Source organism: Platalea leucorodia (assembly GCF_965183815.1).
Source record: "Platalea leucorodia genome assembly, chromosome: 12".
In the NCBI taxonomy this organism is placed as follows: Eukaryota; Metazoa; Chordata; class Aves; order Pelecaniformes; family Threskiornithidae; genus Platalea; species Platalea leucorodia.
The window spans coordinates 11,549,151-11,663,954 of record NC_138834.1 but is presented as its reverse complement, the minus strand read 5'-3'; the positions used below and the strand labels follow the sequence as shown (position 1 = coordinate 11,663,954).

The 114,804-nt window shown below is 53.2% G+C and overlaps 3 protein-coding genes across 6 annotated transcripts; 2 read left to right on the top strand and 1 right to left on the bottom strand.

Annotated features, from left to right (window-relative positions):
- Positions 1-1,188: 1,188 nt before the first annotated feature.
- On the bottom strand, positions 1,189-41,995 carry AIFM3 (AIF family member 3; the record flags this gene model as incomplete). 2 transcript variants are annotated; one of them, XM_082325480.1, is made up of 20 exons in its annotated part: positions 1,189-1,228; positions 1,871-1,891; positions 2,950-3,054; positions 10,474-10,549; positions 10,977-11,075; positions 12,093-12,210; positions 12,917-12,993; positions 13,975-14,038; positions 14,380-14,451; positions 14,801-14,916; positions 16,056-16,186; positions 18,266-18,357; positions 18,916-19,002; positions 21,555-21,667; positions 23,823-23,919; positions 25,219-25,263; positions 26,619-26,728; positions 28,805-28,914; positions 33,965-34,178; positions 41,965-41,995. In XM_082325480.1, the coding sequence occupies 20 exons, from the start codon at positions 41,993-41,995 to the stop codon at positions 1,189-1,191; spliced, it is 1,818 nt and encodes a 605-aa protein (XP_082181606.1). The 2 variants fall into 2 exon arrangements, with proteins under 2 accessions (XP_082181606.1, XP_082181607.1); XM_082325481.1 differs by lacking the exon at positions 1,871-1,891.
- A 14,915-nt stretch (positions 41,996-56,910) lies between these two features.
- On the top strand, positions 56,911-68,815 carry CARD8 (caspase recruitment domain family member 8). Of its 3 annotated transcripts, none has more exons than XM_082325452.1 (11): positions 56,911-56,986; positions 57,755-57,790; positions 58,074-58,141; positions 58,553-58,618; positions 59,503-59,564; positions 59,648-59,868; positions 61,206-61,465; positions 62,077-62,202; positions 64,211-64,355; positions 65,551-65,592; positions 67,211-68,815. In XM_082325452.1, the coding sequence occupies exons 1-11, from the start codon at positions 56,953-56,955 to the stop codon at positions 67,471-67,473; spliced, it is 1,323 nt and encodes a 440-aa protein (XP_082181578.1). In that variant the 5' UTR covers positions 56,911-56,952; the 3' UTR covers positions 67,474-68,815. The 3 variants fall into 3 exon arrangements, with proteins under 3 accessions (XP_082181578.1, XP_082181577.1, XP_082181576.1); XM_082325451.1 differs by lacking the exon at positions 57,755-57,790 and adding an exon at positions 57,791-57,956 and having other exon boundaries at positions 56,920-56,986; XM_082325450.1 differs by having other exon boundaries at positions 56,930-56,986; positions 57,755-57,956.
- A 1,238-nt stretch (positions 68,816-70,053) lies between these two features.
- POLE (DNA polymerase epsilon, catalytic subunit) lies at positions 70,054-99,720 on the top strand (the record flags this gene model as incomplete). Its single annotated transcript, XM_082324708.1, has 48 exons — positions 70,054-70,296; positions 70,452-70,532; positions 70,612-70,656; positions 70,806-70,898; positions 71,469-71,623; positions 72,553-72,694; positions 73,022-73,102; positions 73,383-73,490; positions 73,907-74,017; positions 74,259-74,344; positions 74,924-75,043; positions 75,836-75,968; positions 76,627-76,740; positions 77,669-77,881; positions 78,802-78,909; positions 79,729-79,857; positions 80,245-80,347; positions 80,442-80,588; positions 81,223-81,368; positions 82,308-82,456; positions 82,850-82,942; positions 83,216-83,360; positions 83,879-84,036; positions 85,517-85,712; positions 86,445-86,659; positions 86,950-87,052; positions 87,250-87,330; positions 87,403-87,525; positions 87,613-87,831; positions 88,155-88,364; positions 89,631-89,774; positions 90,141-90,281; positions 92,594-92,747; positions 92,833-92,939; positions 93,802-93,978; positions 94,390-94,613; positions 94,755-94,975; positions 95,564-95,768; positions 96,228-96,401; positions 96,690-96,815; positions 97,348-97,480; positions 97,593-97,776; positions 97,894-98,025; positions 98,133-98,326; positions 98,547-98,747; positions 99,044-99,160; positions 99,290-99,379; positions 99,607-99,720. 48 exons carry the CDS (start codon positions 70,054-70,056, stop codon positions 99,718-99,720), a joined length of 6,888 nt encoding a protein of 2,295 aa, XP_082180834.1.
- Positions 99,721-114,804: the final 15,084 nt, after the last annotated feature.

The window sequence follows — 114,804 nt, the reverse complement described above, 5'->3', positions numbered from 1 at the left end:
GGTTCTCACCCCCCTGGCTCTGCTGGGCTGATGGACGTGGGGCTGTGGGCTGGCCAGGTCCACTCCTGAACTGGAGATAAGGCTCTTCTTCCAGCAAGAGGCAGAAAACACGACAGCAGAGCACTGACGTGGAAAGCTAAGATGAGAAATGCAGCCTTGTCACTAGGCGACAGGAGGAAGGAGTGACAAAGGACGGAGGACAGCCAGAAATACTCCTCTGGCTACTTTTCCTTGAGTAACATCTCAGCAGCAGCACTAATCCTACGATAATCGTTAAGGAGAGAGACATCACAAGGCTGGCTGGAAGGACGGCCACCAAGCCCAGGGGCTGCAGTCTGGCTGCCACACCTCTCCAGGGAGCCCCGGCTCCGCACCCCAGGGACTGACCCAGAGCTGCCAGTGCCCAAGCTCAAACGGAGCCCCAAGAGATGGGGAGCAGCACTCCAGCCCTTTCTGTGCTCCAGGATGGGGAGATGCTGTGGGTGCTGGGACAGGGACCGATGAGCTCCAGAGCCCTCGGCTTGGCCAGGGACCCGCCTCTGCTGTGGGGGCTGGGTGGGGCAACCAGCCTGGAGAAAGGAGAATGTGAAACACAAACACAGGCTGTACAGAGACCACCCAGCGTGACCCCATCTCCCTGCCACGCCCAGGTGCTCCCCAGGGTGGGTGAGCACAGGGAGAACTGTGGCAAGCACTGCAGCCATGCGGAGAGGGAGCGGATGTCAGGCTCCGCGGGGATGTGCATCAGAGCTTTGCTGGGAGTGAAGAGGATTTGGGAAGGGGCAACGTGCTTGAAAGCACAGGGAGCTACAAAAGGCACTCGCACTGTTCATGGGGGCGAGGGACGTGCATGGGGCAGACCCGCCTGGGGACCCTCCAACCCGTCTGCAGCATCTGCAGCCACGCAGTGCCCGTGCCCGCTGCCACTGCCAAACCCCGCTCTCTCTGGTGGCTGCCTTTCCAGCTTCCCACGGGAATTGCAACAGCAGAGCCTCAGCCCGGTAGGCACCGGGGCAGAGGAGCTGTTGGCAGTCTGCTGGGAAGGTAAGTGTGCAGTGACAGGTGCCAGGTTCATCCAAGTCTCAAAGGGAAATGGCTCAGCCGTGGTGTTCCTGCTTGTCTGTGGAGCTGCCATCCCGTCTCCCCATGGCGACTGCAGCATCAGGAGGGATGCAGCCACCAGCGGAATTAGGACCCTTTCCCAGTTAGCCAGGACATATCTCCAGTTCTAAAACAGAGAAAAAAACAGCAGTGCTGTGAGATGTTTCCCAGCGTGCGCAAGCAAATGCGCTCGGTGTGCCTGGGCGCTGCCCTTGGCACTAGCCCGGCCATCAGTCCCCATCCCAGCACCCGTGCTGCTCTGCGCAGAGGCACAGCCAGCCCAGGCAGGATGGCAGTGCCCCTTCCCCTGCCCTCACTCACATGTCACTAAAACCGTCCAAAAACTCTTGTGCAGATCCTCAGTCCCATGTAAAACTGAATTCAAACAGTATTTTTTTAACTTAAAACAAGCCCTTCTGGCATTCAGCTAAAAATTCATGGAAAGCCAGTGAATGGCGGGCGTCTCCCCAGCTGAGTGGAGTCCCAGCCAAAAGGCAGCTGCCCGTTCCTGGCAGATCTGTGCACCAGTACCCTGCAAAGGGGATGCAGCAGCCATGCCTGCCCACTCCCGGCGTGGCTCCTGCCGCCCCCAGCCCCACCACCCAGCACAGCGGGCATCACCCTCCCGTGGCAGGGGCTGCAAAACAAGCATGCAGCCATAACCAGTGTCCCCACACAGGAATTGGGGACATGGCCCAAGCAGGGGGCTGACTGTCCCTCCTGCCAGCCCTTCACGCCCAGCGCACCCAGGACCTCAAACCAAACGTACTTGCCGTGACGGACAAACAGTCTGAAAGATGCGAAAGCAGCAGGAGACAGAGAGAGAAAAGACATTCAGGTTTAGGCGGTCCGGCTGCCTCTGGGCTCACCAAGCCCCACCACAGGGGCCAGCAGCTCCGCCCACGGCCAGGCTGCCCATGAGATTCCACCTCCCTCCCAGCCGCAAACTGGGTGGCCAGCAACCATTTCCCGATGTACTGGAGATGATGGGGACAACCCTGCCCCGGTTACTGGTGGCTGGGTGGACCCTTGACATGCTCCCCATCCCAGGCGTGCCTGGGGTGTCTGAGCCGGCTTGGGGCTGCTTCGGGGCTGGGAGTGCTTCTCTCCCTGAGCTTTTGAAAAAGTCTGCTTTTATTCCAGATGTGGAAACACCCCCAGGACACAGACCCACATTCCTCCCTCAGCTCTGATTCCCACTCTAAAGGCTCCTTCCTGGCTGTTACCACCTCCCTGGCGTTTGCCTTCCAGCACAGCATGTTCTGCACCCACACTTTGCAGGCAGGGGTACACTCTTTCCTGTGCAAAGTCTTAAAAACAAGGTGAAGGGAGAAAAATGCACTTTGCCTATGAGCTATGCCCCAATGAACTGGAAGCTGAGACACCAAGGGCTGGTGTCCTGGCACCACGAGCTCTCCGAGCTTTGCTCTTGTGGAGGGTTGTGCACGGGCAGCACACCCAGCCCCTCTTTGTGGGTCCCCTCGACTGACTGGGTGCCCAGGGGCACCCCAACATCAGGCAGTGCTGCCTCGGTGATGTGCCAGCGCCTGGTGGCAGTGAGCACTACTGTCCCATTGGGTCTGTGAAAGGATTTGGATCCTGGTGTTTAAGACAAACCCTGTGTGTGGGGGATGCCAGACCTGGAGGCAGCTGGAAGGCAGCATTGGTGGGACGGAGTGAGCAGGGCAGGAAGGGAAATGCAAGAAGGGTACGGAGTGGGCAGCAGTAGGAAAGAGCTGCCAGTGCCTGTCAGGGTCCTGCCTTGGGGTGCTCAGCCCTGCCCTGCACCCCACAGCTGTCCTCGGCCCCTGCCCTGGCACTGCCAGTTCCTGCAGCACGTCTACTTACTCGACATCGCGCTTTCGGATGGTCCTGCCGGCAGCCAGGACCTCAGCCACCTTGGACACGATAGGGTCGTAGTTCATGCTGGCCACAGCCACCACCTCGTCGCTCCTAGGGCCAGGCAGAGCAGAGTGGTTAGGGCAGCCCTGGGTGGCCATGGCTCCATCACCCAAAAACCAACATGCTGGAGAGAAGCAGGAAGCAAAGAGAAACACCCGCTCCAGGACCGCCCCCCCCCAAGGTGTGAGCACCATGGGGACTGTGCTAGCGGTGTGGGACAAGGGACAGGAGAGGGCTCAGAGCTGGCACTGCAGGCTGGCCCCACTGTCATCTCACTGATGCTCACATGCTGGTGTGATGAGCATCACTAGGGTGCCCAGGGGACAGAGACAGCACTGGGCACCCTGGCATCTGTGGGAAAACACCAGCAAAGGTGGATCTGATGGTGGATAAAAACCTGGATATCAGCAAGGATGCGCAGTGGTTGCTGCCATCCAGGCAGGTGATCCCTGTGCTGCTGCCATGTACTGAGAGAGTGGAGAAGCTGGCGGTCAGGATTTCCCTGTGGGACACTTGGTTGTGCTACTCCACATCCCCTTCCTCTGATCCCCACCTCCAAGTGGGCAGAGTGCCCACCTCCGAGCTGCTCCCCAGGCATGCTTCTCCCAAAGCACCGGGACAGCTGGGGTGTCCAACGCCAGAGTCCCACCAGCCCCAGTGACAAAACCCCTCTGTATATGGGATGTCCAGAAGCACGTCCCAGTGCAGCTGACCATCACCCACCAGTATGTCAATGCTGGTGGCACAATGCAACCTCAAAGGCTGAACGGGAAATAAATGAAGCGGAAGGGAAGAGGATATAAAAATGCTGGAGGAGCTTTGCCTAAAGGTCACAAGGCAAACAAGAAGGGCTCTTCTGTTTTGAGGTTTGCAGAAGTCAACCTGAGCGTAAATCTTCAACGACTGAACCCAGGAGATGACTCATAGAATCATAGAATCATAGAATCGTTAAGGTTGGAAAAGACCCTTAAGATCACGGAGTCCAACTGTTAACCTAACACTGCCAAGTCCATCACTAAACCATGTCCTCGAGCACCACATCCATCCGTTCTTTAAATACCTCCAGGGATGGAGACTCAACCACTTCCCTGGGCAGCCTGTTCCAATGCTTGACCACCCTTTCGGTGAAGAAGTTTTTCCTAATGTCTAACCTAAACCTCCCCTGGAGCCGCTTGAGGCCGTTTCCTCTCGTCCTATCACTCGTTACTAGGGAGAAGAGACCGACCCCCACCTCACTACAACCTCCTTTCAGGTAGTTGTAGAGAGCAAGAAGGTCTCCCCCCAGCCTCCTCTTCTCCAGACTAAACAACCCCAGCTCCCTCAGCCATTCCTCATAAGACTTGTGCTCCAGACCCTTCACCAGCTTCGTTGCCTTTCTCTGGACACGCTCCAGCACCTCGATGTCCTTCTTGTAGTGAGGGGCCCAAAACTGAACACAGTACTCGAGGTGCGGCCTCACCAGTGTCGAATACAGGGGGACTATCACCTCCCTGGTCCTGCTGGTCACACTATTCTTGATACAGGCCAGGATGCCGTTGGCCCTCTTGGCCACCTGAGCACACTGCTGGCTCATGTTCGGGCGGCTGTCAACCAACACCCCCAGGTCCTTTTCTGCCAGGCAGCTCTCCAGCCACTCCTCCCCTAGCCTGTAGTGTTGCATGGGGTTGTTGTGACCCAAGTGCAGGACCCGGCACTCAGCCTTGTTGAACCTCATGCAGCTGGCCCCGGCCCAACGATCCAGCCTGTCCAGGTCCCTCTGTAGGGCCTTCCTACCCTCCAGCAGATCGACACTTCCACCCAGCTTGGTGTCATCTGCAAACTTACTGAGGGTGCACTCGATCTCCTCATCCAGATCATCAATGAAGATGTTGAACAGGACCGGCCCCAGTACTGAGCCCTGGGGAACACCACTCATGACCGGCCGCCAACTGGATTTGACTCCGTTAACCACCACTCTCTGGGCTCAGCCGTCCAGCCAGTTTTTAACCCAGCACAGAGTGCACCCATCCAAGCCGTGAGCAGCCAGCTTCTCCAGGAGAATGCTGTGGGAGACTGTGTCAAAGGCCTTACTAAAGTCCAAGTAGACAACATCCACAGCCTTCCCCTCATCCACTAAGCGGGTCACCTTGTCATAGAAGGAGACCAGGTTAGTGAAGCAGGATCTCTCTTTCATAAACCCATGCTGGCTGGGCCCAATCCCTCGGTTGTTCCGCACTTGCTGCATAATGGCACTCAAGATGATGTGTTCCATGACCTTCCCCGGCACCGAGGTCAGGCTGACAGGCCTGTAGTTCCCCGGATCCTCCTTCCGACCCTTCTTGTAGAGGGGCGTCACATTTGCTAGCTTCCAGTCATCTGGGACCTCCCCGGTTGACCAGGACTGCTGATAAATAATGGAGAGTGGCTTTGCCAGCTCCTCTGCCAGCTCCCTCAGTATCCTCGGGGGGATCCCATCTGGCCCCATGGACTTGTGCGCATCCAGGTGGAGGAGCAGGTCAGTGACTGCCACCTCTTCGACAACTGGGACTTCACTCTGCATCCTATCTCCGTCTCCCAGCTCAGGGGCCTGAGAACCCCGAGGATGACTAGTCTGACTATTAAAGACTGAGGCAAAGAAAGCATTAAGTACCTCTGCGTTCTCCTCATCCTTCATGGCCAGGTTACCTTCTGCATCCAACAAAGGAGAGAGATTCTCCCTGGCCCTCCTTTTGTCACTGACATATTTATAAAAACTTTTTTTGTTGTCTTTAACGGTGGTGTCCAGTTTAAGTTCCAGCTGCACCTTCGCCTTTCTGATCTTCTCCCTGCATATGCTCACAACATCCTTGTAGTCCTCCTGAGTCACCTGCCCCTTCTTCCAAAGGCGGTAAGCTCTCCTTTTTTTCCTGAGTTCCAGCCAAAGCTCCCTGTTCAGCCAGGCCGGTCTTCTCCCCCGCCTGCTCGACTTGCGGCACATGGGGACGGCCTGCTCCTGCGCCTTTGAGATTTCCTCCTCATTTCCTTATACTCATAAGTATACAACTGAATAGACAAACAATATAAAGATCAGACAAGGTGTGTGGGTAAGATATAAAACACTGGTGATATTGTTGAGTAAGTTGAAGAGTAGAAGCTCCCAACAAATCAAGATCTGGTCTTCAATCTGCTGCCAAAGAGCTCTGTGACCAACAGAGCAAAGAGCAGCTGGGGCAGGGGCAACATGTGCCTGATTCCCAGGAGGAGGAGAGCAGAAGCAGTGTTTCAGAGGACACTTCATCTCTGTGGAGCCATGGGAGCTGAAGTCACCTCTCAAAGCTGTCCCACAAAGCCACGGGGTAGCTCCATCACAGAAGACTATTTCAAAAGGCTCTGATTCCTAAATAAGCTCACTACAAATAAAGGAGAGCAAGTCGGAAACAGCAGCGATATGGCTTCTCCATCCCATGCGTGAGCACAGGTGTGCAGAGCAGATCAGGAACCCAGAATCTTCTCTGGAGCCACTGGAGCTTGTCCACAGCTTAGTTAGAGCCACTGAAGCTTGTCCACAGCTTACTTTGCCCACACCAGCCAGACCCAGAGACAGACCGACACCAGCCAGGCTCCAGCACAGGGTGCTGCTCCACAGCAATGGTTGTGGGAAGGGGGAGCTCCTGCATTGCCAGGAGCTCTAGAACAAGACTTGGATGCTATTGGAAATCCCATTTCAAGCATCCTTAGGTCACTGCAGAGATGTGTACCTACAGCAGAGAGGATTTCTGGTAACCTGCGACTCTTCCATCCAGCAGACGAGGTGAGAACAAGAGTAACAGACAAATGTTGACAAGCAATACATTCATACCAGAAAACAGGCGTCTGTGGCAGGCAGTGAGGATAATTAACCATCTGAGAAGATTACAAAGCACATGTGTGTTCAGCTGAACTTCCTGCTGGGCTGTCATGTTCAAGGGCTGCTGCTGCCATTTAAAAGAGCTCTTCAATTTCTGAGCCTGCATCTTCTCTGCTGTGATGCTTGATGTCTCGCCTGATGTAAACGAGGTCCACTCTCCCCAGGACAGGACCCCATCCCCTAGGGATGTAACTCCAATTATATGTGCAGAGACTCATGAGTTTTCTTTACAGAAGACAGCCAGTCTGCTTCCAAGATGCTTGCAGCAGTACCTGATGGCACTGCAGTGCAGATTCCCTCTTCTCCTGTTGCCCCAAGTTCAGAAACACCAACTGCCAATGAGAACCCCGTCCCACCATCAACCACAGCCTGGGGAGATCCTACAGATGGTTGTTTCCATCACACAGGGCCTCAGCCTTGGCTACTTCACCATTTCTTGATGCCTCCGGTGCTCAGCACACAAAGGGGGCTGAGGCTTCAGGACTCCTTGGAGGCTCTGCACCACCTTCAAACCACACCACATGGTCTTGAAGCTTCAGTGGTTTCCTCTGCATTTGGTTTCCTCAGCACAGCCAGCTCCCAGCTGGGAAACATGAAGTGGTTGGAGACACCTACCCAGCAAAACCGGGGGAGATGTGCTGTTCCAAGGGAATGGATAACCAAGGTGTGCAAAGGAAAGAAAAGGAAGACATAATCCCACCAGCCGCCCACCAACTCAGCCTCAAGCCCAGCCAGTGCCTGACATGACCAGCTGTGAAGGCGGATGCAGCCCAAACATTTCCGTCAGCAAGACATGGGGCAGCTGGTCCTTTTGCAAAATAACTCATGGGGTGCTAGTGAGCTGGAGCATCCCATATCAGCAGTGGCTTTTAAACATTTTGTCTGACAGATGGGGAAGCCAGGAGGAATCCCTCTTTTTCAAAAGGTCTTTAGAGGCAATAAGAGTGCCCTTTCTGAACGTGGGATTTGGAGCAATCAGAAGTCTTGGCGTAAAGGCTGAGGGAATATGCAGCACTGTGGATAAGCACCGTGTCTACATGGTCTTCCCTTCCTCTGCAGGGTTCAATGCAACAGAAGTGGAGAACCATGAAGAAGACAACCACAGCAATTCCCTGGGTCTCCCAAGATCTCCAAGGTCTTAGGGCTGGGATGACATTGGTCTGTTCTGGCTGAGGTGCTGCGGTGAATGCAGTGTCCCATGGGGACATCTGCAGAGCACTGTCCCGTACACCTCCTGGCACAGAGCCTCATGCTGACCCATCCACAGCTCACACAGCTCTGAACGGGGAAAAGCAAACATCATTCTTCTTCAAACTCTGGGGAAAAAAGAGCCTTATTGTGAAAGCTGATGCTGAGGACAGGCTCCAGGAGTGGGAACCACCCATGTTCATGCAAGAACCAAGACAGCATGCAGCAGGAGAAGAGTCCAAACCATTGGGTGGACATGGCAGAAGGAAGCAGAAGGGGATTTGGGACAGTGTCTTCAGTCCAAAAGCTTAGCACCAACCAGAAGAACTATCACCAAATGAGAAAAAGAGGAAGAAATGCTCCCGGTGGCCTCTCACAGAAGCAGAGATGGGGAATTGATTACAGTCGAGCAAAGCAGTGGGAGATGCACCAGCCGGCCCCCTGCCAGCCAGTGCTCCCCCAGTACCTCCGGCTCTCAGCATGGGATGCCGTCCTGGTACCCAAAGACCATCTCCGGGAGCCCCTCCTGGGTGGCAGAACAGCACAGCACTTAGCGGTGGATCCCCGCCACCTGCCCGCCAGGGAGCTGCTGCCCACCGAGCCCAGCTTTCCTGCATGCTGGCAGGTCTGCCCAGGCAGCCCTCACCCCCTGGCAACCACCGGCAGCATGCTGAGCATGGGGCTGCTGCACAGAGCAGGGATTATCCACCTTGCTCAGGGCTTTCCTTTTGAACAGGCTCTACAGATGTTTAATTAAAGCAATCAGACATTTCCTTTCTAACTAAGATGGGATAAATAGCTAAATGCTCTGGTATGGAAAGGAAGAATAGAGGTTTCAAAGAAGATTATATCTTGGAAAGAAATGTGTGCCAGGGCAGCTCATGGATGCCTGGCCCTGTAATGCTGCATTTGCCGCACTCAGGGGACTGCCAGTGAGGCCAGGGGACCTGAGACGGGGCAACACAATGGCTGCGGAGCTGCTTCACAGGGGACGCAGTGGCAAAGTACACACAGATCTGCAAACCACTGCAGCAAAACTGCCAAAAATGGGTTTTTATCTTCCGCTGGCTCACACTCAATGAGCAAACTGTGTATTTTAAAAAGCTGCTTTGGCAGTTATGTGATTTAAATGCACTTCAAAACATTAAGAGGGTGGTGAGGGACAGCCCTGTGGCTGTGACTGTAGAAGGCGAATGTCCCCTTGCAGCAGCTGTCCCGAGCACACGTGGTGCCTTGGCACAAACCCACCCTTTTAGGCAATTTTGGCCAAGGTGCCAGGCAGTTCAGAGGTGCATCCACGTGCAAAGGGCCCCTGGGTGCCGGCAGATGCTGGAGCCCCATCGCCTGCAGCAGGTTTTTATCCGAGGTGCACAGGCACCAGGAGAAGGAGGGTGAGTGCCAGGGACGCGGCTGGCTCGTGCCACGGGGTGGTAAAGTGAGCCCTGTGCCTCTCCAAGCCCGATGGACACATCCAACTGCCAGGATCCATCCTGCAGCAATGGGGGCAAGCGACCACCCTCAGGGAGGGGGACGTGGAGGGGAGGCTGTGAGGGTCATTGGGCAGGGGACAGAGAGGCAGCAAGCCCTGGTAAGATGATCTTTGCAGAGCAGATCCCTGCCTGAACGCTGCTGCCGAGTAGTTTGATTGCTGAGCCGGGCAGACCTTTGCTTCCCTGCTTTCACTCTCTCCATCCTTAATATTAGAAAGCACTTGAAGAAACCCCCTCAGTCTCCAGGCATGAGGAGGCTCTGTGGCCATTGATTTCAGATTAGGACAGGACAAAGGCAACAAAAGAATAAACAGCAGCAAATATTTTGGGGGTAAATTCATGGTGCACGGTCTTGCCAGTCTAAATAGCCATCATGGCTCAAGAACAGCAGAGGCTGTCAGCACATCTCAGGACAATATTCCCAGATAGGCTCCCAGCCTGGGCGAGAGCTGGGTTTCACTACAGGTGTAACAAAAGCTCCTGAACTCTTGCTAACCTTCACAGCTTATTAATAAACAGAAGAGTTTTTTGAGCTTAATTTGTCAAACCAGAAGTAGAAACGGTGATGCCTGAGCTCCCAGTTCAGCCCTGGTCACAAATCATTGTGAAGCCAGTGATGAGATGGGAAGGAAATCTTTGATGGGAATTGCCAACAACAAATTAATAGAAGCCATTATCTGCTCTCAGATATTATGTGAACAGATGAAGTGCTTACATCTGGCAGAGACATTAGGTCCAAAGACCAGTTTAACTTCCTTTACGCTTAGCACATCATTTCTCTAGGGCCTTTTATTAATGTCCTGCAACCTCAGTGTCCAGAGAGAAACAAAACTGACTGACAGAAGCTCTGGCAGAAATATTTTCCGGCCTAGCAGAACAAGCTTAGACAAATGCCTGTGTAGGAACATGGAGAAGAGAAATACTTACTTGGTATAAAATGCCACAAACTTCAGTTCATCTAAATCTCCCTGAATGACAACATCATCAAATCCTTCCCCATGGCCTGGAAGGCAGAGAAGAAGAAGTGGATTCAGCAACAATTCCCCTGGATTCAGCTCTAGCCCTTAAGACAGAGTGTTTCAATCCAGAGCTACATGAAGAGCATGCTGCCGTCACCAAGAGACCAGCACCAGAAGATGAGGGTACCAAAAAGCACCCCTTTTTGTTCAGAGAAGTGCAAGTTCAGAGAGACTGTCTGTTCATGCTGGGCCGTCCCTCATGACAACAGCCATCCCTCTGGCCCTGCACCCCACAGCCATGAGCAGACAGGTGTCGGAGGAGATACCAAAACCCTCAGGAGCCAGGAAGGAAGCAGACCCGAGGCAGAGGTTGGCGCGGAGGGTCCATAGCAAGGGAGGTGGCTTTGGCTTCTCTATCCCAGGACACCCCCACCAGCACAAACTCTACAGCAGCCTTGGGGAGCCCCTTACCCGCATATCGGATGCTCTTCCCAAACATAGCAGTCCACAAATATGGGACTGTGCTGATCTCCATACCGTGGGCCAGCATGTTCAGCGCGGCTATGCGGCCTGGAAGAGAGAAGCAGCAGAATAACTGAGGAAGCGCTGTGCCGGGGCAAATATTGTGGTCTGCCCTCAGCTTGCAGCACAGCATCGACATCTCTAGTCTCAGAGTACAGGGAAACCAAGACCTTCTGCTTAGGCTAAAAAAAAAATCATACAGCAACAAGCACCAACAAGGAGACGCATTGCATCGTCCAAGGCTGGGCTCAGACTCCTCCCTGGCGGTGCAGCTCCTACTGACTCGTCACCTCCGCTGGCATGAGCGACGTGCTCATGAGCCTGTTTCAACGCAACTTTTGCAACAGTGACAGGACTGAGAGCTTGCTGAACTCCCACTGCAAAGGGGGATGGGATGGATAAATCCCCTGAGGGCATGGAGACTGTTAGGGTACCGTCCCTGACAAACAGGCATGTCTGGACCAGGATTAAAAGGGGCTGTGTCCAAAGGCTCCCCCAAAAGCTAACTTCAGAGGTGTGTTTCCAAAACCTCTCACCCAGGGCACCCGCGCAGAGGTCAACCTCCCCACGGGGCTGTGGCCTTGGAAAGCTCGAGGGCAGACGATCACGCCAGGGTTTCCAGGCTTGCTGGTGTGAAGGGGAGAAAGGTCTCAGCTCTGCAGCATGCTCCTGGGCCAGCCCGGCAGCGTGGGCAGCCCAGGTGGGGATGTAAGCCCGAGCTAACATTAGGATGTGAGCTCCTAAGTGTCCCAGGACAGGGAGAAGATCAGGCTCCTGCAGATGCCAGGGAGCACACAGCATATGGGAAAGCCTGTCCCTGGGCACCTCTGTGTTTGTAATGAGGCACTGTTAGGCCATGTACGTCAAGAAGGCTGACAAACGAAGACATATCGGACAGGATAAAATGTACATGCTTCAAAATGTTTAATACAACCACCCAGTTTCCCTGTTGGCAGTTGTCTCATTCTCTCGCTAGAGGGCTTGGAAATTTCCTGGGGATCTGGAAAAAGCTCTTTTCAGTAAGCAATTTGCTGTTGCAAAGCAAAGGGACTGAAAAGCACCTACCATGCATATGGGCCATCTGCCAGTGAGGGACGTTCACCTTCTTATTATTCCTCAAGGCCAGTGGGAATGTGACAGCATCACCAGCTGCAAAGACTCCAGGGATGTTGGTTTGCATCATCTATAGGGGGGGAAGCAGAAGTGTGCATCGGTGGGGTTTGCACCCTACACGAAGAGAAACAGGAACAGCCACAGACCCCAGGAGCAAATGGACAACCTCTGCTTGGTGGAGGGACCCCCAGGTGGGATTTGATTTAGTTTTCTTCACTTTCAAAGCAGACCATGCAGGCAGGGACCTACAGCATCCCTCTGCCAGTGGGTTACCAGTAAAAAGAGACATGGACTGGTGTCCTGGAGCCCCTCTTAGAAGACTGGGGTCTGTCAGTGTTTGCAAATAGAGCCTGGCTTATTGCACGTATGAGCAATGAGCGCAGGGGTGGGTGGCAATGAGCCCCAGCCCCCCGGCACACTCCTCGCTCATGGCACACACCACCCATCAGCACCAACACTGCTCCTATGGGAGTCACAGGTGGTGGGGAGGAAAGATGAGATCCTTTGGGATCCTTGAAAAGGTGGTTCTTTCTCCATTTCTTTCCCCCCAAAATATCCACACCATTCCAGGACAGCTCAGAGCTGGACCCAAGCCACAGCATCCAGGGCTGGGATTTGCAAACCCCTCACTTGCAGGGGGGTCCCAGGTGATGCTCTCAGCATCTCAGCATCTCAGTGGATGAAACACCCCTGCAACAGCAGTTTGGAGCCCCAGAGAAGCTCATCTCAGAGGAGAGCAGACTCAGCTCCTGGTAGGGGCTGCCCCCCAGGCTCACCTTGTTGACCACGATGAAACCTTTGGAGTCGATGTTGATGCCACTCTGCTTGAGAAAGCCCGTTGCTGGGACTGCGCCTGTGGGGGAAGGCAAGGGCTGCCGGCGCGGTAGCTGGGCATCCTCACAGCCCCGGGGGGCTGACCCCAAGGCCAGTGGATCTTCCCCCTGCCCGGAAAAGCCGTCTGCCCCAAGGGAAAGGCAGCGGGCTGCTCCAGGAGCAGGGAGCAGAGCCAAGCACCCTACAGAGCCCCCACTACTCCCACTACCTCACCCTCCACATCCCTGGGGTCCCTACCTCTCTCCAAGCCATCAGTGCACTGCTGTAATCTGCCCACCACCTTTTTCTAATGCTTGAAGATAATTTTCAATCCACTTCTCTTTTATAGATTTTTGAAAAAAAAATATATTTAAAAGGGAGCCCTCGGGTTTACAGACAGGGCTCCTCTGCCCCCCACCCCACCCCCCCACCCCCCCCTGTACCTTTTCTTCAGCCTTCATTTTCCTTTTTGGATCTTTTTTTTCCTCTAGCCATCACAAATTGGAGTAGTCAATAAAACAACAAAAGCAGAATCAGACTAATTCTGTGATTCTTACAGTCTGCAACATTTTGAAAAGTTATGGAGTGAGAAAAGGATTTTTTTCCCCCCCCAAGTGTAAAGGAGAAAAATACCCTCTTCTATGTCAGTGGCAGCAATAAAAATAAATAAATAAATAAAAAATTTAAAAAAGAGAGGAAAAAAAATTCATTTTGGTTAGGCTTTAAAAAAAGCAATTTGCACGAAATATTGGTTTGAATGTTTGGGTTTTTTTCTGGAAAAAACGAAACCATTACTATTTTCCAAATATATTTTCAGTTGCATTTTGGGGTGGAGGCTCTAGAAAGGGCTTTTTCAGCTTCACTGCACAGACTCATGTGTGGCAGCTGAGCAGGGCTGGCATATCACCACCAGCACCCCCAGCCCCAGGGAACTGTTGCTGCCACGTCCCCTCCAGCTTCTCCTCTGCCGAGCAAAGCCCCACCAGCCGCGGGCTCTGCATCTGCAGCAACAGCCCCTTACCAATACCAACAACACACACATCGGCGCGCAGGACCTTCCCGCTCTTCAGCACAACCTCCTTCAGCTGCATGAGACACAGGGGGACATCACAGTTATTTTAGGGACAAAAAAAAAAAACAAACCAAAAAATCACCCTGTAGCAGCAGTAAGCCAAGCTGGCAGCTCGCTTCATTTTTGACATGCAAGTTGACCATAATTCCTTATAACGGCAGCAGGAGGAGGGTGGGAGCAATGAAACCACCTCACACACCGCACAGGAGCACAGTTGCTCCTGGGGACTAAATCCAGGAATATGAATTTCAGGGGCTAGGAAAGAGTAGAGGGCAAAACCCCAGTGGTGAAGGGAACGGCAGCCCTGGGGGGATGCCACCGCAGTGCCCCAGGGAGCCTCTGCCTGCACCCTACCTTGCCCTCCTGCTCCCGCAGCTCCGACACCTCTGTCTGCATGTAGAACTTCACCCTGTTGCTCTCGAACATCTGGAGGGGGGATACGGGACACAGCAGGGGACATCAGGACCCCCAACCACCCCTGCTCCTCATGTCCCTGTGCCCCCTTCACTGCCCTGCCCACCCTCCCGACTCGCCTCAACCCATGCTGCAAAGGCAGTCGGCAACACCTCCGTCCCCAACACATGTCCAGAAGAAGGTGCTCTACAGCACATGGACCACAAGAGGGAAGACGCAGCCCGTTCTTTCTTTCTAGTGACTGCAGCTATCACAGCTTAATCAATAAACGTCAAATAACAAATTAATTAGTGCAACAAGTGAAACAAGCAGAACCCGCTCTGTCACCAAAACCACCCCCCGGATGGAAAAATGAGGTCACCTTCATGACAGCGCGGCCAACCCTCTCCCCAAAGAATTTCTTGAAGGGGACTTCCTCCAGCTCCACCAGGGACACCGAGTGGGCCCTCTCCGCAAGGTAGGCAGCCACCTCCATCCCTGGGGAACAGAAGCAGGTCCGAGCGGCCGCAGGAACCCCCCCGACACTGTCCTGCATCCCTGGCGCTGGCCGCAGAGGAGGAGCAGCCTTGCCTGCTCCTGGATGGGGAGGTTGGAGCTGCTCTACTAGCAGATCTGGGGTGCCACCAGACCTGGCAGCCACAAGGGGCCACACCATTTCAGGTGAGATTTATGATTTATGGCAATTTGTTCTTAGATGCGAGTTTCAAAGACCGAAGGGAGGAACTGGCCATGATAAGTGCCCTGGGAAGCCGTAGCGCTTGGAGCAATGGACCTCAGATGAGGGAAACCTTCCTGTTACAGCTGGGACTGTCTCAACAGAGGTAATGAGCTGCAGGCTGAAAACAGCCCTTTTGACTAGCTGTTTTCTCTGATCAGAACAGGACAAGTTTGGTACTGGCGATTGCATGGGAACCTTCATCAAGATATTTTCTATCTATCTATGGGGTTTTTTTTGAAAACGGATCTTTTCAATGATGACCTGCAGTTTGCAATTGGCAACCCCACACCACATGCTTTTCTGAAGATGGGATTGATTGAACCATTAAAACAGGAATATTTTGAAAAAAGAAGAAAAACAACTACTGGACATTTTATAATAAATTCCCTGACTAATAACCATTTATGATTAAGGCTTGCAGGACCCACAATAATTTTGTTAGAACCATATCAAGCAAAAAGAAGAACCATCAAAGAAACTATAAGATTTTTCTTGTGTATTTTAAAAATTTACCACCCTGCTAAAATGTAAAAGAGAAATAAACCCACAGGCTTTCACCTACCAACAAGACCCTCCCATCTGAAGCCAAATCTAGACACACTGGATTTGAAACCACTCGAGCACCAGTACTGGAGTTGCCATATGCTTTTTAGACTGGGACAGCAATATCTGTGTCTATGCAAGCTGAACGGCCCAGCCTCTTCAGTAAAATCAATTTCTTCAGCAAGGAGATGTCCTTACCACCCACCTGGAGCTGGAGGTTGGACTACCCGAAGGTCCAGTTTGGGAGGGGGGTGTTACCCCTAACTGGGCAGTGACAAAGTGGGCGAGGGACTGGGACTGTCTGCAGGAAGATGTGGACAGCTGGGACACAGACACCCACAGAGCAAGTGCTCACCCAGGAAGGATGCTCCCACGATAACCACGTTCTTGCTCGTGGCCAGCTTTACGACACGGTTCGCATCTTCAGGTGTCCGGATGTTGAAAACATTTTCCACCTCCTTGCCTTTGCAGCTGAGAGCTTTAGGCCTGAAAAACACACATTGAGGGCGATACAGGTGCTTTTCTTGACCCTGTGGTGGCAATTGGGACTGCAGACCCCCTTTCCGGGGCTCCGGCAGCATCTCAGCCTTTCCTTTTTTCACCTTTCTCTGGGCTGGAGACATAGCATGGAAAAACCCAAATGCTGGTGGACAACAGCCACAGCATGACTGCAAATGCCAGCACAACAGGGGCTGCTCAGCGGCCGCCCCCGACCCCATCCATGGACTGGTGTACGCGTGGGGCTGGGGTGAGCTCCCTTCTGGGGCAATGCAGCACAGCGCAGGATAAGTACTGCTTTGCAACCTTGTGCTTAACTGCTGGCATGTTGTAAAATTTTTAGAACCTTAATGGGACGCAGAAAACTCACTCTGTCCTCCAGCAGACGCTTTGGAGCCAGATATTGAAAGTTTCATAAGCCTCTGCAGATGCAGGTTCCACCACCCATTCCTAGGGGCACACTGCTGATCCTGTAGCAGTTTAATCGTGTCCTCCCCATGCACTTACTAGAGCCTATATATTTTTAAATATCTGGCCCCAGCATACCCGACTCACATTTGGAAATGGGGCTGACAATCCTAAATAATTTAGGTACCTTAAAAACATTTACCCGGTGTACCTGGAGCTTGTGCATAAGGATTTTGAAATTATTGCCAAAGGCTTAATCCTCTGTTGAACCTAGTTAGGCAGCTGGTGCAGAGGGCATTTTCGCTGCGGCGCTGCCATTATCACTCGGTGGGGCTGTTGCTCTTATTGATGGCACCCAGGGTTGCAACAGGAAGCCTCGCTCTGGCTGTTCTACAGCATCCCTTCCCCGGATGATAAATTTTGCAGGGGCTGCATTTCTCCTACTTCATTTTGTGCCTTGGTGTCAGGAGCACAAGAAAAGGGAGCCAGGATACGTCATTTTCATCTCAAAGTGCCAATTTTGACAAATCTCCTATTGAAAACAAACTAACTGACCCGCTACTTCCAGGGTGCTAGGGACGATGCCAGTCTCAGGCGATGCTCTGTGCCCCAGCAACAGCTGGGCAGAGCAGGACAGGCACATCGCTACTGCTTTTCCCTATGGCTGGACCAGGTTTCAGTCTTGAAAACCTCCCTCCTGGGGGCAAGCCTCCCAAAGGGTCTGTTAGGCTGGGGCAACGGCAACACCTAATTAAGGCTGCAACAGAGACGCATTAAACTTTCATTGTCGAGAAAGATCTTAAAGGTTGACAGGAAATGAAAGATGGAAATTCAGATGGATTAATTATCTGATTGTCAGGGTTGAGTATTATTGAGGGGTGAAAAGAAGAGCAACGTGGCAAAAATGACCTCTAAAAAAAAATTTCAGGATACTTCCATTTTGGAGGCCTTTGTTAAAGACAATATGTTCAAGGTCCTGGGCATTAATTTTAATATTCTAAGACGATGAACTCAGTGGGAATCTCCTGAGTCTCTCCCATACACTCTCAAGTCAGCCCCCAGGGAACAGCACAGCGTTAGGGTGCTGCTGGAAAGTTCCTCCACCTTTTAAAATCTCAGTTTTCTACCAGTTTCTTTAACATCAAACAACCCACACACCCTGACTGCTTCAGTGGGTACTTTTTGTTAACACACTTTTGACCTTGATGCTGACCATGAAACACCCCGAGCAGCAAATCCCACAGCTGTCCTGCCAGTCCCCATGTCTGGTGGTTACCTGCTTTCTGGGTGACTCTTGGGTGACACAGAGGCTTTTCAGCTTTGGCTGAGCAGATATACACAGCACAGCTTTATAGAGATAGAGATATATATGAGATATGTATGATATATATATATGATGAGATAGAGATACAGAGATATATTGATATATAGAGATAGAGATATATCTATATAGATATAGATAGAGAGATAGATATATAGATACAGATATACAGACATATCCAATAGGCGTTCCCTGCCTTTTCTGCAAACACTGTTGCAAACAAATTCAGTGTCTGAATTCAACCACCATATTTGACCCCTTATCCCCAGGCACAAGCTCCTCACATTCTCAGACAAAACAGTTTCTCTTGATCTGTAAAATGTTTGTTTGTAGTTTACGTGTTTCCAGTGGCTATCAGCAGCTTGTTGTATTCCATCTTAAATCCATCCTTGAACACAGCTGTCTTGTTCTTGATATCCACAGCCGCAACCTGAAATCATTCCTAAATAATGTTAAGGGATGAAATCCCAGACTTTCACTAAGCTCCCAGCCCAACAAACTTGTCTGTTAGGTTTTAGTCCCCTGTGTTCCTGTCCACAGCTTAGCCAACCCAGACCTTAAATACCCCTAGCTGCCTTTTCATAAATCCTTGAAGATCTACCAGTATAAAAAAAATAATGGGGAGAAATTTTTAAACCATCACTGTCTGCACTGCTTGAAGGCTGATTATCCCAATCAGAGGTCAGTTGGTCACCCCAGATCCATGTGAGGATGCTTGCAAATGGCAGGTAAGAAATGATGGTCACCATGGAGTCTGCACAGGGTGTCCTTCCTGCCACAGCAGGAATTGCATTAACCATGGTTTTGAACAACCACAGGCAACCTGCGCTCTGGGGCATAAAACAGGTGGGCTGGGGGAGATCCAGCATTTCTGCAATGGCATCCAGTGAGCCAAGAACAGAGACAAATTCCACATTTCCTAAACATAGCTTTCGTGTGCCAGCACTTGCAGAAGATGGCCTGCAGGTACACACAGGACTCTCCTTACCTGCATTTCAGTCAGGACTTCGATGTCGTAGGTGCGGAAGAACTCCTTGGGGCGCAGGGCGATCTGCTCTGGGTGAGAATCCATCGACTGCAAAAAAAGCCATTTTTCTGTCAAACACTGTGGGTTGAACAGGCGAGCGGAGAAATGCCTGTTACCAACGCAGGCCAGAGGTAGTCTGAAGTCAGTCCTTACAGCATGGGTTAAGAGACTTGCTCTACTGGGGGTGGAATCAAAGCCTGTTCAAGTAAAAGTCATCACAAGATGCTGGTCTGGGGGCGGGTTCCTTCTCTGCCTGCTTGGCACAGGGATGGCACTGACCGGCTAAGGCAGGACCACAGCAAGTGCTTCTGAGTGTCTGCAAAGCAGCTCTAACTGCAGCTCCTCATAACTCACACAAGTTCATAGGAGCAAAAGAAAAGTCCCATTAATTGGAAAACAACCAGTTTCCAGGGGAAATGGAAGCTAAAAGAGCAATAAGAACAATCAGCATTAACACAGCAAGGGCAACACTTTCAAAAGCACCCAAGTTAATGCAGCACAAGTTCCCTCAAAAGCTGAAGCAGGGGCATGTGGCCCATATCTGCTCATCTTTAGCTGCAGGATAAAGGTTCTTGCTCTTCCCAGCCTTCCCTGGTCACTTGGGTGAGACCTATGTCATCTTTACACGCAGGGTTAAGCTCACATTTGAGCCCAAGTTCATCAGTCCTCCTAACTCTGTGGACACAAGCTCAGACATAGGCTGAGGACAAGCTGAGCACCAAGTGACCTGCGTGCAGGTTGCTCCATGCTCCAGGGCATCCCTCCCTGCCTGCAGCATAGCAGGGACAGGCATGGCCACACACATGCCACAGTCAAGCCCTGCAACATACCACACAGCGCTGAGTAGCAGCATCACCTACCCATGCCACACAGGCATGATGTTTGGGCTTGACCCAAGAGGGACAGGGGATGCAGGAACCAAGGGCTTCACCATCTGCCCCCAGGGATGGATGTGCAAGGTCCTTCTCCCTGGAGGTGGCTCGGTGAGGGGCTGGGATGAGCCCTGCAGGACACTCCCTTACTGTGACTTCAGGTAACGCTGTGCTCAGAAGAGACCCTTATCTTAGGACTTGAGGCAGGTGCAGGGTCATACAGGTTTTACTGCAAATTCTTTAAACACCCAGTGTTTACAGAGAGGAACGTCTGACCCCACGGCTTGGGAGCGGTGGCCTCCATGCCGGTGTGCAAGGAAGGCAGCGCAGAGCAGTGCACAACCACCACGGGTTTTGCTGCTGCTCAGTGCTCTGGAGTTGGTCACGGGGACATTGCAGCACACCAGGGAGCAGGTCACGGTCCAAAGGGAACAAAGAGGAACAGTCTGGTGGGACCTCAGGACAGATTGATAACAGACATTCAGCAAGGCAGAGGAAGGGCAATGCTGCAGTTTCAGGAGGCAAGAAGTCTGCTGCTTACAGCTTTATGTGCTCCTCCTCTAATGACTCTTTCCAGGGTTAGTCCCACTCACAATAGGATTAAGAAAAATCTCCTTTTTTTCTAGCCTGTTCCTGAAAATTCTGCCTTGTCTTCCACGGGCTTTGTGCACCTTCCAAAAGCAACTACAGCCAGAGGTGTTAGTGGAGAGTTTAACAAACCATGCATAACATGTCTGGCATGTGAGGTGTTCTTACTATTTAATGGAGACTGGAAAAGGCAGTCTAAGATTCACACAGTGGGGATAAGTGTTTCGGAGAGCTGCCTGGCTGGGACAGGGACTGCGAGCTTCTGCAAGCTTCTCCGAGCTCCCCAGCACAACCTCTGTGACTTTTGGATGCAGGTTTCAGCCAGCTGCTCCTCACCCCAAGCAGGTCCTGTCCGAGCACAGAAATGGCTTGAATGCTCTCAAAAAGCCACATACATATTTGCCTTCCTTTGGAAATCACTTTGCCTTGGGGCTGGAAGCAGAGTTAGATGCTGTGATTGTAGAGTACCAGCCCCCACAGATAAGCATCCCTGACATAAAGGGGAATACATGTATCACCTGTTCTTATGTTATCTCCAAGCTTCAAGATCAAATGCTGCTGTCCAACCTGAGTTGCTGTCTGACATCAAGTGAGGCTCAGGAAACAGTAAGAAAAAATGTGATTAGCAGATCATCCTGTGTCTATAAATTGGAATGCAAAACAGAATGTGTGCCAGAAAAAGTGATCTTTGCACTGTGATCAAGTTACCAAGTTGTGATGATGACTGATAATCATAATAATTATGGCTTGGAGCATCACTGGGCAGTAAGAACCATGAACTAATAAAAAACCTGGTACATAATACAGTTTTTTCACACGCCCCATTTCATTGCCCTACGGATTTTGATCCGGAAACATAAGAAGATCATCCATGCAGGTACGAGCTGGCCAAGACAGCTATTGCTAGACCTATGAAGAATGCCCTTGTTTCTGTGCTGGAGTACTCGTAGTTCAGAGTTTGAACAACTCTTCTTTTGTGTTTCATATTTCAGTCACCAACAGAAAAGAAAATTCAAGGGAAAACAGAGACAGGACGAATAAGGAAGAAGAAACATTCTGCTGCAATGAATAACAGTAGGGAAAGGTCCTAGGGCAAATTTTAAAATGGGAGGAATGTGACATACCCAAAGTGATACAAACCTTACTGAGCTTTGGCCTGTCGTAGGGCAAGTGTCTGTCCATCGTGCACATCACAATCCTGTCTGAGAAACCCTCCTGGCGCAAGGTCTCTGCACAGACCAGTCCAGCTGCCCCTAAGGGAGAAGGAAGACCGGCGGCAGCCATGTGTAATGGGGCATTTGAAGGTCTGAACCCTTTGCTCCTAAACCCCACCAGGGCTGACTCCAAAATCACCATGTCCACTAGCCCTGGCCTTACTTCATGGCCCTTCACAAGTCAAACAGCTTGCATGAGAAGCTGGTCGGGGTGGGCGCACCAGGAAGGAGGAGGGACCCTCTGTCTGTGGAGCGTGACATTAATCCTCTGCAGGACTTGTCTTTCCCTAAACTCACACAAACCTACAAAAAGCTCACCTGAGGAGTGCTGTCAACACCTACGCACCTTTCACAAGTGTAGGGGCATGGGCGGCCGCTCAGACCCTTGCACTCCCCTAGTAAGGAAAGAGTCTTGCATCTTCCCCTCTGCACACTCAGCTCCTGGTGAATTTACAGCTGAACATGGAGTGCAGGGAGTCCTCCCTTCTTCATGGCTGAAGTGTTGGTTGCATGCTTCACTGTAGAGGATTTTGCATGCAATTTCTTTGAGGTTTTTTTGTTTCCTTGTTTTTAAACATGGAAAAAAGGCTAAATCAAACAAAAAGCTGCCTTGGGGCATGCTGTCCCTCCTGCAGTCAGGCAGCCTGATGGGCATGTCCCTTCTTCCCTGGCCAAACTGGTGAGACTTGAGAGCTCAAGTGGGAAGTCCTGACTCTCTTCTCAATCAAGGAAGCCTCACTCAATGATGAGTGTTGTGAGGGCCACAGTTTCTGTAATACCAATGAAAGAAGATGGACCTGGACAGTATCATTGTTTGGTCCATCAACAAAGCGCTCCTGTTGATGGAGGTGGGGGACAGTGGAAGAAGAGACAGGTGGGTGGACAGCCCATGCATACTGCCTGGAGCATGCTGAGTCAAGACTGATGCTGCACTGATGCCAGGATGACCCTCACATGAGCGAGGGGCTGTGGTCGCTTGCCCTCATCTCTGCTGGGCATGGCTGGATCTTGGTCCTCGATGCAGGGCTGGATTGCTAGTCTCTTCCCAACACTTCTTCCTTACAATTCCAGCTTTGAAATCTCCTTTCCCATCCACCAGAACAGACCTTGGTCTTTAATAGACCTGTAAATTTAGCTGGTCAAGCCTGAGAAAGTTCCTTCAGCAATGGCTAACATTGCCCATGGAGTGACCTCGCTGAGGACTTTGATGACTGTCCAGCCCTGCCACACACCAGAACAGCCCAGCTGACCTCGAGGAGCAGCGGTGTCACACCCTGGCTTTCAGTCAACAAACAGCAGAGGCACAAGGAAGGGAAAAATGTTACCCAGCAGCAAGGGAAAAGCCAGCCAGGCTGGTTTTCCCCTCCGCTCAGGCTGTGAGCTGCAACTTAGATGGCAGGAGCAGGAGATTGCAGCGCGCTCCCCATTTCCACAGCTTGGATCTAGTGACCTGGGGGCTGTAATCAAGCACGAACAACCCATGTGCCAGGAGCAGCTGTTCCCTCCCAGCCCCAGGTCCAACACCAGACAGCTTGTGTCCTCCTCCCACCCTCCATTTCACCACAACATGGTCCAGCCCATCATCCAACCCATTCCAGAAACAGGCAAACTCGGTAGATGGGATTCACTCCATCAGGCTTTCTACAAAAACCGCATTACACAAATGGAGTTGAGACAAGAGATAAAAAAAGATAGCTTGGCAGTTTTGTTATTACATTCAGGCATTTGATATTTTCTGGGAAGATGGAAGAATTTGTCTTCAGAGAAGCATCTTGAGGTGAGAGCTTTGGAGCTGCGGGCAGCTGCAATGGGATGAGACAGAGATGTGCAGGCTCCAAGAAGAAAAGGTGTATCCATATCACAGGAACACCTGAGAGGACTTTACACTTATCAGTTGTGGAAATCAGGGGTTACTGATGTATCTGGGGAGGATGTAGAGGGAAGAGGGCTCAGAGCACCTGCTACAAAGGACTGTGAACAGGGAACTACAAACTCCACAGACCAGAGACAGAGGGCACCTTTGGACCATTAGTGTGTAGGACAAAAAGGCTCAGGAAGACCCTCTGGTCTGGCCCCTTGCACAGGGAGGGACACAGGAGGGGTGACAGAAGGTTCACGGCACACCAACACCCTGCTCTCCACACACCCGCCCAGGAGGGGACACACACCAGTCCCAGCACATGCCACCTGATACCTGCACCGATGATCAGCACGTTGGTACTGCTCAGGTTATAGTTGCTCAAGGAGATGCACTTTGCCATCATCTTTGTCCTCCTCTGTGTCTGAAGGGCCTATGGCACCAACAAGAAGAAGAAAAGTCATTATCTTTTCTCAGCTTTAAGCTGGGTAGCCAGGTAGGAATGGGGACAACTACACTATTGTCATAAAACAGCTTGGATAGAAAGGGAACAACTGCACCCTTGTACTCAACAAGGACTCTAAATCCATGCTCATCCAAATACTTTTCCACCATCCAGTGCACTACCCCCTTACAAGGTACAAAAGAAAAATAAATCCATTGACTTCTGCAAATTCATCCAGGTACACAGAGCTGGGAAACCAAAACTGAAAAAGCAGCCCAAGTGTGTCATTGTGCAACTCTGCAACCAACAGGTGAGATGGAAATGCAGAAGTCCTATCAGTAACTTTATGCTGTGCCTGAGCAGAGCTTGTATACCTCTGATATCCAAAGAAGCTGATGGACTTGTTCAACCTACCAGAGCACACCCAAGGACCTATGCCACTGTACCCCTGCTGCGCAGACCCCCTCTTGCCAGCCATTGGAGACCAAAATCCGTTTCTGGTAGAGGGAACAGGCTCAACCTTCCTCATCACATCCCACCCGAATCAGCTGGAGTAGAAGTGCTGCCATTCAGGTGACCTTTCCGGATCTAACCCAAGTGCTGCAAGGGTCCGGCTGGTTCTGAGCCACTGGATTCACACATGTATACATGCAAATGTGCATCAGAAGAAAGCTTTTCATGGAAAGAAAGATGGCAGTGGCTTGAACGGTCTTCATTCTGCATCCTGTCTGGTGGGATGAGAGTCCTCCCTGCCCATGCACCAGGTTCTTCTCCAGCAAAAGGAGCTGATGTCTGGGCTCAAGAGGGAGCACAGATGACGTCTGTCATCACCATGCCATGTTCAGACCTAGCAGACAAGGCCAAAAGGCTGGTAGAAGAGGCCTGTTTCCATGGGCCAACTAAATTATAAGTTGCTATGAGCTTAAGGAAACATAGGACAAGTTCAGGACAACCACATAGTAAGACCTCCTGAATCCATGGACACCCCAGCTCAGGTGTCCAGCAGCTGCAGGGAGGCTGGGGGAGCACAGGCAGGACTGGAGGGGGACACAACACCTTTGCCCTGCTCCACTCATGACTCCGTACAAACTTCGGGCTGGTGCTTGAGACAGGACCAGGCTAGGTGGGCCTTTGGTTTACTCATGTTGGATGCTCATGCATCCTTCTGTTCAGGCACTGCTTCCCGTGCCAGAGGGCCCAAAGAAAAGCATTTCACCCCACTGCCATGCACACAGAGCAACAAGCAAAAGCATGGGCCTTGATTTTGGGATGCCAGTGGCCCCTCACCTGCTTGCTTGCTCGGATGTACACCTTCTCCTTCTCGATCTTCACCTGAGGGTGACAGAACAGCAGCAGTTTGCAGGACAGTGAGTGCCTCCAATGTGAAAAGGGTGATTACTCCCTCTGTGCAACAACTAACGAACAGAGCAGTGATCTCACCAGGTCTCCTGTGAGAGCGGCTCAGGCCACAGCAGGGCTTACCCCAGCTCAAGGCTGTGGGATGTTTCCTGTCTCGTATCAACCATGCACCGATGGTCAGTGTAAAACCTGATTTCTATCTCAGGCTTACAGCTGGTTTCTCAGTCCCACCTCACTCCTGCTCAAGAGACCTCCCAGATGGTGCCCCTCCACCCTCAGGTTCCCAGGAGGTGTCTGATGCCCGTCTCCACTGGCCACCCCACCATGTTCTTAGAAAATGCTCCCCATCTTCAAAGAGCATGCTTATCCCAATGCAAAAAGCCATTTTGCAGATGACACCAAGCTGAGTGGTGCAGTTCATAATCTAGAAGGACGGGAAGTCATTCAGAGGGACCTGGACAAGCTCGAGACCTGGGCCCATGTGAAACTCATGAAGTTAAACAAGGCCAAGGGCAGGGTCCTGCGTCCGGGTCAGGGCAATCCCCAGTATCAATACAGGCTGGGGGATGGATGGGTTGAGACCAGCCCTGAGGAGGAGGACTTGGGGATACTGGTGGGTAAAAAATTAGAAATGAGCCAGCAATGTGCACTTGCAGCCCAGAAAACCAACCAATCAAAAGCAGCGTGGCCAGCAAGTCGGGGGAGGTGATTCTGCCCCTCTGCTCTGCTCTGGTGAGACCCCACCTGGAGCACTGCATCCAGCTTTGGGGTCCTCAGTAAAAGAAGGACATGGACCTGTTGGAGCGGGTCCAGAGGAGGGCCACAAAAATGATCAGAGAGATGGAACACCTCTGCTATGAGGAAAGGCTGAGAGAGTTGGGGTTGTTCAGCCTGGAGAAGAGGAGGCTCCAGGGAGACCTTATTGCGGCCTTTTAATACTTAAATGGGGCTTACAAGAAAGGGTTTATAAGGGGCTTATAAGAAAGATGAGGACAGACTTTTTAGTAGGACCTGTAGGGATAGGACAAGGGGTAATGCTTTTAAATGAAGAGAGGGTAGATTTAGCTTGGACATAAGGAAAAAATGTTTTACAATTTACAATGAGGGTGGTGAGACACTGGAACAGGTTGCCCAGAGAAATTGTAGATGCCCCGTCCCTGGAATTGTTCAAGGTCAGGTTGGATGCAGCTTTGAGTAACCTGATCTGGTGGAAGATGCCCCTGCCCACGGCAGAGGGTTGGACTAGGTGATCTTTAAAGGTCCCTTCCAACCCAAACCATGCTGTGATTCTGTGATTTCCTCTGCTGCTGCAAGAATGAAGGTCTCACCTGGAACCTGGGTAAGCTGTCCAAGCCAGGAAAGTCCTCTATGTCACCTGTGCTGATGTTGAAGCAAGCTCCATGCCAGGGACAGCGGACTCTTCCTTTGGACAAAACCCCTGCAGGAAACACGGCAGAGCAGAGTTGGTGTTGCCCTGCAGCTGCCTCCCACCCCTGCCTGCAGCCCACTGAGATCGAGCTGCCGTGACCTGGCCAGGCCAGGGATGGCAGAGGCCAGGTCTCCCTCCTGCTGTCCCAGTGATGGTGGACTCCTCAGCTTCTTCACAATGTGAACGCCACTGCTGAGCGAGGCTGACCACCTGAAGGCTGAAGGTTGCTGCCCAGGGCCTCCTGCAGCGGCAGGAGCTGTGCTGCTCCATGCAGAGCAGCTTCAAAGTTCAGACTCTGAGAGCATGGCCCCCATGATACTCCTTCTTTACCCGGAGGTGTCACCTCTCCTGCAGGATACATCGCAGCTGTTGTGGACCTGGATGGTCAACAGCATCTTGGCTACTTGATGTGGAGTTCTCTTAACTTGCATGTGGGACTGGTCCAGCCATTTGGGATAGAGGGTGAGCACAGTTACCAACTGGATCCTGTATAGAGGGATCCCGTGTAAAATGCCCTCGCTGACAGTGCCCTTCCAGCGCCTCTGAGCACAGCTCGAAAGTTGTCTGTTTTGCCTGGAATATAATCTTGCTCTCCAGCAGGGCCTGGGGCTGCAGCCTCCAGGATCTCATAGTCACCTCAAGCCCCAGTAGCACCCGGAGCAAGCAGCGCCTCAAGCAGAGCATCACTTATTTAGAGCAAGCGTGTTTCAGAACAGATCCTGACACAGCAAGGAGTCTGCACACCGCCAGGAAAGCGCGGGGCATGCCCAAAGCCACGAGTTCACTCCTCGTAAGTGTTTGCTCAGAGGCTGCTACCTTGGACTTTGGCTTTCCCTGCCTGAAAGAGCTGGCTCACAATGCAGGGCAAGAGCAAACAGCTACAATTTGGCCATGCTGGACTGGTCCTGAGTTTGCGCCTTCACTTGCTGAGGCACAGCAGTGCCACATCTCGTCACCGACCACACATGGGGACACAGGGGCAGCTCCTGCACTTACTTCTGCAGCAAATCCTGTATTCCCCAATGAGATCCCTGGGCGAGCGGCTGGTCTCAGGAATGTGCCCGCAGGTCTCTGAAAGGTGGGCAGGCTCTCACCTGCATTGGCCATTGGAGTAGCATGGGGCTCTTCTGCCCTGCTCAGTGGGCTGCTAGCCCCAGGCAAGGGGCTGAGAGCATGGCTGCCTGCACCCAGCACTGCTGCTGGGCCAGCAGTGCCCAGAGGGCACTTGGCAGGATGCTCTCCTGTCTTGCCCAGGATCCCACCTCCAGCAAAGTGCCCCTCACCCCCAGTTTGGGTGATGCACTTCACCAGCACACAGCTGGGCCAGCACTCCCTGCTACCATTACTCAGACTCTGGGAAGGGACCTGCTTCAAGCCCATGCTGAGAAAATGCGAGGATGCATATTTTTAAGTGCCAAGATGGGAAACCACTGTACCTCATTCCACTTCAATCAATAACACCAGCAACATTTCTTTTTGCTACTGAAAGGATCCTGTCAGCCCAAAGAACCTCCTCATTCCCCCACAAACAGGATTTTGATTTACAGGGAGCTGTCATTTTGTGGTTTATTTCTTAAGACTGAATGGCCTGAAAAATCATGGGGTGATTTTTTTTTTTTTCCCTTTAAGACATTTTTTTAACTCCTCAGTGGCTGGGAACCGATAAACAGAACACTATAAAAAGCTCCATAAAACTGGGCTTTGCGTGAGGACAGTGAGCTGCAGCTGTTTCATGCCATCCAAGAGAGGTTCAGCTCCAGCTGAAGAATGAAGCAGAAGCCAAATTTAATGGTGCCTGTGCTGTTTTGTTCTTCAAAGTCACCCAAAGAAGCCCCAGCCCTGTGACCAGCAGCGGCAAGCTGGGGTCACCAGCAAACCAGACCTGCGGTGAAGTGCTCCCAGGAGGTTTGTGCACCCCCAGCTTTCTGCCCATGCCTTCTCCCAGCAAGAAGATGCCAAGATGATGCTGGACATGCAGCACGGCACTGCCCCGTGCCTGGCAGCACAGCCAGATGAACACTGGGCTGTCTTTTGCCAACACTTTAATGCCCTTGGTTAGTCTCCTAGGATGCGATGCAGACTGACCTTTGACCAGCGGAGCCCCATAGTGGGGACACTTGTGTCCCACGGCGTGGAACTCGCTGCTCTCCTTGATGAGCAGAGCCTTCCCGCAGCCCAGGTCCACTTCCCGCATCCTGGGGAGGAGGAGCATGGAAAACACATGGCAGAGCATCTGCCTGGCAGTGGATGCCACCCCCTCACCCTGTACCCAAGCCCTGGTCCCACCAGGCTCCCCCCCTCCTTCAACTTGCTCACCACCGGCTCCAGCTGACTTACAGGTGTGGGTCACTCCTGTCACCAAGCCAGCTTTGGAGGTGGCTCTGCTGCTCCCAGCCTGGGGCACATCCAAGCTGGGCCATTGAGTGGCAGCTTCTTTATCCATCACTGTGCCAAGAGGTGGCCCAAAGCACTTTCCCAGCTGCTCGGGAAGCAGCTGGTGGTCTCCACCCAAGTCCAGGGGGTCAGAATAAAGCTTTTCAGCATGTAGTAGGAGCAAGAAACCAAACTGGTTTTACTGCGACACCACCTCCCCTCCTGGCCCCAGTGGCTCAGCAGGTCCCTGCCAGGCTTGCGTTCACTCACTCAAAGAAAACACAACATTTCTGAGACTCGAAAACCAGGAGACACGATTCTGACCCTTTGCGTACTCTGGCCTTGGGGTCTGCCTCCCTGTGCCTCAGGGGGTCGTGCTCTGGTCCTGGCCACGTCCCAGGGTCAACAACATGGGTCACCTTTTCCTGATAAAACCCTCAGGACAGCAGACACCTACATGTGACCTCCTTGCTGTTTCCCTCAGCTGTTTTTGCAGAGTAAAGCTCACACAGTGAACTGCCCGCCTGCTCTGCTGGCCCCAGCTCTGCATCAGGGAGGGGTTTTGCCTCCCTGGTGCTGCTGGCACTCATCCCTGTGTTTGCATAGGAGCCAACTTAACCCTTGAGCCATTCCCCCAGAGAGATTCCGGTGCTCTTTGAAAGACCACAGTTGCTTGTGTGGTACCCTGGACAAAAGTGTGGTTAGCACAGCAGGAATCCTTTACACACAAAGCTTTGCAATTTTTAGGCTCTCTGGGTCACACCTCCCCAGCTGCAGTCACCTGGTCCTTGACCAGCCAAAGCAGGCTGAGGCTCCAGCCACCCCTGTCCTGGCCAAAAGCATCTCTTTGCCAGTCATGCACCTTGTCTGCAAAGACAGAAGGAACCACTGAGCATCCCCATCTGCTGAATGAGTGATTAATGATGCCATTAGTGCTGGAAAGCAGCATTTTAGAAAATCCTTTCTAACTCCCTTGGCTTGACTGAGAGCTGATCTGCAGCCTCTGGCTCAGCAGGTCTGTGCTGAGCGACACACACCTCTGCACCAGCCGCAGTGTGGGTGCAGCGTCCCCGAATAGCAGATGCATTTGCCCCAGCAGCCGGCTGCCCAGGTCTCCCCAGGAATGGCATGCCTCCTCCCCAGTGCCCCGTGGCACCCAGCCAGCTGTGCCCTGTTGCTCTGCTTGCTGCAGGCTGGTCGGGCACAGGTTTTGCAATGCAGCTGCAACATGTGCTTTTATTTGCAAGAGTTTCCAAGCCCTGCAGACCCCATATACAGAATTGGGCTGCATTTAGGCAGTTGCATTACACTGGGCAGTTGCACTATCCACTGAAATATGAGTTTTTCAACCATTCATCATTTCCAGGAGGCTGCCCATTGCTCCTCTCTGCAGAGTCTGGAGATTGGGATGCAGGAGGCTCCAGCGCCGAGACCCCCACTGCTCCACCTGCCCAGATCTTTGCCAAGGGGATTTCTGCAGCTTTCCAGCCACAGGGGCAGCGCTCAAGCATCGTTGATGGTGTTACTCTGCACTGAGCAGATGTTTACTCTCTGGTCTTTCACTTGGTCTCCACCAGATCTTCACCCCAACACGTCCTGTCCTCCCCTCCTTTTCTCTTCTCACCACTCCGGTGCTCCCTTTCCAGCCAACAGCCCTGATACGCCCTGTGCAGTCCATGGGCCTGTGTCAGGCACTGAACCTCTTCCTAATGCAATTATCAGCAGCTGCTTCCCTACAGCAGCGCCTTCCAGCTGACCATGGAGGAAAGCGGAGAGACGAGGAATGAGCCCTCCTTTTGCAGAGAGCTGGGCACAGAGCGCAGCTCTGCTGTTCCCTGGAAATCTCCCCTCTTCCAGCCAGAAAGCCTGTCCCCACAACTTGATGTTTATCTGGAAATCCTGGTTGTTCCCATTGCATGAAGTGGACCATCTCTACAGCAAGCCTGGCACATTTCATTTGGTGTACCGAATACACCACTACACACAGAGCAAACCCCATGGGCTCAAGAAAGCTACTGGCCATGTGTGATCCCTGAATGCTGTTCATGCACAATAGGTCCCAGGGTCTCAGAAGAATGGGACTCACTTTGCGTGCTTATTCCTCTTTGGGTAACATCCCAACTCTATCCTGTCACTTGCACCCAGGCTACAGAAACACTCTCTGCTTCACAGCCACGGAGATGAGACCAGGGCTCAGTCCACTAGCACCCCTGTAACACCTTCAAATGCACCTTGGATAAGTCTTCCTGCAGATGCCTGCTCCACCTACATCAAGTGTCCCGCTAGAGTAACGGCAAATGCTCAATTCTTGCCACCTTGGGTGAAAACAGCAGCCGAGCTCATCAGGCCTGCCCTCGGGAGCCGTTTTGTCCCAGCAAATTGTCAGCCCCGCTCCCCAGCAATGCAGCTCTGCTCCCTCCCTGTGTAGGACACTTGGCGCTTGCAGGTCCTTCCCTCAGCACAAGGGGAACAGAGCAGTACAAGTCCTACTGCATTCCTCAGCTGTGTAGTACTTCAGATAAAATGCAGTTAAATGACAACCATAACTCTATGGGAAGATAAGATAAGATAAGTGAAAGAGTTTACAACTTACCCAAGGAACTGTGTGATCCGAGTAAGTCAAAAACAAGACCTGGTGTCTTCAAGGCAGCACACAGACACCTGCAAGGCTCCTGATCCCACACTCACTCCAGAGCGAGCGAGAGGATGGTTTACATTGCATTGCTCCCCACTGAGCTATTTACTCAGTTGGGAATTTGTCCTGTTGCCCCACTCCACTCCCCACTTGGGAAGCACCAGCTAAAACTCAGCTCTGGCCTGCAAAGGACCTTTGCTCAGGAGCTGAGGGAGCACTGGGGGCTGTTTTCTGTCTGCAGCTCATTGACCTCCCCAGTTAGCCTGCTGGGAGGCTGGCTGCGTACAGCAGCACCAGAGTTTATCCTCCAGTATCTTTTAGTGGTTCTGCTGAGACCATCTTGGTACCAGAAAGATAGAAAGAGTGGGCAGAAAGAGCACCTTGTGCTTGCAGACTCCACTATCATCCCAGAAAATCCCTCTGGGTATCAGAGTGAGGAGGGACTCCTTTGGTCTGGCCCGTTGCTTACACGAGCCACGGGACCTTCTTGCATCACCGCTCTTTTGAGCTAGACTCAGCCTGCTAGAAAAAAAGCTATTCGCAACTTAAAATGTTCAGTGATGGGAAGTCCGCTGCCGTACTTGGTAGCACGTTTCGGTAGCTGAATGCATACACGGTTGAAGTGTGAGCCCAGCTTCCAGACCAATGCCAGTTTCTAGCCCTGGCTTTAGCTGAGGAGCTCCCTGCTACAGCCACCTGCAGCCAGGTATGTTCTCACAGACTGCAGCCAGCTCCCTCCTCGCCTTCCCCGTGACTGGCAGAGCTCTTTGAATTTTTTCATCTACTATACTGCATGCTTTCCAGTCAATGTACCTATTGCAGCCCTAATTTTCCAACATCCTTCTTGCACTGGGGCACTAAAGCAGAGCACACTCTTTTAGTAACACCCCAAACACAGTCAGCAGAAGCTGCCTCTGTGAACACTTGGTGTTCAGCCATTAGGCTACGTCTTGACACTGGAACAGTACCCTCCCTGTGCAACCAGTATTTCCCAGGATAGTCTCCGGTTTTTGCTTTGCTCCAGCTTCAAAGCAATACCAGTCACTGCCCATGCTCTGCCCCAGGTTCCCCAGCCTTGCTGTTGCTGCTCACCTGTGCAGGAGGCAGTGGGTTACCCATCACCTCCCAGAAGCAGCCCTGCAGCCATTGTGCTTGCAGTCCAGTGCATTCCTACTGACTCCTCATCCCCACCTCTCACTGGAGGAGGCCATTTGCCTCCGGGTCGTGAGGGCCCTCCAGCACTTCTCTGAGCTGCAGCAGAGCTTGCAGAGTCAGCCACACCTCGTCATATAAAGATTTAATCCAACAGAGTCTGGTGCATCCCTTTGTAGAACGGTCTAATACGTAAATTCCCATCACAATGGAAAAACCAGTTTATTCCTGGATGAACTTACCTAATGAGAAGAATTTATAGCCCATGAAGCCCCTTAAGTTTAGCACAAAGTAGCTTCTAGTACATGGATTACTCTAGAATATTATCACAAGCAATAGTTCAATTTAAAGCAAATAGCTGCCAGACTCCTGCTGTGTCCCACACACCTGACATCACTGCCTCACTAGAATAAAAGCTATTTCAAACTATGTTCTCTTTCACACAAGGACAGAGCCTGCTGAGATGTTGGCCATAAGACTAATGGAACATGCTGCAGAAAAGGCACATCTACCCCAGAAAAGAAACACCAGCCTGTAAAGCACGGTGACTGGGACAGGCACATTTTAGACTTCAGAAAACTCTTAACTCAGGGTAGTGAAACTGTATACAGCTGAAGTGTGTTGCCATTAGCAAAACATTTGGAAAACTTGGTGAAAGAGCAAATTGAAAGAGATGCGCTCGGCTAGAAGAGCAAGGCACTGCAGAAGTGACGTAGCACACCATCTGCCCCATCAGCTCCACCCATGTGCTACTCTTGCTGCTTTGTAAAACTACTAAGGCTATAAATTTATAAAAAATTGTCAGGGTTGTCTAACACAAGCTGAGCAGAGCCTGTTGAGAAATTCTGCTACAGAACATCATGTCTTTCTAAGATGAGTCCCAGGGCAAACCGCGCAGGGAACAGCAGACCTTCTGGTAAAAAACAGTTGTCACTTTTCCGTGATGTCATTTTTTAAGATGAAAAATAAAAATTATTTTACTAAGTTAAATTATCATCTCCAGAAATTCTAAAGAACAAGACAGGGGGTTCGGTTTGGGGTATAAGGTCTCTCAAGTTTTACCTGCAAAAATTGTAGGCACTTACTGTCCGTTCTCCAGGTCCTTCACATGGCACACAGACGCTTCCACCACATCCTTTGGGTTGTGGTAGGGATTGCTGGCAATGGGGTGCTCCTCAAGATGATAATGCCGGGCAGTTCCATTGACTTTGTAGATCAGGGGGCTGGCTTTCCCATTGGGCGACATCTCCTCCTTGCTTCTCTCCTTCTCAGGAATCACAACTTCAATTTTGACTTCAACTGCAGGAACAGAAAGAAATCTTCATTAAAATGAAGGCAGAGGTTTTGCTGCCATTCTGCCTCTCCCTCCTGGACTTTGAAAGGGGCTGACAGACATCAGAACACACATTTTTTGTTGGCTTGCTTGGGGAGATAAAACATTTAATATCAAACTCGGCTTGATTACCCAAGCCCATTATTCCACTGTTCTTTCTCCATCAGGTACCTTTGCATGCATAAAGTACATATTCTTGCAAGCAGACATTAGTCATCGGTGCAAAACAACCCCTCAGTCACAGTTCCTGTCCTGTTTAGTGGAAAACAGCTTCAGGCGGCTAAATGTGAGGCATGCCAAGGCCTCCAGGGCTCAGAGAGACTTCAGAAAACCATTTAATTGTTTGTAGATAACATTAACTGAAAGAGAAAGCCAACACTGCATGGTGTATAAGGCTGCTTCATTAGATGGAGACCAATTAATAAGGAATTAGAAATATCCAAAATTATTTCTGCATGAGGTTTTCAGCGTAGAGTGAATCTTCAGCATTAAGTGAGAAAAGCGAGGGTTGTCCATTTTCCTTAGGTGTACACCATTGAACAGGTTTGACAATAAAAGCATCCCTGGCCTGGGGACCAGGGGACCCAGGACGTGCGGAAGCTATTTGTGCCAGCACAGCACATCCCCCTGGCCATCAGAGGGGACACCGGAGCCAGCAGGTCCCCTCGGCCCCACTGCCACCCTGGGTGCTGTCATGGGGCAGTGATGGAGTAAGGCAGCCCCTGGCGCTGCCCCTCCATCCCCCTCCACCTTCCCTCTGCCTCCACTGGGATGGTCCTCCCCATGCAGGGACAGAGGGGGAGCACAGGGGCTCATCCCAGCTCCCTGAAGGGCAGCGCTCACCCAGCCTCGCCATGCACCCACGCAGCTGCAGCCCTACCCACCGCCCGGTGCCTGGGGGGAGCAGGCTGGACACAGGAGCATCAGAGGAAGCTGGTGATGAGCTCTCACATCATAAAGTGAAAAACATCACTTTAGCTCCTAGGGACTTCATAAAACTAAAGCCATTAATATTTATAATAAACCCCAGGGGAGTTCTATAGCAAGCCAGGGGGTAAGTGCCAGAGACTGAAGAACTGTCTCAAGCAAATGGGAGATTGCTGAGCTTTCTCCGTCTTCTAAATGTCATGAACAGGAAAAGCTGTGCAGAAGATAAAGATTAAAGTTCACAACCTGAACAGGTTAAGGAAAGGCAAAGAGATGGGAACAACGTGCCCCAGAAAAGCAGGACAAGCCCTGCAGCAAGAGAAGGGTGCTGGGTCTTCCCAGCTTCATCTGTTGCCCTACGCTGTTTATTGCAAGTCCATTGAGAGGACGATGGAAGAAAAGGTCAGGGGGAAGGTCATTCATTTAGGAAGGGAGAAAAGCAAGAGGCCATGGCCATCCAGGCACTGGAGGCAGGTGGTTGTTTCAAGAGTCCTGTGAGTTTCTGCTTTTTTTGCCAAAGTGCCAAATCCTCACACTCACCAGGGGCAGGATTCACCAGGGGCTCTGACAGACAGATCCGGTAAAGCAATTTTCTGTCTACCCACGCTGAACCAACAGAAAATGTGGACTTCTGTTGCATTATAGCAGCTGCCAGCTGCAGGAATTACAGCAAACTAATAGGCTCAGCATCATGCATTAAAAAAAAATGTTGCTATGAGTAATTTTGTTCCTGGAGCTCTACAGAAGGAGCCCAGCTCCCTGCAGGTACCCAGCAAAGAGGCCACTTTCCATAAGCACTGTTTCCCTGTGGCGTTTGGAAAAGCAGACACGGATTTTCCAGGAGAGAGTTAGGAAATATAACAAACATCCATTTATGCCAGTCTCTGTGAAATACTTTCTGTCAAAGAAACAGGACGATCATTTCACACAATTACGCAGTCGATCAGACATTTATCTGGAGCGAACGTGGCTGTGCATCCCTGTGGCCGGACGCCAGAGCCAGCCAGCATGCTGCTGCTGCTGCCGACCGTGACGCAGGGTGACACCAGGCTGGCACTGGCGAAGCCGGCAGCTCTGAGCCCTAACAGGTGACGTTGGTGCCAGTGAATTCACCCTGCAGGGAACAACCCCCATCTCTCACTTGGCCTGATGCCCCAGAGCGTTGTTTTCCAAACTACATTTGGGTCAGGTGAGCACCCAGAGTGCTCGCTGATCCACGGGTGTATGAACCTGTGGGGATGAAGACGGAAATTTAGCTCTGAGCTCTTCACTTCTTTTTCAGTCAGAAAAACATATGCAAAAAGCAGCAGGTCTCTGGCACCAGTATGCAACAGCATTCCCAAGCCATCCCCGCTCAGCACTCACCGACACTGCTGGACAAATGTCCAGAGGAAAAATAAAAAGAGGTATAAAGTCTTCCCGCCTCCTATTCTGGGCCCCACACTTCACCACTTGCCTCCATGGGGGGCAACTCCCACTCGCCTCTTCCCAACCCTTTATCCCCCCTTCTCCTCCTCCTCCTCCTCCTCGTCCACCCCAGCCCTGCATGGGGTGTCCCTCTGGCCAGAGACCTGCATTCCCAAGGGATGATCCCTCCAGCAATCCAGGGCTCAGCGCCACCTGAGCTGATCCAGCAAACTGCTTCAATTGCCATCAGGGAAAATGACATTTAAATGAAATATTTATAAACCCAAGTTTAATTCTGAAATCCGATTGGCACACTGCGGCTGGGTCCACCGCGCTCCATCCCTTTGACAGTTATTTTCTATAACGGCTAGAGGAGGTTCCTGACCTTAAAGCAAACTATTTGGAAAGTTTTAGGCACGTGCATACAAATCTGTGCAGTGGCCGACTCCTCAGGGACCAGCCAAGGCCACCACTGTCACACAGCAGCACTGCACTGGCCATGGCTGGTGGGACCAAGGGTGACAGCTGTAGCTTCCAGGGCAGAGCAACTGCTGCTCTCCGAGCATGTGTATGTATGCACCTATAGATACATAGACATAGATATAGATATAGATATAGATATAGATATAGATATAGATATAGATATAGATATACATATACATATACATATACATATACATATACACACATAGATGATACAGATATAGATATAGATATAGATATAGATATAGATAGATATATAGATATGCCTGCTTGCCCTGTGCCACCAGCATCACTTATATACATACATATATGTGTATGTATGTGGTTTTGTGTGTTCATGTCTCTGTGTGTTCATATATATTTAATATATATGTATTTTTTATCTATATATATACACATACACACATATATTTGAAGGACCAGGAGGCCAGGGCTGGAAGTATTTTATAAGAATATACAAAAAAGCAGATGAAACAGTTGAGCATTAGCAGGTGTTAATACCACACATCCACATACACCTCAGCACTGCCAGCTCTTAGTATTCAAAAATCCTGAGTCAGCTCCCCAAAATCATAGAATTGCTTAAAATACGGACTCTTGTCAAGACTATAAATTTTGACCCAATTTTTTTTTTCTCCCATGTTTTCAGCCTTTAGGACGGAGCACTGCCAGGACCCCTACGTGCACACCCAGGAACCACATCCCAACCCCATTTATCATGGTTGGCTCAGTTTATTTTTTCACACTGTGGCCACGATGCTCTTGTGCTTTGCCTCATGTCATTAACACCCGGCAGTCAGTCATTAACACCCCATTACATCTTCTGTAAATTTACTCCTTCTCCATCACTATTCACAGCCTTGTGGGACAAGTCAAAGCCTCTGCCTGCTTTTAGGCAGGTACTTGAAACACGAGGCTGGAAATGTTGGCACTGACCCCCGGGCAGGGTGCTGGCAGGTGGATGGTGGCTGGGCTGCAGTGCAGGGCCATGGTCATTATTTTAAAAAATTAGGGCAATTAAATGACCCAAGACTTCTTCACCACAGGATTAGGTTCCCAGTATGGCTCAGTGCCCTTCTGGAGGCTAAATTTAAACTATGGGTATCAGGCCATTTAAAGTATCATACTTAGAATGGTAGAAACAAGGAAAATACTAAGTTAATACAGCAGTGCAGGGGAAGAGAGAATTGGCATGAGCCAAGAGTTGGCTCGAATTTGGGGGAGTCTGGGTAAGACGAAGACACCTGGCCATAGGGAATGGAGGAACTTGGCCGGCAGAGGGGAGGGCTGTGTGTCTGCCTTCCTCAACCACAAAACCCTGCAATGCCTCAGGGTTTGCTGCTTAGGGGCTGCAGGCACAGGGCAAATGAGCACTGAGGGCAGGAACAGCCTTGTACTGCCTGTACGGTGATGACAGCTCCGAGAGGAGTGAAACCAGACGAGCATCAAGGGTAGTGACGATGGAGCAACCAGCAGGGTACAATGGGCACAGCCAGAAAGCCCAGTTTACCCCAGCAGGGTTTATTTTCCCGCAGCCATCATAGAGTAAATCCACTGCCGTTGGACATGTTTGGGGTCTCTCTGCCCTGCCAGAGCTGCACTCTCCAGGCATCCCATCAAGGGTAGTGACGATGGAGCAACCAGCAGGGTACAATGGGCACAGCCAGAAAGCCCAGTTTACCCCAGCAGGGTTTATTTTCCCGCAGCCATCATAGAGTAAATCCACTGCCGTTGGACATGTTTGGGGTCTCTCTGCCCTGCCAGAGCTGCACTCTCCAGGCATCCCCCGGGCTTGCCTGTGCTGCCTCTTAACTGCAAACCTCGATGACAACTACTTTAGGTGGTCTCAAAGAGACTCCAAACCATTTATATTAAAAATGACAGAGCTAACGACAAAACCATCACATCAAATGTGCCCAGCTCTACCCTCCCTCTCCAGATGCCTTCTTCAGCAAGCACCACTCTCCCAAAAACCAGGAGGTAGGCCTTGCCAGCCAAGCCCGGGGGTACCCTCAGAGCCAAGCTCAGAAGGACACACAGCCCACAGCACCCCCTCCATCAGTGTGCGGCATCCCTGCGAAGGGGACCTGTTCCCTGCTCAGAGCCAAATGCATCCTCTGTGCAAGGGCAAAGCTCACCCACAGACACGTCGTGCTGTGCCAGAGCTGCTGCCCTGCCCCACCGTCAAGTACTGAGCCCAGCAGAGAGTGCAAAGAAAAATAATCACAACTTTATAGGTTTTCCAAGCCACTCTCCCACGCCTGGTGCAGAGATGGTGCTGCTGCAGCTCACACCGAGCAGTCACTGGCGCACGATGGTTCCCTTTACCCGTCAGCCTGACCTGGCTGCCTCTCCTGGAGCGGGCGCTGGGATCCCACGCAGACTGCCAGCTGGCAGCTCATCGCGTATGCATCACGCACCCAGAGAAAAACCGGAGAAAAAAAATTATGCAGAGATTGAGAACTGGGCCTTCAGAAGAGGATCCAGTGTCACGGGATTGCAGCACTAGAGATAACAGAAGATTACTTTGCTGCTTGAACATAAGCTTTTAATTATACATTTAAATATCAGGATGGGGTCGGGCACTGCAGCAGCAGCCAGACTTCAGGGCTGGCCTCCGGTACAGCCAGCCTAGTTATTTACTGTCACAGGACTCACTCCCCAAAGCTCTTGTACCTGTGATCTGCTCATCAAAAGGTCTTCCTGGCACACAGCAACGTATGTGCTATGTTAAGGTTATCTCGAGAAATGCTGAGTGTGCTCAGGGGGACTGAGGGTCTCTCTCAGATATAAGAAGATGTAGCAGATAAGGACCTCATATACATCTCTCAAAAGTGTCTAAATAAATTCTGTTGACTTCAGGCTACATCTGAAATATTCCCTCCATGTCAAAACAGCACTGATGGAGAAAATAGCTCTGTTCTGTCCCTGCATGATTTGCTTCTCATTCATACAGGGGATAGGTGGATTTTTAGAAATAGCGAAGTCCACTAATTAGCTCTGACGGTGCACAGTTCCTGCAAGAAACGGGAATGACAAATATCATAAAAAAGCTGTGAAACCTCTTTGCCAGAACAATCGGTATCTGCAAATGGATCTGTTTACCTCACTGCATTTGCAGGTTTTATAACCACCAAGATGAAGCACTGCAGTCAGTGCTGTGCAAACCAGGGGCTGGGGAAAGGCTTGTCAAAAGCCTTTGAAGACTGCTAATCAAAACCAGAGCTGCAGAGAGAGCGTTACATTACAGGATGGCATTTTCAGTCATTTGGCCCTGCTATGCAAATACAGCTCTACATGAAAATCTGCAGTTCAGGAAATATGCCTGCAGAGCGCTTTTATTCCTGCACCGGTCCAAGATTAAACACAATTTTGCTGATGTATACAAAATAAAGTGGAACTGCCAGCAGAGTTTGTTACAAGTTTAGTCAACAAAGGCATTTACTCCTGCATGTGTTTTCACTCCTCAAACATTTCAAGAAAGGATATACAAACAGTGTGGGTTTTCACAAAAGAAAACTTACAGTTCACAGTGTCCAATGCCATATTACCTTGGCACTGAAATGACCCGTAAAATAATCACAATACAGGTCAAGGGCAGAAAACCGCTTTTATTTCCTCCTTGTACCTTGCAAATCAAAGGCAGAGGACCTCACTCAGTGCATGCTTGGTGGGTCGCAGGCACCACTTGTATCGCCCCTGACCTTTTGAGTCCTTCAACCTGAAATCCCCACTGTCTGAGGCAATGAAGACAAATGGCCAATAAAAGGTCCCCAGAAGACATTTTTCCACCCACAAAGGCTACCTGTGGATGCTGACTGATCTGACAGATCAGCACGACTGTCTGATTCCCCTTGCCCTTGGGCATGAGCAGGTAACAAGGACAGGGTCGTCCTTCAGCTCCCTCTTAGGTGGCCAAAACAAGCTGCAGGATGGGAGCTCTCCTTGAAGGTAGCTTCGGCAACACCGACTGTACCAGCCCCCCATGCACCAGCATCGGTCCCTGGGGACCAGCACTGAGGCGATGCAGGTGCTGCGGGCTGTGATGGGCCTGGGCGGCCACGCGATGCCTGCTGATGCCCACGCTGCTGTCAGGGGCTCAGGACAAGGCTTAACATTGACACTTCCACAGCAGACCTCCCTCCACCAGCCAGTGTGCCCACACAGCCTGCACTGCAGCCGCTTCCTCTCCTATGTACGCCCACCTTCACCAAACCGCAAAGAGCAGGGAGTCCATCCAGCCCAGCTGCAGTGGGAGCGTGCAGGGCAAGAGGAATATCCTTGATGTCCAGGTGCCTACAGCTGCTTTCCCCACCAGAGGCAGCATGCATGAACAAGCTTCACCAGGAAAATAAAATCCAGAGAGCCCCAGGACTTGGCCTGAGTGGTGGGACTGAGAAAGCAACATAAATCAAGCATTAGGTGGTTGTGTTCCTTCCCTGGCCATTCCCTTCCAGCAGGGACAAAATTAAGGGCTGGACAGCGAGTGGCAAAGCCGCAGCAGCAAGGAAGGTGCTGGAGCCACACACATCCAGATGGGGATGTCTGTATGGGAATGGCTGTCACACAAACCCACCCTGGGGCATGAGGGGGCCAGTTCTGCCCCTACACGCTGTGTGAAGGCAGAAGCGGGGGGGGGGGGGGGTGTGTACAAGGAGATGGGGTGGGGAAGAGCTGGAAGCGGGTGTTCGGATGGGGTTGCAGGGTGCAGGAGCTCTCCTCCCGCCCACCCACTCCCCGCCGGCACCGCTGCAGCCCCCGCACAGCTCCCTGCCTGGGAGCAAGAGCGCCGAGGAATTTGGGGGGATTAACAGGCCGGTAATCCTCCCTGCGGGAGCCGAGAATTAACATTCCCTCAGCCAGCATCCACCGCCGCTGACCTACTTCTCCCCACTGGGACAGCAGGATGGGGGCACGGCACTGGAGGGCAGTCACCTGGTTTGGGTTTGGAGAAGCATCCTCCCATGGCGCCAACCGGGACAGGCAGCGGGGACGGGGATGGCGGGCAGGTCAGCGAGGGCGCAGGCACATCCTCGCATGATAAATCACCTGCTCGTGCTGTCCTGGGCTCCAGGCGTCGTTCACAACCTGCGTTGGGTAGAAAAGCTCCATGAGAAGCGGTACGGGCAGGGAACGTGGGTGCTGCAGGGAGGGGAAGGAAAACCAGTAAGCAGTGCTGCGGCCTGCGCCAACAGCTGCAGGCAGGAGCTGGGCAGCAGGAGCACAACGGGTGCATGGAGCATGGGGGCAAGTCGCACCGAGCCCACACACCCCCGGTGTCCCAAGTGACAAGGGGAAAACGTGACGCTGGGGTCACCGTGATGGGAGTTGCTGGTAAATTCAGTTATGAAGTTTATAAATTCCATCATCCTTTCAAAGTTTAAAATTACAAAAACCCTTGTATCATTTATGTTCAGACTTTAATAACTTTCCAAAGCCCTGCCTTTGGGAATTAAATCTCTAAGCACGTAGCTCACAGCCCAAATACAATGATTAAACCATAAATACATTTCAGTCAGGTTTTTTTCTTTTATTATTAGGTGGTGAAAAAAAGAAAGCTACTTTATTGCCCGGTCTTGCAAGTTTCCCCTTTCCAGTGATGTTCATTCCTGCAGAAATCCCATTCGTTTTGGAACAATTCTTTATTTGAGAAACGGTTTTCAGTATCAGGCCATTTTGCACCAAAACACAATTTTGTATACTATTAAGACAAGATTTTTTTATGTTTAAGTGGGACAAGCAAACAGTTCACTTCAAGTTGTGTTTATCTCCTTAGCTTTGACTGATAGTGCTCTCAGATTTAGTACAGACTAAGAATTAGGATAAAACTTTTCGGTTATATTCCTTGACTGAAAACAGCAAAGACTCATACAACACAACTGGCAATAAAATAGAACATTTAATTAATTTTACCCATTCATACCTGTACTTGAACTGATTTACTATGGTTTTGCCATACGTTTTTCACAAAGCCTTCTGGTCTGGGCAGGAAGTTAAAACCATTTCCAAAGGATAGTTTAACACAGGCAAAGTAGGCTTTTCTGCAGCTTAGAAAGTGCCTCAAGGCCTTTCCGATGAGAAGAAAATACAGAAGTGCCAGGAGACAGACAGCAAGCACTGCAATTTCTCCCCTTTACTTAAGCACCAACTCAAAATATCCGCATGTATCCGTCTTATATTCAGCTATATCCCTCCAAAACACACACACTCCTTCCCGCACACGTTCAAACTCCCCTTCTGCTGTGTCCCAGGTGCGTTGCAGGAGCACCTTCAAAGCCTGAAGCATGTTGAATAAGTAATCCAGGCTATAGAGGAACAAGAGACCGGTGCCTTGCCGCATGGTGCAAAGCAGACAGGTGTCTTTTGATAATGGGCACTGAGGGGTACCAGTTTGGGACAGACTATTAACAGGACAAAAAACACACAAGCTTGCCTGCAGACTACAATGAGCAATCAGATGTGTGTGCAGCTGCCAAACAAGCTCATTTGCAAAGGGGGAACATGAAATGGAGCAGGGAAGAGCCAAGAGCTCTTCTTGCAAGAGCATCCAAGCAGACCAGCACACCAATATTTATGCAGGAGCAAATGCAAAAAAATGCCATGTGAGAAGGTGCACAAATGCAGAGGAAAATTTGGGAGCGCCAGGGAAAAACGCAGTGGAGAAGTCACATGCAGTAACTGCTGTATGGCCCTTTGCCAAAACTGGCAGGAAGAGAGGGGAAATGGCTTTGTATCAGAGAGGGTCTCAAGCCGTTGATGTATCGGTGATACAGGCCAATAATTTAGTGTAAAACATAATAAAATACCATGCAAAGGTTGGCAAAAAAGGAGGCAGGAGGTGAGTGCCAAAGAGGAGCAGGTGACTGGGGATGAGCTTCAAGCCAGAAGGGAAAGTAAAACTGCACCTAAGTGAGTTCAAACCAAAATGAGATGCCGCTGTGAACAGACCATGCCAATGAGACAACGTCAGCCACGCAAAGGAGAGCAAAGAGAAAGCTGAAACAAAGATACTGTCACCTACACAGAGGCTGGGCTTTCTTCTGGAAGGCAACCAGCCTACTCCAAGGTCTGCGATAGCCGATTCCCACAGCCGACTCACAGGCAAACCAAACCCCCTGCTAACCCGGAGCAGCCGTTTGCTGTGGATTTCCCGCAGCAGAAAGTGGACGCTTTGCCGGCAGGACGGGGCTATGCTCCAGGCAGGCAGGGCCCAGGACTCATGGGACCAAGCCCTCGGGATGCTGCGCACATGGGGGGCACAGCGGGGACCCCAACCACCTGGGGAAGGCGGTGGGGTGGATGGCAGAAGGGTGACAACCGAATATGCCTCACCAGAGGATGCCTTGATCTTCTCCAAGCCCCCCAGAGATGCTGATGCACAGTCTGATGGCCTTGGGACTGGTTTCCAACTGATCTGGCTGGTTTTATGAGGGACTTTGGGGGGATGTCAGAGCTCCTGTCCCTGAGTATCAGCCATTTGTCTGAGATGCCTTTGCTTTGTTTGGACCTTAAAGATGGCAATCTGAAGCCATCCCCTCAGGCCCACTTCACATCTCCTAACTTCCCCACTGATGGTCCTCCTGGGCCCTTCAGAGGCACTGGCTGTGCTCCGGCTGACTGAGCCACCCACAATCTCCGAGAGCAGATCAGAGCAGAGCACAGTGTGCGTTTCTGGGAGTCCCTCCTCCACCCCTGGAGTTAACCAGGCAAAAGCAAAATGGTTCTTGGTAGGATTTCAGCTGACACTATCGGAGGAGAAGCCATCTGGCTGCCCACAGCCTCAGTCCCGGCAAGTACATAGAGATGTTTCAGAAAGTCATCTGAGACCCAGCTGGTTGCAGAAAGGCACCAGCCTGCCCTGCCAGACTGACTCATGGGACACAATGGGATCGTGTCACTGCTAGCGGCATCCAGAGGTACCGATCTGGAGCTGGATCCTGCAGGAGTCATGGCCAAAATCTCCTCTCTTCAGGAAAGGGAAATAAGCTTATATACCACACGATGTAACTGAACCCAGGATCATCTGTAAAACCTTGCTAGCTCTTGAAGGGTAATGCACTGACCTATATAGGTCAGGCAGCTGATGTCCATGCCTCAGTAAACCAGTTCATGATCTGGCCCTGAACAAAACAACACTCTGTGCTTCACAGCTGTACTGGAACACCTTCAGCATCTGCTCAAAGAGGGCAACAAGGAGTGGGTTATCAAAATATGAGGCAACTGTTGTGGTGCTGAAGAACATACTACCCCATCTCTAAAAACGCCCGTATGACTGGGGAATCAGCCCTGCAACAGGCTGTGTGCAAAACAGGACTCCAGCATCACCCTCAGAGAGCACTGCCCAAGAGCACACCACCAGAGAAACCACCCTGCTCCCAAACAGAAGAAACATGGAAAATAATCCAACAGGAGAAATGTAGAAAACAATCCAGTGCTACTAACCCCAAGCACTTCCACTGCATGGCAGTAAAACTGCAATATTGCAACATCAAGTTTCCACTGCAGGTGAGGGATATAAAACCGGAAGAAGAACCATTCAGCTCAGCCCAGACATCCACCTCTCTGACAGTGGCCAACAGCACTTACATGCCTCGGCAGGCAAGAACAAGGCAGGCATACAGTGACACTTCAGCCCACATTCCCTGCCAGGTTCAGGCAGCCCATGCACAGATCAGGATCCAGAGCTTGCACCGTTTTGGAGAGACAGCGCAGTACTGACAGTGCTATTATTAGCGCTGTATTTACCTCTCTGCTCGCTGCTGAGCCCCAGGCTTCTATTTTAATTGAATGCTCTGACTCCAAAATCCAAGTGGTAATGTGGCAAGTACATAAGTATATAGTATGTTGTAGGTATAATTAGTATTTTTCCCCTGAGCTTCAGTTTGTGTTTATTGAAACAGTGTCATTATATCACCTGGCCACTAAGGTCCATCATATCCAGCTGCAACATTTCACAGTCAGCATCTCTTTTGCTGCTGTGAATAATTCTGTATTGCCTTCCTAGAAATCTGGCACATGTCTAAGCACTGAGCCATGCCCAGTGACATGGGCATCTCCCAGACATACCAGTTTGCAATCCAAGCTAGCTCCAGCTGGGGATGTCAGCTGGAAACCTCTCCATGTGGAGCACTGAGCATGGACACACTCATGACACTGTTCACAGGGTCCCCTCAGCCATGATTCACCTGCTGTGGAAGGGGGCCCTGGTGCACGTGGACACCAGTTGGCCCCGTGGCCTCTCCTGGCTCTTCCAGATCCCCTCACTGAACTTCTGGCTGCCTCCTCACCTTTCTATGGACATTGTCCTGAACCGAGTTGCCCCTTGCCTGCTGACCCTGGCCAAGTCAGCCCTGGGTGCCACCAGAGGGAGAAGGGGGGAGAGAGGGCTGCTTCTTGTCCCCTTCCCACTTGCCCAGCACAAGTCCCCACCCCTGGCCCCACTCCTGGCCAGACTCTCTTGAGAGGGGATGTCCTGTCACCTCCCAGGGCAGCTCCATCCCCTCTCCACCCCACTGAACACCTCCTCTCAAGCCCTGGCCTCTCCTGAGTGATGTGTGGGCTCCCAATGTCAGCAAGAAGACCAATGTGATCTCCTCACACAAGGGGCTGGTGGGTGTGAGGCCAGAGAAGGCAGGGGCTGTGGTGCCAACCCACCACTTGCTCCCACAGAAGGGAGCCTGCACTGGGGCTGGACCATGGGCCCACAGGGCCTGAGGATGGAGGAGCCAAAGATGCTGGAGCAGCTGCCAACTCCTGAGAATCCTCGTTCTGGCTGCCAGAACAAGAAACATCTCGACCTCTGGGTCTTACAATCCCAGATCCTTTGCAGGGGAGCAGCTCCTGGTCCTCCCACAGCTGCACCTCCTCCACTGCCCTGTCCTCCTCTTGGGCCAGACTCAAGCCAGCCCTGGGGCTGCTGGGGACACAGTTCAGGTTCCCAAGGTCTAAGGGCTCAAGAATATGACCATCAGTCCAAGGCAACCAGACAATGATGGGAACATCCTGCCACCAGCAGCAACCAACCACCAGTCTCCCAGGCAGTTCAGGTTCATGTGCTCAGCCAGCCTTCCTCCTCTCTTGATTTCTGCTGGGGACAGGTTCACCAGGCACCACTGCCTGGACTTGCTCCCTCCCACAGCTGGAAATGCCTGCATGATCTCTGCCATGGGTTCAGCAAACCAGGCTCCAAGGCCTGTGTGCTGGCAGGGATCAGCAGGCTTGTCCTCCCCACCACAGCTGAACTCTCTGCTTTCTTTGCAGTGCTCTGCAGGAGGCTCTAGAGGAAACCTGGGGGACCACTAGGAAGAAACCTGGGAGACCGTCTGGAAGATCTTTGAGGATGTTTCTGAGGAGCCACCGGAATTCCCAGTGACCAAGTGGGACATCTGGGACCTGCTCTGTTCCCAAAGAGATGACTTCTTTCTCTTCATTGACACCACCAGTCTGGAGGAAGAGTTGCATGTTCATGGAAAGCCAAGGTCCACACGAGTGAGGATGAAGATCCGTTCTAGGACACACACCTCTCAGAGCAGAGGTCAGCAAGAGATACCTTCCATTCCTTTAGGATGAGGAAGAGAGCTTCCCCAAGGTCGAGGAAGAACTTCTCAGTTTGGAGGACTGAAGGAAACCACAATGGAGAAGGCAGGCACTGTGGGCCCCTGGGATGCTTGTTTCCCAAGAACAGTGGGATAAAAGGCCTACCAAAGAGATGTGACACCACTCGGCAGCTTTTAACGCAGGGAGGGCGACATGTCAGCCCCAGTGCACTTTTGGTTGTGACTACACTGGTCTTCATCTCCCATCAGGATGGCACCTCTTGCTCTGCATCTTCTGCCCAGGCAGCTTCATGTCATCCTCAGCCATTCAAAGGTCTCCTCCTTGCCCATGCATGCTGCATGTCCAGCATTCACCTCAAGGGCACCAAGACACTTGGGAGAGGTTGGGAGGGTGATGGCAGCCTCATGTGCCTGTGGCAGGAGGCTCCACAGCCGTTAATAACAGGCACCATGGGCTGCATTTCAGCCTTGCAGGCAACAGGCTGAATCCCACACCTGAGAGCACTGCACTGAAGAGCTATTGTGTAGCCACAGGATCATGGAAGAATTTAGGCTGGAAGAGGCTTCTGCTGGTCATTTGATCAAATTCCAGCTCCGAGCAGGGCGAGACACCAACCTGGATCCAACCTTGATCCTGCTTTAAGCTTTGGAGAATGGACCCAATGCCATTCCTGCCATGGGAAGACCCACTAATGCCTGGGGGTCCCGAAGGGTACCAGGCCTTTTCAGATCAGTATCAGTGGAAAAGGCTGAGACTCAACAGTCTACAAAGAACAAGAAAATCCATTCTTGGCAGTTGGAGACCACCGCAGAGCCCCCATCCACACCTCTTCCATTGCCAGATACAGCACTCATTAGAAGTGGGAAGTGGAGATGTCAAAGATGTTCACTCTCTCAACACTTTGGAGCACCCAATGGTCTCCTGCAGGGACCAGGAATGACATCTTTTCTCCCAGGCCTATCACTTTGTCGTGGTTTAACCCCAGCTAAGCACCACACAGCCGCTCGCTCACTCCCCCACTGGTGGGATGGGGGAGAGAATTGGAAGGGCAAATGGGGAAAACTCGTGGGTTGAGATAAGAACAGTTTAATAACTAAAGTAAAATGAAAATAGAACAGTAGTAATAGTAATAATAACAATAATAATAACAAGTAATAATAGTACAATAGTAATACAAAGCAAGCAATAACACTGTACAACTGCTCACCACCTGCTGACTGATGCCCAGCATGTCCTGAAAGCAGCGATCGTTGCCCCTCCCCTGGCCAACTCACCCCGCTCATATACTGAGCGTGACATCATGTAGTATGGAATAGCCCCTTGGCCAGCCTGGGTCAGCTGTCCTGGCTGTGTCCCCTCCCAGCTTCTTGTGCACCCGGCAGAGCATGGGAAGCTGAAAAGTCCTTGACTGGTGTGAGCGCCACTTAGCAAATACTTAGCTCTACTTAGCAAGAACCAAAACATCAGTGTATCATTGACATTGTTCTCATCCTAAACCCAAAACACAGCCCCATACCAGCTACCAAGAAGAAAATTAACTTTATCCCAGCTGAAACCAGGACACACTTCTAGAGTATTTTGCCATGCTTGGAAGCCCCTGAGATGCCTCCAGGGAAGTGAGAGAAGGAGTTGGGCAGTGCTGGTGTCCCCTGACACCATGGCAGCCCTGGGGGCCCTGGCAGCAGGTCTTGCTCACATGCTCAGGGAACAGCCGATCACCAGTTCTGGGGTCAGGAAGGAATTTTTTCCCCTGGGCAGATTGGCACAGGTCCCCAGGGGTTTTTCACCTTTCTCTGCAGCACTGAGCATGGCCCCTTGCCAGGGGTCCTTGGGGCCATTTATGGTCAGTGATTCCCTGCTGTTGCAGGACCAGGAGTCCAGCTGTGTCCATGATCTCTCTGCCTCTCTTCCCTGTGGCAGCTTTGTTTTTCTACTTTTCAGTCATTTGTAGCATAGGTCTTCTAAGGCAATGCCCTACAGCTCCACGCTCAACAGGAGCTGCTGTTTTTTAACTGCCCCTGCATACAATAAAATTTTCTTTCTATCGTATCTCGGTTCTGTTGTCTGCAAACATAGGCCTATTTCCGCCTCAAGAACTTTGTCCTTCAGAAGCATTATCAGTTACTGCAGATAATTTTTGGACTCGCAGTGATGTTATCACCATTTGAAGAACTCAGCACTTTCTTCTCGGGACATCCTTCGTGGATATCTCTGAAGAGTCCATGTCAGAGCATGTCACAGTAATTTCTTTCCTGCTTAGTATAAGGACACCTAAAATGGGTCTCACCAACACCCTTGTGCTCTCACCAGCTGCCACAACACACCTAGGTCTGAGAGAAGGCCCTATGGCCAGGAGAAGAAAGTCAATGGAGGCACCTGTACTCAGGGATACCGTCCCAACAGACACCTGGAGTTTTAGGAAGGTCCCTGATGTCTATCAGTAATGGCCTTTTTCTACTACACTTCTGCTCAGGTGAGAGATTCTGGCCAGTTGTCGCAAACGGCTGTTTTTTCATCTGAACTCTTTATTCTGGACAGAATCGATCTCCAAAACCAAGAAAGCAAAACTTTTCTATCTATAAGCCTGAACACACCCTGCCCCTTGCTCCTCGGTTCCTCACCTACCAGCATGCAATGCCATACACGCCAGGAAACACAGGACACATGGCAGCTCCACATCTCCTGGAAGACTTGCTTGTCTGCAAACAGCCTTGCCTGCTCTGCAGAGCAAGGAGGACTGCATGCCTTTTCTAGCCAGAGAGATCTGGCTCCACAGGCTGCACCCCCCCGAGCAGGAGCACAAGAGGAGGGGGTGGCTGGAGGCTCAGAGCATCTGGTGTCACTCTCCATACTTGCAGGGAAGAGCTGGCTCTGACTCTGGTCCCTGCTGTGGAAAAAAACAACCCTTGATCCTGAACCATACCCTATCTACCGCAGAGCTGCCTCCTTGCCAATTCTCCGTACATGCAAAATATTGTCTTTAACACAAGGCCCAGCAGGAACCGTGGAGCAGTCCCAGCAGCAGACCCGTTTCAGACACGCCCTACAAACAAAGTGAAGCACAGACCCCACCACAGCCTCTCTGGTGCGTCCCGCAAAGCACAGCCCGTCCTGCAGGGCAACCTGGGCTCTGATCCTTGGGCACAGGGCACCTCACCTGCCCACCGAGTCCTAAACTTCACCAGGATCCAGAGCCCTTGTTTCCCACCCACCTCCTCACCTCGTGCGATGGCACCCAGCAGCAGACCCCCGTCTTCCAGCCCCACCATTGCACCATGCATCACCCTGTGTGGCTTCATCCCAGGCAGGTACTGGCCCACCCTGACCCACCACAAACCCTCCTGCCGTGCCACCAGCCCCCACGCACCAGACTCGCATTCCTGGTGTCCTCCTAAGACAAGGGCTGACCATTTCTCTTTCTTTTCTGGGGATTTGCTCTAGTTGAACTCTCATGGTGATTGCCAGAACTATGCAGTTGGCCACCACCCTCCACCAGGTCCTCCCACGCCTGGCGCAGCAATGTTAGAAAGATTTAAGAGTGGTGACTCCACATCCCCCTGTCCCTGACGAGTACACCCAGACTGTCCTCCTCCGTCATCTCCTGAAGGTCAGCTCCTGTTTCACTCTTGGTTGCCCCATGCACAGTCTTGTGCCCCAGTTCTCCTCCATCTCTTCTCAGTGGGTCAACTCCAGCTACCGGTGATGTTTCTCACCTCTGCCTCCTCAGCAAGTTTCAGCAGCATCTGCTGCTTTGTGGGCAGAGGCCATTAATAAAAATACATAAGGTGGATCCCAAGAGTCCCTGCAGCCCACCGGCCAGCATGCCTGTCTCTGCTCCAGTACCCTCCTGGCCCCCAGGAACCCTGGCATGACCCCCAGTACCCCTGCCATGCCTCCCCAGCCCTGCCAGGGCTTCAGCCCGTAGGCCCAACAGCAGCCTCCCACAGCTGACCTCCTTCCCTCCCCAAAAGCAGCGAGTCTCCACATGCCACCGGTTTGGAGCAGTCCCAGTCCATCCCACCACAGCCTGGCAGAGCAGGAGCTGGCACAGACCCCACCACGCACAGACCCCACGGTGCAAAGCAGCCAGTGGTGAGACAGCGTTTGGGCTCTGGTTGTTGTCTGAGCACAGTCGCACCTACAGTGTCAGGCAGCCCACAGGCACCTTCCTGCCATCTCCACTGCCCTGCAGAGAGCAACTCCACCAAAACCCAAGGCAGTTGCTGGCACCAAGTCCTGCTGACACCCCAAGCTGCCCACAGCCTCTCTCTCTGCCCACCCAGGGGTCCATCCTCCAGCTGCTGCACCACCCTGGGCAAGGCCAAGCTGCCACAGCCCACCACCATGAGGAGAAACTCCCCAGTTTAGCATCAGGAGCTCCAGTTCCCTGCAAGGTCTGGCTCAGCAGAGTCAAACTGCCTCATCTCCAGGACAAGAGGGGCTCTGCTGCCAAGGAAAGCAGGTCTCTCCTCTGGACGCAGGACTCTGAGCACAGCCCAGGCATGGCCGGAGCATCGGGGGTTCCAAGGCTCTTCCCTGAGCCCCACGGGCCATGCTGTGCGCTCTGTGTTATCAAGGCAACACACAGCAGCCCTGCTCCGACCCCAGGGAGGTGCACAGGGTTCACCCACCACAAGAACAGACTGGAAAGAGCCAGTGGGGAAGACAAGCAAGTCACACAAAAGAGAGCATGACAGGGGACGATGTTTTTAGGGCAGGGAGAACTTGTATTTTTAAAATAATTTTGGGGTGAAAATAGATGGGTCTCCATCCTGAAGCTATCGTTTTTTCCAGGAATTGCACTTGAAAGGATGAACAGGGGGCTCCCACACCCCCCCCACTCCCGGCTCCCAGCGTGTGAACAGACCGGCCTCCCAGCACAGGGTGCCCAACTGGGGGGAAAACACCCTCCTCAGCATAACCGCCTCCTGTCCCTCCACCTCGAGGATGCTGCACCCACAACACCGTCACACCACTCGCAGGGACATGCCGTGCACCGCTGCCCAGCCCCTGCCCATGCAGCAGATGAGCCAAACTCAAGGGGGCTGGCGCACAGGAACTCCCTTCTCTCCTCTCCCTGGCACCCCAACCTCCCCTTTACTTCTCTAGCTCTTCACCCCCATTTCTCCCCCTGGACAGCTCTCCAGCCAGTTCCCCCTTCCCAACCCTCCTGCTCCCAGTTTCCTGCCATTTCCATACCCATCCTGACCCTGCTGCCTGGCCCCCACTCCAGGGGTCCCACAGCTGCTGACACCCAGCGACTCTGACACCGTCAGAGCCCCACCGGTCCCCTCCTTCCCCTCCTGCTCCTTCCACCACCTTGCCTCCCCGGGAGCCCCCAGCCCCTGCCTACTCCTCAGCGCACCCCTCCCGGCCAAACCTTTCCATTTCCAGCTGCTTCCCAGCAGGACTGAGATTTGCTTTGCACCCACCTGGAGGAAACAGTAGGTTTGGCTTTGCCAGGTAATTTGCTTTTGGATGGCCCCAAGAAACAAAAGCAAAACTCACGCTGCAAAACGCTGAGAGCAGCTTGCAGCCCCGCCAGTGGGCTGCATGGCCCCGTCTCACTGAGGACGGGGAGGGACACGTCCTGGCGCACTTCACCTTGTCCCCTTGTCACCAGGAGTTTGTGTCAGCAGCAGCACAGAGAGCTACAAAGCTGGCATTTAACGTGCCCCGCCGGCTCCCAAAGAAGCGCAGCGGGAACACTGTGTCAGACTACAATTAGCCACAATTGTTTTACTGGCTGCTGCTTCAGCAATTTATAGGCTCCAGGTTAAAGGCTCATTCAGCACCGCTGTCATTGCCACCCCTCCAAACACGTCCTCTGCAAGCTGTATTGGAAATATTCTGAAATTAATAATTAAACACGAGATTTGGTTCAGATCTCAAAGGTACGCCAATAAAAAGCACAAATGCTGAAAATTCTCCCCAGGTGCAGACTGCTTGATGCAAGAATCAAAACATTTCACAACACAAAAGAGTTTTAATTCTCAATTGCTCTATTACAGGCAGCCAAGTCCTCCTTTTGCTGGCTGTCACTGCCAGTTCATGATTGCACAAGAGAAACCCGTGTTCCCTACAGAAGCTGCAAGCAGTGCAAAAGGAGTTTATCACGGCAATGTTTTCCAAGACTGACAGCTAAAGCACAATACCACCAAATTCCAGCTTCCATCCACCGCACTCAGAATTGGATGTTCCCTCTCAAGGGAGACCGTACAGTTACCCACACTTTTGCTAATACCATTTCCCTATGCGCTCATGCAAAGGCAGATTTGCACCTGCAAGTATTGCTTGGACTGTCTGCATTTTGCCAGTCCTCCAGCTGCTGGTCTGTGAAACTAGGGCTGTTTGCCCAGCTGGGATTACAGTCCCCCAAAACAGGGACAAACAAACTTGGAGCACACGCTGGGGACACACACACCCCCCAAAACCGGGGGTTCAGGAGAAACGTGGTTTTTCCCCGACAGCAACCGCAGCCCTTTCTTTTTTTTTTTTTTTTTCTGGTTTGATTTCTTAAGCAATTGCTGCATCTCAAGAGATGCGAAAACAAGCGGCGCTCCCGCACCGCTGCGGCGGCCACCGGCCACCTCTCCCCCGGCCTTGCCGGCAGCTCCCGCTGCCGAGGAGCCGCCGGGTCCGGTGCGGGGCCCCGCCGCCTCCGCGCCCCCGCTCTCCCCGCGCCTGGGGGGGCAGCGGCGGCTCCCACCGCCCGACCCCCGCGACCGGAGCCGCGGATGCCGTCCTGGGCAGGCTGCGGGCAGCGGCCCCACACTGGGAATCCCCTCGCTCCCGCCCCACCACCCCCGGGACGAGCCCCGGGACGGGGCCCCGCCGCCCCCCGCGCTTACCTGGGCAGCAGCGGCCGGTGCCGGCGCGGCGGGCGGGAGCGCGGCCGCCCCGGGGCGGAGCGGGGCGGAGCGGGGCCGTCCGCCCGCCCGGGACGCGGCACCGGCGGTGGGGAGCGGAGCGCGGGGGTCCCCACCGGCCCTTCCCACTCCCAGGGCACACGGGTCGTGGGTGGCCACGCTGGCCCCGGGCACGCGAAGAGGCGATTTTGCTCCCGCTCGGTTAAGCAGGGGTGGGCATGGCCGCCTGCAACCAGGGTTATTCCTGCCCTCTTGGAAATAACCTGTCCCGACCTTTCCCAGGTCGCTTGTTTTACATTTTCCTTCTGGATTCACATCTTTCCGCTCTCCCTTTGGAGACAGGGATCTCTTTCCCTCCCTCCCTGGCACATTTCTGTTCTCTCCCGTAAACTATTTTCCTTCTCCATCATACCCTGTTTGGCAGAGTGGCAGTGTCTCTGTGTGCCTTTTCTCATTGCATGCCCCAAATATGTCCTTTATTTTCCCTCTATGACTTTTGAGACCACCCTGGATACAGAGGAAGGTTTTCTCTCCCCCGGATACAGATTGTCTTGGGTCACTGCTGTCTTACACCCTGATTATACGACTCCCTGCGGTTGTCCAGGTGGTTCACTGCCCTCTGATGCACAGCTTTAGTTCTTTGCTCCCTGTTCCCAATGAGATGAGAGGCTCAACCAGGCTGTTCAGCTGCAGTTTTCACCGCTGTTAAAAAAACTACCCACGGGTGGAGCCTGCAGACGCAGGAGCTCCAGGGAGCCACTTGCCCCCACAGCCTTGCGAGTGGGACTGTGGATCCTTGTGGAGCTGCCTCAGTTTTAAGGGCAGGAGAAATGACACCAAGTCCACTGGGTATGTCTGTGGGCAGCAGAGCAGGAGCATCCTTTCACATGGTGCTGTGCCTAGCTCGGGCACGGTGCAGAGCTCATCCCATGGGCTGCAGTACCACTAGCAGCGGGGACCCGTGGCAGCCGACGGCCACCTCCGTTTCCGTACCCAGCACACAGGATTTTTGACCTCTGGTGTAGAAAACCACTCCTACACAGCTGCCAAGCAAACAGCAAGGATTGGGCCTTGGAAGGAGTCGATAAATCACTTTGCAGGGAATTATCCCAACAGTAAGCTCTGTCGGCGGGCCACAGGTGATCAGGCTCGGCTGACACTACAAGCATACAAGACTTGGGGCTGTTTCACTGCACCTTGTGGGGCCGAGCACATGACTCCAGGGGATGGATGGCGAGACACCAGCAGCACTGTGGGGCTGCACTGCCCCAGGAACAGCGGGAAATGCAGCTCTGCCTGCAGTGGGGTGACTGGACTAAGGCAAGGACCCATGATGGCAGGGCATGCGGGCAGCCCCAGCCCTGAGGGATGGCTGTGGGTCCTCCTGTCCCCATAAATACCGCAGAGCTGTTGGGCAGTGCGTGCCCTTGTCTTCACCATCTCTTGGAGTACAGCCTTGGGCTCCGGGCACTGACTCCATCACCCTGACACCACTCCCACACTGGGCACCACCTGGACCACAGGGTTGGTCACTGAAATGTCCTCCTTCCCCCTCTGCCAGGGCAGAGGGAGCCCTGAATGTTGCTGGCAGGTCCTGCCCCTCCTGCTCGGCTCCTGAGCCTGCCCTGAGCACCCTGGGGTGCATGGCAGGGTGCTCAGGCATCCTGGGGCTGCTGGTGAGGGCAGTGGGTGCTGTGGGGCAGGGACTGCGGGTCTGCCCTGAGTGGGACAGTGGTGCCTCACTGTGGGGCTGACAGGGCCATGCCAGTGGTGCCAGGCAGCTGCTCACCTTGCTGCCTACCCTCAGCTCCCTGTTAGCTCTGCAGGGGTCAGGGAGACAACAATCCACAGCCCTGCACCTCCCGCCACCCCCAGATTAACCCCCCCCCCACACACACACGCCACTGCAGCAGGGACGGGGATGGGCTGGTCCCCCATGCAGCCAGGGGCAGGCAGAGCTGGCAGGAAAGGGAGGGCAGGGATGTGCTGGGGAGTGAAGGGCAGGTGCTGGGGTGACCCCATAACCCAGTGGGGGACCCTCTGGCACCCCCAGACCTGCTTTCCAGGCTGGATCCAAGCCTCTGCTGCACCATTCCCTTGGGAAAGAGCTCTGTCCTTGCCTGCACAGCCCTGCCCTGCCTTCCCCTGCCTTCCCCTGCCTTCCCTGGGGAAGGAAATCCCGGAAAAGGAGTCGGGTGGGGGAGAAGGGGAAAGGGAAAGTAACAAGAGAGAGAGGTTAAGCGAAAGGAGCAGCGCAGGGGAGAAAGCCTGGTGCAGGCAGGAAAAAAAGCCCGGTGCAGGCAGGGAAGAAAGCCGGGTGCGGGCACGGGAGAAAGCCGGGTGCGGGCAGGGGTCATGGGCGGGAGGAGGAGCGCTCAGCCGAGGCATGAAGACGGTTTGACAGCATGTCAGTCCTGACGTCATCTGGTGCTTTCGGTTTCTTGGGAAGTGACGTAGTCGGAGCCTCAGGTCTTCTGGGATAGCCGGAAGAGTCGACATGGCGAAGCGGCAGCCCGAGGCCGACGGGCGCGGTGAGTTCTGCATCTTCATTAAGATCTTGTGGGGCAAAACGTTTGCAGTGCCAGTGTCCCTGGATGACAGTGTGCGGGAGCTTAAGGCCAAGGTGAACGCACAGGACTCCTCCCTGACCCCCGAAATGGGGGTGCTGCTCTATGATAGCAGACAGATGGAGGACAACCTGACCCCCTGACACTATGAAATCACACCCAGCTGCTTTTTGTACCATACACGTACATATAAGTGCAGAGTGGCCCAGAGGAGGCTGGTGAGGATCCGTCTGGAGGTGAGAAAGGGGGAGTGGGCGCAGCTCGGGCTGTGTCCCAAGGAGGGACCCCGGCCAGGACCGCAGGCAGGAGGGAAGGGGCAAGGCAGCTGCGGCTGTATGTGCACCAGGGAGCTGCCAGAGGAGACTTGCGCTGGAAGGTGGGAGGAAGGCAAGGGCTCATGGATGCACCTATAGAGGAAGAAGGTAGAAGGGAGAGGAGGGACTTTGTTCCTGGAAGCTGAGCAGGAAATCTGCTCCCTGCATGGCAGCAGGGAGGGATGGAGAGGCAGAGGTTGGGAGCATGTTCTCAGCCCCACAGTGCGCTGCCCTCCTGGAATGGGCAGCTGGGTGGGATTCCTGGTGCCTGGCAGCTTGGTGTGAGTGGGCACAAACTGGCAAGAAGAGGTTTCATAGCAATGGCGTGAAGAAGAGGGAGAGGATGGGCAGAGGATGGATACTCCTCTGGACATGACCTGGCTCCTGAGCTCTCCCCTACTTTGTGTTGCTGTTGCAGTGCGAGTTGATGAAGATGTCAATCCTGAATTTTCAGGTAAGGTCATGCCCTGCTCCTCACTGACAACCTGGTGCAGCAGGGCTCGTGGAGCTGCATGGTGGTGAGCATAGGACCTCAACTCACTGCATGGTGGTGAGGATGTCCCTGCCACGTTTCATGGAGGAGGATGTGGAAGTTGCAGCAGATGTGAGAGCATGCAGTGGTACATGAGAGGACCAGTGTGGCTAATGGGATCGGGAAGGTTGGGTGAAGGCTTCTTGAGGATGGCTTCTTCTCTCAAACATGAAGCAAAAATGACAATGTCTTCCTGTTGTTCCAGTCTTACCCAGGATGCAGGGGCTAAGCCCTCACAAGTCTCTGACAGATGAGGCCTCGACGAGCGCAGAGGTGAGGTCTTGCAGGACACAATGCCTGAGGCTGGGGTGCCTGAGTGAGGAGCACCACGGGGCTGGGGAGGAAGGCACGGCTGCAGTGCATGGGCTCACAGCCAGCCCTGCGGATGTGGGATCTGGCATTGCCCATCACCACTGCAGCACCGCGCCAGGTGGCCCAAGCTGGTGGGTTCTGCGCTTGGTCCCAGCAGAGGGACCTCACCCTGCCAGCAGGCCAGGCAGGCACAGCTCCTGTGCCAGCCTGTTTCCGCCCTGCAGGAGCAGGGAACAGGGCCAGCACTACGCCTGACACTGGGGGTGTTGCTCATGCTCGCAGAAGACCTATTCTTCTGCCTCCAGCAGGCAAGCACAACTGGAGGGGAGAAATACAGCTTGCGAGTGCTTTCTCCTATGTTTCCCTCTGCAGGAGAGCTTTTACTGGCCAAACCTGGGCTCACCACTGCAGGGAAACTGCTTGCACTGCATGTGGGAGGTAAGGGCTCTGCGCGTCCTGGCAGGGCACTGTTGCACCCAAAGGAAATGGCACAGCAGGGAGCCTGGGACTGGCCCTGGCTGTCACCTGGGAGGTGGGGTGTGCCTTCAAAACCTGTTATTCGCAGCAATTCTTCATGCTCCAGAAGAGTCCAGTGCTTTTTGCTATGCTAACTCAGCATATGCTGCCCCAGTTTTCAAGTTCGTCGGAAGACAAATTCTACCTGCATCCCAAATTTATTCTTGCTGCTAAACATTTCGTCTGCCTGTAGCCACTGTCCTCTCTGCTGATACATCATGGCAGAAAGGGAACAGCCCAGGCATTACTCACAAGAAAGTCAGCAGCCAACAACATTTTCTCTCTCAGGAAAGAGAAACTTTCCTATCTGGAATTCCCATTTGCAAAATACATCCCAAAAATCAGTGGATGAAATGTAGTTTGGAGCTCCGGGAGCTGCTCTGCGTGTCCACCCAATATCTTTCCTACTGATGCATGGGGGATGCATGGACTAGCCGATTCTTTCCCCACCAGTGGCATCTACCCAAGCAGGGCTAAGTATTCAGTCCTCCTTGCTGTGCCTGCACGCAGGATTTCTCTTGGGCACCGCTACAGGGATCCACATTAAAGAGCTCATGAGCCTCAGACGTGGCCAGTGCTTGTTTCGGATCCCAGGGCAGAAGAGTTGCCAGTCAATGATTTTTCTGGACTCTTCACTGAGGAGACTGATGCCTTTCTGGGCACCAGACAGCAGCTGCTGTCCCCTGCTCCGAGCTCCCATGCCAAGCTGCATCATGCTTCACTGTAAATCCCAGCACACTTCCTGCAAGCAGCACCCAGTGCGCAACACCCCATTCAGTCCCAAAGTGACTGCACTTATGTTGCAGGATCTTCCAGAAGTGACGCCAGAGATAATCAAAGACTTTTTGAAGAACGGCACCACGTACCGGTAAGAGCTGTCAGGCAAAGCGGGAGCACCTTCCAAAAGCCCTGTCCCAGGTGGCATGAGCCTGTTGTCTCTTCCACCTGCAGAGCTCACCTCCCTGGTGCAGGCATCTTCTGGTGCTCCATCACACGCCTCGGCTTCAAGGTGAAGTCGGCAGTGACCATCACCTACAGATATGCCACCTGGACCAGGCACCTGAGCAAGGCTGACCAGGACATGTGGGTGCCCGCTGGACCCCTCTTCCACATCGAGGTGCAACCTGAGGTCGTGCAGGCGGTGCATCTCCCCCACTTCATCTGCCTGGCAGGTACAGCAGCTGCAGGGACCTGGGTCTCCCAAGCCACCATCCCCAGGGATGTCTCTGGCTCCTTGGAGACCTCACTCCAGACAGGGCCAAATTCTCCCTCCCCTCCAAGGTCCCCTGTACTCCCTTGTATTCCTCTGCTTTGCTTTGGCATCCTTCATCCTTCTCTCACTTTCTGTCAAACCTTCACAGTGGTCCCTTCCCCAGCTCCCACTCCACACCACCAGCCCCTCCTCGCCCACCTTCTCCTCCCAGCTGCCAAGGTGACCCCCAGGCACTACCCCAGCCCAGCTGCAGATCAACCCCTGGGCTCCCCTGGAGAGTTTCTCAGCTCTTTGCATCTATAGCAGCTGTGGATGTCAATGGCCATCCCTGCTCTGCTCCACCGGGACATGAGCCGGCCGGCTGCGCCCACCCACAGGCTGGGCCACCCTGGGGTGGGATGCAATAGGTCAGAGCTGGCCTGGGCAGAAGAAAAAGTGGAGCAAAATTGTCCGTTTTCACCCAGGCAACATGAGGAGTTCAAGGCTTGGCTCTGGATCCTCTGCCCTGCAGTGATCTTAACGAGCCACTGTTAATGAGCGGAGAAGGAGCGTCAGCACCCGCAGCTGGGCTGCGGAGCACGCAGAGAAGTCCCAGTCCCCTGTGCTGGGGGGCCCTGACACAGGCACCGGGTATGCTGGCCGAGGGACTTTTCCTGGCAAATCTGTGTCGTCTTCCGAAACAGAGCACTCTGCAAAAGAAGTTTCTTGTTGCGTGGCTCCATATCCCGCCCAGGGCCTGGCAAGCACAGCCATGTCAGCCGACAAGTGGTTCTACGCACTCTTCACTGACATGGCTGTGCTAAGCAAAATGTTGTAATTGTATTAATCTGTCAAGTTAATAGCACAGTGTCCTCCAGAGATAATCCAGGTGACTGGGCATCAGCAGAGCTCTCTGATCCAGTCATCCCTAGGGATGTCACCTCGGCATGTTCAGGCTGCTCTGGTGATCAAGAACTAGAGTGACTTGTCACACAGCAACCATCTGCTTCCCCAGTACATGGTGGTGTGGCACTTGTACTCAGGACGCTGCATGGGTACAGTCTGACAATTTTCACGGTCCCCAGGTGCCACCTTCAGATTTGCAGTTTTCTGAGCCCGCAGGAAGACTGCCAAAGGCCTGCAACTCCCTGACGAACCCCAAAAGCCCAGGGTACACATGGGACCTAAAGCAGAGCATGTTATTATGTGTGGGTGCATGTCTGCTTTCTGTTGCTAAAGCCTTAAAGAGAAAGAGGCAGCCTGAGAGGGTGCCAGGACAACTAATCAGAACCTTGTTGCCTTTGCTGTCTTTTGCAGGAGATGTAAATACCAGCCTGTGCGCCATTGCCCATTTTAAATCTGGGAAGATGACCCTGGAGAGACCGACCAGGCTGATCGCTTTGTCTGCTGTCCTGGAGAATCCCAGCTTCTCACTGCTTGGGGTGGTTTGGAGGAAGTTACGTTCAACCTTAAATTCATTCCCTATGCACTCCTTGGTGCTGATCTTCCAGCAGCTCAGTGCTGCAAATACAACTCTTCACCTCTACTTGATCCCAGATGACAACTCTGTGAAGCAGGTAAGACGGAGGGAGCTTGACCAGGTTAAAAAAGGATATCTTGGGTGGCTGCAGTAGCAGGGACTGGATTTGATAAGCAGAGATGCCTCCCAGTTTTTCTGCCACCAGCCTCTGATTCACACACAGTCCTGTGCCCCCATCTCCCACCACAGGACCGCATCCTTGCTCCTGCCTCCCCCACTCTTCTCTTTCATAGATGTTTCCAGGAATTGCTGTCCGTGTTTTTGGCTCGGACAGTTTGTCCTAGCACGACTGAAGCAATTGCACAGGATGGTCTGCAACACGGAGCAGATGTAGGACTTGCTGGCCACTGCCAGGCACAGCAATAGGTGGCTGCATACCAGCCATTCTCCTGTTGTGTGCAAGCCCTTACCCTCTTTCACAGCGTGACAGTGCATTACACTGCCCATGTTCCTGCCTGCACACGGTAGGTTCCTGCCTGCGCCGAGCAGGAGCTGCCTGGCCCCTGAAGCACAGCACTGCCTGTAATACACACTCAGCGGTCTGTTCTGACTGGGTTGGTCTCTTCTCTTCTTGACTTTCTGAGGGCTACCTCCAGTTCACAGCTCTTTTTTTTTTCCTTTCTCAAAAGCGATGCTTGATGTTTACAGGCCATTGAAAAACAAGAAATGAAGTGGAATTCAAAGCTTATTCCCAAGCCTCCTCCATTCAACCCTCTGTTCTTCGGCAGCACTTACCGGGTGACCAGTACAAATTCCGTGGTGATAACACCTGTAGTAAGTGGGATTGTTCCTTTTTTTTTTTTTTCCCAGTGAAATAGAAAATACAAAAAGTCTCTGTCTTACTAGGTCTCAGAGCCAGAGGTGCAGGGAGCTGTACTGGTTACAAGTGGCAACGGTATTTCATGATACACATCCCCAGAAAGAGCACGGAGCACACCCCAAAGCCCCAAAGGGGCTGTGTTTGTTTTTCCTTATGGCAGAAATCATAATGTGGGACTTGTTGGACTTACCATAGCTGCATATCAAGAAGAAATTTCAGAGGTGTTGACTCAGATGTGGTCCCAAGTCCTTCATCTTCATCTCTCCTGCAGTGAGTTTTGTTCAGCTTAGGAGCAGTACTGGAGAGAGACTTTCTCTCTATGCAATGATGTGACAAGACTTCTTTCTCTATTGAAACTCTGCTTGAGAATTTCTGATTTTGAGCACCATGTCCTGTGGCAATCAGATTGCAATGGCTGGGAAAATCTGGGAAGATTTGGCCATTTAGTCCTTGTGGTTACTTGTTTTGCACAGGAGTCTGTGACATCCTGAGAGCAGCTGATGACAGTCCAATAGCATGTTCGTGGCTGGTTATGAAAATCTCCTTTCATGGGTCTGCACTGCACCATAATCATGAAAAGGGAATCAGAGAAATTTAGGTTGAATGGGACCTCAGGAGGTCTCTGGTCCAACCTCTTGCTCAAAGCATGCCGGTTTTAAAGTTAGATCAAGGTGCACTCATGGCTATGTCCAGTCAAGGTTGAATATCTCCAAGGATGGAGATGCCACAGCCTCTCTGGGTCTCTAGTCCAGTGTTGTAACACCCTCATTGTGGTTTTTTTTTCCCCTATTATCTAATCGGAGTTTGCCTCGCTGCAGCCTGTGCCTGTTGCCTCTCATCTCATCGCTGTGCACCTCCAGGAGGCTGGCTCTGTCTTTTCTTTAGTCCCCCTTCACATAGTTAAAGACAGTGATTAGTTCTCCCTGTGACTTTCTCTTCTCCATGTTGAACAAACTCAATTCCCTCTGCTTCTGCTTGCATATTGTGCACTCCTGGCCTTGCTCCAGGATGTCCATGTCTTTCTTGTACTGGGAAGCCCCAAACTGGACCCAGTGCCCAGATGTGGTCTCACAAGTGCTGAACAGAGGGAAGGAATCCCTGACCGCACTGTGCTGTCTGTGGTCTTGCTAACAGAGCCTGGGATGCGGCCAGCCTTTGCTGCCAAGGCGCACTGCCAACTCCTGTTCAACTTGCATGCCCACCAGGACTCCAAGTCCTTCCCCGTGAAGCTGCTTTCTGTGTCCACCCAGTGCCCAGGCTCTTGTCTGCTGTGGGGCTGTTCCAGCCCAGATGCAGGACTCTACGTTTGCCCTTGCTGAATTGCATGAGCTTCCTGCTGGCTAAATTCTCCAGTTTATTCATCATCCCCCCTTGCAGCTACAACCATGCTACTGAGCTGAGCGCAGCCCCAAACAGCCAGGGCCTTCAGCTTAATTGAGAGACAGTCTTAAACCTGTGAAGCACGAGGTAGGGTTTGGTTTTCCCACTTCCTGGAATGACCAGGTAGTAACTGGGCACTCTGCCCTGAAGAGCAGTTGTAAAGATGACAGAGCCAAGCTCTCAGCAGTGTCAGGTAAAAGCAGTAAAAGCTGTAAGTTGCAACCTGGGAAGTTCAGGCCAAATGTTAGGAAAAATTTTATCGCTCAGTGGAGGTGCAGCCGTCAGAGAAGGTTAGAAGGTGGTGAATCTCTGCTCTTTGAGGTTTTCAGTACTCAGCTAGACAAAGCCCTGGCTGAGCAGATCTAGAGTTGGCATTGGTCCGTCTTTGAGAGGTAGGTCAGATAAGACACTCCAGAGGTCCCTTCCAACCAAAATTTGTGATATTGGCAGCATAGCAGAGCCGTGTGCCTCTTCCCTTGTCTTTCCTCTTGCTGGTATGGCCAGGAAACAAAGGACGATGTATGCGAATTCAATGCAGCTCCCTGTGGTGAGAGAGACTCAACTTGCTTCTTACCTTTACAGGCACACTTGCCATTTTGCTACAAGGGTCCGAAGGAACAGCAGCTCTTTGTCGAGATCTACATCAGGAACATGGCAGAGGAAATTGAGCTCCTTATGACAGATGTACGCAATGACACTGTGGTCTGGAAGGCATCGCTGAGATCAGGTAGGGACAGCAGGTCCATCTAGGGGCTCATTCACCTTAGCAAAAGCAGAGGTGCACCACCCAAGCAGACCTCACGCATTTCGTGGCCACAGTCGTCTATGCATCCTGCAGGGAAAGCAAACTGCGTATGCAGCAATTGGCCACTGAAGAATAGGGACCTGATAGGACACCCCAATGTCAGTAGACCAGAGCTTCAGATTTCACGTGGAGTTTCAGATGTTGGGGTTTAAGAGAGCACAACAGCACTATTGGCGTCTCTCTGTTCTCTTGGCTACTGTTTGCATAGAAATCTGACTTATTTTTAAAAGTCCATTAATGTAGCAACACCCACAGACGTACTAGTGCAACCACTGTGTGATGCAGAGGAGGTAACAGGAATACCAAAATTTAAGTGAAAATCAATGTCTTAAAAAAATACATGTTCCAGCCAGCAATACTCTTCCAGATTTGCTGGGTGTGACATCAGTGTGTGAAACACAGGATCGGGGCAAGGCCTGATGGACCAGAGTCTGCCTTCCCACGCGTCTGTGCTCACCGCGGCATGATGAACGTGGCACGCAGCAAGCCTGCTGATGGTGTGGGGACTGCTCTCTTGTGGCATCAAGAGACCATTGCTTATAACTATCCTGCTTTAGGGCTGACTGTACTGACTTGGGTCCCATGCAGAACTTCGGTCAGGAAAGCAGATGATGGAGGCAGAAGGAGCAGGGTTGGTGGTGGCAGGTGCCAAGACTCGTGTTCTTGTGTCCTCTGGGAAGACAGAGGTGCACCCAGCTCCAGAGCGGCATGTTCCTAATCTCCATGCCCCTCTGCCCAGCTGCTGCCACATTGGCTTAGCAGCCACCGCATGTGCCATTAACTTCACGTAGCAACACCTGCCCATGGGGTCCCCTGTGGGAAAGCTTGGCAGAGGAGCTGCAGGCAGCAGCAGCTCACAGGTGCAGGTTATGGTACTGCTCGGCACGCCCTGAGATCCTTTCTCTGTTAGTCTAATCCAGCACCCCCTAAAAGTAACACCTACAACCATGCAGAGCCCCGGACCTTTTATTGAGTTCTCCACAGATGGGCAGGAACAGTAGGAGGAACGGCTAATGGCTTTCTGGAGGATTAGGCTCCTCAGGAAGGTGTCGTGGAAGATTAGGCACCATCATTTCAGTGATGGCATATTCAGTGATCTCTCTCCTTTCTCTTTCAGGTGATATTAATCTTCCTGCTCATGTCTCCAAGACCTTGTCAGGTCAGTAGCGTGTTTCAGAGCTGCATTACTAGAGTCTGAATCTATTTCTTTGGAGCTCACCATCATCTGGTTTAAAGCAGATATCAGCCTCTTTTCCCATCCCTATGATAGTTTCTAGACAAAAAGCCTTGAAAGCTGGCAACCTCAAACTTTTATTCCCACATTGCTGGCAGCATGCTCTGTGCCATGCTGGTGGGTAAAGTGGCATAGTGCAGGTGACCCTCCAAACTGGTTTCCCTTCTTTGGGGACAGACATGCTGTTGTTACAGAGAATGAGCTGCAGCTAGTACATTTCATGGTTGTACAGCTGCTGCATCCCATACAGCCAGCTCGGGGGCTGACGGCCCCTGTGCCAAACGGGAGCATTTTCCATGGGAGTGATGCCCCTGGGAAGGAGCCTGCAACCAGGCATTGGCAGAGGGGACGGCAGGGCCACCTTTACAGCAGCTCCAGGAGTTTCTGACCAAGGGGCTTTGCTTTCTACTTGCTTCAAATACAGTAACAACAAACATGCTGCCCAGCAGTTTTGCAGGTATTATCCCAGCCTAATTTCTCCAGGGCCACAACACTTCATCATTACCTCTTGCATCTCATATTACTAATGAAAGGACAGATCCAAGAGGACACCCAGGAAGCTAAGCCACAGGTTGAGGCAGATAGGCCTCGGATAGACACAAATTTGGACATTTCAGCATTATTCTTTTTCCTTGCCATGCACATGGAGTCACCACACTGGCCAACAACCTGCCTGAGAGCACCAGGAGAGTAGGGTGGCAGACAAGAGCAAGGACAGGACAAGGGACAATGGTTTTAAACAATAAGAGGGCAGGTTTAGCTTGGACATAAAGAAGAAATTTTTTACGCTGGGGTGGTGAGACACTGGAACAAGTTGCCCAGAGACATTGTGGATGCCCCATCATTGAAAGTGTTCAAAGTCAGGCTGGATGGGGCTTTGAGCAACCTGATCTGGTGAAAGATGTCCCTGCCCATGGCAGGGGAGTTGGACTAGGTGATCTTTAAAGGTCCCTTCCAATCCAAACCATCCTGTGATTCTACAGGGAGATGCCCGTCTGGGTGCTCACTTCAGCCTCACGTAGGAGGACTGGGTGGAGGCTTGGGAGGAGAAGCCAGGCAGCATTGCCCGCTGCACTGACCCGCAGCTTGCTCAGCACCCCACTGGCGTCAGCTGCCTTTCCAGGCTCTGTTTGTAAAACCGCTTGCAATCCTGCAAGATTTCAGAGCTTTGAGCAACCTGTGCTCTGAGTTAGGAGCTCCTCACCTTGCAGGGCAGGGGGCAGGATGGTAACTTCACACCCAGACACTGTGGGAATCCCAGAGGGGACAGTTGCCAGCAGCTGATGGGGGCTGCCACCGACCTCATCTCGCCCAGCTCTGACCTCACATTCCCTGCCCCGTTCCTTGCCCTTCCTCCAGTGCTCCCACCGCTGGTGCAGCAGGTGCCCATCCTTTTTGTTAGAAGGATGGAGACACGTGGCTGTGGGACAGGGTGCACAGCCATAGTATCCACTGGCTTAGGATGCCACGTACCACAACATGGCACTCACCTGTGGCTGCCTGGCCGCGTGCAGCACAGTAACATGGGCTTGGTGTCTGCTAGGCGCAGCCTTCGTGAAGAAGCACAAGACCGAGCTTTGCTCCAGGATGAGGCAGCTCTCCACCATTCTGCTGCAATTACGGGATGCAAATGTCATCAACAGCGATGAAGAAGAGGAGGTGCAATGTCAAGGTACGAATAAAAAGAGGAACCGAGTTTTGCTGGAGATAGCTGAGAAGAAAGGGCTGGAGGCCCAGGAGCAGCTTTACCACATCCTCCAAATGAGAGACCCATTGCTCATCGCAGACCTGGAGAAGCACACCTAGGCCTGGGAAAGCAGACTGCTTTTGCTCCTGTTGTTCAGCTTATGGGAGCAACAGAAGGACAGTCAGCTTTACCAGCACCTGAATCCTGACCTTTCAAGGCAAAATCCATGGTGCAAAGCAGCAATAAGCCTTCTGAACCGCCCGGTCTCAGGCCTGACTTGCTTGGCTGACTCGGGTGCTAGCAGTGGATGACCAGTGTCACGCCGGCCACTGGTGAGAAGCTGCTGGAACAAGAGACCTTGGTTCTCAATCCAGTGCCAATACCTCAGACCTGTCTGCTTCCCTGAGACAGCCTCTCCAGAAGCTCCAGGCAGCTGCTAGCAGAGGAATTCCCATCACAACAGATACCTCCAGCTCAGCCTCCCCGTCCTCAGTGTCCACGAGCACCTCTCACGGCTGGAAGAGGGGAGCTGCTTTACCATGCAGAGCTGTCTGCAAAGGCTTGTTCTCATGCACAAGCCACAGCAAGCCATAGATGTTGATGTGAAGCCATATCAACATCAAACCTTCCCGTCGTTTCCCTCCAGCCTAGTTTACCCAAATGACCAAAATTCACTAAAGGAGCAAACAAGCATCCTGACCCCAGCAGCAGCCGGGTGAAGGAGCCCCTCCCAAAGAAGCCATGACAAATAGAAAAGATAAGAGATACAGATTCATGCATCTTCAGGGAAAGTCCGACTCAATAGCAGCTGCTTTACGTTCAAAAGAAAGGCAGCAGATTATTTTTAAATCACATCCTTCACATCCATAAAGTCAGTTCATTTCTGGATCATGGTGGATGCCTTCACTGATGGCATCCTCCTGCTGTTGAACACACCAGTCAGGGCAGGAGCAGTCTGCTCTGGTGTCCACTATCCAAGAAGAGATTTTTTGGGTCAAGCTCAGGTGAAATTCAGACTTGCCTAAGTGGAGACAGCAACTTCTGGAGGCTCAAAGGAGCTTCCAGGGAGTGCTGAGTGAAATGGTCCCCACCGCACGTTCTTTGGCTTTGTGGGCTGGAAATGAGACTGCTGCCTTAAGTATTGCTTTACATTTATTCCTTCTCTTGAACACCTGGAGAGCACATCACTGCTGAAACATGCTGTAAGAGTGTGTCTCTGCTCTGTTAAGGATCAAGGACCTTCAATGCAACCAGGGGTGATATGAAAAGGAGGAAGCTGGGAACAAGACCATGCAGGGACACAGAACTGACCACCAGATGACAAGGGAGGCAGTAAAGGGGACCAGACATCACCGCTCGCATTAATTCATGGGCTACCCAGAAACCACAATGGGGCTGGCCCTTCCAGGAGGATCAGCCTGGGCTTTGCAAATGCTGAGTGTGTGAACCAGAGGGACGTGGACATGGGCTGGGAGGGGAGTGGGAATGGACCTGTGGGGATGGGAAGGGGAACCAGGAAGAACAAAGCGGGAGGAGGCAGAAAGGGATATAAAAGGGGCCACTCAGGTATAACCAGGGCCAGTTTGGCTGAGCCCTATGCCTGGTCACCACAGTCTGTGCTATCTTTTTATATTTTCTTATGAAAAGTTTTCTTCACCATTTCTCTGTGTCATCTCACTCTCTATCCCGTTTGAGTGTGTGCTGCAAGGACCAAGTGCCAGCTAGTGGTGAGGCCTGTGTGTGGGTCAGGGGATTTGGTGTCACCAACTGGAGTGAGTGGCATCCCAGTGCAGCTACTGGAGCGAGGCGGGGTCCTTAACCTCCAGCCACGGGGTGGGAATGGCATCCCCAAAACTAGCTACTGGGGAGGGACCGGTGTGAGGTGAATGAGGGGCTCCGTGCAGCTGGAGCTGGACCGTGTGCCACAGCCTGTGTGTCTGGTGGGGAGCGAGAGTATCCCCGCCCAACCCGGGTGTGCGGGGGGTGTGCCTGTGCATTAGCCAGCAAAATTTAAGGTGGACCAGCTGGTGACTCCAGGACGCATGGGGTGGGGCTGAGGGCTGGTGTCACGGCGGGGGGGCCGGCGCGACAGAGGGGCCACGCTAGTGCTCGGGGGACCCACGAGTGTGCGTGTGCCTGCACTAGTGACCTCCCACCTCTGCCACCCCAGAGGAGGAGGGGCCGGGGCTGGTGTGTGATGTGGGTCCTGTGCGCGGGTGCTGATGACGGCAGCGCCTTGCCTGTGGCCGTCCGTGTGTCCTGTGTCTGTCTGTCCACGCGTGTGTCTCTGGGACATCCGCTCAGCTTCGCTGCTGGTTGAATCCATAAAGGGGAAAGCGGCAGCCGCATCCCCCAGCCTGGGCAGGGACCCCGGGTCCCTGGGCTGCAGCGGCCGGGCAGGGGGATCCCGGCGGGGCAGCAGCCGCTCTGCCCCGGCAGCCGGGCAGCCCCGTGGGCCGCTGGCGGGCGGGCACGGCCTGGCGGGCGGGGCGCGCCGGGGGCGGGGCGTGACGCACCGGGGGCGGGGCGCGCCAGGGCGCTCCAACCAGCATTGGTTGGAGGTGCCCGCGGGGAGACGGGGCCGTTCTCTGATTGGTTCTCTCGCCGCGGGGTGGGGGGGGTGGGGTGCTTCGCTCTCGCGGGAACCGGGCGCAGCGCGGGAAATTCCTTCCGCGGCGGCGGGCCGGGCCGGGCCGGGGATGGTGCTGCGGGGCGGCGGCGGAGACCCCGAGGGAGCGCGGTGGGGGCGGCGGGCGGGCGGGCCCCGGGAGCCGGCGGCGGGGGCTGACGGCGCGGCGTCTGGCAGGGACGATGGCCCCGCGCTGTCCGCTCTCAAGCGCCTGGAGCGATCGCAACGTACGGACCGGCTGGACGCGCTGTTCGGCTTCGAGCGGCCAGCGGAGCCAGGCGAGCGGACGGGCTGGCTCATCAACATGCACCCGGTACGGACCGGCGGGGTGGGGGGCGAGCAGCAAACGGGGGGGTCCCATGGAGGGCCCCCGGTAGGGCGCGGGGGGAGCGTCCCATGGAGGGGCCCCGGTAGGCCCGGGGAGGTCTCACGGAGGGACCTTGCTGAGTCCATGGTGTCCGTGGGCAGACAGAGGTGCTGGATGAGGACCGACGGTCCGTGAGCGCTGTGGACTACTACTTCATCCAGGACGACGGGAGCCGCTTCAAGGTGGGTCCCCGGGGGGGCCGAGCAGGGTGCAGGGTCCTGTGAGGGGACCCGCTGCCATCACTCATCTGCTCTCTCCTAGGTGGCCCTGCCCTACAAGCCCTACTTCTACATCGCCACCCAGAAGGTGAGGAGGGGACCCTGGGAGGGCTGAGGTCCCCAGGGAAGGGGACAGCAGGTCCCTAGGGAGCTCAAGACCTCCTGGGCATCCTGCTTTGGGATGGTCTTCTCCCAAGGGACAGAGCCATGTTGCTCAGCCCCAGGGTCTCTCGGCAGGGCTGTGAGCGAGAAGTTTCCTCCTTCCTCTCCAAGAAGTTCCAAGGGAAGATTGCAAAGCTGGAAACTGTCCCCAAAGAAGACTTGGACCTGGTCTGTATTCCTCTGCCCTCTGTGCTCTTGAGTAGTGGGGTTTTTTTTGGACCTTGCACAGCTCTAGTGAAGTAGGAAGGGACTGAGTAGTGAAGCGAAACAGCGCGCTTGACTTCAGTCTGCTAGTGTTGCTTGTGGTGCCTACCAGAAACGGGTTAGTTATGGCTAATTGCTTATCGGCAGTAATTACATTCCTGTCCTTGAGCATGTCGGCTATTTCACACTGTGTTCAACACATTTAATTGCAGGAATTAAAGAATGATTGGAGGAGGAGAGGGTATTGTGGGAGGGGGATGCTGCTCATGCTTGACCTGCTCTTCTTCCTCTTCCTCGGGTGAATCCCGCTTGTGGTCCTGCCTGGACAGGCAGCAGGGATGGCTGGGCCCTTGCTGTGCAGCTCTTGTGCTCTTCCCTGACATGGCCACCAGTCTCGTCTTCGTGCTTGACTCTCCCACCTGTTGGCACCTCTTTTTTGGCCAGTTCTTCCACCTGCATCAGTCTAGTCTGCCTTCCCCACCCTCTCTTATGGTGGCTATCCCTCTGAGCTGGCGTTGTCTTGTTGCTTTGCAGCCAAACCACTTGGTGGGCCTGAAGAGGAACTACATCAAGCTGTCCTTCAACACGGTGGATGACTTGGTGAAGGTGCGGAAGGAGATCTCTCCTGCCGTGAGGAAAAACAGAGAGCGAGACCAGGCGAGCGATGTCTACACAGCCATGCTGTCAAGGTGGGAGCTCTCCTTAGGGTGGCTGGTCTGTCCCTCGTGTTAATAATTAGGATCCCTTGATTATTTCTTAGATGTCCTCAGAGAAGTGTTGTCCTGCCTGGGGTCTGACCCCAGTTATACCTCTCTGCCACCCATCTCTGAGGTGGTTCTTCCAGCTCAGTGCTGCGCATCAAGAGACCCCAGAGCCTCTGGGATGTGATGTGCTGTGGTGGTACCTCTGCCTGCCGGTCAAATAGATTCCCTGTCTCCTGAGAAAGGATAGTGAGAGGCACTGGGCAACCTTTCTTCTAGCTGTGACTAAAGGGGAAAAAAAACCCAACAGACGTTTTCTATCTGAATAAAAAGCCAGGCACTTGTTTAGAAGATTGGAAACACCATTGCAGGCAGGAAAAAAATAAGAAACTTTGTTTTTTAAAGTCAACCAGAATATACACATAAAAAATTCATCCCTCTCTTTGGTTTCCTGGCCCTGAAGTCTGATTTCAGTTGAAACTTGAGGAAGAAGAATCAAGTAAGACGAGCGGTCCCTGCTCACCTGGAAGGTGTACCATCCCAGTTCAAAGTGCTTCCCAGGTTGCCTCATTATGCTTAGACTTGTTACCCTACTTATAAATCCAATGCTGTAAGAACTGTTCATTATACAGGCACGTATGGGTTTTGTCTGCCTGTACCTCTGAGCAGACACAGTTCACAAACGTGAGAAAAGGCAAATTTAGATGGCAGCGATGGGACTGCACGTGCTGTTCGTCCCAGGGATGCCTCTGCAAGCAGAGGGGGGTTGCGTGGTGGGGAAGCATTTCTCATTCTCTCCTCTCCTGTCCCTGAGTCCTGCTGCCGGGTGTGACCAGTGCCGTGTGGCTGTCCCTCACAGCCGAGCCTGCGGAGATGTGCACTCGGGTAAGGCGGCTGCTTCACTCTGCTCCTTGCAGCGCTCTGAGTGGAGGCAGCCTGAGCACAGATGAGGAAGGGGCCTCCAGAAAGGTTGCCAACCAGATGGACAACATTGTGGATATGCGGGAGTACGACGTACCCTACCACATTCGGCTCTCCATTGACCTGAAGATCCATGTAGTGAGTAAAGAATAGAGAAGCTGGAAGAGCTTTGCTTTCCTGCTGCTATACTCCTGAAGTGCAGGCAGGGCAAAAATATTTTCTCTCCAGGACCTTTGCAAAGGTGTTGGTGACAATGAGTTCATGTGTAAAGCTTAGTCCCGTACTGCTGGGCCTTCTCCTTAGTTAATGACATGCAGAAAAGTTAAATGGTTGATGCACAGCCACAGTTTGAGCCTTTCTTCTGGGCTGCATTTAATTCGCACAGCTCATCCCCAGCAGCCAAACAGAAGCGATGCAAGGAGCTGGCCCCACAGTAAGGCACTGCCCGCCCTCCTCTCTCGACAGGCTCACTGGTACAACGTGCGGTACCGGGGCAGCACCTACCCCCCTGAAATCACCCGCCGAGATGACCTCGTGGAGCGACCGGTGAGTGTTGGTCAGGCAGGCATCAGTCTGTCCAGGTGCACAGCTGGTGTGCCCGCCCCGAGGAGCTGGTTTCTGATGCACTGCTGGTATCACACTGTGATGCGCAGGGGGAAAGCTTTGTTTCTGGGCTTGGGTAGTGATTTTTGGGTTGATAAAGCAGTAAAATGATTACTGGGGAGGGTCTGGTTCACTTGCTGGGCTAGCACTGGACTTAATGGGAATCACTCTTTAACTTCAAGTCAGCTTTAGAATATTTTCTAATGGATTTGGTCCTGCTCAGGATCCTGTTGTTCTTGCCTTTGACATTGAAACTACCAAACTCCCTTTGAAGTTTCCTGATGCGGAGACAGACCAGATCATGATGATCTCCTACATGATTGATGGGCAGGTAAGGGAGAGTAGAGCGTTTTCCTCCATGCTCCAGGCCAGCGTTTCACCTCCAACCCAGCTTGCTCCAGGCTTGCCTTGCTGCTGGCTGCTTGGTGTGTGGCTGTGGAAATGAAGTTAAAGTCTGAATGATTCATAAGATATTTAGTTTCGTTGTACGCAGCTCAAGTTGCTGGTGCTCCTCTGAGGGAGCAGTAGTAACCTGGAGAGCACAGGGACAACTCTGCTGTCCCACGTTGTCTCCCTGTGCCCTCCTTAGCTGATGGCCAGCGATGGTTCAGCAGATGACTCCCAAACAGTTGTTTCCCCTTGACAGAAGCTCTGGCTTTCAAGAGGAAAATATCCCATTGTTTGGACAGCATTTTTGAGTTCCCTGCAAGCCAAATCCTCCTAACTGCCTCCTTGTCACCTCCCTAGGGCTACCTGATCACAAACAGGGAGATCGTCTCTGAGGATATTGAAGACTTTGAGTTTACTCCCAAGCCAGAGTATGAGGGTCCATTTTGTGTCTTTAATGAACCAGATGAAGTAAGTCAGTTCTGCCTAGCAGACTTTTTACCTGCCTGGGGCTCTTGTTGGCCAAAGAAAGCTAGTCGCTTGGTAGGCTGCCTGGCTGGGGAACATAGTGGGTCATACTTTCATTTCTTGGTAATAAGGGTAAGAGAGGTCAGGTTTGGGCTAGGTGTATGTATGGTATCCACCACCTCTCTGTGGAAGAGATGAAGTTACTTTAGATATGTATCTTTTCTACTCTTCTGTTTCATCCTAGGCTCATTTAATCCAGAGGTGGTTTGAACATGTTCAGGAGACGAAACCCACCATCATTGTCACGTACAATGGAGACTTCTTTGACTGGTAAGATCAGGAATGAAAGCTAAGCTGGTGAGGTGTCACCTGAGCTGTGGGGCAGGGTCAGGTAACAGCCTCAACATCCTTCCATAGCTCACACAGTGGTGAATAGCATGTGATCCATGCCGACTGTCTGGCCAGTTTGAGCACCTCACCAAATCCTGTGGTCATTGGCTTGGAAGTATGAGCTTCTGTAGACTCACATCTGCTTGGCTGAGCTGCTTTAAACCCTTGTCAACGTGGCAATGTTGGTGTTTGGATGAGCCCAGTCTTGGGAGAGCAGGGAGAAGGTCAAAAGAGACCTGGAGGATATCGGGGAGAGGGGCGCAGGCAAGCCTTTGGGAAGCAAGGGAAGAGGGACCATGCACCTCCACCTCCTGGTGCAGCATGTAAGCACACAGCTTTGCCTCTTGGGTCATGCTGCAATTCTGTCCTGCAGGAAGTTTTCCCCGTGGCCAGATATCACAGATAAATCACAAGAAAAATTCTTTAGGTAGTTTGTAACAAAGCAGTTGTGAAACCGTTGTCGGAGATGAAAGGAAATGGCTATGCTGTTCCTTCTCTTCACGTTGCCTCTTTCCCCAGGCCGTTTGTGGAAGCAAGAGCAGCAGCACATGGAATTAATATGTATCAGGAAATTGGGTTTCAGAAGGACAGCCAGGGAGAGTACAAAGCATCCCAGTGCATCCACATGGACTGTCTAAGGTACCAAATGCTGCCCCTCTACCATATGACTGCATCTTTATCTCTTGAATTTATATAAAATACCTACAGTTGTATTTGAATACTGTCCTTCTGCCTGTTGGAAGCTTTCATGTGTCATACCTCCCTAGGCTGGCGTGATAGTCCATTTCTTTGACTGTGCTGCTTCCCCTTGGCACTCTGCATACTGCAGAAGCTGCCAAGCCTTCCCCATGAAGGGCTATCAGGGCTGTCTCTCCCTGCAGCCTGCTGGTGGCTGTCCTCGGGTGTTTGAGGTCTGATTTGGGGGAGCGGAGAAAGGGTGGGATAAGATCAGGCCATTGGAGTGGGGAACGGGCCCAACAGCCTCCTGGCACAGCCAGAAGAGGAAAGCACACATTGTGCATGCATGGGAGAAAGAGAGAAGGTGGGGTTTTTATGTGGGTTTCCTCCACTGGAGCAGTGTCTGGATTTTGGAGAGTGGCTGGCTGTCCTTGCAGTCCTGGTGGTGTCTCCTCCAGTGGTTAACTGTTTCTCTTAAAGCCACTGAGGGAGTTCAAAGGTGGTAATTCTGAGCAGTGGTGATGGTATGGATAGTGGGGTTTGTCCTGGTTGGGATTTAAGTGCGTTGGTAGAGATGCAGGATATCTAAAGCTGGGCACCCTCTTACTCCACTGTGCTTGGATGCTTGGCTCTTGGCTGTCCTCGGTGAGAGGTTCCCTTTGCAACCGAGGTTCTGTTTGCAAGCCTGAGCCCCTTTTTGAAGGGCAGGGCTGGTTTCTCTGCACAAACTGGTATTTTCATGATTTTGTCCAGGTGGGTGAAGAGGGACAGTTACCTCCCAGTGGGAAGTCACAACCTGAAGGCAGCAGCTAAAGCAAAACTGGGTTACGATCCAGTGGAGTTGGATCCTGAAGAGATGTGCCGGATGGCTACAGAGGAGCCTCAGGTATTCCCTCCCTGTGCTGTATCTGCTCTGAGCAATTGGACAGCAAGCCTAGAGCAGCCGCACTATGATTGAATCTTTAAGTTAAAGTGTTACAAAATGTTTTTGCTTAATGCAGTGGCTTTTGAGAGATTAACTCAATCTGTCTCCCCAAACTGCTGACGCCTTAGAAGCACTTGAGCCTGTGGGGGGAAAGAACAGGATTTCTTTTAAGTGGTTCTAGCACTGGCGTTGCACTGTATATTTTCTGTATTTATTTAAATCAATGTGAGGTGGCAGGCACCACCTAAATCAGAAACACCGCAAAGAGCCATGACTTACCGGAGGGACAAGAAATAGGCTTAGTGCTCCAGGTGTCGTAGTTAGAGGATTTCTGCTGAGGTGCTGGAGCAACCTCCTGATTCCCAAATGGGGCAGCATCTGTGCCATGAGCTCGTCCTCCCCATTTCTTCTCATTCAAAGCTGTGTAATTAGAGATACAGCAGGGTGTCCTCAGAAGCGAACAGATTATTCTTTACAACCTAGGATAAAGAGAAATACACCTTTCCCTTCATCCTGCTGATACAAGCATGTCCAGCAGGAGGCAATGAAAGATTATTGTCATTGAGCTGCTCTATCACATGTGATTGGGATTAATCTGCCTCTCACCCTTCCTCGACAGACTCTGGCCACCTATTCAGTGTCCGATGCAGTTGCGACCTATTACATGTATATGAAGTACGTGCATCCTTTCATTTTCGCCTTGTGCACTATCATTCCCATGGAGCCTGATGAGGTGCGTGCATTCATGAAATGATGATTTCTTTGCTGAGCGAAGAGCCACGTCTCCCATGCTGCAGGGACGTTCTGGCCACAGACCTGATTCCCACTGCCTGGGCACTTTCCCATCCATGTGAGGGCAGGTGGATTTGGAGGCTAGTCCTTTCTCTCCACAGCCCAGGGGTGTTTTGAGAGAAGTGCCTAAGAACAAGAGACCTGAGGGCTGGCAGTACAGGGCTGGAGCAAGAAAGTATGGCTGATGCTCCATGCTCAGCCAAGTTTACTTGCAGTCGTGGTCATGCAAAGCTGGGTCTCCTGATGGCTGTTGTCAGCTGTAGGGAGGATGGTTAGGAAGGTCTCTGTGCTAAGCATGTAGGAAATGTCCCTCTGTCCCCACCTGGTTTAGCTTACAAAGGTGCTTGACAGTGGAGTAGTGTCAGGAGATGACGGCAGCAGAGGTCTGGAGGTCTTTGCACTGTCCATAGCTTGCTCTCCTCCCAGCCAACATGAAGGAGTCGGTGTTGGTTTCTCACTTGCTCCCATCATCCTTGCCGTGGGCTGCAGCACTGCCCACTGCACGGTCACACGTGTTTCACCGGCTGAAGCTGTCTGGCTCACTGGTGTGGCTGTAAGGCCAGTCTGGTCCCACCAGCACTGGTACAGCTCTTCTTGCTGAATCACAGGATGGTTTGGGTTGGAAGGGACCTTCAGAGATCATCTAGTCCAACCCCCTCTGCCATGGGCAGGGACATCTTTCACTAGATCAGGTTGCTCAAAGCTGCACCCAACCTGACCTGAACACTTCCAGGGATGGGGCATCCACAACTTCTCTGGGCATCCTGTTGCAGTGTCTCACCACCCTCATAGTAAAGAATTTCTTCCTTATATCTAATCCAAATCTACGCTTTTTGAGTTTAAAACTGGCTTTGATGTCTCTCCTGCAGGTGTTAAGAAAAGGATCTGGGACACTGTGTGAGGCACTGCTGATGGTTCAGGCCTATCATGCCAACATCATCTTCCCCAACAAGCAGGAGCAGGAATTCAACAAACTTACAGAAGATGGCCATGTGCTGGACTCGGAGACGTACGTGGGAGGCCACGTGGAAGCGCTGGAATCTGGGGTCTTCCGCAGTGACATCCCCTGCCGCTTCAAAATGGTAAGGGGCCACGCAGCCAACCCCTGTCCCCGCAGAGCGTGCGTGGTGAGGAATTACCCTCCACTGGTGTTAACATCTCCTGTGTGTCCCTGCTGGGCTTGGGCAGTACCTGTCATACTTCAGGACACCTTGAACACCTGAAGCTGCATGGAGATGGGCTGGGAAGGGATGGGAGGAGGCCTCCAAGTGGTCATCTGTGCTTCACTAGGAGAGCAAGTGTCATAGGTGTCACATACTGGGAGCAAGCCAGACCTTGTTGACAGCAAGGGAGGGTGGTGAAGTGGGGTTTTGAGCCAGTGGTTCTTGGAAGATATGCCTCTATCCCCTTGGGGTGCTGTCCTCCCTCTGTCCTTCTCCCACCCAAACTAAGCTCCTTCTGAACCCTTCCTGGGTGTCTTTCACCTGTTTCTGGTTCACACTGCTATCTCCATCACCTCCCCCTTGCCCTGCTTCAGGCCTGTGTTGTGCTCATGGACTCGTAAGTTTTCAGAGGCGGCTTCACTCTCTGCCGTGCAATGCATCACACTTAGTGGAGGACATTTTGGTGGATATCATCTAGTGAATGATCATAGGGGAGCACGTACTGGGTGTATAAAAGGATCTGGACTAAGTGTGAATCTTTGGACCCTTGCACCGGCTAGCATGCGACCATGAGAGGTGCTGCACTACCAAACACAAATGCAACCAGCTGCTCGTTAGCTGCCCATGTCTCTTCCCTTCGTTGCTTTTTTTTTTTTTTTTTTTTGACCTGATGTCAGTGGTATAGACTCTGCCCGTGCCTCAATGTGCTGCCCTATGCTGCAGGGCCATGTTTAGAGCGTCCCAAGTCAGGCAGGGACACGGGCAGCAGGGCAGGAGCTGCCAGCCTGCAGCCAGGGATGGCTGCCCACAGTCTCAGTGCTGTCCCCACACTCCTGCAGAATCCTGCTGCCTTTGACTTCCTGGTGCAGCATGTGGAGAAGACGCTGCGGCACGCCATTGAGGAGGAGGAGCATTTGCCGTTGGATCAAGTCACCAACTTCCAGGAGGTACGTCGCCTGTGGCACTGCTGGGCTTGCCAGGGAGGGCTGAGCTGCCAGGCTGGGGCAGCAGCTTTAAAGTGCCTGTTTGGGTTCGTTTTATGGTCTATGGAGAGAGACCAAGAAGCCCATCTGTGGGCACCTGCAGAGTAGATGTTGTTATGGGATGTTATAAGCAGCCGCTGCCTCCAGCAGCCCCAGCCAGGGCCCCCCTGCCCAGCTGCTGGAGCCCAGCCCAGGGATCTGGCATCTCTGCCCTGGCTGAGGGACACAGTTCCTGCTTTCCCCTTTGCAGGTTTAACCAGGAGCAAAGCTCTGAGAGAGCTGGGAAGGGATTTAGTGAGAAGACAGACCCCTCAGATATCCCAAATACTCATGTTCTTCTTGTTTCCCGCTTCTTATTGGCTACAAAGTGCAGGTCACCCCTCTCCAAAGCAGAGTCTGGGGTTTCTTGGAGGGCATCATCAGTTAGTGACTGGGGACTTCTGATCTTTGCTGTTGTCTCCCTTAGCCCATTTGCACTGAAAAGGTCCTTGATCGAGTAACCTTAAGGAAGTAGCTGCTCTTACCTTCCAGGTACCATCTGTAGGGGTCTACCTTGGAAGTCTAAAGCCTACCTTGGGGTCTAAAGCCTACCTTGGAGGTCTAAAACAAAACCTAAAGTACAGGTAATTGAGGAGACCCTGATGCTGCTCCTTTGGTCCTTTAAATCCTTCCCCACAGTCAGTGGCAGGTGTCCCTGTGCAGGAGTAAAGGACCAAATTCAACAAGTGTTTGACTCATTAACTCCTTCCTGTCTGAGTTTCACTTCTTTTTGTCTTGTCACAGGTTTGTGATGAAATCAAGGTCAAACTGAATTCCCTGAAGGATGTTCCAAACAGAATTGAGTGTCCTCTTATCTACCATCTAGATGTGGGGGCCATGTACCCCAACATCATTCTGACCAACAGGTTACAGGTGCGTAATGACAACCTCGTCTCTCCTAATTTGTCTTTCAGATGACCTTAGTGGTCCCTCTGATTTGATCCCCTTAACATTAAGGGCTGAACTTTCTGCTCAGGCCAGGGGGATCAGATAAGGACGGGTGTGAAATTCAGTCAAGCTGCCATGGATGCCAGGTCTGCAGAGGTTGAGCTACATCTTTAGCTAGGACACTTCCCAAATAAACAGCTATTGTTTTTGTGGGTTTTGTGTTCCCAAAAGTCTCTGGCAAGGAGACCTTACTGACTACCATCACTGATGTTGACACCTATGCTCTTCTGCCACCCAATGCCTGTTCTGGCATGAGTCGTCATTTGGAGAGCTGTCCCCTCTAACACCTGTGTGTCTCTTACTTGCGTCCAGCCCTCAGCCATGGTGGATGAGGCCACGTGTGCTGCCTGTGACTTCAACAAGCCGGGTGCCAACTGTCAGCGCCGGATGACTTGGCAGTGGAGAGGAGAGTTCAGTAAGTACAGTAAGGACTGTGCAGTCCAACCCACAGAGATGGAGACAAATTCCTGCTTCTCCCTTGGGAAACTGATAGCTGCCCTCCTCCGCAGTGCCTGCCAGCCGCAGTGAGTATCACCGCATCCAGCAGCAGCTGGAGTCAGAGAAGTTCCCTCCCCTGTCCCCCGAGGGAGCACCCCGCGCCTTCCACGAGCTCTCCCGGGAAGAACAGGCCAAGTACGAGAAAAAGCGTCTGGCAGGTAAAAAAAAAAAAAAATCAACATCATGATCTGGAGCAGTGTTTTGCAACTTAGGCTGTGAGTGGTGCTTCACCATTCATTACCTCTCTTACGGCTGTGGGGTTAGTTCAGACTGGGTCTAGTCTCAGACCATGCTTTGGCAGACCTTCTCCAGGATCTCAGCAGGCTCCTGTGTGCTTCCTGAAGAGGTGCCAGGCACCGGTGCCTGTGTCAATGTTTCTCCTTTTGTCTGTTGAGAGTCATGGATTTGAGCTGAAACATGAATGGCTCCATTTTTTGGAAGGCTGCTAATTAAAGCCTGTTAATGAAAGGGAAACATAACATTATCCCATCACCTGAAGTGATGCTGTTCAGCAGAACCATCCAGCTGGCTGGGGGCAGAGCCTGGTTTTGTGGATGGGCCATATGTGCATCACTATGAGTTTATTTCCCCCACCTGTCCCTGCACCTCTATAACGAAGTGCTGCTTCTCTCCATGCTAGTATCTTCCTTCCCCTCCCTTTGCGGTAGGACTGTCTCCCTGCTCACCCATGCCCAATGCTTAGATGTCTCCCTGTCCATACTGTGCCCATCCCTCTGTCTGTAGTGGGGCACCCATCCCTGAGAAGCTCCCTCTGCTTCTTCCCTTGACTAGATTACTGCCGCAAGGCATACAAGAAGATCCACGTCACCAAGGTGGAGGAACGAGTCACCACCATCTGCCAGCGAGAGAACTCTTTCTATGTGGACACAGTGCGAGCTTTCAGGGACCGCCGCTACGAGTTCAAGGGGCTGCACAAGGTACTGAGCTCAACTTCTGGTTTAACTTGTCTTGCCAAGGCTGGGGAGCTCTCTTCTCTCACTGAAAACCTGAGCCCTAAAGCATTCTTCTATTCAGCCTTTGTATTTGAGAAGGATGTGTTGGAGCTCCTGACAGCTGTGGCTTCTTGCTGCTGAATCTTCAACAGCTGCTGCCATGGCATTTACTGCCTCTGTGGTGCTGTCAGAATCAGAGCTGCATCTACAGTTTTCACTGGATTTAGCAAATACTTATCTAGTCTCTGTTCTGATACATCTGATCTGGCTGGGTTCAGTCTGGGGCATTCTTCCTACATGGAGAAAAGAGACAAGCTGAGAAGCAAGGTCTAGACCTCAGGTTAAGGAACAGTTGATTCCAGGACATTCTAGTTCTCTGCTGGTTGAGGTTTGTGCTAGAGGAGACCAGGGCATGTTATTCTTGGAGTGTGTTCAAGGCAATGACGAGGCCATGGGACTCTTCCTCTGTTGGAGTTAATTAACAAGCCATTTGCTTTGCGGTTACTCCCAGCTGCCTCTTTTGCCATGAATCACGGAGCTGGCCAAGGGGCTTTTTCTACACAGGTGGTTCTGCTGTTTAGCTAGACATCATCGATTGCTGCAGGCAGTGTATTAGGTTCTTGCCTGTGCATATGTGGTGCAGCACAGCTGATGCAGGTGGGCAGCGCTGGCAGCACTGGTTGAATTCTGATCGTCACTGTCAGAGTTACGGTTGGTGCTGCAGGTCCCTCCTACTGTGTGGCAAAGTGCCTCTGGCCAACTCCTCCTCTGCTGCAAAAGAAAAAGGAATGTTTAGCTCATGCTACTGATCTTTGGCAAAGATACTGTTCTAGAGTTGTCGTGCTATACTGGGACTGAGGGGGAACCAGTTGGATACCACCAGTAGTGATCTGTGGGATCGTTCTGACTGCCTGTGGCTTGCAGGTATGGAAGAAGAAGCTGTCTGCAGCGGTGGAGACAGGAGATGCCTCTGAAGTGAAACGCTGCAAGAACATGGAAATCCTGTATGACTCCCTGCAGCTGGCCCATAAGTGCATCCTCAACTCTTTCTATGGCTACGTCATGCGGAAAGGGTGAGTCTCCTCCCTGGGCGATGCTGGGGTCCTCCAGAGAGGACCCGTGGAAACCAGGATTGTCCTAGGGAGGCCATCACTTGCTTCATCTGTTTCTGAAGCACCAGGATGAAGGTGGGTGCTGCATGTAACACTCTCCTCTTGCTTCTACCAGTGACTTCTCATCCTGGAGACTCCTGCCAGACATTAAGTGCTGGGCATAAGTGATAGGAATCTTGTCTGCTAGTGGGTTTCCAGCTTTTCTGAAGCATCATAACTAGGGCAAGGAGAACACCAAGGGCCAGGGTTGATGTCTTTCTTGCCCTTCTTCCTCTGGAGGTCCTCCTGCCCTTTCCATAGCTGGGTTTGGCAGGGAGCACTTCGTGCTCTTCACTTTGACTCCTCTGCTCACAGAGCTCGCTGGTACTCCATGGAAATGGCTGGCATCGTCTGCTTCACAGGAGCAAATATCATCACCCAGGCCAGGGAACTGATTGAGCAGATTGGGTGAGTATGTACTGAGCTGGGGAAGAAAGGTCCGTCTGCATCTGGGACAGATGTGGGAGCATGTTAAACACCTGAGCTTTCAGCAGTTTTAATGAAGATTCAGATTTCTGACACTGCTGTGGTTACTCTGTTGTATTATGAGGGTTTGCTTTGCAGAATGGACCAGAGAGTGGATGCAACAGGCTGCCTCTGCCTTTATGGGGGACACAGAGCTGATCCTCACTTATCATCCACTCTCCTCCTGACAGTGACCTTCCTTCCTTCCTTCCTTAGGAGACCTCTGGAACTGGATACCGATGGGATTTGGTGTGTCCTCCCCAACAGCTTCCCGGAGAACTTTGTCATCAAGTCAACCAATGCCAAGAAGCCGAAGGTGACAATCTCCTACCCAGGTGCCATGCTGAACATCCTGGTGAAGGTGAGTCTTGCACCCATCCAGGCCAGCTCTGCAGTCTGGGAAAAGGAGGTGGAGGACTGACAAGGGAGGAGGGTCTCTCTTCCATCTCTGCTCCCCTTGTAGTGAACGGGACATTAGGGCTGATGGCCCTGCTTGCTGCACAGCTGCTCTCTGCCCCAGAGAGCATCTGAGTGGAGGGAGAGGCTCTAATATCCCTGCAGCAGAAAGGGTGGTGTGTAAGAGGCCAGGGTTGTTGCGTGCTCCCCTGTGCAGGCTGGAAGTCCAGACTAGAGCAAGGTCCAAACCTATCCTCTGCTTGCTCCAGCTTCTGTAAGACAAAAGAATACAATTTTAGGGTCCAAAGTATTTTTCTTCTCAACAGGCAGGTCAGATGTTTTGATTTTTGAGTCCTAAATTATACTGCAGCTTTTAGAGGGGTGCTCAGTGATCCCTTTGGGCAGGGTATGCCCAAGGGGCATCTCCTGGTGTAACCAGCCCGGCTGTTGAGTGAAGCTGTTTGCCTGGGGCTGTGTCCGTAGGAAGGCTTCACAAATGATCAGTACCAGGAACTGCAGGACCCAGCCTCTCTCACCTATGTCACACGCTCAGAGAACAGCATCTTTTTTGAAGTCGATGGACCATACCTGGCCATGATCCTCCCAGCTTCCAAAGAGGAGGGCAAGAAGCTGAAGAAAAGGTGAGATTTCAAAGCTTGAAATATTATCACTTCCCCAGGGTAACAAACTGAGGGTCTCTTTCCCTTCATGCATGTGAGGCACGTTGGTCCTTGCCCCTGGAGCTGGCAGCACACTTGATTCACTGGCTTTAAATCGTGAGTTCCTTACACCAGAGTATCTTTGAATCCAGCTATGCATTTGCCTCCAGTTCCATACTATGGCAATAAATTTTAGAAGATAACAACAAAACAATATTTCTTCAACTTGGTGACCAGACATGATCTCCCTGTTTGGCTCTGAGGTGTGCAGGAGAACTTTGACTTTCCTTCTGAGGATTTCTAATACTGCTTATATTCAACCTAATCTGTTTAAACTCACCAGTTCCTGCCTTCCCATCTCTCAAGAGTTCACAGACCTCCAGTAATGCTTCTCCTAGATGTTTCCCCTTCCTTCTCCATCTGGAAGAAGGAACAGGTCCTGCCATTACTGTCACATTATAGGATAGTTGTACTCAAACTTCACTGATTTCTCTGTAGCCTCCTAAATAGGAACGCAAGCTAGAGCAGCAGCAACCACCAGCTAGAGGGGTGCCCACAGACTTGGGTCTGGCTCTGAGAAATGCTGTCGCTGCCCTTCAGCACCCTCTGTGCTTACAGCTCTGTGCTTCTTTGTGCTTAATGCCCCATTGGATGAGCTCCAGCATCCACCATTCTGCAAGCAGTGAGTCCCTGCCACAGGAGTCAAGGTGATGCCAAGCACTGAGCAGGCTCTGCTTGTAGGGGTCTTATCTCAGGCCTCTTGGTTTCTTGTAGTTTGGGGATGTTAGCAAATGCATTTATTTCTTGGTCACTCTCCAACCGAAACAGCCTGGAGGTGGCTAGCAAGCACCGTTGTCGGTGGAGGGAGAGAAGGCTGTGCCCACAGGAACGTGGTCAGGTGGAAGAACGGCTGGCCAAGTGATGTAGGTTTGAGTATCCCCTCTCTTCTCTTAGCTCATGTTCCCATGAGGTTTTTCTTGAGACATAGAAATAATTGGCAGGGCTGTGAAATGCAAAAAATGCAAGAGAAAAGGAGAGAGGGAGGAGCGTTCCTACAGTCGTGTCATGGCTATATTCAGTTTCCTCTGAAACCCTTTGCCAGCATCTGAGCTGACAAAGTTTCCTTCTCTCTAAACCTCTTCCTAATATCTTCCTCCATTTCCCCACCCAGGCTCTCACCTCCCGCCCTTTACTTGTGTGAAATTAAGATCATTCTCCCAATTGGTATGGATGAGCCAGGGCACGAGCTGACGTGCTTTTGCAGATCAAGTTGTAACAGTTGGTAGAGCAGGTGTAGATACTCCAAGGTCATCCTAGTACTGAGCACCGCGGCTCCGTTGAACGCTCTGGATGGCAGTATAGTGGCATGGGGAGAAGCGCCCTGGCAGGAGGGACACCAGCAGGATCCTGGAGGACATGTCCCTTGGCACAGGCCACGTTTTGCCTACACTGTGTCTCCTAGGTATGCAGTATTCAACGAGGACGGGTCCCTGGCTGAGCTGAAGGGATTTGAGGTGAAGCGCCGGGGAGAGCTGCAGCTGGTGAAGATATTCCAGTCTTCTGTATTTGAAGCCTTTCTGAAAGGCAGCACCCTGGAGGAGGTCTACGCTTCTGTGGCCAAAGTGGCTGATTACTGGCTAGATGTGCTCTACAGCAAGGTAAGTGCAGCTCAGCACATCTGTGCTCCCAAGGTGGAGCCAGAGAAGTGTCAGAGCTGGTCAGGCGCTGTGGGGAGGGTGGACTTTGCTTGCACAGAGTAGGTGGTCCGTTCTGCCTCTGATGGTCACTTCCATCTTATTTCTGCTGCTTTGGTTCTCTAGGGCTGCTGTTTAGTGTCTTCTAGTCCAAGGGCTCTTCATTCAGCTGTAGCTGTGGGTGAGTGGTTTCCTTCTCCAGTCATCTCCTTTATGGAGCTGGTCTGGTGGCCCTCATCCCTCAAGGACATTGGCTAAGGGCATTCGCTGAGGCAGAGAATGACAGAGCCACTTGCCTGCGGAGTGTTTTATGAGGAGCACAGAGACATCAGCTATACAATAGCTGGGGAGAGCAGACAAAATGGAAGAAACTAGGGGGTGAGAGGGACTGAGAGCCTGGCTGGGTCCTTCCACTTTGCAATGACCTTGTACAACAAGTTCTTGGTGACCCCAGCTACTTTGTGCACACAACACAAAGCAGTGATGCTGCAGCCCAGCCACGGCATAAACCAATGCAAGCCTCAAACCCATACTCTCTCTTTTCAATAGGTCACGTTGGCAGCTGCAAGAGGGAGCAATTCCCAGGCTCCCCATAAAGAGCCACACCAGCTGTTTGTAGGCACTCTCCCTATCTGACAGCAGCAAGGTTTGATCATTAGGTTCTTGCTAGCTTTGGGTTTTTTTCCTCCCTCTCAGGCTGCCAACATGCCTGATTCAGAGCTGTTTGAGCTGATCTCGGAGAACCGGTCCATGTCGCGCAAGCTGGAGGACTACGGGGAGCAGAAGTCCACCTCCATCAGCACTGCCAAGCGCCTGGCAGAGTTCCTGGGGGACCAGATGGTGAAGGATGCAGGGCTGAGCTGCCGGTTCATCATTTCCAAGAAACCAGAAGGGTCTCCGGTCACCGAGAGGTAACCCGTCTTGAGGGGCCAGGGCTTTTAACAGTGTGGAGGCAACCACGAGGGGAAGGGCAGGGTAGCAGGAGGTGAGTGAATTGGTGTGGTGTGGCCAAGTGATCACCTGTCTGCTGGCTCAGCCCGTGAGCAAGACTAGCAATGGGTAATGCCATACAACCGCTACACGGTGGCCTCGCAGGGGTGGGAGGAGAAGCCTGGAGGGTCTCCGCAGGCTGGGAGAGGGGTTCATGTGCTGCCAGGACCTTGCTCTGGGTAGGTCATAAGTGCTTCACTGCCTTCCCCAGGGCCATCCCCCTTGCCATCTTCCAAGCTGAGCCCAGTGTGCGCAAACACTACCTCCGAAAATGGCTGAAGAGCCCCTCGCTGCAGGACTTCAACATCCGTGCGGTGAGTGGGGCATCCCTGCAGATGGCCCTGGCTCGGGGACAAGGGCTCGTCCCTTCAGAGGCGCGACCTGGGCAGCAGCTACTTGTGCTCACAAAGCAGGGTGCTGGGGGAGGGGGTCCTGGGGAGATGCCTGATCCTGTGTCCGGTGGCCTTCTGCTCAGCTTTCTTTGCTACCCACTGCTCTGTCCTCTTTGCAGATCCTGGACTGGGACTACTACATTGAGAGACTGGGCAGCACCATCCAGAAAATCATCACCATTCCTGCAGCCCTGCAGCAGGTACAGGGTGGTGGTGGGGCAGGAGGAGGGCTTCGGTTGGGGGCCTTGATGTGATTTGGAGATGCTCTCCAGGTAAAGAACCCAGTGCCACGGGTCCGGCACCCAGACTGGCTCCACAAGAAACTCCTGGAGAAGAATGATGTGTACAAACAGAAAAAAATCAATGAGCTCTTCACTTCGGAAGGCAAGAGACAGGTAGAGATGGTGAGGGAAAGGTGTTGGCTGTGCTGGTGGGGCTCTTCTCCTGAAACCTATGTCCTCCTGCTGTTCTTGCTTCCTCAGGTCCTTGCCAACCAGCCCCTGGAGGGGACGCCCAGCTCACAGATTGGTGACATAGAGGATTTTGGGGCTGCCAAGACCCTTCAGCCACTGGTTCCTATCGCAAATAAGCGAAAGCGAGTCCCTGCAGCAGAGGAAAGCCAACAGATGTCCCAGTACTTGGAGCTATCCCAGTCCTGGCGAGAGATCCTGGGTCCACCTCCACCCCTGGGCACCACCAAGGTAAGTGAAGCAGACTGGGCAGGAGATGCCCTGGGGCTGTGCTCATCCACCCAAGCAGCTTGGGTGCTGCCAGGACCAAGCTGTGGGTCTCCTGAAACCCTCTGCATGCCCATGGCTCAGGGCTACAAGGAGAAATATAACTAGGAGATGGAGAAATATAACCACTGATGGAGAAAAGGGAGGCAATAGTGGCTTCATAGCTGGGGCAGGAACATGATGTGGGGCTGGGGGATGGAGGGCTTGGCTGTATGGCACGGTGTTGGGGGGATGGGAAGCCTGTGCTGGTTTCTGGCTCAACTCACGTGCACTGTCACCCCACTCAGGAAGAGCGGCTGGTCTGGCTGCGCTACCACCAGAAGAAGTGGGAGCTGCAGGCTCGGCAGCGGCGGGAGCGGCAGAAGAGGCGGCGTCTGGAGGATGGCGGGGTGACAGCAGGTGGAGGAGTGGTCCGTGATGCCCTCTCCAAAGGGCTGAGCAGCTACCTGCGCAGGACAGCGCGCAGCATCCTGGACTTGCCCTGGCAGATTGTGCAGGTACCAGGGAGGGGACCTGCCACGGAGGGCAGCCCAGGGCATAAGCCTCGCATTTACACTATCTGTAGTCAAATGGTGAAGTTCAGGGACTGCTGACCTGAACGCCACTCTGGTGTTAACCCTGGAGAGGCCAAGTGGGGCTGCAAAGCCTCAGGCTCACACACGTCTGTATGGAAACAGGAGCCCACATGGTCATTCTTGGTGGTGAATCTGGGAGGTGCATGTGGATCTGCCAGTGGGGCAGCTGCAGTTCAGCCCATGGGCAGGACTATGCAGCAGTCACAGAACAACAAAAAACACCGGTTGAGGATGGAGGCAGCTCTGGGGTCCATTTGGTCCAACCCCCTGCTCAAGCAGGGCCACCCAGAACCAGTTCCCCAGGACAGTGTCCAGATGGCTTTTGAGTATGTCCGAGGTGGGAGACTCCACAACTTCCCTGGGCAACCTGTGCCAGGGCTCGGTCACCATCACAGTGAAAAAGTGTTTCCTGATCTGCAGAGGGAACTCCTGTGTTCCAGTTTGTGCCCATGGCCTTTGGTCCTGCCACTGGGCACCACTGGGAAGAGCCAGGCTCTGTCCTTTTTGCACTTCCCTTCAGATATTTATATACATTGAGATCCCCCTGAGCTTCCTCTGCTCCAGGCTGGACAGTCCCAGCTTTCCCAGCCTTTCCTTATATGAAAAATGCTCCAGTCCCTTCTTCATCCTTGTGGCCCTTCTTTGGACTCTCTCCATTACATCTATGTCTCCCCTGCACTGGGGACCCCAGCACTGGACACAGTGTGCCTGTGATGGATGCAGGATTCCAGTGATGGCTGGAAGCAGGCAGTGTACAAATGCAGAGGTGGGGTGGTGCCATCCAAACATTTTCACAAATCCTTGTTATGCATGGCCATCTGAGCCCAGCCCCTTGTCACCCACTTCATCTTCCAGAAAGGCCTTCAGAGCTGCAGGCAGCCCTTGTGCAAGCATGAGGTTGAGATGGGACGGCTAGTCCAGGACGTCAGAGTGACTTTGCTGACATCAAGGGTCAGCTTGAGTTGGTTGGCCAACCTTAGCCAGAGAGTTTTCTCTATGGTGCCCTGGAACAGTATTAGGACACGGGGACTCCAGCACTGAGAGCGATGACTCTTTAAGCCCCCTGCTCTTTTTGTGGCCACCAACTGGCCGTTTAGATCCACAAAATGCTCCACAGCTTAGACGTAAGCACTAAGGACGTGTTGGATCTCCCTGCTAATGCCAACTTTGTACCCCTGTGTCCTGCAGATCGCCGAGACCAGCCAGCCTGGGCTGTTCAGGCTGTGGGCAGTGATCGGGAGCGACCTGCACTGCATCAGGCTGAGCATCCCCCGGGTCTTCTACGTCAACCAGCGTGTCCCGAAGCCAGAGGAGGGAGCAGCCTACAGGAGGGTGAGGATCCTGCCCCTTCTGGAAGGGGAAACAGCTGCTTGCGTTGAGATAAGGCGCTTCACCTCTGCTGCAAGCAGATATTACAAGCATCTGCCTTGCAGGACCTCACTCTGCCACTCCACAGATGTACTTCATCTAGTCCCCAATCCCTCTGCTAATCCCAGCCTGCTTGGAAAGCAGGTTCTCTGTTATGGGAATTTGTAACGTGCATGAGCATAAACCACTGATTTCCTTAGGAGAGAGGAGCACTGGGAGCTGGACTGCCTCAGACCCCAGCTCCTTGCAGCCCTTAGAAATGCCTCGGCTCCTGGCAGTGGTGCTGCGTGGTGTGACATGCCCTGCTAAGCATGTCCCTTGCATCAGCAGGTGAACAGGATCCTGCCCCGCTCAAACTTAGTTTACAACCTGTATGAATACTCTGTCCCTGAAGACATGTATCAAGAGCACATCAATGAAATCAATGCGGATCTTTCTGCTCCAGACATCGAGGGAGTGTATGAGACGCAGGTAACTCCTCTGGGTGCTTGTTTTTAAGGATTGCTGAGTGGTAGCTCATTAGTCTGAGTGCCAGTGGCACAGGAGGACACCTGGCACTTAAAAATTCAACAACTTGGTGAGACACCAAGAATCAAAGACACTGCACAGCAGAGTACTGGGGAATATACCCACGTTTGTATGGGCAGAGATACTGAGTATCAGCACATGGTTTAAGGCATGTCAGGGGAAGGGCATTCACTTTGTTTGGAGTTAGGAAATTTTGGAGAAAGAAGGCATTTAAGCAGAAAGGGTGATCTTCCTCTAAATCAAACCAGAACCAGCCTGCTGGTGTTTGAACCAGAAAAGATAAGGGGTATTTAGAGTAAAGATGGGGGAAAACCCAACACGTGTGGAGTTGCACATAGGTCTGGGTGCCCTGTCCTCCAAAATGAGGTTATAAAAGCTTTAGAAAGAAGAATAGGATACAACTTGAAAGTTTGGGAAGAGCAAGAACAACCTAAATGAAGTTCAGTACAAAGCAATCAAGCCAGAATTAAATTTACCAGTGCTATTAATGCTGAAAGCCTGAAAATGGAGACAGGAAACTGGGATGCCTGCTTTTAATGACAACACTGGTTTGTTCAGCAGCCCAAAAGCTGGTGACAGGAGTTTAATCAAGAAGACGTAATGTCAGGACCTGACCTATATGGAAGTGGCAGAGTAGGTTGCACCATTGTAAGAGTGGAGCTGTATGTTAAAGAAAGCATAAAGGCAAGTGAATTTGCTACTAAAATGCAACGTAGAATTATTATGGATCAAAAGTCTTTGCCTAAGTAGGACAAGCTTGGTGTAAGCAGTGGTGCCATTAGCTGCAAAATGCTTTGTGAGATGCAAGAGGCTGCAAGGGCAAAAAAAAGCACCATAAAGTTGGGAGACTTCAGCTACCGAAGTTACTGGTATAGCCTGGAAAGTGTTATAGTGGGGCATGACGAAAAAAACCCATTTTTGGTCACCTTAAATTTCTGCTTTTAGAAAATTTAGATAAAGGTCCCACAAGGCAAGGCACAACTCTTAGTTTAGTAAGCAGCACCCAAAACTTATTTCAAATTACTTTCCCAAAGTGATTATCATGTACAGAAATTAATCATATCTGTAGGAGATCTTCCAGTAGCAAACCTGAGTCCTCTCCACTACCATAGTGTTTAATAAGTGGGACTAGGTAAAATCAAGAAGCAACTAGCTAAGAGGAAACTAAAATTAGCAACTGAAGTAAAACAAGGGGCCTGGAGATGTTTTAAAGATATAAAAGGAAGTGAGATGATCAAGGGGTTGCAGCATCTGTTGTGCAAGGGGAGGCTGAGCAAGCTGGGACTGTTCAGCCTAGAAGAGAAGAGGCTCAGGGGACCTTCTCGATGGGAGGAGTAAAGGAAAGGAGCCAGGGTCTTCTCAGTGGTGCACAGGGGGAGAACGGGAGGCAGCAGGCACAAACTGAAACATGGGAAATTCTGTGTGAACATCAGTAAAAAACTTCTGCAAGGGTGGTCAAGCAGGTTGCCCAGAGGGTTGTGGAATTCCCGTCCTTGGAGATACAGAGAACCCAGATGAACACAGTCCTGGGCAAGGAAAGATCTGTCTTGATCTTTAAACATCTGCAGTGCAATTCTGAGCATGGTCTCCAAAAAATGTAGCAGGACTAACACAGGAGAATGATGAGGAGGATGCAAGGGAGGGAACAGCTTCCTTGCAGAGATGGGACCTGGGGACACGGGAATGCTTTGGCTTGCTAAAGAGATATGAAAATGGGATGTACTAGGGGTCTATAAAATCAAAACTGGCATGAAGGAAGCATGATTAGGCAAGGAATGTTTATTGCTTCTCACTGTTCTGGGACTAGGTCCCACAGCAAGTTTTTCAGGAAAAGTCTTCTGCAGTGGTGGAGTTTACAGCTGTAGGGTTAATAAAACATGGTGAATCAGTGGTGGATCTCTCATTGTGCTGATTATCTGGTGGTTCAGGTGAAGACTTTGTCTCAAGGGAGTTCCAAACCACAAGTTGCAGAGCTGCAAGATTGCCCGGATATCGCTCCACATGTCCTCCCAAGGACCTGCTGTTGCCCTTGATGGTGGGATCTGGGGCTAGATAGGAACACATGTGAATTAAGAATTAGGATATCTGTTCTGTGTCTCTAGCACTGGCAAGGGTGATAATACCAAACTTATGCTGGAGACACCTCAGGTATGTCCTACCTGTGGTTGTTAAGCCGGGTTGTTCTAGGTCTGAAACCCCTGAGAGGAGCTTGGTAGCGGAACGCTGTTCCACCACATCTCTCCCCATCATTACAGGTGCCACTCCTCCTCCGTGCCCTGATCCACCTGGGCTGTGTGTGTGTGGTCAGCAGGCAGCTCGTCAGGCACCTGGCAGGGCGAGAGGCTGAAACCTTTGACATCGAGCACCTGGAGATGCGCTCGCTGGCCCAGTTCACTTACCTGGAGCCAGGTGAGGCACCCTGGGAGAGGGGCTCGTGGGGCACTCAGGACCTGGCACCTGTGGGCATCACTGATGCTCTGTGCTGTGTCCCTAGGAAGTATTCGCCACATCTACCTCTACCACAGCTCCCAGGGCAGCAAGGCACTCTTGGGCCTCTTCATCCCCTCACAGCGCAAAGCTGCTGTCTTTGTGCTGGACAAGGTAAGATGGGACTTTGGAGGTTGGGGGATTAGGGGTACTGGTGGATGAAAAGCTGGACATGAGCCGGCAATGTGCTCTCGCAGCCCAGAAAGCCAACTGTCTCCTGGGTTGCATCAAAAGAAGCGTGGCCAGCAAGTCAAGGGAGGGAATTCTGCCCCACTGCTCCGCTCTGGTGACGGCCACCTGGAGCCCTGCGTCCAGCTCTGGGGTCCTGAGCACAGGAAGGACATGGACCTGTTGGAGTGGGTCCAGAGGAGGGCCACAAAAATGATCAGAGAGATGGACCACCTCTGCTATGAGGAAAGGCTGAGAGAGTTGGTGGTGTTCAACCTGGAGAAGAGAAGGCTCTGGGGAGACCTTATTGTGGCCTTTCAATACTTAAATGGGGCTTATAAGAAAGATGAGGACAGACTTTTTAGTAGGACCTGTAGGGATAGGACAAGGGGTAATGTTTTTAAAGTAAAAGAGGATAGATTCAGACTAGATATAAGGAAAAATTTTTTTGCGATGAGGGTGGTGAAACACTGGAACAGGTTGCCCAGAGAGGTGGTAGATGCCCCATCCTTGGAAGCCTTCAAGGTCAGGTTGGACAGGGTTCTGAGCAACCTGATCTAGTTGAAGATGTCCCTGCTTATTGCAGGGGGGTTCGACTAGGTAACCTATAAAGGTCCCTTCCAATCCAAACTATTCTATGATCGGGTCAGGGAGCGGGAGGTTTCTCTTGCACATCGCACATCCCTGCCGTGTTTCGGCAGAGCTTGGTGGAAGGCATCTTGTGATGCGCAGAGGGGAGAGCTCCCCTGGACCGTGCAGCCCGGGGTCCCTCTCTGCCCAGCTCCTACCCCGTCCCCCTTGGGCGCAGGTACGCAGCAACCAGATGCCGAATCTCACCACCCTGTTCTCGGCGGAGCGCAGTGCACTGCTGGAAAAGGCGGGCGAAGAACTGCTGCCCCCAGACAAGCACACCTTTGAAGTGCGTGCTGAAACTGACCCCAAGGCTGTCTATAGAGCCATCCAGCGGCTGCTGCTGGGCTACAAGGTGAGATGAAGGTGCAAGGAAGGTCTCCGTGGGACCTTGTCCATGCAGGCACATGGGAAGGGGAGAATGCTGTGGAAGGCACTAGTGCACCAGTTCCAACAGCGCCTGCACGTAGCTGCTAGCCTGAAGGTTAAGGGTGGAAGTGGGTGTTGCTCAAGGGTTTTGTCTTGCTTGGGGTGGCTTGCCTAGGGCAGTGCCAGCAGCAAGGCCACCTCAGTATCTCCCCCCATCCTTGCGCTCAGCTGGAAAGCTGGTTGCATGGAGGTGGGTGCTTCGGGAATGCTGGGGTGTGCTGTCCCCACCGTGGGGACCTGCTGTGGGGACAGAGCATCCGGCACTGCCAGTTTCCTGCTGAGCAGAGGCACTTGCTGGAGAGGTGCACGAGGACATGTCCTCTTCTCCTTCACACAGGATGAGCGCCGGGGCCCCACACTGATCGCTGTGCAGTCTAACTGGGACCTGAAACGGCTGGCAAGTGGGATCCCCATCATTGAGGAGTTCCCCTTGGTCCCCATCCGGCTGGTAGATGACATCAGCTACTCGGTCCTGGACTGGCAGCGCCATGCCGCCCGCCGCATGATCCGCCACTACCTCAACCTGGACACCTGCCTCTCCCAGGCTTTCGAGATGAGCAGGTGCCCGGGGTGGCTGTGTTCCCCTGGGGCTGCCATGCCCTTGATGGGATCACAGGAGGCTGCCTCATCCCTTGAGGGGACAGGGAGGGTCTCTGTCTTCTCTGCAGCTTTGCTCACCCCAATGACCTCTCGGTGCCCTAGGTACTACCACATCCCCATTGGGAACCTCCCCGATGACATCTCTACCTTCGGCTCTGACCTGTTCTTCTCACGCCACCTCCGTCGTCACAACCACTTGCTGTGGCTCTCGCCCACAGCCCGCCCAGACCTGGGGGGTAAGGAAGCTGATGACAACCGCCTAGTCATGGAGTTTGATGAGAGAGCCTCCGTGGAGATAAACAACCCTGGCTGCTACTCCACAGGTGAGGAGGGAGTGGGGTGGTAGCGCTGAGCGGGGGCAGAGCTGGATCCTGCTCTGCAAGCCCTGTAGAGGCATGGATGTGGTCTCTCTCTCCAAAGAGTCTCTGTGTTGACAGTAGTCACCAGCAGCTTTGGCATTTCAGCAGTAGTCTGGGCAAGGTGCATGCAAGGGGCACGTCCTGGGGCAGGGACGTCTCACCTGCAATGTGGGCAGGCATCCGAATGCAGATTCTTTCCCAATTTGTGGCCATCGACAGCAGCACTCAGAATACCACCTGCAATGTGTCAGCCCTAGGACAGGTCTTTCTCAGAGGCAGAGGCAGCTTGAGTGGTAGTCAGTTCTTCTAAGCTCCTCTGCTGCAGCTTCCAGAAAAAAATGGTGGTCCCCAGAGGGTTAGTAGGTCCAAGCCTCGTTGGAAGATAAGTGCCAGTCAAGACAGTCACACTTGTGAAAGCATCTCCTCACTTGGTGCAGCAACACCTACAGATTACCCTTATAACTGTGAAAAGCACTTCTGGCAGAAGGGCAGGGAGGGTGGCCTTGTTGGTCCTTTGCCCTGCCTGCCGGCTGAGAGGTTGTTTGCTGTTAGTATGTCTGGAGCTGGACATCCAGAGCCTGGCTGTAAACACGGTGTTGCAGTCCCACCACATAAATGACATGGAAGGAGGCTCCAGCATGAGCATCAGCTTTGACGTGATTCAGCAGGCGTCACTAGAAGACATGGTGACAGGGAACCAAGCTGCCAACATCCCAGCCAGCTATGACGAAACTGCCCTCTGCTCCAACACTTTCAGGTATGGCTCTGGGAGCCAGCAGGAGGTGGAGCATCTGGTCTCCATCCTGGCAGGTCCTGCCTCTCGTTCCCTCCTGGCTTTAGCCTTTCTCAGACTTGTGCCAGCAATGGGGCTTCTGGGGTGCTCTAAGTATAAATTCAGGTCTTAAGGGCAGGGCAGGCATCTTCTCCAATAGACTTTTGAAGATCCTGGGCTCAGAACTGTCTGGTGGCTCAGACAGCAGATGTATGGGGATGTTGGTGAAGGCTTTGCCCCTTCCTGTTTCTCCTTTCTTTGTGGTCCACCATGTTACAGAGGCACATATTTACCCTGTGGCTCATGTGCCAAGGGCTCACGTGTCTGCTCTGGCAGAGTTCCCACTCTGAATCCTCCAGCATATCTGAAAATATGTCCCTGTCTGGAAGGGGGAAGGGGTCATTCGTGGCTGGTGGGGTCATGCTGGTCTCCGCTCTCTGGCAGGATCTTGAAGAGCATGGTGGTGAGCTGGGTGAAGGAGATCACACAGTATCACAACATCTACGCAGACAACCAGGTCATTCACTTTTACCGCTGGCTCCGTTCTCCTTCCTCCCTGCTCTATGACCCAGCACTGCACCGCACACTCCATAACATGATGAAGAAGCTTTTCCTGCAGTAAGTGAGACCTGGAGCATGCCAGGCTGGTGAATGGGGAAGGGACAGGCATGGCATTAGTGACCAGGATGCTGTTGACACCCACAGTCACTCCTCTCTGCTGCAGCCTCCAGAGAGGTGGGCAGTAGGTTCGACCTCCCGTACTGTTTGGGTGAGCTCCCTTGCATGGCATCACCGACATGCTTGACTCCTGACTGTGCTGGATCAGCGCGTCCTCCACGGGTTGCATCTGCTCCCTGGGCTTTGCCTTCCTGCCTGCTGACTGTCACTCCTGTGCCCTGTCTGCAGGCTGGTGGCTGAGTTCAAGCGTCTAGGCTCCTCGGTGGTTTACGCCAACTTCAACCGGATCATTCTGTGCACCAAGAAGCGGCGCATTGAGGACGCCATCAGCTACATGGAGTACATCATCAACAGGTGGGCTGCGCTTGCCAAGCCAGGCCTGGAGATGGGGCTTCGGGATGATGGAGCTGAGGCAGGGCTCGGGGCCAGGAAGGAGGATGTCGATTTTTTGCCTTTTGACAGGCAGGCTTCAGCACTGAATTTCTTTTTTTTTTTTTTTTTTTTTTTGGCAAAGCTACTGAAGGGACAAGGCTGCCCAGTTCTCTTGCTGTCATGCCTGGAGTAGGGATCTGTCCCTTAGCTGCCCTCTGTAGGTAATATTCCAAGAATACTCATAGGATTCAATCCAGAAGAGACCTTCAGGAGAACTTGAGGTGCCCAAGCACCTTATCCCCGGCTGGCTCTCAGCATCCCAGCCATGGTACAGGCACCTCAACATAAGCATAGGGAGCCAAGACTCCTTGGGCATGGCTTCCCATAGGGTCCCCGCCGGGGGAACGCCCTCTCTCCTTGCCAGCACCACCTCCTCCCCACAGTGTCCCACAGAGAAGGCTCTGAACTAGGAACGATGCCGAAACTGTGGGTGACTGCAGTCTCTTCCCTCCAGCATCCACTCCAAGGAGATCTTCCACTCTCTGACCATCTCCTTTTCCCGCTGCTGGGAGTTCCTGCTCTGGATGGATCCAGCAAATTATGGAGGTATCAAGGGAAAAGTGGATTCTCGTGTCCACTATGGGGAGGTAAGAGATGGGAAGCGCTCGGTCACCCAGGAGCAGGGTGCTGGGGGTTGAGCTGAGTGGGGAGGCATTGGCTGGGCATGAGGAACCTCTGTGATATGGCTGGCTCCTCCAGAAGGACACCAGCAAGAAGCAAGTGTTGGAGGAGGAGGAGAGCGAGGAGGAGGAGACGGCAGGGGAAGAAGAGGAGGAGGAAGGGGAGCCAAATGTGGAGGAGCTGCTAGAGAACAGCTGGAACATCGCACAGTTCTTGCCCCAGGCTGCCTCCTGCCAGAGCTACTTCCTGATGATTGTGTCGGGTGAGCTGTCCCAGGGAGGGGACGAGGTTGCTTGTGCCTCCCGGGTGCCAGGGAGAGCCTGCAGTGGGGCGGCTGCTGGCATGGGTTGGAGCTGGAGCCTTGCCTGTGTCTCCCCAGCCTACATTGTGGCCGTGTACCACAGCATGAAGGAGGAGCTGCGGCGCAATGGCCCTGGGAGCACCCCCATCAAGAGGAGGAGCACCAGCCAGGTGTCCCAGGAGGTGCTGGGGGAGATGGGGGCCATGCCTGGTGAGTGCCGAGCCACGGAGCAGCCCTGGTGCAGGCGGACAGCCACCCACCTTGCTGTCCCCATGTGCCACTGTACAGCTCAAGTGCTCTCTGTTCCATCTCTCTAGGCATGATCACTTTCTCACAGGATTACGTGGCCAATGAGCTCACCCAGAGCTTCTTCACCATCACCCAGAAGATCCAGAAGAAGATGGCTGGTTCTCGTAATGCCACTGAGCCTTCAGACATGTTCCCAGTGCTGCCTGGCTCCTACTTGCCACTCAACAACCCAGCTCTGGAGTTCATCAAATACGTTTGCAAGGTCAGCAGGGTGGGCCAGGCCCCTTTTCTGAAGGTTTGTGGTTAGGGCTCAAATTCTGGCCCTTGGCCGTGGCTCAGATTTGCCGCAGCTTTCCTCCAGGAGTGATCTACAACCAGTTTATCTTGCCTTGCATCCATGAGGTCATGAGGATATTACCTATCCTGCTGAGGACACTCTTTTCTTCTCTGCTGGTAGGCTCACCTGGCTCTTATTCTTGTAGGTCCTCTCCCTGGATGCCAACATAACCAACCAGGTGAACAAACTGCGCCGGGACCTGCTGCGCCTCATTGAGGTGGGCGAGTTCTCAGAAGAAGCCCAGTTTCGGGACCCTTGCCGCTCCTACGTGCTCCCTGAAGTCATCTGCAGGAACTGCAACTTCTGCAGGGACCTGGACCTGTGCAAGGACCCTGCCCTCTCCCAGGTGCAGCCTCTTTCCTGGGGACACCAGAGGCCCTAGCATGGCAATGCTGGAGGCCGGTCAATCACATTACCCATATCCTCTCTCAACCCCTTTGCTTTGCAGCTCTGCTTGCTGCTGGTGATCAGCCTCACCTAAAGGCCATTTTCTGTTCACCTCCTTTTCTAGCTGCTTGTGACAGGTCTGAGCATCCCTTGGCTTTGGCTGATGCTCCGTCCTCTCCAGAAACCAGTTACACTATCCTAGTGCTTGGGACTCTTGGTGCTCACCTCCCTCCTCTTTGCCCCTAGGATGGGTCAGTGCTGCCCAGCTGGGTCTGCTCCAACTGCCAGGTGCAGTACAACTCTGATGCCATCGAAACAGCGCTGGTGGAAGCCCTGCAGAAGAAGCTCATGGCCTTTGTGCTGCAAGACCTGGTGAGTGCAGGGCTCCCTGGGGGGAGAAGCCCATCCCGCTGGCTGGCTGAGGCTGGACACATTCACTCTGCCCCTGGCAGAGGGGCTTGGCCTCATCTCCTGGCCCACCTAAAACTCCTTGGTCTCCAGGTGTGCAAGAAGTGTCATGGCGTGAAGGAGATGCACATGCCCGTGTACTGCAGCTGTGCTGGAGACTTTGCCCTCACCATCTCCTCCCAGGTACGTCTGTACCCTTCTGCCTAGCCCAGCCCCATGCCAGCAGCTCCTAGAGGGACAGCAAGGAGCCCTGCAGTGCCCTGTTCCTCCTCTGCCTCTTCTCTAACTGCTTGTCCCCTGGGACCTGCTGTGCTGCCCTCTGCCCCACGAGCCCTGCCTGGCCACCCCCCTGGAGCCCCTGCCACCCAGGGGTGCTGGGCAGCCTTCCCTCCCTGCTCCCTTCTCCACAGACCTTCATGGAGCACGTCAACGTCTTCCGGAACATCGCCCAGCACTATGGCATGGCCTACCTGCTGGAAACCATCGAGTGGCTGCTGCGCACCAACCCCCAGCTCCGGCAATGAGGTGGTGGGCTGCTCCTGCTGCCTACACTGTGCCGGTCAGGGCACCAGAGCCATGCTCTCACGTCCACAGGAGAGTGGTCATGGACACCCTTGGCCATGGCCAGACCCCAGAGAAGCTGTGCGCCCCTCCTGCAGTGAGGGAGGGCAGGCAGGAGCCGTGCCAGGTACTAGGCTGTCCTGCCCCCAGCTGCCTGATGTAGGGGTCTGGGGCCACCAAGGGGCTGGAGCTGTGCTCCACAGGTCTGTGCTGGCTCCCAGGTGTGGTTTTAATGTTGAATTTCTATAAATAAATGGATTGTAGAAGGCAGGTGTAGCCTTGGGGGAGGGGGGAAGCATGGGCTGTGGCCCACAGCTCCCACCCATGGGGATGCCTGCAGCTGGCAGTGCCCCCTGGCTGTCCCCCTCCAGTTCCAGGGCAAGGGGCTGCCAGCACCGGAGGGGCAGTGGTAGCCCTTAACGTGACAGCGGCTCACTGCCATTGAGTGTGCATTTGGCTGCACCCTGCTCTTTGGTACATGCGTCTGGCCTTGCTTTGCATCCTGCTCTTCACGGGCACAGCATCCCCCCAACCCACCCTGCTCTCACCCAGCCACAAGCACAGCCCCATCCTCACACCCGCAGCAGGATAGGGCTCGGTTGCCACCAGTACTGGCCCACAGATGTTGCCAGGGATGCCACTGGAACTGCCTGCTCATTCAGGAACGCTCTGTCCCAGGAACAGGCTTCCCAAATGACCTGGCTGAGCACCAAGGAGCAGCTCTAGAGCCAGACTGGAGAATCCGAGGACAAGCTGTGGGGTGCCCCTGGGACTGGGTGCAGGGGGCCAGGCTCGAGCGCTCTCCCGGAAAGCAGCAACTCCTGCTGCTGTCAGCGCTGAGCAACCCTCCAGACTGGAGGTCAGCACGGCCATGGCAAAGCCTGCCGCTCCCTGGAGGCAAGGGCTGGATGCTGGTCAGGCTGGCAGGGACAGAGGTGCTCCCCTCCCTCCCCGCAGCCCCTCCGCAGCCCCTGGGCACGGCCCTGCCCCTGCCCACTGCTGCTGGGGACGGGGGTCTGGCAGGGCGGCAGGCACTGGGCTGCCCGCTGGGAAGTGGGGATGCGGAGAGGGGCCAGGCTCTGGCAGCAGGCTCCTGTCCCATCCCTGCCCGCGGGGACAGGCCCTGGGAAACCCAGGCTGCCGGCAGGGCAGAGGCTGCCAGACTCCCCCGGAGTGGGCAGGGCGTGCAGGCGCAGCCCTGGACCCAGGGAATGGGATCAGGCCCGGGCCTGTGCGGATGCTCTCGGCTTGCGACCAGGACAAACGAGACACAAACAGCAACTGTGGCAGAGGAGACCAACGCTCCACTTTTATTCTATGCATGACTGCGTGGCAAATGGCAGCTCCTTTCTGACAGAGCATCGTGCCTGCACCCTTTCTAAGCAGGCCAGGATTTGCACATGGACGCCCAGGCGACCTAATGCATGGGAGTCCTTGAGGTGCCCCCGCCATCTTGGCACAGGGAAGAGAGGCGGCGCGATGGAGGGCACAGCTGGACTCCTGGTCCTGCAACAGCAGGGAATTGCTGGCCAGAAATGGCCCCGATGAGCCCTGGCAAGGGGCTGTGCTCAATGCTGCAGAGGAAAGCGAAAAACCCCTGGGGACATGTGCCAATCTGCCCAGGGGAAAAAATTCCTTCCTGAGCCCAGAACTGGCGATCGGCTGTTCCCTGATCATGGGAGCAAGACCTGCTGCCAGGACTCCTGGGGGTGCCGTGGCACCAGGGGACACCAGCACTGCCCAAGGCCTTCCCTTCCTCCACTGAAGGCATCTCAGGGGCTTCCCAGCATGGACACCTGATGTAGGTTTCTTCTTCTTGTAGGTCACTGTAATCCCAGGTACAGAGCAAGGCCTCCTCCCAGGCACCTGCCAGAGACACTGGGCCTCTCTTCGAGGAAAATCTATTATCTGTGATCCAACTAAGACTCCTTACAGGCATCTCATGGAGTCTTTTTACTTCTTTATATGTAACAGACACCACACACAAATTCCTCAGAATCCTCCAAGGAAGTTTCCTGTGATGTTTTTTCTCCATTAAAGGATATCTGTCCTCTGGGATGCACCTGCGACTACACCCAGGAACATCCCAGACTGTCCTAATCTGTTCTTTCGATACAAAAGACCCCAGGTAGCAGCCCCAGACTCCTCCAAGGAAGATACCCGAGATGATTTTCCCTTTCCTCAGGAAGCGGTCTCCTCCGGGATCCACCCGAGACTCCTCCCAGGCATCTCCCGGAGTGCTTTAACCTCTTCATTAGGGACCTGAGACCCCAGGTAGCAGCCCCAGACTCCTCCAAGGAAGCTACCCGAGAGGATTTTCCCTTTCTGGAGGAAGCGGTCTCCTCCGGGATTCACCCGACACTCCTCCCAGGCATCTTCCGGAGTATTTTCACCTCTTCATTAGGGACCTAAGACCCCAGGTAGCAGCCCCAGACTCCTCCAAGGAAGCTACCTCAGAGGATTTTCCCTTTCTGGAGGAAGCTGTCTCCTCCGGGATTCACCCGACACTCCTCCCAGGCATCTCCCAGACTGATTTCACCTCTTCATTAGGGACCTGAGACCCCAGGTAGCAGCCCCAGACTCCTCCCAGGAAGCTACCCGAGAGGATTTTCCCTTTCTGGAGGAAGCTGTCTCCTCCGGTATCTACCCGAGACTCCTCCCAGGTACCTCCCGGAGTGTTTTGACCTCTTCCTTAGGGACCTGAGACCCCAGGTAGCAGCCCCAGACTCCTCCAAGGAACATACCCGACAAGATTTTCCCATTCTGGAGGAAGCTGTTTCCTGGGGGATCCACCCGAGACTCCTCCCAGGCATCTCCCGGAGTGTTTCGACTCATGCTTTAGGGATTAGAGATCCCGGATAGCAGCCCCAGACTCCTTCAAGGAAGCTACCCGAGAGGATTTTCCCTTTCTGGAGGAAGCTGTCTCCTCCGGGATCCACCCGAGACTCCTCCCAGGCATCTCCCGGAGTGCTTTCACCTCTTCCTTAGGGACCTGAGACCCCAGGTAGCAGCCCCAGACTCCTCCAAGGAAGCTACCCGAGAGGATTTTCCCATTCTGGAGGAAGCTGTCTCCTCCGGGATCCACCCGAGACTCCTCCCAGGCATCTCCCGGAGTGTTTTGACTCATGCTTTAGAGATTAGAGATCCGGGATAGCAGCCCCAGGCTCCTCCAAGGAAACTAATCGAGATGATTTTCCCTTTCTGGAGGAAGCGGTCTCCTCCGGGATCCACCCAAGACTCCACCAAGGTGTCTTGCCGAATCCTTTCTCCTCTTCCTTAGGGACTTGAGACCCCAGGTAGCAGCCCCAGACTCCTCCAAGGAAGCTACCCGAGAGGATTTTCCCTTTCTGGAGGAAGCTGTCTCCTCCGGGATCCACCCGAGACTCCTCCCAGGCATCTCCCAGAATGTCTTCACCTCATCATTAGGGACCTGAGACCCCAGGTAGCAGCCCTAGAATCCTCCAAGGAAGCTACCCGAGAGGATTTTCCCTTTCTGGAGGAAGCTGTCTCCTCCAGGATCCACCCAAGACTCCTCCCAGGCATCTCCCGGAGTGTTTCGACTCATGCTTTAGGGATTAGAGATCCCGGATAGCAGCCCCAGACTCCTTCAAGGAAGCTACCCGAGAGGATTTTCCCTTTCTGGAGGAAGCTGTCTCCTCTGGGATCCACCCGAGACTCCTCCCAGGCATCTCCCGGAGTGCTTTCACCTCTTCCTTAGGGACCTGAGACCCCAGGTAGCAGCCCCAGACTCCTCCAAGGAAGCTACCCGAGAGGATTTTCCCATTCTGGAGGAAGCTGTCTCCTCCGGGATCCACCCGAGACTCCTCCCAGGCATCTCCCGGAGTGTTTTGACTCATGCTTTAGAGATTAGAGATCCGGGATAGCAGCCCCAGGCTCCTCCAAGGAAACTAATCGAGATGATTTTCCCTTTCTGGAGGAAGCGGTCTCCTCCGGGATCCACCCAAGACTCCACCAAGGTGTCTTGCCGAATCCTTTTTCCTCTTCCTTAGGGACCTGAGACCCCAGATAGCAGCCCCAGACTCCTCCAAGGAAGCTACCCGAGAGGATTTTCCGTTTCTGGAGGAAGCTGTCTCCTCCGGGATCCACCCAAGACTCCTCCCAGGCACCTACCGGAGTGCTTTCACCTCAGCTGAAGGGACCTGTGACCCCAGGTAGCAGCCCAAGACTCCTCCAAGGAAGCTACCCGAGATGATTTCACTTTGTTGGAGGAAGCTGTTTCCTCCGGGATCCACCCGAGACTCCTCCCAGGTACCTCCCGGAGTATTTTGACCTCGTCATTAGGGACTTGAGACCCCAGGTAGCAGCCCCAGACTCCTCCAAGGAAGCTACCCGAGAGGATTTTCCCTTTCTGGAGGAAGCTGTCTCCTCCGGGATCCACCCGAGACTCCTCCCAGGCACCTCCCGGAGTGTTTTCACCTCGGCTGAAGGGACCTGAGACACCAGGTAGCAGCCCCAGACTCCTCCAAGGAAGCTACCCGAGAGGATTTTCCCTTTCTGGAGGAAGCTGTCTCCTCCGGGATCCACCCGAGACTCCTCCCAGGAACCTCCCAGAGTATTTTGACCTCTTCATTAGGGACTTGAGACCCCAGGTAGCAGCCCCACACTCCTCCAAGGAAGCTACCCGAGAGGATTTTCCCTTTCTGGAGGAAGCGGTCTCCTCCAGGATCCACCCAAGACTCCTCCCAGGCATCTCCCGGAGTGTTTCGACTCATGCTTTAGGGATTAGAGACCCCAGATAGCAGCCCCAGACTCCTCCAAGGAAGCTACCCGAGAGAAATTTCCCTTTCTGGAGGAAGCTGTCTCCTCTGTAATACACCCGAGACTCCTCCCAGGCACCTCCCAGAGTATTTTCACCTCTTCCTTAGAGACCTGAGACCCCAGGTAGCAGCCGCAGACTCCTCCAAGGAAGCTACCCGAGAGGATTTTCCCTTTCTGGAGGAAGCTGTCTCCTCCGGGATCCACCCGAGACTCCTCCCAGGTACCTCCTGGAGTGTTTTCACCTCTTCCTTAGGGACCTGAGACCCCAGGCTGCAGCCCCAGACTCCTCCAAGGAAGCTACCCGAGAGGATTTTCCCTTTCTGGAGGAAGCTGTCTCCTCCGGGATCCACCCAAGACTCCTCCCAGGCATCTCCCGGAGTGTTTTCTCCTCATCTTTAGGGACCAGAGACCCCAGGTAGCAGCCCCAGACTCCTCCAAGGAAGCTACCCAAGAGGATTTTCCCTTTCTGGAGGAAGCTGTCTCCTCCGGGATCCACCGAAGACTCCTCCCAGGCATCTCCCGGACTGATTTCACCTCATTTTTAGGGACCTGGGACCCCAGGTAGCAGCCCCAGACTCCTCCAAGGAAGCTACCCGAGAGGATTTTCCCTTTCTGGAGGAAGCTGTCTCCTCCGGCATCCACCCGAGACTCCTCCCAGGAACCTCCCAGAGTATTTTGACCTCTTCATTAGGGACTTGAGACCCCAGGTAGCAGCCGCACACTCCTCCAAGGAAGCTACCCGAGAGGATTTTCCCTTTCTGGAGGAAGCGGTCTCCTCCAGGATCCACCCAAGACTCCTCCCAGGCATCTCCCGGAGTGTTTCGACTCATGCTTTAGGGATTAGAGACCCCAGATAGCAGCCCCAGACTCCTCCAAGGAAGCTACCCGAGAGAAATTTCCCTTTCTGGAGGAAGCTGTCTCCTCTGTAATACACCCGAGACTCCTCCCAGGCACCTCCCAGAGTATTTTCACCTCTTCCTTAGAGATCTGAGACCCCAGGTAGCAGCCGCAGACTCCTCCAAGGAAGCTACCCGAGAGGATTTTCCCTTTCTGGAGGAAGCTGTCTCCTCCGGGATCCACCCAAGACTCCTCCCAGGCATCTCCCGGAGTGTTTTCACCTCATCTTTAGGGACCTGAGACCCCAGGTAGCAGCCCCAGACTCCTCCAAGGAACATACCCGAGAGGATTTCACTTTGTTGGAGGAAGCTATTTCCTCCGTGATCCACCCGAGACTCCTCCCAGGTACCTCCCGGAGTGTTTTTACCTCTTCATTAGGGACTTGAGACCCCAGGTAGCAGCCCCAGACTCCTCCAAGGAACATACCTGAGAGGATTTTCCCTTTCTGGAGGAAGCTGTCTCCTCCGGGATCCACCCGAGACTCCTCCCAGGCACCTCCCAGAGTATTTTCACCTCTTCCTTAGGGACCTGAGACCCCAGGTAGCAGCCCCAGACTCCTCCAAGGAAGCTACCCGAGAGGATTTTCCCTTTCTGGAGGAAGCTGTCTCCTCCGGCATCCACCCGAGACTCCTCCCAGGCATCTCCCGGAGTGTTTTGACTCATGCTTTAGGGATTAGATATCCGGGGTAGCAGCCCCAGGCTCCTCCAAGGAAGCTAACCGAGATGATTTTCCCTTTCTGGAGGAAGCGGTCTCCTCCAGGATCCACCCAAAACTCCACCAAGGTGTCTTGCCGAATCCTTTCTCCTCTTCCTTAGGGACCTGAGACCCCAGATAGCAGCCCCAGACTCCTCCAAGGAAGCTACCCGAGAGGATTTTCCCTTTCTGGAGGAAGCTGTCTCCTCCGGGATCCACCCGAGACTCCTCCCAGGCACCTCCCGGAGTGTTTTCACCTCTTCCTTAGGGACCTGAGACCCCAGTTAGCAGCCCCAGACTCCTCCAAGGAACATACCCGAGAGGATTTTCCCTTTCTGGAGGAAGCTGTCTCCTCCGGGATCCACCCAAGACTCCTACCAGGCATCTCCTGGAGTGTTTTGACTCATGCTTTAGGGATTAGATATCCCGGATAGCAGCCCCAGATGCCTCCAAGGAAGCTACCCGAGAGGATTTTCCCTTTCTGGAGGAAGCTGTCTCCTCCAGGATCCACCCGAGACTCCTCCCAGGAATCTCCCGGAGTGTTTTACCTCGGCTGAAGGGACCTGAGACCCCAGTTAGCAGCCCCAGACTCCTCCAAGGAAGCTACCCGAGAGGATTTTCCCTTTCTGGAGGAAGCTGTCCTCTCTGGAATCCAAGTGGACTCCTCCCAGGTACCTCCCGGAGTGTTTTTACCTCGGCTTTAGGGACCTGAGACCCCAGGTAGCAGCCCCAGACTCCTCCAAGGAAGCTACCCGAGAGAAATTTCCCTTTCTGGAGGAAGCTGTCTCCTCTGGGATCCACCCGAGACTCCTCCCAGGCATCTCCCGGAGTGTTTTCACCTCTTCCTTAGGGACTTGAGGCCCCAGGTAGCAGCCCCAGACTCCTCCAAGGAAGCTACCCGAGAGGATTTTCCCTTTCTGGAGGAAGCTGTCTCCTCTGGGATTCACCCGAAACTCCTCCCAGGCATCTCCCAAAGTATTTTCACCTCTTCCTTAGGGACCTGACACCCCAGGTAGCAGCCCCAGACTCCTCCAAGGAAGCTACCCGAGAGGATTTTCCCTTTCTGGAGGAAGCTGTCTCCTCCGGGATCCACCCGAGACTCCTCCCAGGCATCTCCCGGAGTGTTTTGACTCATGCTTTAGGGATTAGATATCCGGGGTAGCAGCCCCAGGCTCCTCCAAGGAAGCTAACCGAGATGATTTTCCCTTTCTGGAGGAAGCTGTCTCCTCCGGGATCCACCCGAGACTCCTCCCAGGCACCTCCCGGAGTGTTTTCACCTCGGCTGAAGGGACCTGAGACCCCAGGTAGCAGCCCCAGACTCCTCCAAGGAACATACCCGAGAAGATTTTCCCTTTCTGGAGGAAGCTGTCTCCTCCGGGATCCACCCAAGACTCCTCCCAGGCATCTCCTGGAGTGTTTTCACCTCGGCTTTAGGGACCTGAGACCCCAGGTAGCAGCCGCAGACTCCTCCAAGGAAGCTACCCGAGAGGATTTTCCCTTTTTGGGAGGAAGCTGTCTCCTCTGGGATCCACCCGAGACTCCTCCCAGGCACCTCCCGGAGTATTTTCACCTCTTCCTTAGGGACCTGAGACCCCAGGTAGCAGCCCCAGACTCCTCCAAGGAAGATACCCGACACGATTTCACTTTGTTGGAGGAAGCTGTTTCCTCCGTGATCCACCCAAGACTCCTCCAAGGCACCTACCGGAGTGTTTTCTCCTCTTCATTAGGGACCTGAGACCACAGGTAGCAGCCCCAGATGCCTCCAAGGAAGATACCCGAGAGGATTTTCCTCTTCTGGAGGAAGCTGTCTCCTCCAGGATCCACCCGACTCCTCCCAGGCATCTCCCGGAGTGTTTTCACCTCGGCTGAAGGGACCTGTGACCCTAGGTAGCAGCCCCAGACTCCTCCAAGGAAGCTACCCGAGAGGATTTTCCCTTTCTGGAGGAAGCTGTCTCCTCCGGGATCCACCCGAGACTCCTCCCAGGCATCTCCCGGAGTGTTTTGACTCATGCTTTAGGGATTAGAGATCCCGGATAGCAGCCGCAGACTCCTCCAAGGAAGCTACCCGAGAGGATTTTCCCTTTCTGGAGGAAGCTGTCTCCTCCGGGATCCACCCGAGACTCCTCCCAGGCATCTCCCGGAGTGTTTTGACTCATGCTTTAGGGATTAGAGATCCCGGATAGCAGCCGCAGACTCCTCCAAGGAAGCTACCCGAGAGGATTTTCCCTTTCTGGAGGAAGCTGTCTCCTCCGGCATCCACCCGAGACTCCTCCCAGGAACCTCCCAGAGTATTTTGACCTCTTCATTAGGGACTTGAGACCCCAGGTAGCAGCCCCAGGCTCCTCCAAGGAAGCTAACCGAGAGGATTTTCCCTTTCTGGAGGAAGCGGTCTCCTCCGGGATCCACCCAAAACTCCACCAAGGTGTCTTGCCGAATCCTTTCTCCTCTTCCTTAGGGACCTGAGACCCCAGATAGCAGCCCCAGACTCCTCCAAGGAAGCTACCCGAGAGGATTTTCCGTTTTCTGGAGGAAGCTGTCTCCTCCGGGGTCCACCCGAGACTCCTCCCAGGCATCTCCCGGAGTGTTTTCACCTCGGCTTTAGGGACCTGAGACCCCAGGTAGCAGCCCCAGACTCCTCCAAGGAAGCTACCCGAGAGGATTTTCCCTTTTTGGGAGGAAGCTGTCTCCTCCGGGATCCACCCGAGACTCCTCCCAGGCACCTCCCGGAGTATTTTCACCTCTTCCTTAGGGACCTGAGACCCCAGGTAGCAGCCCCAGACTCCTCCAAGGAACATACCCAAGAGGATTTTCTCTTTCTGGAGGAAGCTGTCTCCTCCGGGATCCACCCGAGACTCCTCCTAGGCATCTCCCGGAGTGTTTTGACTCATGCTTTAGGGATTAGATATTCGGGGTAGCAGCCCCAGGCTCCTCCAAGGAAGCTAACCGAGATGATTTTCCCTTTCTGGAGGAAGTGGTCTCCTCCGGGATCCACCCAAGACTCCACCAAGGTATCTTGCCGAATCCTTTCTCCTCTTCCTTAGGGACCTGAGACCCCAGATAGCAGCCCCAGACTCCTCCAAGGAAGCTACCCGAGAGGATTTTCCCTTTCTGGAGGAAGCTGTCTCCTGGGGGATCCACCCAGGACTCCTCCCAGGCACCTCCCGGAGTGCTTTCACCTCAGCTGAAGGCACCTGAGACCCTAGGTAGCAGCCCCAGACTCCTCCAAGGAAGATACCCGACACGATTTCACTTTGTTGGAGGAAGCTGTTTCCTCCGTGATCCACCCAAGACTCCTCCAAGGCACCTCCCGGAGTGTTTTTTCCTCTTCATTAGGGACCTGAGACCCCAGGTAGCAGCCCCAGGCTCCTCCAAGGAAGCTACCCGAGAGGATTTTCCCTTTCTGGAGGAAGCTGTCTCCTCTGCGATTCACCCGAAACTCCTCCCAGGCATCTCCCGGAGTATTTTCACCGCGGCTGAAGGGACCTGAGACCCTAGGTAGCAGCCCCAGACTCCTCCAAGGAACATACCCGAGAATATTTTCCCATTCTGGAGGAAGCTGTCTCCTCCGGGATCCACCCGAGACTCCTCCCAGGCACCTCCCAGAATGTTTTGACTCATGCTTTAGGGATTAGATATCCGGGGTAGCAGCCCCAGGCTCCTCCAGGGATGCTAACCGAGATGATTTTCCCTTTCCTCAGGAAGCTGTCTCCTCCGGGATCCACCCAAGACTCCACCAAGGTGTCTTGCCGAATCCTTTCTCCTCTTCCTTAGGGACCTGAGACCCCAGGTAGCAGCCCCAGACTCCTCCAAGGAAGCTACCCGAGAGGATTTTCCCTTTCGGGAGGAAGCTGTCTCCTCCGGGATCCACCCAAGACTCCTCCCAGGCACCTCCCAGAGTATTTTCACCTCTTCCTTAGGGACCTGAGACCCCAGGTAGCAGCCCCAGACTCCTCCAAGGAAGCTACCCGAGAGGATTTTCCCTTTCTGGAGGAAGCTGTCTCCTCTGTGATCCACCAAAGACTCCTCCCAGGCACCTCCCAGAGTATTTTCACCTCTTCCTTAGGGACCTGAGACCCCAGGTAGCAGCCCCAGAGTCCTCCAAGGAACATACCCGAGAGGATTTTCTCTTTCTGGAGGAAGCTGTCTCCTGCGGGATCCACCCGAGATTCCTCCCAGGCATCTCCCGGAGTGTTTTCACCTGTTCCTTAGGGACCTGAGACCCCAGGTAGCAGCCCCAGACTCCTCCAAGGAAGCTACCAGAGAGAATTTTCCCTTTCTGGAGTAAGCTGTCCTCTCTGGAATCCAAGCGAGACTCCTCCCAGGTACCTCCCAGAGTGTTTTCACCTCAGCTGAAGGGACCTGAGACCCCAGGTAGCAGCCCCAGACTCCTCCAAGGAAGCTACCCGAGAGGATTTTCCCTTTCTGGAGGAAGCTGTCTCCTCCAGGATCCACCCGAGACTCCTCCCAGGAATCTCCCGGAGTGTTTTACCTCGGCTGAAGGGACCTGAGACCCCAGTTAGCAGCCCCAGACTCCTCCAAGGAAGCTACCCGAGAGGATTTTCCCTTTCTGGAGGAAGCTGTCCTCTCTGGAATCGAAGCGAGACTCCTCCCAGGTACCTCCCGGAGTGTTTTTACCTCGGCTTTAGGGACCTGAGACCCCAGGTAGCAGCCCCAGACTCCTCCAAGGAAGCTACCCGAGAGAAATTTCCCTTTCTGGAGGAAGCTGTCTCCTCCAGGATCCACCCGAGACTCCTCCCAGGCATCTCCCGGAGTGTTTTCACCTTGGCTGAAGGGACCTGAGACCCCAGGTAGCAGCCCCAGACTCCTCCAAGGAAGCTACCCGAGAGGATTTTCCCTTTCTGGAGGAAGCTGTCCTCTCTGGAATCGAAGCGAGACTCCTCCCAGGTACCTCCCGGAGTGTTTTTACCTCGGCTTTAGGGACCTGAGACCCCGGATAGCAGCCCCAGACGCCTCCAAGGAAGCTACCCGAGAGGATTTTCCCTTTCCTCAGGAAGCGGTCTCCTCCGGGATCCACCCAAGACTCCTCCCAGGCATCTCCCGGACTGATTTCACCTCATCTTTAGGGACCAGAGACCCCAGGTAGCAGCCCCAGACTCCTCCAAGGAAGCTACCCAAGAGGACTTTCCTTTTTGGGAGGAAGCTGTCTCCTCAGGGATCCATCCGAGACTCCTCCCAGGCACCTCCTGGAGTGTTTTTACCTCATCTTTAGGGACCTGAGACCCCAGGTATCAGCCCCAGACTCCTCCAAGGAAGCTACCCGAGAGGATTTTCCCTTTCTGGAGGAAGCTATCCTCTCTGGGATCTATACGAGACTCCTCCCAGGTACCTCCCAGAGTATTTTCACCTCTTCCTTAGGGACCTGAGACCCCAGGTAGCATCCCCAGACTCCTCCAAGGAAGCTACCCGAGAGCATTTTCCCTTTCTGGAGAACGCTGTCTCCTCCGGGATCCACCCGAGACTCCTCCCAGGCACCTCCTGGAGTGTTTTCACCTCGGCTGAAGGGACCTGAGACCCCAGGTAGAAGCCCCAGACTCCTCCAAGGAAGCTACCCGAGAGGATTTTCCTTTTTGGGAGGAAGCTGTCTCCTCCGGGATCCACCCGAGACTCCTCCCAGGCATCTCCCAGAGTGTTTTCACCTCATCTTTAGGGACCTGAGACCCCAGGTAGCAGCCCCAGACTCCTCCAAGGAAGCTACCCGAGAGGATTTGACTTTCTTGCAGGAAGCTGTCTCCTCCGGGATCCACCCGACACTCCTCCCAGGCACCTCCCGGAGTGTTTTCACCTCGGCTGAAGTGACCTGAGACCCCAGGTAGCAGCCCCAGGCTCCTCCAAGGAAGCTACCCGAGAGGATTTTCCCTTTCTGGAGGAAGCTGTCTCCTCCGGGATCCACCCGAGACTCCACCAAGGTGTCTTGCCGAATCCTTTCTCCTCTGCACTAGAGACTTGAGACCTCAGGTATCAGCCCCAGACTCCTCCAAGGAAGCTACCCAAGAGGATTTTCCCTTTCTGGAGGAAGCTGTCTCCTCCGGGATCCACCCGAGACTCCTCCCAGGCATCTCCCGGAGTGTTTACACCTTGGCTGAAGGGACCTGAGACACCAGGTAGCAGCCCCAGACTCCTCCAAGGAAGCTACCCGAGAGGATTTTCCCTTTCTGGAGGAAGCTGTCTCCTCCGGGATCCACCGAAGACTCCTCCCAGGCATCTCCCGGACTGATTTCACCTCATCTTTAGGGACCTGAGACCCCAGGTAGCAGCCCCAGACTCCTCCAAGGAAGCTACCCAAGAGGATTTTCCTTTTTGGGAGGAAGCTGTCTCCTCCGGGATCCACCCGAGACTCCTCCCAGGCATCTTCCAGAGTGTTTTCACCTCAGCTGAAGGGACCTGAGACCCCAGGTAGCAGCCCCAGACTCCTCCAAGGAAGCTACCTGGGAGGATTTTCCCTTTCTGGAGGAAGCTGTCTCCTCCGGGATCCACCCGAGAATCCTCCCAGGCATCTCCCGGACTGATTTCACCTCATCTTTAGGGACCTGAGACCCCAGGTAGCAGCCCCAGACTCCTCCAAGGAAGCTACCTGAGAGGATTTGACTTTCTTGCAGGAAGCTGTCTCCTCTGGGATCCACCCGAGACTCCTCCCAGGCACCTCCCGGAGTGTTTTCACCTCGGCTGAAGGGATCTGAGACACCAGGTAGCAGCCCCAGACTCCTCCAAGGAAGCTACCCGAGATTATTTTCCCTTTCTGGAGGAAGCTGTCTCCTCCGGGATCCACCCGAGACTCCTCCCAGGCACCTCCCAAAGTATTTTCACCTCTTCCTTAGGGACATGAGACCCCAGGTAGCAGCCCTAGAATCCTCCAAGGAAGCTACCTGAGAGCATTTTCCCTTTCTGGAGGAAGCTGTCTCCTCCGGGTTCCACCCAGGACTCCACCAAGGTGCTTGACGAATCCTTTCTCCTCTGCACTAGGGACGTGAGACCTCAGGTATCAGCCCCAGACTCCTCCAAGGAAGCTATCCAAGATTATTTTCCCTTTCTGGAGGAAGCTGTCTCCTCCGGGATCCACCTGAGACTCCTCCCAGGCATCTCCCGGACTGATTTCACCTCATCTTTAGGGACCTGAGACCCCAGGTAGCAGCCCCAGACTCCTCCAAGGAAGCTACCTGAGAGGATATTCCTTTTTGGGAGGAAGCTGTCTCCTCAGGGATTCACCCGAGACTCCTCCCAGGCACCTCTTGGAGTGTTTTCACATCATCTTGAGGGACCTGAGACCCCAGGTAGCAGCCCCAGACTCCTCCAAGGAAGCTATCCAAGATTATTTTCCCTTTCTGGAGGAAGCTGTCTCCTCTGGGATCCACCCGACACTCCTCCCACGCATCTCCCAGAATGTCTTCACCTCATCATTAGGGATCTGAGACCCCAGGTAGCAGCCCCAGACGTCTCCAAGGAAGCGACCTGAGAGGATTTTCTCTTTCTGGAGTAAGCTGTCCTTCTGCGATCCACCCGAGACTCCTCCCAGGCATCTCCCGGAGTGTTTTCACCTCGGCTGAAGGGACCTGAGACCCCAGGTAGCAGCCCCAGGCTCCTCCAAGGAAGCTACCCGAGAGGATTTTCCCTTTCTGGAGGAAGCTGTCTCCTCCGGGATCCACCCGAGACTCCTCCCAGGCATCTTCCAGAGTGTTTTCACCTCAGCTGAAGGGACCTGAGACCCCAGGTAGAAGCCCCAGACTCCTCCAAGGAAGCTACCCAAGAGGATTTTCCCTTTCTGGAGGAAGCTGTCTCCTCCGGGATCCACCCAAGACTCCTCCCAGGCACCTCCCGGAGTGTTTTCACCTCGGCTGAAGGGACCTGAGACCCCAGGTAGCAGCCCCAGACTCCTCCAAGGAACATACCTGAGAGGATTTTCCCTTTCTGGAGGAAGCTGTCTCCTCCAGGATCCACCCGAGACTCTTCCCAGGCACCTCCGGGAGTATTTTCACCTCTTCCTTAGGGACCTGAGACCCCAGGTAGCAGCCCCAGACTCCTCCAAGGAAGCTACCCGAGAGGATTTTCCCTTTCTGGAGGAAGCTGTCTCCTCAGCGATTCACCCGACACTCCTCCCAGGCATCTCCCGGAGTGTTTTCACCTCATCTTTAGGAACCTGAGACCCCAGATAGCAGCCCCAGACTCCTCCAAGGAAGCTATCAAAGATTATTTTCCCTTTCTGGAGGAAGCTGTCTCCTCTGGGATCCACCCGACACTCCTCCCACGCATCTCCCAGAATATATTCACCTCATCATTAGGGACCAGAGACCCCAGGTAGCAGCCCCAGACGCCTCCAACGAAGCAACCTGAGAGGATTTTCCTTTTTGGGAGGAAGCTGTCTCCTCCGGGATCCACCCAAGACTCCTCCCAGGCATATCCCGGACTGATTTCACCTCATCTTGAGGGCCCTGAGACCCCAGGTAGCAGCCCCAGATGCCTCCAAGGAAGCTACCCAAGAGGATTTTCCCTTTCTGGAGGAAGCTGCCTCCTCCGGGATCCACCCGAGACTCCTCCCAGGCACCTCCTGGAGTGTTTTCACCTCTTCCTTAGGGACCTGAGACCCCAGGGTGCAGCCCCAGACTCCTCCAAGGAAGCTACCCGAGAGGATTTTCCCTTTCTGGAGGAAGCTATCCTCTCTGGG

Coding starts and splice junctions, on each gene's coding strand:
- CARD8 (XM_082325451.1), top strand. CDS start 57,881: ATGGTGGTGAGGATGTCCCTGCCACGTTTCATGGAGGAGGATGTGGAA. Junction 58,142..58,552: donor AGGCCTCGACGAGCGCAGAG/GTGAGGTCTTGC, acceptor TTCCCTCTGCAG/GAGAGCTTTTACTGGCCAAA. Junction 62,203..64,210: donor CCGTGGTGATAACACCTGTA/GTAAGTGGGATT, acceptor TTACCTTTACAG/GCACACTTGCCATTTTGCTA.